The sequence below is a fragment of the Dermacentor andersoni genome, chromosome 9 (assembly GCF_023375885.2).
Source record: "Dermacentor andersoni chromosome 9, qqDerAnde1_hic_scaffold, whole genome shotgun sequence".
Classification (NCBI taxonomy): Eukaryota; Metazoa; Arthropoda; class Arachnida; order Ixodida; family Ixodidae; genus Dermacentor; species Dermacentor andersoni.
This window is the reverse complement of record NC_092822.1, coordinates 6,577,709-6,721,887: the sequence shown is the minus strand read 5'-3', so window position 1 is coordinate 6,721,887 and position 144,179 is coordinate 6,577,709. Positions and strand designations below refer to the sequence as shown.

At 45.9% G+C, this 144,179-nt stretch overlaps 1 protein-coding gene, 1 long non-coding RNA gene and 1 other non-coding gene across 8 annotated transcripts; 1 reads left to right on the top strand and 2 right to left on the bottom strand.

The window, feature by feature from the left end:
* Window positions 1-25,245: 25,245 nt before the first annotated feature.
* LOC126527550 (U11 spliceosomal RNA) lies at window positions 25,246-25,374 on the bottom strand. Its single transcript, XR_007598799.1, has one exon. It is a non-coding gene; the product is annotated as a U11 spliceosomal RNA (small nuclear RNA).
* A 263-nt stretch (window positions 25,375-25,637) lies between these two features.
* Window positions 25,638-111,913, top strand: LOC126526931 (cyclic GMP-AMP synthase-like receptor). Of its 6 annotated transcripts, none has more exons than XM_055068450.2 (9): window positions 25,639-26,021; window positions 26,150-26,229; window positions 48,768-48,972; window positions 50,860-50,965; window positions 54,939-55,166; window positions 57,994-58,152; window positions 58,364-58,501; window positions 78,919-79,047; window positions 105,380-111,913. In XM_055068450.2, the coding sequence occupies exons 3-9, from the start codon at window positions 48,809-48,811 to the stop codon at window positions 106,160-106,162; spliced, it is 1,707 nt and encodes a 568-aa protein (XP_054924425.1). In that variant the 5' UTR covers window positions 25,639-26,021; window positions 26,150-26,229; window positions 48,768-48,808; the 3' UTR covers window positions 106,163-111,913. The 6 variants fall into 6 exon arrangements, with proteins under 6 accessions (XP_054924427.1, XP_054924425.1, XP_054924424.1 ...); XM_055068449.2 differs by adding an exon at window positions 47,932-47,959 and having other exon boundaries at window positions 25,639-26,229; XM_055068452.2 differs by lacking the exon at window positions 105,380-111,913 and adding an exon at window positions 79,937-82,274 and having other exon boundaries at window positions 25,638-26,229.
* Window positions 111,914-124,187: 12,274 nt separating this feature from the next.
* LOC129383695 (uncharacterized) lies at window positions 124,188-128,239 on the bottom strand. The gene is made up of 5 exons (XR_011890115.1): window positions 127,856-128,239; window positions 126,706-126,883; window positions 125,999-126,060; window positions 124,831-124,951; window positions 124,188-124,270 (listed from the first exon to the last, which is right to left on the bottom strand). It is a non-coding gene; the product is annotated as an uncharacterized lncRNA (long non-coding RNA).
* Window positions 128,240-144,179: the final 15,940 nt, after the last annotated feature.

Genomic DNA, 144,179 nt, shown 5'->3' with positions numbered 1-144,179 from the left:
GCGGATATCGTCGCGGCTTTTCCAGCTGCCTCACGCGCCCCTGCGCGGGCGCGTTGCACTTGTGGCACCTCCAACACCGGATGCCTCACGCTACAGACTCCGTGACGTGTTTTTTCGAGAACGTGTTTTTGAAACAATAAATGTTTGCTAGCGGCGTGTCAACGCTTGTCCCTGTCTCTCCAATGTACCGTATAGACTCGTGTAAGGGCTGCACCCCAAACATGGCAGCCTAAAATTTGGCAGAGAAAATTCCAACGAAGAAGCAATCGCGTTCGGTGCCCCAGTGCCGCGATCGCGCATCGGGAAATTTTCGCGCGCAGCGAACTTGCCCGTGCAGCTAATAGATGGCGAGAGCTGCATGTTCGCCTCTTATGCAATGTTACATCCACCGTGCGCACAAGTCGCCGGATACTGGCGGCACCATCTTGACCAAAAGGTTCAGTCCCGTGTAAGGGCCGCACCTCGTCAAAATTGTGAAAAGAGAGTGCGGCCCTTACACGTTCATATACGTTATGTATAGGCGCGTCAACAGTTACTATGAGTGTTGCCGTGCTGCAGGTACGTGAACAGGCAGTGCTTAGGAGAGAATATCCAGCCGGGCGGGAAGAGTATACCCTGAAGGCCAGCACGATCCACGTTATCATGCACACAATGCTCACTGTTTCACTGGCCTCAACTGAATTGCCTTTGAAGGACGAACTGCCTTGCAAATCCTTCGCCAGCGGCACAGAAAGAAATATAGCTCGGAAGACATCAGCAATCCCTCGTTTGTTGCGATAGCAGCAGGGTCTCGGAGCTGGCACCGTCATTTTCTGAATTTCTTGTTGTCGCCTCGACATCTTGCGATGACGCGCAGAACGTCGTCATCGTCCGCTCTGCAATGTTGTCCGTTGTGGCATCCGAAATACATGCAAGGACTTTGAGGCTCCACAAATCGCCCAATGCTGCAATGTTGCATGGCTGCAGTGGCATATGCCATGCCTGCACTTGGATTTCATGCAAAGAACACGTGTACGGTGCCACCGTCAGCTGCGTTCACCTACAGTCGTTCTGCCGACTGGGAAAGCGCAGGCCATCACCTGAGGTCTAAGAACGCGGCCTGCACGCGGCACCGAAAGCCACGCGAGCTCCCTTCGCGCAGACACGCGCTCGTGCCACTGCTCGAGCGTTCCTCTTCTTCCGCAGCCGGCTCCGATGCTGCTCATCGTGAAAAAATTAAGATCGAGTTAATTGAGGCACTCGAACGCACGACCTCTAGTGGGAGGAAACAAGCAATAAGAAGTAACAATGCATTCGAATGAGAATGCCAAGCAACTTAATGTATCTTGAGCGCGCACGCTTTCGCCTTCACCCTGTTTGGCGTACACTTTGCCGTATGCTAAAGTGACTCTCAATTTCTTCACCACAATCATGATGCCCCTGTCACAAACACATTGATCAGAAACTCTGGCCTGGAAGGCGGGAAAAAGGTCATCTGCTGGCCGATGTGTTTTTGTCAGAGGTTCTGTTAGTTGGACGGCCAGTGCTTCCCCTTGTATAGTGTGTTGTTGCGCGCTGCGAAGCTGCACACACACACGGACCACGACATGTAACGCGAAAAACAGGAGACGCTTCGTGTTAATGTCGACGTGTACGTGGCCTCTTGGCAGCAGCGCAACAATAAACCGCATGCCACACTTACTTGCCCCAGTCCAAGTGTTGCTTTGTCGAAGGCGCCACGCGACTTAGACAAAGAGGGAGAGGGAACCGACCCTGGCCAGAACGTCGAAAATAAATTTGCTCTTTTCAACATTAACTATACAAATAAACTATATGTAGTTTATATATATGAGGTATATATATATATATATATATATATATATATATATATATATAAACTTCAAATAAGCTATACAAGTTTCAGGAACTGCTATTTCTCAACCATATACAGGCTGTCCCGGCTAACTTTAGCCGGAGTTTAAAAATACGCCGATGCACTCTAAGACGACGCGACCAAATGCATGTTACTGACTATTGTATGGAGTAAGCCACGCTGTATTTTGCATTCGCCTTAATTGCATAGTTAAGATTTGTTAACCAACTTCTGAAGCAATAAAGTTACGCAAAAAGTCCGATAAGAAATTTCTAGAACGATTTGCGAAACGTCCGATTACACAGTTTCGAACTTTCTGTCGATTAAGTGTTACTTTTTTTTCTGCTTGCTGTAGATACCCGCGAAATACAAACATTTGGAGGGCGCTTAAGCTTCGCCTTTAAGAGTGGAACGCGATAGCATTAAAAAATCCCTGAATGCTTCTCACGCTTCCCGGCAACTGGAGCGTATGTAACCGCATTGTTTACCAGGAAACCGCGAACTCTATGCACGAAGGCGGGCGGGCGGGCTTTGTGGTAGAAGCACGGCCTCTTGCGTGGGCCGCGATGCGGTAAAGCCCCTCAATTTTTCAAAAGTAGCGCCATTCTGATCTTTCCGCCACCCCGCTCTCCCCGACGTTTCCCCCTCCACGCCTCCTGTCGCCCCAGCCTCCTCCGCTCCCCCATTGGCCAATCTGTGTCACTTGTAAGCAGGCGCCACGCTTTTGTATATTTTTTTCTTTCCAGTGCGCTCCGACCGCCATTGTTGGCCCTGCGCTACGAAAATACGCGCAAACGGAATGATCGAGTGCGTTAGCGGAACAAATCGAGTGTGTTAAGGACGATAACTCAATTGTGATGCCGTGCTGCTGCGCCTTCGGTTGTCGCAACCGACACAGCGACGGCAAAAGGCTTCTTTCTTTACCATCCGGCGAGCGTCACGCACAAAGAAGAAAAGTGCGGATACATAGGATCGGGCGGGCTGACTTCGAGGAAGTAGCAAAAAACGCACGGCTTTGTGAAGTGCCACGGTTCCTCACAACCTCTTCTTTTGAGCCTAGTTCACGCCTGCCGCTTCGAAAAAGTGTATGTGTTCAAGCTGTGCGTGCTTTTAGCGTGTTTAAGTTGACTTTTTTGCGAATGTGCTCTCTTTGTTTCATGTAGTTTCGTCTTCCGGCGAAAGCGTACGCATCTGCAGCTGGCCTGTGACATAAAAGCGACTTTATTCTCCACCAGAAGTTAGGACATTCTCGACGCTTTTGCAAGGCTCACTGACTTACGCATGCAGTCGTTTAGCTTCGAATGTACGCCCGCATGTATTGATGAGGTTTATGGTGATTAACGTTTTGAACGTCCCGAAGCGATTAAAGCTATGGGGGGTCGTAGTGGATGGCTCCGGATAACTTTATTTAGGTCGCCTGGGGATGTTTAACGTGCACTTTGATCGTAATTGTACGTGGGCCGGTAAATTCTTCGTTGGCGTTTCGTAATTCTCGCGCGGGCGCGGTAGCGCTGCCCCATTGGATTGGATTGGAGAAACTTTATTTATGCCTGCAGTTGGGCGCTCGCGCGCCCCGACGACTGCCTACGTCATCCTCGAAGTTGCCGTTACTCGGCGCGGGTCTCCGCTCGCCGTTGCCGGCTCGCTGGGTCCGTGCCTTTCGAGCGCCTCGAGGACCTGCTGGACGGCCCAGAGCTGATCGTCTCGGTCGGAGCTCTTCGCGGCTGCCTCGAGCCGCGGTGGGAGTGTTCTTGATTTAGCGTCTTCAGGATATTTAATGCAGTCCCACAAGATGTGCGTGTAGTCTGCGGTCTCCTTCCGGCAGACTCTGCACATATCTGTCGGATATGTCTCGGGGTACATGCGATTCATCAGTTTCGGGCTCGGTAGCGATCCGGTCTGGAGCTGTCTCTGTACTACCGCCTCCGCTCGACTCAGTCTCGGGTGCGGGGGTGGGAGAGTCCTGCGAGCCAGGCGGTAGGCCTTCGTGATTTCATTGTAATCCGTCATGCAGTCCTTGGTTCCGAACCACGTCGGACGGTCTGTCGCCGGGGCGCGGTTGGTTAGCGCTCGCGCCGCTGCGTGTGCCGTCTCATTATGGTTCTCATTGCGTTCCGACGCGTCGCCCGCGTGCGCCGGGAACCACTTGAGTCGTACTTTTCGTTCTTCTAGTTTTACCGCACGCAGTACGCGCTCAGCCTCCCTGCAGATTTGCCCTTTGGCGAAGTTTCGCACCGCCTGTCGTGAGTCACTCAGCACCGTGTGGCAGTCTGCGTCGGCGATGGCCAGGGCGATGGCTACCCCCTCCGCTTGTTCCGCTCCGGCGCTTCTCACGCTCGCTGCCGTCCTCGTGGCGCCGGTTGACGCCTCTATGACGACCGCTGCGAAGGCGTTCCGTTGGTATTCGGCCGCGTCCACGTACCGCGCGTGTTCGTCGTTGGCATGCTGGTCGATGAGAGCCTTGGCCCTCGCCGCTCTTCTTCCCTTGTTGAACTCGGGATTCATGTTCCTCGGTATGGGGTCGAGTCTCGTCTGGCGTCGGACCTCTTCGGGGACGGGGAGCTTCATCTCCACCTCGTTCGAGCGTCTAATTCCCAGATCGTCCAGTATCTTCCTCCCGGCTTTGGTCATGGACAGCAGCTCCAGTTGAGAGGTCCGTTGCGCTTCGGCTATTTCTTCGAGCGTATTGTGTAGCCCGAGTTGTAAAAAGCGGGTCGTGCTTGTGGACTCGAACAGGCCCAGCGCCGTCTTGTACGCTCTTCTGATGAGCACGTTGATTTTGTTTCGTTCGTGTTGCAGCCATCTGTGGTAGGCTGCAACGTACGCGACGTGGCTGATGAGTAGGCTGCAACGTACGCGACGTGGCTGATGACGAAGGATTGGACGAGCTTAATTAGGCTCTCCTCTCTCATGCCAGCCTTTCGGGAAGTGACTCGTTTGAGGAGTCGAATCGCGTTGGCTGCTTTTGCCTTGAGACGGGTGATGGTTTCGCCGTTTCTTCCGTGCTTTTCGATGACCATGCCTAGGATCCTAATTTTGCCGACCTCGGGGATCACGTTGCCGGATTTGGTGACGATTCTGATTTTTTCGTTTTCGCTTTGTCTGGTCTTGCCTCTGCTGTTTTTAGTAGGTGGGAGTATGAAAAGCTCCGATTTGCTCGGCGAACATCTCAGTCCGGTGCCTTCCAGCTGGTCTTCTATTGCGTCGACGGCGGCTTGCAGCGCGCCCTCGATGTGGGCGTCGCTGCCACCGGTCACCCATATCGTGATATCGTCCGCGTAGATGGTGTGCCTGACGTCTTCGATGCGCCCGAGCTTTTCGGTCACTCCGATCATTACCAGGTTGAACAGCATCGGCGAAATGACCGATCCCTGCGGTGTGCCGGTGCTCCCGAGCTTCTTCTCTTGCGTCTGTAGGTCGCCTGCTCGTAGCTCGACGGTGCTGTCCGTGAGGACGTCCTTGATGTAGTTGTAGGATCTTTCTCCCATGTTGAGCTTGGAGACTTGGGACAGAATCGCCGAGTGTTTCACCTTATCGAAGGCGCTCTGCAGGTCGAGCCCTAGGATGGCTTTGTTGTCGCGGGCGCTGCCGCCATCATCAATGATTTGGTGTTTGAGCTGCAGCATCGCGTCTTGCGTGCTGAGGTGCTGTCTGAAGCCGATCAAAGTGGCCTGGTACAGCCCTTCTCGTTCCAGGTAGTCTTGCCACCTGTTGAGGAGGACGTGCTCCAGCACCTTGCCCACGCAGGACGTGAGCGAGATGGGCCGGAGGTTATCCGTGTCCGGCGGCTTCCCCGGCTTGGGGATCAGGATGGTCTTGGCTGTCTTCCACAGTTCTGGCAGCGCGCCCGCTCTCCAGCACTTGTTGTAGTATTTTGCGAGCTTTTAAATCGAGCCGTCATCGAGGTTCTTGAGCGCCTTGTTCGTGACGAGGTCCGGGCCGGCTGCCGACCGGCTGTTGAGGTCGTGCAGGGCCGCGCGTACCTCCTCGACGTGGATGTCACGATCGAGCTTCGCGTTAGGCAGGCCGCTGTACGGCGCGTGTTGTTCGGTAGGTGTAGTCGGCAGGTATTTGTCGTTAATGCGCCTGGTGACTTCGTCGACGCCGTGTGCTGAGACCGCCCGATGTATGAGCCTGGCGAGTCTGTCCCTTTGGTGCGACTTGGTCTTGGTTTCGTCGAGCAGGTGCCGCAGTAGGTTCCACGTCTTCCCGCTGTGCATCTGCCCGCCTGCCGCGTTGCAGATCTCGTTCCACTGTTGCGTGCAGAGAGCGCGGCAGTGATCCTCGATCGCTCGGTTCAGCTCCGCCACCTTCTTTCTCAATCTGCGGTTAAGCCGTTGTTTCTTCCAGCGATTGAGTATCGACTGTTTGGCCTCGATGAGATGCGCAAGCCGGCTGTATACTTTGTCGATCTCCGCGCCCGTTTCAATCTCTTTGGTCACGTCGCGTACGCTCTTGGTGATTTCGGCCGTCCACGAGTCGATGTCTTCGATCTCATCGTCACCGTCGCTCTTCTGGCTTCTGGCGTCTTAAGGCATCCCAGTCTATCCATCTGTGTGTTTTGATGCTGGTGTCGTTGTGTTCCGGTATGCCGATTTCCACGATGGTGTGGTCGCTGCCTAGGTCGATCCCCGTGTTTCTCCAGGTGATCGCGCCCCGGATGTCGTTCTTGACGAACGTGAGGTCCGGAGTGGTGTTCCGGGACACGGAGTTACCAATTCTCGTCGGATGTGTCGGGTCCGTGATGAGGGTGCAGTCGAGTTCCGTGGCGTCTTGGTGCAGGTCGCGGCCCTTTGCTGTGTACTTGTTGTAGCCCCAGGCAGGGTTCATCGCGTTGTAGTCTCCGCACGCGATCAGCGTGTTGCGGCCCGCTGCGGTGCTGGCTGTGTGCAGTAATGTTTCGAATCTCTGTTTTCTCCGAGATGGGTTGCTGTAGACGTTGAGCAGAAATATGCTTTCTTTTCTCTTCTTGCCCGGGATGATTTCGGTGAGTGTGTGCTCGATCTTGATATTGCTTTGCAGCTCATGTTCGACGAACGTGAGTCCCTTCCTGACCAGGATGCACAGGCCTCTGCCGTCGGGCGGTCCCTTGTGCACTCTGTAGCCGGGGAGGGACGGTGCGTCGGTTTGTGTTTCTTGTAGTAGTATAACGTCTGGCTTGCGCGCGGCATGTACGATGTGCTGTTGGATGACTGCCTTCTTCCTTCCGAAGCCGCGACAGTTCCACTGCCACGAGGTTACACCTGCTGCTGCTGGTGTTGCATTGGCGGCCATGATTGCGTTGGCGTGTACGGGGCTCCCTGGTTGGGTGGATGTTGCGTGAAGAGGGGCGCAAACGTCAGGTGGCTTACCATCGGCTGTAGGGTACGTCCTTTCGATGCAGGCGACTCTGTTCCTGTTCTCGGCTTGGTAGGTCTCCATTGTTTGTTTCAGTGCTGTCACTGCTGCGATGTTCGTCGTGATTAGCTGTTCGAGCTTGCTGAATGTCGCTTCGAATTTCGCTTCGAGGCTGTCGATGCGGTCGTTTTCTGTTTGCGTGCGCGTGGCCTCGACGGCTCGCTTCTTCGGTGCCGGTTCCTCTATGGCTTTCTCCTGGATGTTCGTTGTCGTTTCCTCGGTCTTGCCTGTGCTTCTCGTGGGTCTCTGTAGAGGCTCGTTGTTGCATAGCAGCAACTGACGGATCTCGGCGATCTCTTTCGTGAGGTTGTTGATGGTCGCTCGCAACGCCGCGTTTTCTTGTCTTAGGATCTCATTTGCCTCCCGCACCTTATTCATATCTTTTTTCTTCGTGGTTTCGGTGATTTTCTGCGCGTTCCTTATATTGTTTCTTTTCGCTGCGTCGACCCAGCTCACTCGCTCACGTGATGGTGATGTTTTCCTGCTGGGGCTTCTCTTGCAGCAGCTGCTGTCTCTGGATTTGGGCGCGCGGTTTTCCGATGGGGTCCTTGACTTTCGCGCATCTGCCGGCTTGTCGAGTGGCGGGAAATCGCTCTCCGACAGCAGCTGGTGTTCGGCCTGTCGGCGCTCCCATTGTCGCTTGCGCACTACGTAGGGGATCTTGAATTTCGCCTTGCACGTTCGGTCTCCGGTCGGGTGTTCGTCTCCGCACAACTGACATTTTGGGGTACAGCGATGGTCTTCTGTAGGGTTCGCGAGTCCGCAGGCCACGCACGTCTTGATTGTGGGGGTCGGGCACACGTCCTTGCGGTGTCCCACTCGGCCGCACTGCTGGCAGACGTCGATCTGTTTCTTGTAGAGGCGGCACGGTGTCAGGGTGACTCCGTATCGGACGAAGTTCGGTACCTTGGGCCCCTGGAACACCACAATCACAGTGGTCGGGCTTCCAATCCTTTTTGCGGCCACTGCTAGCGGGTTCCTCTCGTTGACGATGTTTCTATCGAGCTCTTCGGCGCTCGCGTCGATGGGGATGCCTCTGATGACACCCTTTACGGTGTCGTGAGGTGCCGTGCGATATGCGCTGACCTCGTAAGGTTTGCCTTGAATAGATATTTCCTGGATTTTAGCGTACCTTGCCGCGTTGTCTTCGTTCGGTGTACTTACGGCCATGATGTTCTGTTGTGTGTTGGGGCAGATGGTGTCCGCGGCGCTTTCCTCGCTCGTGATCTTGGCCGCAGCGAGTATGACCGCAGCGATGGTGGTGGTGCCGGTCTTGACGATGTCCAGTCCCCCTCTGGGTGTAACGACTATCTTGCCTTCTTCTAGTGGCATGGCTGGCATGCGTGCTGCCTTGATGGCCGAGGCTCTGACGTTCGTGTAGAATTTCGACCTCGTGCTTGTTTGACTCCCGCCGGGTCCGTCGGGCTTGCCGCTGGCGGGGGTCCGCTGGCGCAGCGTAGACATGCGTTCCCCCGCGAGCGTCCATCCGGCGTCGCTGTGGTATTCCTCGGGTGATATCTCTTTTCCTTGAACTTGAACGCACATGTGGTTGTCCACGATCATTGTTGTTTGAGAGGGCGCCTCCATCTCGGAGCTGACGAGCGGCAGCCGCCGGGATGTACGGCAGGCCGCTGTCGGTTCGACGGTGTTGGGCCGAGTGTCCGCGGAACACGCCTAAGCCTAGCAATCCTTCGCACGGCGGCAGTAGAAGTAGTCCCGAAATGTGGCAAAGAAAAACGCACCTCTGGGGTCAGCTGGTATCGGTCGATGCCGCTCGCCTTCACGGACACATTGGTACAAGCAAAACTTTGGTTCGAGGTAATTAGCACTGCGTAATTGGCTAGTCACGGAGCCGATCTCTGACTAGGGACGAGCGCTTCTTCTTCGTCGTCGTCGCTGCCCCAGAAGTTGGCGCCTCGGCGTGATTGTATTTCTTTATTAGATTATATTTACTAGTTGTAACAACGTGTCATTATTTCGTATTATTGACAGCGCTTCCAGGGCACCATAGCGGCAACGGGAACAATTTTAATGTCAGGTGCTTTCCAGAGGCGTCTGTTAGCCGTTACATGTGCCCTCTTGAAGCAGCACTTGTAAAAAAAAAAATCTGTCGTCGCGATTACCAAACACACCGCAACAAAAAAAGTGCCCCGCGACTGCTGCAACATACCGCGCCCGTGCGAGGAGAATTACGGAACGCCAACGAGGAATCTCTCCACGGGCCTCTTGCATTTCGCCTCTATCCCGGCTGCTGCCGGACGCGTCCTTCGGAGGCATGAGCAGCGGCTACTCGCACGTTTTGTGTGCAGGATTATAATGGCCTAGAAAGGCCGCAATGGCCCGCTGATAAGGATTAACATTTTTATTGCTTAACGTTAACACTTTTATGAGTCCGATTAAGTAAATGGGTATCGCACGCGTCATATGCACTGTATGTGAACCTACGAAACCGCGTACCCATACTTTCACGCTTTCAAAACCTGAAGCGCTGGTAATTACGCGCGTTTGAGCACACCGCGTGCATGCGTCGTGCTTCAGCAACACGAACTCACAACGTGCGCGTGCTTTGCGCCTTAAATAATGGTTATTTTCTCTATGGACAACAACGGGACCGAGAGCGGCGCTGCTGCGCCGGCGTTGAGAGCGCCGCATGCGAAGCAAAATTCTATTAGCGGGTGGTACTCCTCTCCCACCTCTCGTTCGCACCGCCTTGATTGCCTTTTGCACTGCGCGTGTTGGGGCACGTTTCGTGCCGCGCGCGGTATGTGCCTACGTGTGTGCGCGTGGAGATTTCGTTCGAAGGGCGATGTACAGTCTGTTTCACATTTAGGGGAAAACTCGGAGCGCATTGCATCGCGATGCGGCGAGCGCTTCAGTCAGGCGGCGGCACCAGCTCGCGCAGGTGCTCGAGGGGCGGGATCTTGGACGGCGTCGTCTGCTACGGCGGCGCGCGCTGGCCGCATTGTCGGGAAGCGATCTACTGTCAGTTGCAGGGCGCCGATCTCATCGTTACTGCGTGAAGTGAGCCAGTATTCTTTACTAAGCGTTGTGCGACGCCCACTGATACGCGTCGAAGGTAACTTCATTGCTGCAGGGTAGTCATAGACGACGAACTGATTCCACACATTCTTGACGGCCCGTTTCTGGAAGGCGACTATATATTCTAACGCGATAGGTCGCCGATCCACACTGCTCGTGTTGTCCAAGAACTGCTGGAAGAGTGCGCAGTCACTCTCTTGGAGTGGTCGCCTCAATCCCCGGGCGCCAACATCATTTAAAATGTCTCGGGCTCGTTGAAAGTATCGCTGCCGCACCATCCCCTCTATCAGTCGCCCGAGGATAGGCTTCGATCCACCATCGTTCAGCGACTGAGACGTGCTGCGAATGAACACATCCCTGATGAAGTTACTCTACACTTCACTGCCTTCCAGGATGAGCGCTGTCATCGCTGCCGCTGGGGACATGACGAGATACTAACTGAAGTTCCGAGCGTGACGTGTCCAATTCCCCGCCGGCGGGCAGGGTCTGTCTGGTGTAGTGAATGATTGTCGAGAAAAATCACTTTCAGTTGATTGTCTTAACCTTAAACATTCCTTTAATCGTATCCGTTTGTTTCATCGTATTTGACCCCCATAGTTATCATTGTTGAGTGCTTTGTTTTCCTTTCGAGTCAAACAAAGACTGAGCACGTTGCGCGCACATCTTGGTGCGTCTTGTCGCTGCTTATTACGGTAGCACACACAGTGAAGAAATATACGTGCACGCGCTCAGTACCCCGGCCTTTCGAAAGAACAAACGAAGCATGGTGTCAAAAGAAGTTTGTGGAACTCCATTATCGCCAATGAAGGCTCAGAGTTTGGCGACGCACAACGTTTAGTAAAGAATATCAGCTCAGTTCCCGCAGTACCGATGAAGTCGGTCCACTGCCCCTGACAGTAGCACGCTTCCCGACAATGCGGCCAACGCGCGCCGCCGTAGCAGACGACGCAGATCACGACTCCGCCCCTCGAGCGTCTGCGCCTGCTCTAGCTGCTGCCGCCGCACGACTCCATTGCTTGCCGCATCGCGATGCAATACGTTCCGAGTTTTCCCCTAAGTGTGAAACAGACTGTACACGCTTCTATTTGCCTTTAAGAAGATTGGTACGCTTCACGATTATTTTTGTGGCTGCAGTGCGGCGAAAGGAGCGTCTGCTTAACCATGTAAGTGACGCTGAACAGGTAATTGGAAACATCGTATGTGCCGCCGGAAAAATCGTCAGCACATACGATGCGACACATACGAGCTCAAGTCATTTTTGCAGTTTCTCACAATATATTTGCTACAAATCCGTGTTGTCTCTGATGGCGACAACGGACTTCAATCGACACTGTGCGGAAATAAACAAAATATATCGCTGCATACCACAAGTACGACATGCGCACACAACTTTAACTAGTACGTCCCGTACAATATGGAATAGAGGCAGCAATGTAGACAGCTTGGCCATTTTTTAACAGTGCTCAAGAGACGGAAGTTGAAAGTATTAGTAATCATTCCTGCTTCAGCAATGCCGGCGCGACCAAGACGCGGGCGTGTATCGTCCAGTAACTCGATCGATCGGTGCAGTGTTGAAGCGGGAATGAACTCGGGTCATGTTCAATGCATCGTGCACATATTCAATTTCTCGGCATGCGTGAACTTCGGCCACTGCTAGCGCATACAACAGAAGTGGTTTCCATTCTTGGGCAGCGCACACACAAACGAAACACGAGAAAGAAGACAGGACAAGCGCTCGTCGAACAACTTAAAGTTTTTATATGAATAAAAGGATTATGTACCGAGTAATTATTAAATTCATGTGGGTTACATATAAAAACCGTCATACACTCAGGAGTGATCAATGAACGAGCTCGCTTCGTTTGCCAGTCGTTTACTTCGCTCGGCGCACCGCACTAACCCATGTCTGTCGTCTGCTTTTTTTCGTACCGTTTTCTTGTGAATCGGCAGAATTTCACTGGTGGCATCAACCCTTTCGTGTTTACATTGCTGTCGTGACACTTAACAACACAATAATAATTTCCGGTCATCAGAAGAGGCGCCGTCGCAAACAAGAGACGTTTCGCGCGCAGCGCGAACTGAACGCGCGCGCGACCGTGAAGGGAACCGTCGGCGGAAACCTACACCCGTTGGAGATGAAATCGTTCCACCAGGGGAGAAACGAGCGCTGGCGTCTAGGATGAAACTTGGCGTGCGGTCGTCCATACAACACGACATCCTTAAAGGGGTTGGGACACCAAATTTTGTGGCTATAAAAAGTATGTTGTAGGCTGCTTCCGTATGCGAGGACACCCACAACAAGGTATTGGACGCTGCAAACATTTCAAGATAATTTTAATTCAGCTCCAAAAAGTCATTAAAAGCTCCTTCTCGTGGTCGAGACCCATCTCTAGCGCGACAGTTATGAGGTCACAGCGGAGGAATGAAAATATTGACGTCATAGCACACTAGCACAAAAACGTGACGTATGATGAGTAGCGATGAAATGCCGATTACGGAGCCTGCTGAGCCGAGCGACCGAGCATAGCCTCCACTATATGGCCGAGTTACAGACATACAGAAAATCTTAAGTCAAAGAAGCGGTAAGGCGTGCAGACACGGACACAGAAGGAGAGAAGTGGACAACACGAACGCTGCACGGCGGCCTGCGAACGGCAAACTGCGTGCGGCGAGTTGCCGTGCCGGTAATGTGGGCGGGCCTTTACACGTTGAGTGTAACACTAGCCGGCCAACTCCAAAAGGGACCAGGATATGCGGCGTTCGTGTTGTCCGCTTCTCTCCTCTCGTGTCCGTGTCTGAACGCAATTGCCCCTTTGCATTATGAATCCTAACCAACTAGCTCAGCTTCGATCCTGTCATTCCTACTCTATGCTACAGGCTTCTAGAACACTGTAACCGAGCTAACCCTGGCCCCTGGCTAACCGAGACATGCACAGCAGGGGCGTAGCCAAGGGGGGGGGGGGGGGGGGGGGCTTATGGGGCTTCAGCCCCCCACCCCCGAAATTTTGTCGTGCTGCCATGCGCCGCGGACCAAAACAACTCCCGGCGCCGGAAATATTGCTAGATTTTGTCTCGAATGCCCTTTTCACGCTCGAGAAGACATTTTAGCACGCACATTGCGAAAGCGGGCTGGATTTCGCGGCATCGCCCGTGCATCGGGAGTCACATATCGTAATGCAAGGAGCCCCACCGAACACGAAGTTTCAAGGGCGTTTTGATGGCGAGCGGGCTCGTGACGGCATCTCGCGGAGGCCGCGGAATCTACGGAGCGCTTGGATTTCAATTCTGAAACTTTATGGGTATAAAGTTCTCATAGCCTTTTGATGCGAAAGGTACATTGACATTTACAAAGTCGTGCTTTAGATTTTCAATTCCGGAACTTTGTGGGTTTAATGCTGTTATAAACATTTGAGGCCGAAGCTGTATTGACTTTTCTAAAGTCGTACATCGGACCATACAAACAAACACGCCAAATCAACACACTTTCACACAAGTTTACAAAGCACGTAGCGAGGTCCGATGAGACGAAGCGTTGTGATGGTTCATTTGTGCCGTCATGTCACAGAAAAAAATATCAACATTATCCCCCTGCGCCAAAGCATCCATGTTAAGACAGTAAAGCCAGCAAAGGTAACTAAATTCTTATTTATTTTTCTAGTTGTGCTTTTAATCGCGAGCACACATGAGCCTCTTTTTCTTCTTCTTCCTCTTCTTTTTTGTTCTTGCAACCCGCGGGCTGCCGATCCAGCCAGATCCCATGCGTTTTTCTCGTGCTGCGTCGACCACTGGGCGGCGCACTTCGATGGCGCGTTCGTTTTTTCTCTGACCGACTAAATTTTTGTCTGGCAGAGTATTGGACGCTTTCTGGCTAGCAGACGAGAAAAAGAAACAATACATAGTCACTCGCCGCCAGCACTGCGGGGATTCGACGTATAGCAACGCGTTCGCTTGAGCGCAACCTCTCCGAAAAATTTTGTCTCACCGGTGTAGCATACCGAGCAGTATGCGTATGGTTCTCTGTGGACGGAAGCGCCTCACGTTTTCTTTGATGTTCCTTCGGTAGCCACACTAGGTGGCCAAAGTAGACATTCGGTTGTATCCAACATGTTTTCCTTTGCGTTATTTCATTTTGGCGTCCCCCGCCCCACAAAAAAAGAAAACACATTGTTGCAGCGCAGCGAATTGTCGCATGGTGAAAGTTCGATTTTGTCACTTCTTTTGCGGAAAGTAATGGGCCACGGGACGCTCCAGTTGCCGGAAACTCTTATTATATTATTGCGATAGCAGCTATATGGAGACTCCAGGCGCATTCCTGCCGTCGCCCTCATGTTCCGCATGAATAAAGTCCAAGGGCGATAACATCGTAACCGCGCGCCGCATGCTGTATGTGCGAGTGAAAGCGTAGGGGGGTGGTGGCATGGGTGGGCCGACGATGGTGGCTAAGTCTTGTGTGCGCAAAGGAGAAAAACGGGGAGGAAGCGCGCCACCTTCCGTCGCGCGCGATACATCGGGGGGAGTGGATGGAATGGGGGCGGGATCTAGGATTCCGTGAATCTGTGATTGCGCAACATGCTTATTTGCCTTATTCGATGCATTATATACCGCGACTTTTTCTTAGAAACGTAGATTTATTGGAGTCTTATACGTATATTTAAATATCTTGTTGCGAGGTTTTGTGTATGTGCGCAGTGAACTTTGTTTCCAGTGACACTTTTTTGCCCTTTATCAAACTGTATCTTCCCATTTGTACATTGCATTGTATCTTCGCATTTCTGATGTACGAGGGCGAGTCAAATGAAAGTGAGCCAACCCAACCCGCGGAATAATGGTTCGGCTCATTATTTGCGAGGGATGGGCATAGCACATAGGCATCTCATTTACAAAAGTGACATGCAGGGGGGAAGATAAATGTTCTTTAATGTTCTCATACACTGGGTTGAACATGGTTGCGTGACACAATGGACACTCCAAAAGTTGAACAGCATATTGTGGTGGGGTTTCTGACAGATGACGATGTTTTCCAAAAAGAAATTAGTCGCCGTATGGCTGCCGTCTGCATTGTACGTTGCACTTCATTGGCCACTGTGAAGCGTTGGAGCATACGGTTCAAAGAAGGACGTGAAAGTTGCAAAGACGATCCATGGCCGGGTCAAAGCCACCGTGCAATCACCCCCAATACAATTGCAGAGGCTGATTAGACAAGAACGGAGGATAAGCATGGATGAATTGGCAGGGCGTGTGAACATCAGTCACGGTTTGGATCACACCATAATTCATGAACATCTCAGTTATCGGCCCTTGGGTGTGCAATATATGCCCAAGATTTTGAACCATCGCCAGAAGACGCAGAAGTCTGCCTTGACTCATCTAATCCGGTATCGCGATGGGGGGGGACGACGTTTTGTCTGCAAATGTGACCGGGGACAAGTCATAGTGCCGGTACTACTAGCCTGAAATACTGCGGCAAAGCTTACACTGGAAACATTGGAATTTATCACCCCCAAGGAAAGCAAAGGCCGTCATTTCTGTCGGAAAGTTGTTGACTTTTGTTTTTTATCGTCAGGGGCCATTATTGACTGAATTTGCTAAACCGGGACAGACTATCAAGTGCTTCCGATATTGTGAAACGTCGGATCGGCTGCGTGTCGCAATCAACAACAAACGACGTGGAAAATTGAGCAATGGGATCATCTTGCTCCCCGACATTGCCCGACCCCACGTCGCTGATGTGGTTAATACAAAACTGGCAAAGTTCAAGTGGAAAAGGTTTTGGCTGCTCAGGATAAAAAGCTTAACGATTACGAAGACAGAGCACGTCGAAATAACTTGGTGGTGTTTGGAATTCCTGAAAAGCCTGACGAAACTAGCGACATGCTCGAGGATATCGTGGTCCGGCAGGTTTGTCATGACAGACTGGGGATCGTAGTCAAATCATTGGAGCGCATACATAGGATCGGCAGGTTACGAAATAACAAACCCAGGCGCATAATTTTTCGTTTGTACAACTTCAGAGAAAAAGATTCTATCATAAAAGTTTGCTTTAAACTAAAAGATACAGGGGTATTGATCTCACATGATTACTCACAAAGAACCCTTGCTATCAGAAAAAAGCTTTGGCAGTCTATCGGCACCGATAGAAAGGCTGGGGACAGGGTCAGACTAGTGCATGATAAGCTGCTCGTAAACAACGAAGCTTACACGTGGGATGAAGGCAACAATTGTAGAGTGCTCTTGCGGAGGGCCAATAGTCCAGCGCAGAAAGTCCGAAAGGCCAATTCTGGAAACAGGAATGAAGACTGACGTAATATCAACACCGCAAACGCCGAAAGGAAACTTTTTCGGCTTCTTTGCCTGAACGCACAAAGCTTCTGCAACAAATATGACCAACTAGAACGAGTGCTCCTGTTGTATGATCCTCATGTTGCGGTAATTACCGAGACCTGGCTGCGACCAGAAATAACAAACGATTGTGTTTTCCCGCCAACATACAACTGCTATCGCAAGGACCGTCTGACACGCGGCGGAGGCGTGGTTGTTTTAGTAAAAAAAACTTTGATGTCCTTGGTTTTGCCTGCTGTTAGCACGGAGCATGAAAGTGTTTTCTGTAAGGTGACGTTGTCGGGTAACCAAGTTGTCGTCGGGGGCGTTTACAGACCACGCGGGACTCATCCGGATTTCTTATTAGAGTTGTATGATTACCTAGACAGTTATCAAAATCGAAATGTTATAATTGCCGGGGACTTGAACTTACCTCATATTGACTGGTATTGAATGTCATGTGGCTCAACGGACACTAAAAGTTCTGAAACCTTGTTAGATATATTACTACCGCACAACCTTACCCAAACTGTTTACCTGCCTACAAGGATTACAGATTCAGCGACTTCAATTCTTGATCTTGTATTATGCTCTGCTAGCACCTCTGACTACAAAGCTGAAGTGAACGAAGGGATCTCTGAGCACAAAATGGTGCACTTCACATGCGCGCTTCCTACTCGATCACAGTTACGTACTCTCAAGTATATCACTGTTAAAAATTATGATTCTGCTAACGACCTTCAAATTGTGCATTGTTTGGAAGAAGCACTTGTACAGCTTGGTACTGACGATGACGTGAATTCTTTGTGGAACAAGTTTAAAAGTCCTCGTGCCACTTTTGTATCAGAAAATTAATTCCAGATAAAACAAAAAAGATCGGCAGACAGAACCCTTGGATAAACAGAGACATCATTCATCTCAAACGTAAAATAAAATGATACCGAAAATCTAAAGATTACGACAGGACAATTGTTGGCACGATGGCAAATGACTTGGTTCTAAAACTGAGAGAGGCAAGGGAACATTATTTTACGGAAACACTTGGTCAATTCGCCTAGAACTCCCCAAAATTTTGGCAATTCCTATCTAACAAAGATTCCCAACTTTCGTGGGAAATATGCGATGGTGAAGTAACAATTACAGATGCAAAGAAAGTAGCTGAAGCATTTAATGCGTTTTTCCAAAGTGTTTATTCCACTTCTAGCACTAGTGTTGCCGAGCAGCAGATAATTGACAGCCCAGACGTGATCAGTGTACCTATTGAGGGTGTGACTCAGCTCCTTCTACGGTTAGACGCAAAGAAAGCTACAGGGCCAGATAACGTTCCTCCTGCTTTTCTTAAAAGATATTCCGAAGTATTAGCTCGATTTTTGGTCATTATTTTTACTAAATCTTTAGCCTGTGGTACTGTTCCCGACGATTGGCGTTTGGCACGAGTAATACCAGTTTTCAAGAAAGGTCTCCGATCTTCTGTAAGTAATTACAGACCAATATCACTCACCTGTTGCTGCTGCAAAACTTTAGAACACATCATAGTCACTTACCTGAATAATTTTTTGGAGAGAAATAATATACTCACGGCTAGTCAGCATGGTTTTAGACAAGGTTACTCCACAACCACACAGTTAGTAGTCACTGTCCATGAGCTCGCTTCCGTGCTTGATGGGGGCGGTCAAGTTGACGCTATTTTCTTAGATTATTCTAAGGCTTTCGACAGAGTCTCTCATTCGAAACTAATATATAAAATGAAACTTCTCGGAATACTCCTACAGATCATAAACTGGGTAAATTCATACCTGGCTGGTCGTAAGCAGTATGTGGAAATAAATGGATCATGCTCCCGGTTTTTGGGGGTAACTTAATTCAGGCGTACCTCAGGGATCGGTGCTGGGTCCAGTACTGCTTAATATTTATATTAATGACCTAGTTAAAATTGTGGAATCACCTGTTCGTGTCAAATTGTTTGCAGATGATTGTATTATATTTAGCAACATTCGAACTGTCTCTGATCAGCTTTTTCTGGAAGAAACCTTGGATAGGTTAGCAGAATGGTGCAATCAATGGGATATGGTTATTAATTATGACAAAACAGTGCATATGTGTATTACAAATATGTTAAGAAAGCTAGAATACTTGTACAAAATAAAGGATAATAAGATTAGGAAAGTAGAAAGCTGCAAATACTTGGGGATAACTTTAACTTCACGTCTATCCTGGGTGCCTCACATAGACAATATAACCTGTGCAGCCCGAAAAAGATTAGGATTTCTAAAGTTTAAATTAGGTGACTCCACATCCTCATTAAGATTAAAAGCCTATAAAACGTACGTTAAGCCTCTCTTAGAATATTCGAGCATCGTTTGGGATCCTCACACAGTGGTAGGTATTGAAAAACTAGAAAGAATTCAAAGGTTAGCCGCGCGCTTCATTTATAAGCGCTTCAAACGACGTGATTCTCCAACGAGTATGCTGGAAGCCGCAAACTTGGAACCACTAACTGATCGAAGAAAAACTGCCAGATTAAATTTCTTTCGCCAGCTTTATTACGGGAAACTAGGAATACAACCGCGTGACTATATTATTAAGGACGCATCTCGAATTTCCCGCCACAAACACAGCCAGTATTTAAAACCGATCTTTGCACGAACAAACCTTTTCAAAAACTCATTTTTTCCGAAAACAATCAATGATTGGAATGCCCTGACATGACATGACAAGAACTTTATTTGAGTCCTGAGGGACTGAGATCTTGGGGAGCTAAAACCGAAGGCTCCCGAAGATCAAGTCGGTGGCGCCACCCACGATGGGACCGGGAGGCGTATTTAGAATTGCTCGTAGGTACAACGGGGCGTGCCACTTTTGACGGAGCTCGACGTTTCTGCGCAGGCGCGAGTAAGAGCGGGCGCGAGAGAGAAGATCTGGGGGCTTTTGCTCCTTGAATATATGACAGCCTAGGCACTACGGAGGAGGTTTCTTAGAGCGCGTTGTATTCGTTTGTCCCCTAGACATGCCGGCATTGCGGAGTTCGGTCGAGTTGGTTTATACGCTCCGCCGCTGGCTGCCCGCGCGGTGAGGCAGTGGGCGCGGACGCCGCTTGGTGGTCGCTGTGTCTGAAGGGACAATGTTCTGACTGGTGTTTTATAAGTCGCGGGTCGCTTTTTTCGTCGTGACGATAGATCGGATTTTTTACAAGCACTGCTCCAGGAGGGCACATGTAACCGGCAAACGGAGGCCTCAGGAGAGCACCTGAGGTTATATTAAAGCAGGCGGCGCAGGATCTCCGGGGCACCCAAGCGGTAGCGGGGGGATCAAAGCTGGAAGCTGGGCGGCCCGTGGGTTGGGGCCGCAGAGGCCGAAGCGTGCCTGGGGGTGTTCGCATAAAACATTGGCTGTCCGCGATAGCGGACAGCCGATCTTATACTCCCCTGGCACGCGCAGGCCTCTGCGAGCCCCAACCCACGGACCAGTCCGGCTTCTAGCTTTGATATCCCCGTTGCCGCTTTGGTGTCCTGGAGGCGCCGCCAATAATGCGAAATAATGACACGTTGTTTTCATTAGTAAAAACATGATCGATTAAATATGATTGCGTCGAGCGCCCACTTGCGATGCTATGTTCAGCACAACCGCGCCCCGCGACTTCTGCCGGCACGCCTAGGGACAAGCGCATACACCGCGCGCCAAGAAACTCCTCCGTAGTACCTAGGCAGAGTCGTATTTTCAAGGAGCAAAACTCCCCACATTTCCTCTCTCGCACCCGCTCTCATTCGCGCATGCGCGCAAACGTCCGTCGTCTCCGCAAGTTCCACGCCCCGTTGTACCTACGAGCAGTTGGAAATACGCGACCGGGAGATGAAGTTCCGCCGCAATGTCGTGGGCCCTCTGGAGTGCCCTACCTGGAAATTCTCACTGGTTACAGCCACCCACTTGATGAATCTTGTTGACTGTAACCCTTGTATATGTTTGTATGTTTGCTTATTTTTGTATCTGCTCACGTAGCCCCCTCCTGCTTGGACAGATGTCCGCAGTATTGTGAGAATAAAAAAAATAAAAATAAAAACGCTTCAACATCCGCCATACAGCCCAGACCTGTCGCCTTGGGACTTGCACATTTGGGAGTACTTGAAAAAAAAAAGGAAACTGCTCAAGGGAACCAGATTAGTGTCGGACGATGACGTAGAGCCAGTTACTGATGTTCGAAGCAGCAACACAAGGAGTTTTATGAGACGGGAATTACGCGACTCGTTAGTCAGTGGGACAACTGTCTAAATGTTCATGGAGACTATTTTAAATAAAGTACCCCGTTGGTCATATATTCGCATTGGCTCACTTTCATTTGGCTCGCCCTCGTATATTTTGCAGAAGTCCTGCTTTGTATATGTGCTCTCTGTTTCGACTATAATTTCGGAGCAATTACTCGCAATACACGACCGGTGACAGTTGCTCCTGCGCAATACATTCTCACAAAGGACAGCGTCATTGAGATTTTCCCCTGGTTGTTGCATATGTACAAAAATGTAAACGAGGTTCTTCAATGACACAGAGAGAGAGAGAGAGAGAGAGAGAGATGCAAATCAGAGAAAGGCAAGGAGGCTAACAAAGTTTTATTAAAATATTTGTCCTCAACGTGTTCATTTCATAGCCTTTACATTTTTGATATCAGCGGCATGCACTGCTTTGCTGGTTTCAATCTGATATAGTTTTAAAGTTCGTGTGGCTTAGTTCTAAAGTTCGTGCTTTACTTATTAAATATAGAGGAAACATGGAAGCATTGATATCAGTTATTTCGGGCACAATTTTGAGACATAGGAGTAGTTTCTTTTATGAAAAAGGACATATTTTACTTGCCTCGGCAGTGCGTAGCGTTCAAGAATTCGTTTGCAGCATCTTTGGCAATAGCAACGCAGTTATTATTAATGTGTAATGTATTTGATCCCTCGACTATTTCTATACGGAGGAGGCCGAGCTAGAAAGTGAGCCCCCCCCCCCCCCCCGAACGAAATTTCTGGCTACGCCACTGATGCACAGCGCTGTCGCAGAAAGCCGTCGACGTAGCATGTGCCAGTCGCATAAGTTCGGCAGCTCGGAACGGTCTCTCGTCCGCTTGGCGTTTCTCAAGGACCGTCCACGTTACCGGCACGGAAACTCGCCGCACGCCGTTTGCCATTCGCGGGCCCCCGTGCGACGGCCGTTTTGCTCGCGAACGGCGAGATTTCCACGCCGTAGAGAGGACGGGCCCGGGACCCATTTGTGCGGCAGCCGTACGGCGAAGCGGCCAATCGGCGAACGAGGAGTGGTCACTCTGGCACCGATGCCTCACCGCCGCTGATCGTTCGGTACCGCCGATATCGTCGCTAGGCCTTCTCCGGTTCACTTCAAAGCTAAAGCTTACGGCGCTTCGGAATCACCGACTCTCACAAGCCGCAATATTTTCTTACCGTTGTTGTCGCTCTTCGCAATAATTATAATAATCGCGACATGCACTTCGAATCGCCAGTTGTTTACCTCTGCTGGCGGAGCTCGCGTATGCGCGAGCAGACGACGCAGCATAGTTTTACGTCACTATTTTTGTGACCAAGCCGTTTTGCGTTTCCTCTCCTACGACGTCATGGCATCACCCGGAGCCCAGAAACCGAAACCGCTCGGTATAATAATGCTATTAGTAAATTATTTATCGGGTATATATGAATGTGTATCATGCTTCCTGAAGCAGTACGCATCGCTTGAATTGAAGAACGCATGAACGAAAATTTTCATGTCTCCACCCCTTTAAGGCCAGTTACCGACTGACGATGCAAGATCTCGACTGAAAAAACTGCTCCGCGGGGCTCGAACGAACGGCAGGGCCAGCACGAGCTGGAAGCTGTGGTCAGATTCCTCGTCGGCGTTCCGTAATTCTCTTCGCACGGGCGCGGTATGTTGCAAAAGCCGCTTTCGCGATTTATCGTCGCGACGATAGATCGTTTTTTTTTATTATTATAAGTACTGATCCAGCTGTAGGGCACATGTAACCGACAAACGGAAGTATCAGGAGAGCACCTGAGATTATAATAAAGCAGGCGGCGCAGGAACTCCAGGGCACCCAAGGGACAGCGGGGGGATCAAAGCTCGAAGCACAACGGTACGTAGGTTGGGGCCGCCGAGGCAGGTGTGTGCTAGGGAGTGTTCGCACGGACAGCTCCCCTGGCACGCGCAGCAGTGCCTCGCAAGGTCGAGATACTTTAAAGGCACCTGCGCCCATGATCTTTCTTTTGCCTCGGTGCAGTGAGCACGATTAACGAGAATGATATGGAGGGCATCCGGTGCAGTCGCGAATGCGTCATGGCAAATGTAGCTCGCGTCACCTGGCGTGTGTAGTAATATCAGAGTTGGTTGTATGAACTTTATGCATAATACGCTTTGTTACGGCACCTTAACGGAATGGGTCTAGAGGACGGTGTTGGTACATTTTTTCGTACCGCCCTAATCCTATACCCCCCACTACAAACACACACACATACCCCCTTTTTTTTATGTATACATACAATTCCTTGCCATGACGGATCATAGCCTCCTTCATTTTTTGAAAAATAGAGGAGGCTATGGACGGATTGACCAGTTCAAGTTGTCAACTTGTCAGTAATTTACCTAGGAATCACTGTAATAAACACAATTACACGATCGGATTGTTTACTTTCATTTTTTATTGCAACACTGAGGACTACATAGAACTTTATTTTGTATATGTGAGAGAAGTATGTGGATATCACGAGCTTAAGCCAATGTGCGATACACAGACAAAGCAGCTGCTACAACATGAACTGCACTGAGGGCCACACAACACATATGTAATTAAAGGTGCAAAATATAAGGGGAAGCTTCAAAGTACGCTCTGTAACACTGCAAAGTATAACGTATGTGTACAATAAATGTTCAAAAAAACAATGCATCAATGTCCCATTTGCCTTCAAGTTTGTTATCAAGTTCAAGTTTACTGAAGTTTATTATGAGCATATGTACAACAGGAATCTACTGACACACCCGCAGTCAAGGTGGCTGTTCGAGGTGTGCTGGCTGCCTCAGTGTAAGACAAAGAAATTGGGTGAATGTTGACACCAGTACCACTGCTTCTTGCCTCTGACCTGCACGTGCCTCCGCGGTATCTTTGTGCACAAGTGTGCTGGCGTGGCGAGGCGTAGGAGTCATCCGAGAGAAAGAGTATCGCTTACATGGAGAAGTGGCTGTTCACATTGCCTGTCGCTTTCCCTCAAATGTTTCCTTGGCGACTAGGGTGACACACCCGCAGTCAAGGTGGCTGTTCGAGGTGTGCATGCTGGCTGCCTAAACGAAAGAAAAAGAAAGAAATTAGATGAATGTCGATACCAGTGCTATTGCTTCTTGCCTCTTACCTGCATTTGCCTCCACGGCCTCTTGGCTTGCGGAGTCTGTATGAGGGAGCTGCTGTGGCTAGGCGTAGGCATTGTCTAAGCAAAAAGAAAAGGCCATTCAAATGGGGAATTATGGAAATAAATGCAGTTGTTATGTCTGCTTCTTGCACTCTTCTTGCCTAAAAGTTTTCCAACACAGTGTCCAGCACACACCAGCACTTTGACTGCTTCTGCTTTTTACCTGCAGGTGTTGCTGCGAGATCGTAAGTATGGCTGCGTGCAGCATTGTAACACTTGGTGTAGGCATTTGAAGTGGTAGCCAAAAATATAAAGAATCATCCTTGTCTGCATGAATGCTTTCAGTTTCTAAATGCAGTGGTAACTATCACTATTGGTGCAAGGCCCCCCACATCTATGCGGCAACTGCCATAGCTCGAAACTGAATTTTTTCCTTTAGTGTTTCACAAGGCGTCTGATATGTCCACATTAGATGTGATGTGTTTGTTTTTATTTATCCCAGTGTGGATAGAGCATCATTAAATTGTATTTTTTTTTTTAATTTTTGCGTGTCTTGTTTTTTGGTTTATTTCTGAATTTATCAAGCAGCAGTCTCGTGATGCTAAAGTGACTTATGTAATGGCAATCAGCTTTTGTTTTGCAGAAAACGCATTTCCTGACCCATTGTTTGACATCCCCTCACTCGCATAATTTTGCAGAGTATTCTACCTATATTGACTTGCTTGACCTCCACTAAAGAGTCTTGCATTTTCAAATACGACTCTTTCCTTAAAATCATTCGACACTTCTCATAATTTCTGTACCTTGGGCTTCTGATACTCTGCATTCACCATTTTTGCTTGTTTCTGGCTAGAAATGTCTTCTTTAATTTAGACCTTAAATTTTACCTTTGGAACACACAGAAGGGCTTGCCATTGCATATCTACATAAAAGGGAAACATGTTTCATTAAACATTAAATCACGGATCCGGTCGCGCGTTATTTATACACAACATCGGGGCTGGTACATTCGAGTAATCGATTGAGCTCGCTTGCATTCAAGAATGTATGGCGTCGCGCACGTAATCCGATTCGACAACTTTCGCTATCAATATGGGTGACATTAAAAACTCTCGGGCACAGTAGGCACACGTTGCCCTCCAGACTTCACATAATTGTCCCGTATTGAAGAGAAACTGATGGCAATAGCCACAGGCGCATGCACACAATCCACCATCCGTCGTGAAATCGCTGCGAGTTCTCCGTTTTCATGAAATCAGGGGCGCCGGTGCGAACGGCAACCAACTGCCCCCACCCTAAAAATTCTGCATTCAGAATCTCTTGATAGCGATTCTGTACACCGCGTGTATAACGCGGCGCACGGCAGTTACGCCGAATGCCCTTTTGAACGAAGCTGCGGCGGACGCCGAACCTTAAGTAAAGAGACCTTCAATGTTGCACTAGTGAGACGCCTCTCATTAATCGCTTGTAAATCAGTATTACTGTGGTGCACTGTTTCGCATTTAGGCGTCCATATTTACAAACAACAACAAGATGAACTCTTAGTTTAAAGAAACAAACTGAGGCTTTCAGGTAAATGAACAAGCTAATGCATGCCGCTATGTTTGCACAGTTTTTATTCCATATTGCGTGTTTTCGAGTCGGTGGTTCTGACGGCAAATGCTGAGATCCTCGGCTAGGTTACGACAGCTGAGTGTTTAAAAGAGGAGCACATTCCACAGAAATTCATTTTGCTGCTTCAGTCGCCAGGTATGTGAAATGCTGAAATGAGAGCGAATACCTGCGAATACCGCTACCACCGGCTTTGCAGCTATCATTGAAGTAGTAGAGACACAGAACAGTAGAGAGTGCTGCGCCATCTGCCGTCGCAAGAGAGGTTTTCGCTACCAATGTTTTGTGGCTGGGAGCATCTCAGATGCATGGGCATCACATGGGCATGCTCGGAGGCAATGGAGATGATCGACTTTTGTCGAGAAGTTTACCATGTGCTAGAGCCTAAGAGAGCAGATTTTTTTTTTTTTTTTATGGCCAAGGTAAATGAACTTGCAAATATCAAACCATAGCGAAACATTATCAAACGAAGAAGGTACCGGGGGTGTAGGGCAGAACCAGCAGAACGCGCAGACAACTGCCGGTTCGCAGCTTATCGCCTATCTTGCAGGGTTGGTGGCGGTGACTGTGGCGGTGATCCCCGGTGATCCTTAGGTTGCGACGTGCTACGGTGGCACCTACTATACGAAGGTAAGGGCCAGCAGGTCTGCACACCGCGTAGTATGCGGTGATAAATCGATAAGTGATGATTTTGCGGCCTGCACATTTTGCGGCCTGCACATAGTTCCAGATTGAACTTCGGGGAGCACTCGTCGCACACATTCAGATTGGTCGGTGACGCGAGCGAGAGCGAGCTGTGCTGGGGACTCTGTGTACAGTGCTCACGGAATGAAATAGGACGCGGATCATTTAGTAGAACCCTACATATGTGCAAAGTACGCGAGAGCACCATGTCATGTCGCTAGAAATTTGGTCACCAAACGTGACGAGGACTCCGGTGTAAGCGTACGCGCCAAAATTACGTCAATGTGACACGAACTGCAGTAAGTTGAAACGAAAGTATGCGCATTACTTAGCCCTAATGTGACGCGTTTCATTCCGTGAGCACTGTACACACACGCTCGTTCAAGTGTTGACAACTTTGCAGTCTTTTAATACGTACGCTGCCAATGAAGTCATCAAATGCACTGGTAAATTAAAGCGCGGGTTAGCGCTGCACTTCTGATGCAATTCTGCTGCATATATTAATGAGCTGCCCTTCCTGCTGCAGTTTTCGCAAATTTAAATATGCTGGTTGACCTGCTTGGAAACATACAAAGCCATAGAGTGACAACAACTTTCAAGTACTTTGTTTTTTAAATCTTACAGAAGAGAGAAATCACACGATATATTTAAAGGCGGAGCAATCCCAGCCAAAGTAAATGAACACTGGTGGCAAGGCCGGGATCGCTCCTTTGTGGCGTAGGCATTGCACTCCCACGCTGCAAAATATAAGAATTCAATTGAGTAGAGAGAGATAATTTAATTGAAAGAAGGCAGAGAGGTCGACCTGAGATAAGGCACTCTAGCCTGCTACTCTGCACAGGGGGAGGGGAATGGGTCATAAAGGTGTGATGAGGGATGATGATGAAATAGCAAGAAGATGCGCAAAGGTGAAAGCAAGTTCAACACTCTCATGATAAACATTCACAAATGTCATCCATGAAGCCACTATCAGGTTTCGTATCAAGTCTGTAGTCACCAATTCAAGTGAACTTAAACATAAAGGTGCTAGGACGAAGCTGGTGTGTGGGCCTCCCCTACGTGAACAGCACAAGTGCCAAACAAAAGCTTTATAGCATATAAAGAGCTGCAATAAGCGGCTCCAGCACGACGAGCACTTATAGGGTACTTTTAGCGGCCGGATTGTCAAGACCACCAAGAATCACGCGCATTGACTCACCAGGTGCTTCAGCATTTTTTGTACACTCTCCTTCCCATTGTGTTCATCTCCTTACTTGCCCGTTGTGTCACCGGTTTCATTGGCCCTGTAATTCTTGGCTTCATGGCGCACAGGACCACTAGGGCCCGTTGGCATGGCCGTGGGCCTAGAGGGCAGCGAAGGCCATTGCGTGTCTGTATCAGCCGGTGGAGGTGAATGTTTGCCGTGTGCTCTCGTCGACCTTGAATTATCAGTAGACGCCGTTGCCGTCCTCGATGCACGCTCAGGCAGAGGTGGTCGTGGTACCTGTGCCACGCTAGGTAGTTCTCCTGAAATGGTTTTGTGATGCTTCTGTCGCGAGCGTTGGTCACTTTGGCGAACAGATTGAGCAGCCTCTTTATGTGAAGATTGGTCTCTTGCCATTTTTCGAAGAATATGAACCTCTTGTTTCATCTTTGTGCATTCCTTCGAAGTCGCTTCGTGAGAGCCAGTACAGTTGGGGCATTTAAATGAAGACGCCTCACAGTCGATGTTATCATGCTTTCCACCGCAATGCGAGCAGGTGGCTTTGCTTCTACAAACAGTGCCCACGTGTCCTATCTTGTGACATTTCCGGCACTGAATAGGTCTCGGAACGAATGGTTGTACTCGGTGTATCACGTAGCCCACTTTGACAGGCGCTGGTAATGTCGAGGAAGCAAATATTAACTTGATACATCGGGAGTGCCCCAAGCGATGAATCTCAAGAATGCGCACCGATGACCTCAAAAGACTCTTGAGGTCCGCATGCTTGATTTCAAGCTCCACATTGGAAATCACTCCAGTTGTTTCCTTCCCGTAATAAAGGAGCGGACGGGGATTGCGCTTATCTGTGGAATGGTCTTTAACTTCTCAAGTATTGTGGAATTTTTCACATCTATCGTCAGGATGTTCTTGCGAGCGTTGATCCTGATCTCGTTGATTTGCCCAGGGGCCACAGTTTCAAAATATTCGGTTAGAAACTGCTTGCTGAGGGAGTTCATGCTGTGTGACGTCGAGAGTGGCACGTAAGAAACCATGAAGGATTCCTGCTCACTCTGATTCGATGAAGTCGCCTCAGTCGGCATGCGGCGCATCTTCTTCATACAGCGGCTCATGACTACGGTGTACTCGCTTTCAGAGTTCATGGCTTCTGGCGTTGAGCTCTCCCAGGAATCGAGCTGGTCCGAGCTTTCAAAGGCACGTCGTCCAAAAATGAGCGATGAAGTAGATGACTGATCTTGTTCAGGTGGTCGTGGGAACATATTCTTGCTCATCCTTGATGAAATGACTCTCACGAAAATGGCAAGAATGTAAAAAAATGCATAACAGCGAGAGGCCCAGAGCACCAGTGAGCTCTGGGCACTTCTTTCTCTTCAAATCCTAATTGAGTAGAAAATGCACATGCACAAAGGCACTCAACTATGAAACAAGCAATCTGTGTGGTAAGTCTGCTCGGAAAGTATCAAGGTGTAAAGACTTCGCAAACGTGACAAATTTTTTCAGCAAAAATCGAACAGCAATCTTCACTCTGACCTACGTCTTCACATTTTCCAAGCAATCACAATATTGAACATGTCCTCGGGTGGAAGGAATTAAGCTGTTAAAGAATCACTTTCCTGTAATCATACCAATAGACCAAAGCGGGGTTTAAGCCCCTTGCAAATGAAGCAAGGTGAAAACCTCAGTTCTGTGTGATCAAAAAAAAAAAAAAAAAAAAAAAAACACAAACCCAGCAACAGTTCTGCATCAAGCAACTACGAACAGTTCAATAAGCACAAAGGCATGCATAAAATAGATCCAAGAACATGATCTGTGTGACAGCTGGTGCAACGATATAACATGGTGCGTAAAACTGGTGAAATCAACTTTGCAAGTGCACCTTAGCTAGAGCAGCATGGTAAAAAACCGGCAAATGGCGTTCAGAACCTAAGTGAGACACCTTTAACCTGCATGATGCACTGTGGATAAACCGAACCAAAGCATGGATATGCCATGATCAACTTCGTCACTTAGCTGTGTAAACATGATTGAATGCGATAAACACCAAGATGACACAAAATGCCGTGAGAACAACAAATATTGCGCCAAACAATGGCGATCCTTTGCTGTCGTTACTGCTGCTCATGCTGCCTCGCATTTAATGATTAGAACCATGTCACCAGCAAGTTTTTGCAAGTATTTGAGCCCCCAACCGTGCAACAATTGTTCTTCGACATGCTTTGAAGATTTGGCCACAACCTGCACGCCAAAGGCGTTCCTTATTTTGCTCCAGAACCATAAATCAAATGCAAAAGCACGAGCAACAATGCAGAAAACTGTTGTGGATGGCTGCCTCCTTTCCTGTGTGCAGTTAGCTTGGCAGCCACTAGTGGCATGTCTGCCAGTGCACACTACGCTTATAGGAAGCATTCAATGAAGCGGTGGCACAGCCCTGGGGGTGCACTGTGGGAAGGGTTGGTGCTGGCTGCCGCTGACGACGGCAAGCGGCAGCAGTGCGCACACACTGAACAAGGCTCTCTTTCCATGTTCTTGCACAAAATATGCAAATGACTGCTGGTAAGATCACAAAAAAAAAAAAAAAAAACAAGAAAAACACCGCAGTACAAAGTGGCTATGGCAACAAAGAACAAAAATGATTCAGGAACTGTACATTCACACATATCTTTGAGCATATTTAAACACAGTAATTCACAATTTGAAATAAAGATAGGAATAGAGCAACAGAGGTATTTGCATGTTGATGGGAGTGAGCGCATCAAGTACCACAGTGGTGTCATGTGAAGAAAGCGTGAATTACAATAATTGCCTATTTCTAAATAAATTAATCGAGCAGCAAGAAAAATAAAGGGCAGCGTGTTAGTGCATGATGCAACTGTTGCTTTCTTTTTTTTTCGCATACCAAACACCTTACAGCATTGGTAGCCTAGTCCCCAGCAAGTAACAAAGATGAATTGGCCAAATCAGGCGCTAATAATATTGTTGCAGGAAGAAAGCAGGCCCACGAGTGTAAAATAATGTATATTTACAACTGAGGTTAATGGCGTTCAGGCAACTGCCAGACTTCGTCTTCCTCTGGTCCAATCCAACTTCTTCCTTCCCTTCACCGTAACATCACCCTCCTGGCGGAGTAGCTCCGTCCCGGTGCAAGTTATAGAGCCTCACTTAATGGGGGGCACAGGGCTTCTGCCTGGCAACGTGAACAACATCGCTGGTGACGTTAGGAGGCCCTAAAGGCTGACCGACTGGGGCGATCTCGTATGTCACGTCGGACAGTTAGCGTAAGATCTGGTACGGACCAGAATAGCGGGAAAGCAGTTTTTCCGACAAGCCGACGCGACGTGAAGGCGTCCAGGGAAGGACAAGGCAACCAGGTAAAAAATGGGAGTCTCGGTGCCGAAGGTCGTAGCGTCGCTTTTGAGAAGCTTGCGAGACTGTGAGGCGATGACGGCCGACTTCTCAGGCCTGGGCGGCTAATTCAATAGCATCGCGAGTGTAACCAGTGCTGGGTGATTGTACTGCGGAAGATAGCAACGTGTCAAAGGGCAAGGTGGGGTCGCGGCCATACCAAAGGTAAAATGGTGAAAATCCGGTAGTGTCGTGAAGGGACGAGTTGTATGCGAAAGTGATGTATGGTAGAGCGACGTCCCAGTTGCGGTGATCGTCGGAAACGTACATGGCCAGCATTTCAGTTAGCGTGCGGTTGAGTCGCTCGGTGAGGCCGTTCGTTTGAGGGTGGTACGCGGTAGCGATCTGGTCTTCTGTAGAACAGGAGCGGAGCAGATCATCGATGACCTTCGATAGAAAGTAGCGGCTGCGATCCGTCAGCAACTGGTGAGGGGCGCCGTGGTGCAGGATGACGTCATATAGTAAGAAGTCGGCGACGTCTGTGGCGCAGCTGGTTGGTAGCGCTTGTGCTATGGCATATCTCGTGGCATAATTGGTTGCTGCAACAATCCATTTGTTTCCTTTGATGGAAATTGGAAAGAGGCCAAGGAAGTCTAGGCCCACACGGAAGAAGGGCTCTGTAGGGATATCAATTGGTTGCAGCAAACCAGCGGGAGCATAGCAGGCGTCTTCCGGTGCTGACACAGGTCGCAAGAAGCGACATAACGGCGCACAGAGCAATAAATGCCGGGCCAGAAGAAGCGTCGCCGCAGGCGGTCGTATGTACGAGTGATGCCCAGAAGTCCAGCAGTAGGAGCGTCGTGAAGTTGCTGGAGCACGGCGAGTCGAAGGTGCTTGGGAACGACTAGGAGGAGCTCCGGGCCGTCAGGACGAATGCTGCGACGGTATAAAGTTCCATCGCGCAAGGTGAACATCCGGAGGGACGGGTCATTGAGCGAGGAGCTGAGGCGTTCCATAAGTGTTTAAAGAACAGGATCTTTGCGCTGCTCTCCGCCAATATGGAGGAAGCCGGAGAGGGATAGAACACTGATGTCCGAGTCTGCATCGGTATCGTCCGGTTGATCCACGGGATTGCGGGACAGGCAGTCAGCGTCTTTATGCAGGCGCCCCGACTTATACATAACAGAAAATGTATATTCTTGGAGACGCAAGGCCCAACGTGCAAGTCGTCCAGTTGGGTCCTTCAAAGAGGAGAGCCAGCAGAGGGTGTGATGATCGGTTACGACGCAGAAGCTCCGACCGAAAAGGTACGGCCGAAATTTCACAACCGCCCATACGAGCGCGAGACATTCTCTCTCAGTAATGGAGTAATTTCGCTCGGGCGTGGAAAGAAGGCGGCTAGCGTAAGCGATGACACGGGCTTGGCCCTGTTGACGCTGAGCGAGGACAGCGCCGATGCCATGACCACTAGCGTCAGTTCGTACTTCAGTGGGCGCAGAAGGGTCAAAGTGTGACAGAATTGGGGAAGTTGTAAGCCGCTCAATCAGGGTAGAGAACGCTTTCTCCTGCAGTGGTCCCCAATGGTCACACGTGCTGTGCACATTCCAAGGACAGGTGAAGTACTCCCATTGGCGACTCGCACAGTGCCCGGTATGGCGGGTGTCAGAACCTTTTTGAACCTTCGGCGGAGAGCAGCGCTCATAACTGAAAGCTGCGCTCCTGTATCAACGAGAGATCTAACAGGAACGCCATCAACTTCAATGTCCAGTAGGTTTCCACATGTAGGCAGGGTCAACAGAGGATTTGTGGGCCGGGTCGGAGTTGCAGTTTCACCTCCGGGAGCTGCACCGCCTAGTTTCCCGAAGCGAAGCGACCGGTTGCAGAAGGGGACGAAGAGCGGTGAGCAAGCGGCGAAGGGGACCTACGACTTTGCGGAGACGGGGAGAGGCTGGATCTTGGTGGAGCACTGTCGGCGTTGATGTTCCTAGTCGGCGTATGGGGCGACAAAGTATGATTGTCTGGTACTTGACGGTAGTGACTCGGAGACGACCACCGAGGAGGCGATGACCAGTGGTTGCGGCAATGACGGGCGATGTGTCCAATACCGGAACAATTAAAGCAGATGGGTTTATCATCTGCTGTGCGCCAGTCAGCTGGGTTGCGACGGGGTGGCGGAAAGCTTCGCGTCTGGGAGCGAGCGGCCGGAGAAATCTGGTAGGTGTTTGTATGGCGGACCGAGCAGAGAGACGGAATGCTCAAACTTGCTATTTCCTCCCGAACGACCGCCTGTATAAGGGAGACAGCGGGCACGCTTTCCTAACAGTTGGGACGAACTTGAGTCGGAGCCATGGCCTCAAGCTCACGGCGAACGATGCGCGTGATATCTTCCGGTCCTGCGGGCTGAACGAACCGCGGCGGGTCTTTGCAAGAAGATGTCGCGGCGGTATTGGGCAATCGGTTGAAAGTTTGAGCGACGCGGCGGCCCTTCGCTTGTTCGAAGCGCCGGCACTCCTTTACAATTGCATCCACAGTGTCACAATCCTTACACATCAGGAGATTGAAGGCACCGTCTGCAATACCTTTCAGTATGTGACCAATCTTGTCTGCCTTGGTCATGTAGTCATCAGCCTTGCTACAGAGGACCAGCACATCCTATATGTACATGACATAGGATTCTGTGGACGTCTGAGCGCAGCACGCAAGTTCTTTTTTTGCTGCCAGCTGACGACCGACAGGTCTGCCAAACAGGTCTCGCATTTTTTCTTTGCATACATCCCAGTTCGTTAGGTCAGCTTCGTGTGTGTCGTACCATTGCTTCGCAGTTCTTCTTAGATGAAATATCAAATTTGCTAGCATCATTTTTGGATCCCACCTGTTGTCGCACACTCGCTCGTACACCGTAAGCCAGTCCTCGGCGTCGGCGTTGTCCCTGCCACAAAATGTCCCTGGGTCCCATGGATGAGTGAGGATGACCGTTGGCATGGGCTGCTGAGGCGTTGTCGCTTGTGTCGGTTGATTTGCCATTGTGGCGGCAGGTAGATGACGTCCGCTGCGAAGTTCCGTGATTGTACCCCGCAGCTCCACCAAAATGTTGCAGGAAAAAAGCAGGCCCACGAGTGTAAAATAATGTATATTTAAAACTGAGGTTAATGGCGTTCAGGCATGGTATGGTATGGTATGGTATTCCTTATGCGATGGCGCACATTCACTGTGGGGGATTGGCCAAGATTTGGGTGAAATTAGGCTATCTTTATTAAAATACTAAAATTGGTAAAGCTAACTGGAGGGAATGAACAAAAATAGAATGTTTAAGAATTCAAGACAATCTTCAGGAACTGCCAGACTTCGTCTTCCTCTAGTCGAATCCAACTTCTTCCTTCCCTTCACCGTAACAATATATATATATGTATATATATATATACACCACCAAAATGTTGCAGGAAGAAAGCAGGCCCACGAGTGTAACATAATGTATATTTACAACTTAGGGTAATGGCATTCAGGCAACTGCCAGACTTCGTCTTCCTCTGGTCTAATCCAACTTGTTCCTTCCTTTCACCATAACAATATCATTGAGAAGGCAATTCCACATTTCGATGACTCAAGAAAAAGACGAGTACTTATATATGTTACAGTGTGGAAGGAATGGCGAATGCATTTTCAATTATTAGTTTGACTAGAGTGATGATTCAAAGGTTTCGGGCATTCATCCTTATATTTATGAAGTTGTAGAAAGAAGAAGAAAAAAAAAAAAAAACTTTAGGCAGGATACCTTTTGCTGGCCAGCCAGAGTTGCCACATTCGCTTGCATGTGGAGTGCTTTAACACTTTCCAGCCTGGCATACTTTGGATAAACAAATTTAAGTGCCCTATTTTGAATTTTTTTTTTTTTTTTTGCATTGGTCATGTACTTTTGTATGGGCTGCAAGCTCTTGCTGCTTACTCCAAGATGGGCCGAATTAGTGTTTTGTATGATGTTGGTACATGAGGAGGAAGCACTTGCAGGCTTTCTCCTTAACAAACCAAGTTCCTTGAATACAATTGCGTACAAATTTTATTAATGTGTACATCTCACTTTTAAAAACTTTGTTAATGTGATTCCCCAAATATTTTACTTTGTTGGCATGGTTGATGCCAGTACCAAATAGTTTATACTAGAAAGAAAGTGGCGTCTTTTTATGAGTTATTGTAATTCACATTGTCTTATCTATTACACCAGTTGACAAAATTCTTTAGGGATTTATTAAGCTGTGCTTGGTCCTTTGATTTACTAATCGCTGTGCAAATTAAACAATGGTCTTCAAAGAGCTTCATTGTTACTCTCGGTTCTCCTGCCACCGCAAACATGCAATGTGGCAGCCTGGAAAACACAATGGTGAGGAATCCACCAAGGGAGTTTCACTTAATAAAGCTAAGGTATTGCATGCTGTGCGATAAGCTAATATTCAAGACAAAATTTTTGAATGAACAGCAAGTAATTCAAGTTTTTATAATAGTAACGAGTGAAGGATGTGGCTAAATTATTTAGAGAAATTATAAATATTGCATCTGTCTGTAGTCTCGAATTTAATACCCGTAGCAATGTGATGAGTATTTTCTAAACGCTGCATTGTGGTCGAAAGCCTCCTTTAGAAAACAGGTTGGTTAGAGGAGAGCAAGTCGAGAATACCTTAGCAACTTGTGATTCGCTGATGATATTGCCTTGCTTGGTAACTCAGGGGACCACTTGCAATGCATGCTCACTGACCTGGAGAGGCAAAGCAGAAGGGTGGGTCTAGAAATTAATCTGCAGAAAACTAAAGTAATGTTTAACAGTCTCGGAAGAGAACAGCAGTTTACGATAGGTAGCGAGGCACTGTAAGTGGTAAGGGAATACATCTACTTAGGACAGGTACTGACCGCAGATACGGATCATGAGACTGAAATAAACAGAAGAATAAGAATGGGCTGGGGTGCGTTTGGCAGGCATTCTCAGATCATGAACAGCAGGTTGCCATTATCCCTCAAGAGAAAAGTGTATAACAGCTGTGTCTTACCAGTACTCACGTGCGGGGCAGAAACCTGGAGGCTTACAAAAAGGGTTCTACTTAAATTGAGGACGACGCAACGAGCTATGGAAAGAAGAATGGGGGATGTAATGTTAAGAGATGAGAAAAGAACAGATTGGGTGAGGGAACAAATGCGAGTTAATGACATCTTAGTTGAAATCAAGAAAAAGAAATGGGCATGGGCAGGACATGTAATGAGGAGGGAAGATAACCGATGGTCATTAAGGGTTACGGACTGGATTCCAAGGGAAGGGAAGCGTAGTAGGGGGCGGCAGAAAGTTAGGTGGGCGGATGAGATTAACAAGTTTGCAGGGACGACATGGCCACAATTAGTACATGACCGGGGTAGTTGGAGAAGTATGGGAGAGGCCTTTGCCCTGCAGCGGGCGTAACCAGGCTGATGATGATGATGATGATGAAGATGATGATGATGAAGAAGTGTGATCTTTCAAGTAACTCAAGCGGGCTTTATTTGTCATCATCATCATCATCATCCTCAGCCTTATTTTATATCCACTGCAGCACGAAGGCTTCTCTCTGCGATCTCCAATTACCCCTGTCCTGTGCCAATTGGTTGCTACTAGTGCTCGCGAATTTCCTAATTTTATCGCCCCACCTACTCGTCTGCCGTCCTCGACTGCGTTTCCCTTCTCTTGGCACCCATTCTGTAACCCTAATGGTCCACTGGTTATCTAACCTGCGCGTTACATGACCTGCCCAGCCCTATTTTTTTCTCTTAATGTCACTTAGAATATTGGCTATACCCGTTTGCTCTCTGATCCAAACTGCTCTCTTTCGGTCTCTTAACATTATGCCTAGCATTCTTCGTTCCATCGCTCTTTGCGCGGTACTTAACTTGTTCTCAAGCTTCTTTGTCAGTCTCCAAGTTTCTGCCCTATTTGTCAGCACCGGTAAGATGCACTGATTGTACACCTTCCTTTTCAAGGGTAATGGTAAGCTTCCAGTCAGGAGCTGACAATGTCTGCCGTATGCGCTCCAACCCATTGTTATTCTGCGAATTTCCTTCTCATGATCAGGGTTTCCTGTGATTAATTGACCTAGGTAAACGCACTCCTTCACAGACTCTAGTGGCTGACTGGCGATCCTGAACTCTTGTTCCCTTGCCTGGCTATTCGCGATTATCTTTTCTTTTTCTTTATTTGTTTAATTCATTCCATACACACAATACACAATACTATTTAGACACATAGCCTTGGCAGCTAGTTTGGGGTCAAATAACAAAATAGACATAACAAGAACTGTGTACTTATTGTACGAGACAACTTAAACACGCATTATTAGAGCATTTTTACAGGGAAAATATAGGATAAACAAAAGACTATGTTATGACTTCAGGGGATACAAACAGAAAGACCCTGTCAGCATTCATGAAAGAAGTTTTTTAAGCATTGTACAAAGTTTTGGCTAGTCTTTACACTGAGTGGGAGTGCATTCCATATTATAGCACCGTTGAACTCCACGACTCTCTGTCCATATGCATTGTGACGTGGTGGTTAGTAGCTGCCTTCGTGTTTCTTGCTGAAAAATTAACTATTGTGACAGGGAGCAGATTATTGAAACGTATTATTGCATTAACTGCCTGAGCAACATTTACTTTGTACACCTCAGTGAACAGCAGAACACGAAGCAATTGAAACAGAGGTTTACTTGGTTCAGTATGTTTAGAAAAGGTAACTATTTGTAGCACCTGTTTTTGAAGACCGATGGCAGGTTCTACATAGGCTTTGTATCTATTGCCCCAAGGCTCTAAGCATTAATTAAGGTGACTCTGTATAAAAGCAAAGTATCCTTAAACTTGAAGGGTTTTTAACAATAAATGACAAGCATACGACAGTTTGGAACATACCTTACCAAATTGATATTTCCAATGCATATCAGATTCAAACCAAACACCTACATACTTGTAGCGGCATGCTCTGTTCAACTGGACATTATTCAAAAATATAGACAAGGAGTCACAATTCATTTCCTCCCTCCTGGAATGGAAGTCTACAAAATTGGTTTTGTCAATGTTAAGTGTAAGCTGATTCTGCGTGAAGCATTTCGTGATACGACCGAGTTCTTGATTTATTTTGCCCTGCAGTTCTTCAATATTGCCCCAACAAAAGATAAAGCCGATCATCCGCGTATGATAAAACTTCAGAGCATGTTAACACTGATCGAAGATTGTTGACCTATAGGGAGAAGATGGGCCCAAGGACTGAGCCTTGGGGAACGAAACACTATGTGAGGCTGACATGAAGTTATTAATTACAACGTACTGCTTCTGTTCTGAGAGATAACTATTTAGCAGATCCGATATTCACCCCCTAAAACCATAAGTATACAGTTTATGCAATAATATTATATGATTAGCTGTATCAGATGCTTTATTCAAGTCTAGAAATACAACGGCAATCTTATTTATCATGTAATGCTGTATTAATCAATTGTGTAAGTGCAAGAACTGCAGATGATGTGGATCTATGAGGATGAAACCCATGCTGATTAGGACATAAAAGGCGACAGATTATTACTATCTAATTACAGACCGATATCTTTAACTTCCTCATGTTGTAAACTTATAGAACATCATATTATAGCCACTCAAATTACAGAATTCCTTGACAAACACTCCATATTAACAAGTTTTCAGCACGGCTTTAGAAAGAAGTATTCGACAGTGATGCAACTCGTCACTGTTACGCATGAGCTTGCCAAAGGCCTTGATAATAATATTCAGATAGACACAATTTTTTTAGATTTCTGTAAGGCCTTTGATAAAGTTCCTCATGACAAACTAATCTATAAACTAAACAACATTCAGGGTGTCTACCAACCGGGAAAACCGGAAAAACCGGGAATTCTCAGGGATTTTGAGTAGTCTGGAAAAAGTCAGGGAAAACTCAGGGAATTTGGGCCTCTATCAGGGAAAATTAGCGGCAATTTTATTGAAAGGGTCGAAAGTCGCGGTAATGCTGGCTCGAGTAGCAGACAGGAATCGTAATGAATCGTTTTTGACGCTCTGTCGTCGGCTGGAGGAGTTGCCAGTGTACAGTCAACGACTGATTTTCCGGATTCCCGATAATTTGGACGGCTTCGCGGCACCGCCACGTACCCCTTAGAGTCAACGTATCAGAACATGTGACATTTCCGACGCAAGAACTCTTCGCCGTCCGATGTTCCGGTCATTTTGCCGTGACCGCAGGTCCGAAACGGCAATAATCGAAGGCACCACCGCTGCCATTTTGATTACTTCGTCACCTCGAACCGGCACTCTCGCACGCAGATCCGCTGGCAGCCGTTGCCGCCACTGCGGCAACGCTAGGCCTAGCTACTTCTATATTCGATATGAAGCTTCTTGCCGTTGGGTGCCGAGTTTTTTATTGAAAGAATTAGCTGCTGTCAGCAATGGCACGGACTCCGCCTTTGTGGTCCTCGTGATTGGCTTAGAAACTTGGAAAACATGGTGCGTTGCATAATGCCGCTTCCCGAAAGTCGGCTTCGCCTCTGTACAGAAATGTTACTTAGTGAAGCATAACAAGCGTGGGAAGGGGCTATTGCCACGGAACACAGTATGTATTCCTTAATTATACACGCGTGCACCCGGTATTTCCTGTCACAGTACGAGCACCGATATGCCTAATATGTGTACCGACAGGCCTTCAGAGCGTTTTCGAACGTGCCTGTGGCGGTTTGAGCCCCTAAAGGCACTAAATGACACGCATGTATTTTTTTTTTCCAACTGGCCGATTTTTCGGACGTTTTCGCGGCCCCTGGGAGTTCGAAAAATCGGCCGTAGACTGTGTAACTGACCAACATACTTCAAATGGTCTTTGGGGCGAACGAGTGGCGGAAGGAAAACAAGAACAGAAATGACCTACGCATTGAGGATTAAACAGGAAAGGAAGCTTGCTGCCGCCGTTTTGAAGGAGCCAGCGCTCAAAAAATTAAGTTTTGGCTAATGCCGAGCTGCTAGTGTCTCTCATCCAAACCAAAATAAACTCGTTAAAGCAGTGAAACACAACACTAAAGAGTCGTGCGCGGGCTGAGAGTATGTCAGGACAGCTGAGGTTGACTTACGAGCTGTTGAGAGAGAATCTCAATTGTGATAGAGTTCGGGCCTAATACCACTGAACTTGCTATCAATTGATAGAAATAGCTCATATTCGAGAATACTTGCTTCTATATCCATCTACTTTTTATTCGTATTTGAGAATGTCCGACTCCATTTGCATTTTTTTTTTGAAGACATTTTATTTGCTGTGCATTTTACTAACCCCCCCCCCCCCCCCTTCTATTCTCTTTTTGAATAACATGAACACTACTCCTTAGTATTCAAATGAGATTACGTCGTATATTTAAAAAATTTTTTTCTATAGCTTACTAGAGAGTGACAGCATCGGGCGATATGGTTTCAGCCCGTCTTGACATAAAACATAGTTCTGCATCACTCAGGGAAATTTGCAATGGCACTCAGGGAAAACCTGGAACACTCAGGGAATTTGGAAATGTCAACTTGGTAGACACCCTGAACATTGGTCTTCCAAAGGTGTTGGTCGCTTGGGTGGCTGAATATTTGAGAAATCGGGTGCAGTTTGTCACAGTCGAGGATCTTAATTTGCGCCTTCTACCTGTCACGTCGGGTGTGCCCCAAGGCAGTGTGCTAGGGCCGCTGCTATTTTTGTGCTATATAAATGATATCGTAGATATAATTGATCCAACTGTTCAAATTCGATTGTTCGCAGATGACTGTATATTATTCAGTGAAGTTTGCAGCATACATGATCAACAAGAACTAAACAAAAATCTAGATTACATATACCAATGGTGTAACCAGTGGGGCATCGTCGTAAATGCACAAAAATGTTTCCATTTCTATAACTAAAAAAAAATCCCCTTTTCAGTGTGCTTACTCCCTAGGTTCATCTACAGTTAATCATGTCGATAGCTACAAATATTTAGGTGTAACGTTCACTGCTAACCTCTCCTGGAATTCACACGTTGATGACATTTGTTCTTCTGCTTTCAGAAAGTTGTGTTTCCTAAGACATAAGCTTCGTAATTCACCACCAAATGTAAAACTTCTATGCTATCAATCATACATCAGACCAAAGCTAGAATATGCAAGCATAGTATGGGACCCCTACACAAAACATAACATTGATAAACTCGAAAGAATTCAAAGAAAGGCTGTTCGATTTATCTTTTCTAAATTTCGTCGTGTGGACTCTCCGTCAGAACTAATGACAGCCAATAACATACCCCCCCTTCAGTACAGAAGAAGGCAATTTCGTTTGGGCTTCCTGAATTCTCTCCTTAACCAGCAATTCGCTATTGACCTTTCATTGCATTTATCCCCCCTATCAACAAGACATACACGACATCAACAACCAAGATCTTTAACGCCATATTTCGCAAGAACAGATGCTTATAAATTTTCCTTTTTCCCGCATACAGTGTCTCACTGGAATTCTACACCAGAGCGCGATTGTCTTGCCATCGTGTAGCATTGTATACATTTAGCCATTGTGTTCATTTTTGCTATTTATTTGTATCTGGATGTAAAACACAATGTATGTGCACCCATATACTCAATGTGATTTGTTAAAAAAAAAAAATGCCCGTCCTGCTTGGACCACGTTATGTGGTCTGCAGTATGTATAAATAAATAAAAATAAAATATACCTAATATTATGTTTACCTAAAATGTCCTGCATGTGTGTAGAAATTATTTTCTCAAACAAAGTATTAAACATGCTCAGAATGGAAATTGGTGTATAATTGCTGGGGGCAGAAAGGTCTCTTTACTTATAAACTAGGTACTACCTTTGCTACTTTAAGGGTGTCAGGGTATTTTCCCGCCTCCAAGGAGTGATTAAACATATGAAACGGATGGATACCTAATATATCTACATTATCTTTCAATAACATGAAGGAAATTGTATCTAGCCCCGTTGCCTTACTTGCAGAAAGGTTTTTTTGCTACTGTTAAAATATCCACCACTACCGCAACTATCCACCAATATCATGCATCACGAAGCTATCACTAACAGGTTGTATTGGTACGGCAAATTCATAAGCGGGAGGAAGTTGTGCTGCTAGTGACGGCCCTATGTTAGAAAAGCAGTCATTAAAAGCATCTACCGTAGCTTGATCGACTAGTTTGGGCAATACAGGCTGATTTGAGCGTTACCGATTACATCATTTACAATAGTCTATACTTTTTTCGTGTTTCCGTCAGCCTGCTGTGCCATAGAGGAGTAATATTGTTTTTTTTTTTGTTTCTGCATAAGAGATACTGATTTATTCCTGAAGCATTTAAATTGGCTCCTGTAATAGGAGTTAGGCTTGTGTTCTTTCCATTTGTGGTACCACTTATCATATTCTTTTGACACAAATTGAATTTCATCGGTCATCCAGGCACAGATGGGCTTACTCTAATTGTTATGCATTATAGGGATGCTACTAAGATTTATCACATATCTAAGAGTTTCTTCAAATTTTAGATATTCAATGTAAACGTCACTGTCATACAAGATGTAAAAATCAGATTGTTCAAGGTTTCTGCGAAGAAGCTTATGATCAACCTTCGCATGCATATGTTCGACCGGCGACTTCTGTCCGGGTGGATTGGTTTGTATAACAAGAAAAATGGGTAAATTATCAGCTATTACATCAGAGTAAGTTCCAGCACACACCCCAGTATATATGTTGTATAGAGCATGATTTAATAAGGTGCTAGATGTGTCAGTAAGGCAAGTAGGTTCTGTGATAAAATTGCTCAAGCCAAATGACTGGAGCGTATAACTGTTTTGCGCATAACAAGCTAAATCAGTGTTAAAATTACCAACCATAACAATATTACATTACAGCCAACCCTCCCGATTCACCCGGGAGACTCCCGATTTTTGACTGAACTTTCCGATTGTACGATCGCTGTCTTATGTCTCCAGAAAAGTGGTCTCTGTTCGCACAATAATGGTTTTTGCGAAACCGGCACTGTGAAATCTAAAGCCACATCATAATCATCAACATCACCAACAACGGCCGCACTAGCACCATCGGTATCATCGACTAAGCAGCCGACTACGGTGCCTAGTAAGCCGACTAAAGCCAGAGCCTATGTAGCTCTTGCATTTCATGCAGGCCTTCCTCCATGGTGCATCTTGTTGCTGCTGCTTGCAAGGCGTTGCTGCTTGTAAGGCGTTGCTGCTTGTGTGTATGATTAGTGTTGGCTAGGACGTGTGTATGCGGTGCACTGTGTAAAACTACAATCCTTGTGTGCTTGATGCCATGGCGCTATCAAAACGCAAGAAAAGGTATTGCAGAAGTTCTTGCAATCTTATACTTCTGAATTTCTGTGCTTTTTGACATCAAGAAAAGGAGAACCTTATGCATTTTGTACAACTTGTGGATGCGACGTAAGCGCACGGTGGCAAAGGCGACTTGAAACTGCACGTTTCCATAGCGCACCGCTGAGCAGCAAGACAACATAGTGAGCTTTCTCCAGAACAACTGCGATGACAATGTCATACGTGTGGAGTGCCTGTTTACGGGATTCTTCGTCGAACACAACCTACCCCTTAGTGTCAGTGATCACGTTGGGCCTCTTCTACGGAAAATGTTTCGGAAATGCGACGATGCGAAGCATTATGGATGTCGACGCAACTCTGAAATGCAACTTGGAAGAATGCAGAGGTGGCCAACCTGAAATTTATTTCACAGGCATCGCTCTCCAGTCTTCGTTTCTTTATGCAGAGTTTCCCTCAGCTGCTGCCCCGAGATTCCAATGAATCCGCTGAAGACGCTTTAGATGCTCTCGAAGCTGAGCTTGCCACACTACAGGCGTACCATCTTCAAGAGCACATTCTGAATGAAGAAAGATGGGACGTGCAGTGGTCTATGGTTGGAAAAATGAAAAACACCGATGGAAAACATGTTTCGCTGAGTTGCTAAGGTGATGCTCGATTTACTCGTGATTCTGCATAGCAAGGCAGAGTGTGAGAGAATTTTAGCATGAAAGAGAAACTAGGACTGAATTCTGCTCATCAAGGTGCAACACAACCCTTCAACACCTGCTGCTAGTGAAGGGCCATCAGTCTGGACCATGTTTTGAGTAAAGCTACTCGGACAAATTTCTGAAGTGAGCAAAGCCTGCTACTGCAAGGTCCCTGCAAAAGGACTCATTGAACACTGCCTGAAAGTTTCAACCCCCCCCGGTCCCACCGGAAATTGGAACAGTGAATGCAACCCCCCGCCCCTTTGGCGCGAATGAAAAGTCTCCCGATTGTTGATCTCGCCAGGTTGGCACGTATGGTATTACTCTCAGACTCAAGCCTCAAGACTCAAACTCAAGCCTGCCCAGGAAAGGTACCATCAACGAGTTAGGAGATCGGTAAACCACACTAACAATTAAACCGAAATCGTCTTATAAACAGTGCTTCCATATATTCATCAGTACTTGAGAGAGAAGGCAGAAATTGAAAATAGATGTTTTTTTTAACAAAAAATGTGACGCCTCCGCCTCGCAAATGAGAATCGCGGGGTTGTGACAAGAAGGTGTATCCGTGAATATTGATTCTTTTGTTAGACTTGAGCCATGTTTCTGAGACAACAATTAGGTCAAACAATGATTTATTACATGAAATACATGCAACCAAGGTGTTAAAGTTCTTAAGAATACTGCGAACATTGCATTGAAATATAGAACATGTGTTAATATATCCGATCAACTTATCAGCCTGGGAAGATAGGAAAGCCATACTTAAACAGAAAGAAAAATTATTCTTAGCTAATGAGCATTAGTATAGTTAACCTATGCGGGACAAGTCTGCCTCGCAAGTTATGTGCACAACAGGCGAATTGTTCCCCTTTAGCATAAGCACTTTGCCTTGGGAAAACCAAATGTATTTCCAGTTCTTCTCTTGCCACACATGTCGTGCCTTGCCAGACAGCATTTTGTTCTCAATTCAAAGATGTTTGTTTGCATAAATTGGCTCATGAGCCTCAAGACCAAGATTCCCAGTATTCAGTTTAGTCTTCTTAGCAGCAGAGAGCACTCGATCATGGAAAACTAACAACATTAGGCCTCTTGTATTTTGACTGCACCCGGTGGGCGATCTCAACGTCACCCTTGCGTAGTTTAGCGCCGAGGTACGTAGCAATTTCCTCCACTCTTTCCATTAGGACTTTGTTTTCGACCGCTGGAAGACCTTTGATCTCGAGGTTCATATTTCTACTATACTGTTTCATGTCAACAATTTCCTTCTTTGCAATATCAAGTTCCCTTCAGAGCTCTTGAATTTCCTTTCTGGACTGGTCATACTGGGCATTTACTCCGTGAGTTCATTACAAAATCAGGAACGTCTTTCTTGAATTTTTCAAAGCCTTCATTAATAATGGTGAGATAATCTCAGATTCCAAGCAGTTTAGCATGAACTTCAGCATTGGAACCCTCCACCCGTTGCCACCCCCATTGTCATGGCATTTGCAAAAGCATCCATTTTCCCTACCAGATCCATCAGAACCTTCGCAACTTCCTTAATGCTGCCCGGTTGTTTCTCCCCGAGGGCCTTCGCCACCCCACCAAAGCCGTCTGTCATAACTCACACTTAGGTATGGCCCAGTTAACCTGGCCTGTTTACACGAAAACATGAACCTTCAAGAGAACGTACTGCACATACATTGCATGTTCAACACCTGGCAGCAACACCGATGACAATGCATGTGTGAACTCAGTACAAAAAAGATACAACACCAACCTGCAAAAAACAATGGAGCCTCGTTAGTCAGCCTGCATTCACTGTCGCTGCTACTGCCAGAATGCTGGGCGAGACAACCACCTGCTCGCTTCAAGCGATATCAGTTCCTGTTGCTGTTGCTTTGGGTAGATGGCAGTACTGACGATTGTTGACACCGGCAACACGCCCGAAGGCAATGCCGTCCATGACGACAGTGTTGACGGAGAACAGCCTTGCTACAGAGGAAGCTTCCCTTGGGAAAATCGGGACGTGTCACCAGTAACAGCCAACTGCAAGATACGATGGAGCCTCATTAGTCAGCGTGCATTCATCATCGCTGCTACAGCAGTCTGTCTTGTACTGCTATCTTTGTCTTGTGCATGTTAATCTTCAACCCCACTCTTACACTCTCTCTGTTAAGGACCTCAATCATTTGTTGTAACTCGCCTCCAGTGTTGCCGAATGGAACAATGTCATCTGCAAACCAAAGGTTGCAGAGATATTTGCCGTCGATCCTTATTCCTAAGCCTTCCCAGCTGATAGCTTGAATACTTCTTCCAAGCATACAGCGGAGAGATGGTGACTCCTTGTTTGACCCCTTTTTTTATAGGTATCTTCCTACTTGTGTAGAATTAAGGTAGCTGTGGAGTCTCTGTAGATATTTTCCAAGATATTTACGTAAATGGTCTGTGCTCCTTGATTACATAATGCCTCTATGACTGTTTGTATCTCCACTGAATCAAATGCCTTTTCGTAATCTATGAAAGCCATATAGAAAGGCTGATTGTACTCTGCAGATTTCTCGATTACCTGATTAATGACATGGATGTGATCGATTGTAGAGTATCCCTTCCTGAAGCCAGCCTGTTCCCTTGGTTGACCAAAGTACACTGTTATGATGTTCTCCATTAACTTGCACCATGTGCTAGTCAATAGTATCGGTATGTGCTGTACGTCTCAACGAGTTGTTTGTTTCTGTTTTTGTGGACGTTATCACTTTCATGCACAATCGGTTAGCAGGAAGCTCCACTGTTTCCAACGATGAGGCAAATGCCTTTTGTAGAAGTGTGGACGACTGAGTTGTGTAGTGTTTAAGAAATACGGTATTAGGAATTTTGTCCGGGCAAAGTGATTTTTGGACATCAAGTTGTAAAGGCAGGTTAAAAACACCAGATGCTGACATTGTAACCTCAGGCATTTCGAATTCGTTGCCTCTTAGTGGGATATATAGAGGCTGCTTGCATGTAAAGACTGACTGGATGTAAGGGCTGAAAGAATTTGCAATAGTATAGATATTCAATGATACTATCAGAAATTTCAATTTTATTCACAGGGTCTGTCTGGCATAGATAAATACTTCAAGAATTTACACGGTTGATGTTTCATGAACTTGGTCAAAGTGTGAGAAAAAGTGCTCTCTTGCAGTCTTTAGTTGTGATTCATACTGATCTGGAAGCTTGAAGAAAAATGCAGATTTCTTTTTATTTTTGAGTGTTTTTTTCCACTTTTCTTTTAAAGGCAACTCCTACTTTTCGTTTGTCTATATTTAGGATATTGTCATTTTCAAATGGCATTGAGAGTCCTTTCACCGGTAGGATGGTCCAGTTTCCTTACAAACTAATCAATAATTTTAAATAACCAATAAATAACTGAAACCGAGACAGGTAGCTGCTTCGCATGACGTCTACGACGAGTCTATGATGCTGGATCTTACACTGCTGTAATGTAAACACAGAATGTGTGCTAAACACGCAGTACACATGGTGTCACTGCCAAAAAAGTGAAGCTGATGTCATCTAACCACATGGGGAGCCTTACCAGCTCTTTTGAACTGGACAGCAGCGATATCAGCTTCGATTTGAGTGACGATTTCATCGACTACATGATTGCTGAAGGATCGCCGTTCGCTTTTGACTTGCCTCCGCCCAAGGCAGCTGACATGTCCCAAGCTCAATGCATTATGCTGCGGCAAGGTGAGGAGAAGCATCGATATGATGCCTGTCAAAATGACTAGTGTCGGCTGGCGTCTCGTATAAAAAGGAGCCCGCTTTGTCATTTCTAGGCAAAGATGCAGTGTAGGCTCTGACTTCGCAAGGACAAAGTAAAAAGTCATACATTCATGGGCATGAGTTGAAAACACTTTAAATTCACTCAAATTTGCTTTTAATTCATTCTTTAAAATTCATTTTCAGGAGAACTAAATGACTTGCAGTCATATCGTTTGGCATGGAATTCCTTGCATAGTCTTTCTTCTTTTGGTGGGAATCAAGTCTTGCTCAGTATGTTCGATTCCATTTTTCAACTTTTGTTGCAGTAAAGAAGTTGTCCTGCAATATTTCAAGGTAATCTATTACAATTTCATCGTTTGTCTTGCTGTAATATTTAACTGCTATGTGAGTCCTAGTGCCACTATGCAACATGTGGCTGCCTAGGCGATACAATTCTGAAAGTATAAGCTTGTGATTAGAATTGCTGTCTTCTATGCTGATTTTGGAAGCTAAAAAGTGAGACTTTAAGGGCCTGTCCTGTTGCTTTCCATCCCTTTGTCTTCTGTTTTCTTTTCCAATAACTGGACATTTCTTAATAATACCCCTTATTCAAACACCACTGCATTAGAAAATATTGGTGTATAAGTATGCCATCTGCCTACTTCTTAATGTTATGCACATAAATTTTTTATTCTGTTACCCATTGTACAGCGGCGGTGTATTTTTCAAGTTTTCTTTTTCTTACCTCCGAATTTCAGCGTTATACCAGTGTCACACTACGACTTTTGATCGTGATCAAGCCTAGTCCGGATAGAAATTCTTGACCACAATTGGCCCTCTCCCGCAGCTTACGTAAAGAAGCCAACCGCAACCGAGAAGTTTAATCCCAGTTGATCGAGATCGAATGTGTGCTATGTGCCATCGGTATTATAGATTAGCACTTTCATGAAGCAGTACAGGAGATAGATCAGGCCTTTGATACCGTGAAGTACATTTGTGGAAACAAAGTATGCATAGGGAACTTGGATTGTGAGAATGAAATCTGTAGCTAGTAAAAGTTGGTTGGTGTGCTTGAGGTAGTAAGCATTAAAACACCTTGAAAGCCGTGCCTGTCTGCATGCTGCCATGCTGGTGGTTTAAAGTGTGTACATATTCACTGCAGTTTCATCTGTGGTCCTGTGGTTGCTGCGCTGAACACGAGCCATGGCAGTGGATGTGAAACCAGAACACTATATGCAACGTCTGCACGAAGCTTTGTCCAAGGACAATAATATCACGGAGAGGAACAAGTCAATCCTGAACAAGGTCTTAAAGAACCTCTGTGAAGAGATGAAGGAGGACCGCTTGTTTGCTCTGATATTTAAAAGGTAGGGCAAGGGTACGCTTTATTTGCTGTGTCAAACTGTGGAACTGTGAGCATTCATGCTTAATGTGTGCTAAGGAATATTGGCATCCATCTGAATGTAACATGGAACTAGACGAACACACTCGAACAGGATATTAAGAAAGAAAGAAGGGCCCCTGAAACGGTTCGGTCAAATTTTATAGACACATAGGGTACAGCTTAAATAGAACATTTGCACCACAATTTAAGTGAAGTGTTACGTATTAATGGAGCTACAAGCGATTAGAAGTTACCCTCCTCCCTAGCCATGCTTTTCCTCAACTCGTACGCCGAGCGATCTGGGCTAAACTTCGCCTTCGCTGGTTCTGTGTCACGATGCGACATCACATCGTCCACTTCTGGTTGTTTTGGAGCCCCCCCCTCCTTCCCCCGCGCGATAGCTCTCCGCTAGCCGCTTGGCCGTCGACCCCAAGCGAGAGCTATCGAAGCAGCGTGCATTGCGAGCATTCTGTCGTAGCACCGAACGTGTCTGGTATTCCGGTAATCACACACTAGCTGAACGTTTCAACGGAACGGTGGAGGCATAAATTCAAGCTGATGAAGGAACTTTAGTGTAGACGTACGTGAGCTGCCTGATCGGCCTCCATGGTATTGCTCTAACCAAGTGCAAAACATTTTAAACATTTACAAAAACAACATGTTAATGATTACTCTCCTGCAAAAAATTTACACCAGCAGCAAAGAAGAATACATTTTGTTACTGCTACTGTGTGTGGTTGAGCTCTATGCCACCAGGTGGCTGCACCGTGCAGACCATTCACATTTGCGCTTCTGTTCATTCTGTGAAACGACACGCAAGGGGACACGGCCAGGCCCTGTCCCCTTGATCTTGCGTTTACCCTAATACCGGACTCTCGAAACGCTATTGTGTCAGTAATCTTCCGGTGTAAAGTGACGGCCGCAATCGCGCAAATCCTGGCGCCGATCGGATAGCGGCAGTCTGATGCGCTGCAGCCAGTCCGCTCGTCTACTGGCTTGCAGAGGGACACAATGTCGCAGCTTGACATATTGCCAGTCGCTATGTTTGCAGCCCACAATGCAACAAAGTCAAATCTCAGCACTCGCAAAAAGACAGACCGACACCAACGACAGAGCTCTCGTCAAAGACAGAGTACGTTGTAACACAAGCAGACGAACATCATTTGTTTACCATAAAGCTGGAAAAATTATCGATCATGCGCCCTGGTCAGCCAATTGGGTAGCTCGCCCCACTGACGTCATATGGGTGATTTCCGTCATATGGGTAGGGGCGACTTAAAATTCCGCCGAGCAGTGTGCTGCGATCGACAGCAATGTGCATTTTTAAAACCTTATGGTAAATTACACGCTTTATGCAGAGCACTTAGATGTGTCAATGAATGATCAGAAGGACCTGCTCTAACGACTCAGTACGTTTGTATCATCAAAATCGTTTCAGGGTCTCTTGAAGAGAAGTCTTTCTGGTCTGGGGATCAAATTTGGCACCAGTGCCTTTCTGGACCAGTTGCTCTGCCAGCTGAGCTAACCTTGAGGCTAGCAGAAAGTAGGGTGAAAGTGAATTTATTGACTTCTGTAAGGGTGCAGGAGCGTAGAATGTTGAATGAGCAATTGAGGTCTTGAGAAGTTCACTAGGTAGAGGAAATGTTACAAAAAGTTCACATTTTTTTGCAGATAATGTGATGCTGCAAATTAGGTTCGTGCTACTGTTAGGTAGGGGCAAGGGTAGCTTTCCCTTGCTGAACAGCATGCATTAGGCCTTGCTTGCATTAGTTGCATGTTTTACATTGTTGCTGGCCAGAAAATGATGCACAATTTGAAAACAGCGGCGCAAGTGTGCTGTATTTGTGTTAGTGAATATTGGACATTTCAGACTATATTACACTGGAAGCAGCTACGAAGGGCTGCGCATCCGGCAGGCTGATGAATTTGACATCAATCTTGTTATGAAACTGCCTGTTCAGGAAGATGATTTTAAGGTAACAGACATTTCTTCTCTTTTGCCACCAACTAGTTTTACAGTGTAAAGCTTGCCATTATTTTAACTTAATATACTACTAAAGTCAATTAGACAATTTTAGCAGCATTTTTGTAAAGGCCCTGTTTTCCTCATTATCATGTCCTTCTTATCATCATTGTGCTATTTAAGTCCACTGCAGGATGAAGGCCACTACTGGTTATTTCCAGCTGGCTCTGTTCTGCACCAGCTAACTTCATCCTGTGCCTTCTTAATCCCATCACTGCACATTTCTGCAATCCTTGAATCCATTTTGCTTTTTGAAAGCAATAGCTTTCTGTAACTACTTTGTGGAATTTTGTGGCAGTTCTTTTTGTTTGTCTTTTAACCATAGTACAGCCCATGTATATATAAAGGATCAGCTGTACTAACCCTACAGATATGCCGATGACACGCTTTGTTGTCCATGCTGGGTGTCCCAACGTCACTTCATCCAGATGTTGGTTAAAATTTTGCTGCGTGAATTTGTTTATATTTTGAAAATGCGACTATACAGTTCGGTTTTGTTCAATACAAGATGGCTCATGATTGATGAACACGTAAGTAGGTCCCCTAGATCAGCTGCTGTAACAGCAGAAGTTAGCAGTTCGTCGCTTGTTTTGTAAAGAACACCTCAAGTCAAGTTGATTTGTCACACTGAATATGTCAGCAGGTATGTGGCACATTTGAAGGCTTCCAGTAAATGGACAAGTTCAGTTGCGCTTAAGCTGCGCTTAAGCTGCTATGGCTGCGCTTAAGCTGTCGATGTTCAAATCACCACGAAGCAACAAAGTGTATTTGCGATCATTGCTCCATCAATAGCTTCTTTTCAAGTCACCCTCTAGATTCCCTGCAAGTTTTGGCGTCATAGGTTAATTGACAGTCAGCACATTTGTTAGTAATTTAATCATTGGTTTATTCACTATACCTCAAAGGTCCTAAGAAATAGGACATTATGCGAGGACACCATTACATTGTGTCCGCAAATTGTTCCAGAGCTCCAAATCCAAGTTATTTATTCCAGAGCTCCTGCAATGTTTCTTTCTGCATTTATTCTCTTTATTTTGTCTGTGGGCTTATGGTAGTTATCTTAAGTGCACTAGTTACTTATAGCTTTTAAGACAAGCTTCAGATTGTAATTGTGGAAGCCGTCACATTTTGGAATGCAATTTCACTAAATTCGCATTAAGGGTGAAAATATACCCAGAAAGAAGGAAAGACAAATACTGGTTCACCATTATGCTCAGCCTAGAGCTCTTCTTACAGTGAACTTTATTCTGGCTTCATGCTCTACCCACAGGGAAATCCAGGTGCATTACATTTGTGTTCTTTTTCTGTAGGCTTCTCATTACTGAAGATACTTTCTGCTAGAACATTGTCAACAAGTACAGAAGTTAATTGCTGCTGCACACTATTGTGTGATAATAATATATACAGGCTGATTGCCAATTGGATCTTTGGGCACCCTGCAGCAGTGCTCACTTGCACTGCATTCAGTAACCTTCTAATAATCTTTGACCTCAGATTGCTTTTGGCAATTCCTCTCAATGCCTTTGATAGCTCTTTAGTAATGCCCAACTGCCTTCATATCTTTGATAATCTCTTGATCACTTTTGATATGCCAGAGTTCACTTTTATGCTTTTGATAGCCTTCATACTTGCTGTCAAGACTGTTGCCGTACATATAGAATTCATATTACATACGACCTTACCTGGGCAACTCACATTACTAATATAGTGAACAATGCTAACTGCACTCTTGGTTACTTAAGGCGAAACTTTTTTAAGGCTCCACACACTTTGAAATTATTGCTTTATAAAACACTAATATGCCCAAAATTAGAATACGCTGCATTAGTCTCTTAACCCTTTGAGGGTCGAATTATTTTGAAAACAACTTTCCCAGGTGGTCAAATTACTTTATTGCGGATCTTGAATGTACAAAATGTATTAAGTCGGGAATAAATAGTCAAAAATAATTAGGAACAGTATTTTGGTGTCGGCATCACTCAGAACTGCTAAATGTTCAATAGTATTTCCGAGCGTGGTACTCCTTGAAACACGGGTCTACGCACAGCACCTTATCGCAGTCTGCACACCTAAAATGCGTGTCTGTTCTCTTGAAGCGAGGAGTTGTGTTGGCGCGCACATGCCATCTTTGTGTGCGGCTGCCTTGGGCAGAGGTCTGAGGCACCCTCTCGCGTAAGCGCGTTGCCGCGGAGAGCGAAAATACCTCGCGAACAACGCTATAAGTAAGTGGTGATAAACAAGCTAAGAGCAGTGCCAATCAAGATAGAAATCAACTTCCGCCGCCCCTGCGAGAGCGTGCCGACAAAGAGAAAAACCACGTTTCGCGCGCCTCCGTTGCGATCACGCGGCGGAACCGAAACCGCGAAAGCGCGTTTCCACTTAGAGCGAGAAGACCTCGCGAACGGCGCTGATAAGCATGCTAAGAGCAGCGCCAATCAAGATAGAAATCAACTTCCACCGCCCTGCAAGAGAGTGCCGACAAAGAAAAAAATGACGTTTCGCGCGCCTCCGTTGCGATCACGCGGCGAAACCGAAACCGCCAAAGGGGCGTTGCCGCAGTCTGAGCGACGCGCTGAAGCTAGCAATCAGCTCTGTTTATCTCCCCAAGAAGGTAGCACCAATTTCAAACGCATCTTGTAAGTGCTAAGAGGTGGCAGCACCTCCCGATGAGCGCCCATCGTCATTATGGCGCGAAATTTCAAACAGAGGGTCGTAACCATACCCGTACGGCAAAGACCTTGCGGGACAGAAAACCGCCGCCGTACATGTACGGCGAAAACCTTCAAAGGGTTAATTAACACATTAGAATTAGTTCAGAATAACGCTGCTTGTTTTATTCTTTCTAATTATAACAGAACTGTCAGCGTAACAGCCATGAAAACTAGCCTTTCTCTTCCATCTCTAGCAGCTCGACGTAAAGTTTCCCCGTTTATCATTATTTAACAAAATTTTTCACCACACAACACTGCGTGATGTCTTAATCCATACTCCACACTACGTATCTCATCGCATCGATCATTCTTACAAGGTTCACATCCCTTCTTGCAGCACAAATACATTCTCCCCGTCATCCGTACCTCGGACATCGCTAGAGTGGAACCACCTTCCCGCAAACATTGTATCCATCAGCGATAATCTTTTGTTTCGTGATGCCTTAACCAACATTACTTGCTAGAATGATGTTGTCCTTTTTTTGTAATTGCTTTTGTAATTGCTCATTGTATTACTACTGAATTATTTGTCAAATTGTATTTCTATGTTGTACATGTTTCTCTTGTAAGACTTGCTGTTTGAATTTACTTGTAACCCACTCCCCACTTGTAAAGCCTTCACAGGCCTTGAGGGTATTATAAATGAAGTGAAATATGCTCATTCCACCTACCGTGTTGCAGCTTGTTGCATGACTACTCCAGAGCTTGATTTGAAATCAGCAGCACTCAACATGTGCCGTGCACCTGCACACTTCATTGCGAGACATCATGTCTCCTTGTTGCAAACTCAGCGCTTCGATGGTGCCATTGATTAAGCACGATTCTTAGAAATTACAGTGCCCATGTTCAGTCTATGCTGATGTGCCTTATTTATTATTTATCTTTTATGCTTATATTGCCATGGACAACCTGTTATATGACCACATAAATACTCTCTGTATAATTATATCACCTGTAAAGAATAAACTTTGCAGGCTTGAGGATGCTTGGGCAGTTTTGGGCCTCACCTTGTTGAAAAGATGCTCTTATTGGTTTAATACTGTGAAAGGATGTCTACACTGCAAGTCACTGAACCCCACCTGTGAATATATGACTTGCAAGATGTTCGGTTTGGGGCTTGGGATTACATACATTTAGGACAAATGTGCAAAACTTGGGACTGTAGGTGTCCCTGTCTGAAATGCGAGCTATGTATGGTTTGGTGTGGTTTTCCAGCTGGTTGCCGAAACACCTGGTCATGTGAGCTACACTCTGACCACGATTTGCGAAGAGCGCCTACGGGAGACCATGAAGGGGCCAGAAATTAACTCTTTGTATCAGCTATTCAGCGAAGATCTCAAGTTTCAGCCCCTATTGTGGCAGGTGTGGTTGCAGTCCGTCATGGATAAGGCCCTGGTAGCCTATAAGCTACAGCACGGAAATGACGACTCTGAACACTTTGAGGTGCGTACCATATTTGCACGAATATAATGCGAGCTTTTTCCAGAAATTTCTCCACTTAGAAAGCGCCTCATGTTGTATTCAAGTTTGTCACAACATAACGCATAAAAAACACATTTATTTTCACCTGCTCACCATCTTCTCCATGCTCGCTGCACTTTGCCTTGCATAAGAGCAGCGAGCTGGCAGTTGCCCATGTGCATTTTTTTGTCTTTTTTCTCTCGATTGAGGATGCTGTTTGTTCCCCATCAACGTAGTTGTGGTGTATTCATTGTAGCCATGACGATCGGCGCTGCGTCTGGCCAAGTGCGGCTCTGTTTCTTTAGCCCAGCTGTGCGACGCCACGCCCTGTCTTGGAGGTTATCTCCTGCGGAGGCAAAGACTGGGTGGGGAGCTGGGGTGGCTGGTGGCTGCGTTTGCACTGTCTTCGGGTGCACATCTATAGGAGGTTGCATAACCTCAAGTTTTGAAGACGTGTTTGCTTCCCTCATTTTGTGCTCTTCACCATACTAGGATTGTGACTGGGTATGTTTGCAGTCATTGAGTGAAATTGCTTCATGTTTGCACATGCGGGTGTAATTAGTCGGGGAATGTTTGCTGCAATTATACAGCCGATAAAACCATGAGCCTTACTTGTTGAAGTTGTGTAATACTTTACCATCGTAATCAATGGTTTGCCTTTTGGGTGAAACTGCAACTTTTTCTTTTTTATATGCTTGATTTGACTGCACCATTAAATAAATGTTGTACTGACGTGAACTGGGTTCATTAGTTGTGTATTTTTAAGTATCGTGAGACAAAATTATACGCATGTGAGCAAAGGCACAGCTGTTCCAACCCACTTCTAGTCTACATTCTAGCCTTGAAAGAACAGTGCCATACTTTTGGCTATTTGTGCTTCAGCAGTCTGAAAAATCTCTACAGGCTCTCAGGCACACTTGGCAGCTAAGCTTTCTTAACTATTAGGTGTGCCTGGGAGCCTGCAATTGCAGCATCAACTAGTCCATGCAATGTCGCACCTACTAGCTCAACGGTTGATGCTTCTCAAGCTTTCTTGGTAAGCGTTGCAAGCAAGATACCACTGGAAACTCTAGCAATCATTTTGTGATCAAGGACACTGGCCATCATTTTGTTTGTGTGAACGTAACGAATGATTGTGCACAGATGTGTGCAGAAGAGAGCAAAGCTGTGGTGCAGGGCACACCTAGTTCTTGAAACTGCTGCACGGCGGCAATGCATGCATCATTACGTGCTGGTAGCGCACAAATTGCACCTTTGGTGTCTGTGCATCCTCCATTTTAGCAATGTATGGTTTTATCTGCTGTTTAAAATGTCATGCGAGCCAGGGCAACATAAATTGTCCTTTCTGGAAAGTGGGGAAGTGTCTGTCTTGGCAGAGTGCTGTATTTTCCCGACTGTAGGTCACATATTTCTTCCACAAATTTCATTTGTGTGCTTTAAGCAATTGTGCGACTTATATATGCCTAAAACCATGCATGCTGGCGCTACCAATATAAATTTCTTTTTCTTGAGTACAACAAATCGTGCACAGCAACATTCTGAAAGAAATGAAATCTTGCATTTACACTGGCGCCAGAATGGTGACAGAGGATACCTGCTAGGACTTGCCATGTAGGCAGTGCAGTTGCAGCTAGCTTTCTGATATGAATGCCACCTCCCTGATTGGAAGTCATGTGTAAGAGTTTGCAGTAGTAGTTCACTTTTTATAGCAGAAAAGGTTAAACCCACTGAATTGACACAATAAAACAGAAAAGGGAGTGCCACAATTTTTTTGTACGTTGTGGCGCCAGAGGTAAACTGGTTACAAAAAGCACTAGTTCGTTACCATCATCATCAATAGTGCATCCGAGAAGTAGAGCTTTTGGCTTCCAGTCGCCATTTCACTTTTCTGTGCGTGTGTTCAGATTCAAGGCAGGCATGTTTTGGTCGTTGGTGTGTTTGTCTCGATGCCGCAGAAGCAACGCCAGTGACATGCTCATGTCTCATAAATGTTATTCAGAGGCCAATGACGGTGACTCAGTTGATGCTGCCAGTCGAAAGGGATAAACTTTTTGATTGCACTGGCAGACGAGGCCATCAGTGGCTTCAAGTGAAGTGCAATAAATGCTGGTTTTCTGCACAAAGATAAGCGTTTCTTGAAGTCTTACTCTGTTAGAACTTGTGGCCCGTAAAATCTTTTGTTGACAGAAATTTAGTGCCCTGAAATAGATAAGTAAGGAATTTTATGATGTGTGTACGAGCTTGCATAATCGCATTTCATCATGCTGACCGAGTTAAATTAGCATCTTATACACCGGTGCAACTTATATCCCAATTTTTTCTTTGAAATTTGTAGAAAGTGGGGGCTGCGACCTATAGTCCTGAAAATAGGGTACTAATTCCATAAGGGGGTGCTGGCTGTTGCTTATTCTGCTTATTGCATTGAGGCTCCACCATTTGGAACCCACAGATGTACAACATCCAAAAGTGTAAGGCATGCTTCTGCATGTTCACTATAATGACGGACACCACTGTACTATTATGGAGGAATGAAATCTGAACAGAAAAGTGTAATATAGAATACATCTTACGAGTAAGACTTGAGAGCATGATTTCATACTGCTACATATTTGATTTCCAAATATGATGTATGCCGTAAGGAAGTGTGGGATCAAGAATCACAGCGACATCATGTGAAGTAGTGAAAGTGAAAAAAAAAAAGAACTTGTTTTCATTTTTGTTTTGCACTTAATTCATCCACGATTGACACCTGGGTGACTTCCAGAACGGTCACATCAGTCTTACTGCTTTGTGCATGCATGTTTTTCAGCTGACAGTGCGGCAGAGTGGGCCTGCCAGGACGCTGCTTGTGCACCTTCGCGACGGGAGCCAAATAGACATAGACTTGGTGCCTGTATTGGAGCACGACTTCAATTGTCTTCCTACGAATGTGCCTCGTCAAAAGTGGTTCAAGGGACTTCTCAAAGAGGTGTGCGTTTTGTCTTGTACTGACATGCATAAAGACGTACTCCGTCATTTCTGGTATGGCATATATTTTGCAGCACAGGGTGAATATAATACTGCATAAATATAACAGCAAACTTAAGCTGACATACCGTAGTACTATTAGTAAAATTTCCCTGACAGACGTGGCACTTGTAAAGGTGCACATTTTTGTGATTCCTTGCCCTCTGTTGCAGCAGAATGACAAAAAGTGGTTCATGGTTCCAAAGCCGCCCAAAGATAATCAGCACCTCTGGCGCATTCACTTCCCAGATGCTGAGAAGAAGTTGATAAAGGACTTGGGATGCATCAAGCCAACAATCAGATTGCTAAAGGTGAGCCTGACAGAGCATTGGGGGCCAGCTTTTGTCCATCTTGTTGTTTCATCAGCACTAAATATAAGTTCCATGGTAAAAGGCAAGCCTGACGTTTGGATCTTCCAGTCTTCTGCAGAAGGTACATTGTACTGTTCCAATAGTAGTGTTGCGTGTGTACAATCTGATTACACAAGGCTCGGTGAGAACACACACAACTGATAGAATCTACGATAACATTCAAGTAGGTTCCAAATAATGCCGGCATGTCTTGAGCCGAGCAATAACGTCGGGTTGTTAGTGGGTTCGAATCGCTGTTCATTATATTTCAAGGACCAGTGCTTTTTACAAAAAGCCGGGATCTGTATAGGGTCGTGTTTAGCTTCAGTACTGTGTGACATACTGTATTTACTCGCGTAATTTGTGCAACCGGAATTTATAGCCAGGTTTATGGAGAAAAAACATTTACTGGAATATTTTGCGCTCTCCATCCTGCCCGAGCCAGCCCGTCAGTGCGCACGCATGGACAGGCAGGCTTTGGATGGCCGCGCCGCACAGGCGAGCGTAGTCATACACGAGACGTGCTTTGCATGCATAGTCCCTTCATTCTTTTTTCCAGAAGCCCCCGAACACATGAACCACCTGAGGCAGCGTGTCTCGATCGCCCCGATAACACCGTCCGCACTCCGCCCTTCCTGACACGTAAACATCCCTTCTTTATTCCTTTCCACAGGGCGTTGGACCTGCTCGAGCGTGCATGTTCCTCCACCTTCCCTTTCTCTTCCGTCGTGAGAAAGCACACGCACAACGCACAGCGGCACACTCGGAGTCAGAATTTTCTGCATCAGAGGTGTGCCAGGGCGTATCAGAAGCAACTTCGCCGTGGTGGCACCTAAAGCCCCTCCATACACGTTTATGCCGACCAAGTTAAGTACCGCCAACCTGCCCTCCTCCTCCACGCTCCTCTCCCACTCACCGCCTTAGCTTCCGGGGTCAAGCGGAACTTGCGTAGCTGCAGCTTCCTGTTCTGAGTGGAAGTGACGCTATGTTTTTTAGCGTTGTTTACTTTCACGTCGATGGAGAGGCTTTAATTGCACCAGCTGCGGTTTAAACTGTGAATGCGATTCCATCCAAGAACCACCGCCTATTGTAATCTGCTCGTGTTCGCTGCTTCGCGTCAACCTGCGACGGGTTGTGCCACGAGCGACAACGTACAGTAGAATGTAGTGCCTGGGCGCTTGGAGACCACTGCCATTTTTCGTGCATCTGGAAAACGGTGACCGCGAACTACTACTTCAGCGGAATACAACAGCTTGTCCCCTTTGCATTCTTCTTATGGCGACTGCCATAGCTCTGCTAAGCACGCGCGGGCGTCTCACCATCGTCTGGCAGCAGTCAAAGCGATAATTCCTGCAGTGCAACTCCAGGAAGCGGAAACACCGGAACCAGAAATTTTTAAGCTGGAAATTCCAGAACCAGAAATGCTGGAACCGGATTTGGTGTGAGGGAAAAAGGCGGCGCACAACAAAGGTTGTCGCTTCTTAAGAAAGCGGCGGTGGCGCATGGATGGAGGGGCTTTAGTGGCACTAGCCTTGCCTCTCCTTCCTTCTTTGCGTCCGTGACGGAACCCATCCTTGGTTGGCCCTGGTAGTTTAGGCTAATGCTATCAGCCGGTTGCGTTTTGGTTGATCAGTAGACGATGGGCTAGAGTAACCGCAGCTAATTTCAAATTCACTGCAGGGTGTCTACCAACTGGGAAAACCAGGAATTCTCAGGGATTTTGAATAGTCTGCAAATACCTAGGGAAAACTCAGGGAACTTGTGCTAGACATGACATGACAAGAACTTTATTGAGGTCCTGAAGAGCTCACGCCCGGGGGGACCCGGGATGAGCCGATGGCTTCACACATGACAGGACTGGCAGGCCGAAACGCACCGCAACATCATGGGTTTTCTAGATGGCCTGGAGTTGTAGATGTTCTGGACACTTGAGGGTGGATTTTCAAGAGTCCTTGGTTTGAAGTGAAGAGGCCTCTAAGTCTAGGCACAGCCAGAGCATGTGTTCAAAATTACTACATTCGTATCCACAATTGCGGCATTCCTGTGAGTTTTCCTGATCGATTAAGTGCATTAAGCGAGCAGTAGGGTGAGATCTAGTCTGCATTTTGAGCGTAGAGGCCTGGGCCCTGTCAAGCTTGGGAATTTCTGAGGCCCCAGGTTCGGCTGCACGGTTTGTGAGGTCATGCGCAAGCCTATGAGCAGCCTCATTCGGGTTAGTAGTCCCATTCGGTCCAGTGATGTCCCTTAAGTGGGCAGGGAACCAAGAAATGTGGTGATATCCCTGCTCTTCACTTCTGATTGTGAAGTCCTGATCCTGAAGGATCTTACTCGTTGTTTCCGCTACCAATACGGACGAGAAGGAGCAGATGGCCGAGTGCGAGTCTGAGTACATAAAGGCTGGCTTTTTACGACTATCAATAGCTAAAGCGATAGCAGCCTCCTCTGCCACATGGGAGATCTTGACCCTTACAGAAGCTGCAGTAATGATTTTTCCCTCTACCTCCACCACTGTTATGGAGAATCTTTCCCCTGTGGGATACTGTGCTGCGTCAACAAAAAGTGCATCTAGCTTGTGTTGATGTAAATTTTGTAGGATTACCCTTGCTCGTGCGTTCCCCCAGCCCACATTATACATAGGATGAGTGTTACAGGGTACAGGGCCTATTGCGAAGTGAGACCTGCTAGCTTTGCTAAGAGGTTTAGTGGGTTCGGGGCTATACCGAGGTTCAATGCCGGCCTCCTCCAGGATTTTGAGGCCAGGTTTAGTGGCAGAGAGCCAAGCAATTTGGGCTATGCAGTGTGCTTCAATAATCTCATCAGTAGTATTGTGGATTCCCATGGCCAGCAGCTTTTCCACGCTAGCAGACTGTGGCTGTCCAAAGGCACTTTAGTTCGAATGAGAGAGTTGAGCTTAGCAGTTTCAGCCCCTGTTCATTCTAAATAAGGTGCAGTGTAAGATACGCGACTTGAAAAGAATGCCTGAAAGGCCCGGATGAGATTGTCCTCCTTCAGTCCTTCGGCTAGATGCCCTAGCAATGAGCTTTAGAACACTGTTTGCCTGTCCTGTTAGATGACCCAGAGCGTCTCTATTATGCCCTTTGGAATTAATAGTTAGCCCTCAGATATTAACAGGATCAACTCTGGGTGTGCAGGTGCCCACGTTAGTTTGTATCTGAATAGAAAGCGAGTTCAGTGGTGCTAATCCTTTAGTTCTGCCTCCTTGTCACACTTTGCTGTACAGGAGTAGCTCAACTTTGTGGGGAAGAGCGTCAACCCCGTGCTAGCGAGGAAATCCTCTGTGATGTTGACAGCTTCTTGTAAGGTTTCCTCTAATATGGCTAGCGACCCTCCGGGAACCCAGATGGTGAGGTCATCCGCATAGATGACATGCCGGACATCTGGGATGCCAGCCACCCTCTTGGAGAGCCTGTTCATAGCCATATTAAAGAGCAGGGGTGACAGCACTGATCCCTGGGGTGTGCTGAGACAACCTAGAGGGAAGGGCCCTTCGGTAACCGTCCCAACTCTGATGAACGCCATGCATTCACCGAGAAAGGATTTGGTAAAGTTAAAAAATTTGTTGCCAAGATTGAGCTGGGATATCTCACCTAGGATGTGTTGGTGTCTGATCCTGTCAAAAGCCTTTGCCAAGTCTAGGGCCGGAACATCCATCACGTCTCTAGTGCGATTATCAAAGATTGATTTCTTCAATAGGAGCGTTGCGCCCTGTGTGGAGGGGGGAAGATCAAAATACAATCAAGTTGTGAGGAAAGAGGCAATGTTTCTCGATGTGACTTGATATGCGATTATGAACTACATGCTCCATGACTTGGCAAAGGCATGAAGTGAGCGAGATAGGTTGGAGGTTTTCCATACTGGTAGGTTTTCCTGACTTGAGGATTAAAACTACCTTGGCCGCTCTCCATTCATCAGGGACTTGCTCTGACTCCCAGACTTGATTGATCTCATTTGTTAAAAATCTCTATTGCCTTGTCATCCAAGTTCTTAAGAAGTTTGTTTGTGATGTCATCTGGTCCTGGAGCACACTTGCTATTGAGGTTAAAGAGGACGTGACTAACCTCTGATTAAGAGAAGGCTTCATCGAGCGGTGTGCTCGCCCCGGTGTATTCCGGTTATGGACCTTCTCTGCCTCCCTGCATGCGTCACTGTCCTTCCAAGGAAGGTAGGTAAGTAGGGAAAATTAGCGGTAATTTTGTTGAAAGAGAACGAAAGTTGCGCAAATGCTGGCTTGAGTAACAGGAATTGTAACGAATTGTCTTTGACGCCGTGTAATCGACTGGAGGGGTTGTCAGTGTACAGTCGACGACCAATTTTCTGGTCGCCCGATTTTTGGGACATGCAGGATAATTCGGACGGCTTCGAGGCACCACCATGTGCCCCGTAGAGTCGATGCATAAGAACGTATGAAATTTCGGACAAAAGAATCCTTTGCCATCCGATTTTCCGGACTGTTTGCCGTGACCGCAGGTCCGAAACGGCATTAGTCAAAACCACCGCCGCCATTTTTATTATCTCGCCTCCTCGAACCGGCGCCCGCTGGCAGCCGTAGCGACCACCGCGGCAACTCTAGGCCTAGCTACTTCGACGTTTGCTACGCCGCAGGTAGCAATGACGCCGACTCGGGCTTTGAAAACCTGGCCAATGGCTTCGAAGGTCGGAAACAAGGAGGTTGAAGAAAAACTGCTGGAGTGGGAGCTCCCCTAGCTTCTTACAAGGAAAGGTGAAGCCATCACTTGCCCCTCCTTCACATGAAATAGAGCCTTGTCGGGTGATCTCCGCTTACAGATTAAGTGATTTGACTCTGTTATTGTAATGCTAGGCTTAATCCTAAAATAAAAGCTGATTGTTCTCAACGTGAATATTGATGATGTCCTTCCCAACACAGTATGCCAGGTTATTCAGACTTCACACTGAAACCAGTAATACAGAGACACATAGATGTGTATGTGTTCGGTAAAATAAGCCAAGGAGGTTGAATAACTCGTGGAAAGTGTGCAAAAAGTGCTTCCTCACCATTTTTTATCGTTTATTTATGGTTTCATCGTGCCCCTCCATTGCGGCTTCACCTTCGGGACATTGTTTCCACTCCAGCGGTTTTTCTTTAACCTCCTTGGTCGGAAAGCATGAAGCGTTAAATTATGCCGGTTTTCAAAAATAAGCTTCGCCTCAATGCAGCAGTGTTACGCGGTGAAGCACACGCGAAGTATTGCGGTGAAGCTTAACAAGTGGGAAGAGGCAATTGTCATGGGACCCAGTATGTATTCCTTAATTATGCGCGGGTGCACCCGCCATCTCTTGACGCAGTACGAGGATCGATATGCTTAATACGTGTACTACTAGCAGGCCTTCAGAGCTTTTTCAGATGTGCCTGTAGTGGTTTGAGTCCTTAAGGGCAGTAAGAGACATGCATTAATTTTTTCGAACTGCCCGATTTTTCGGATGTTTTCGTGGCCACTAGGGAGTCAGAAAAATTGGATTTTGACTGTGCTGCTGACCAAGGGGATTCTTCAAATGGTCCGCCGGGTGAACGTGCAGTGTAAGGAGGATGAGAACAGAAAGGGCAGATACAATGAGGAATAAACGGGAAAGGAAGTGTGCCTCCGCTTCTTTTAAGCAGCTTGAGCTCAAAAAAGAGTTGCTGACGCCGAGATGCAGGTGTCTCTCATCCAAACCAAAATAAATTGTTTAAAGCAGTGAAAGGCAACACTGAGGCATTGTGCGTGGGCTGAGAATATGTCAGAGTTGAGGTTGACTTTCCAGCTGCTGAGAGAGAATCTCACTTGTGACAAAGTTCTGGCCTCATACCAATGAGCTTGATAGAGATAACTCATATTCGAAAATATTTTGCTTCTGCTATGCCTCTATTTTTATTCGTATTTGAAAATGGTCGACTCAATTTGCAAAGGGCTGTACCATTTTCTCTGAAGCTATTTGATTTGCTGTGCATTTTACTAACCCCCTCCCTTCTGTTTCCTTTTTGAATAAAATAAACATGACTCCTACTATTCAAACTGGATTAAGTCATTTTTTTTATTTTTAACATGTTTACTAGAGAGTGATAGCATTGGGCGACTTTGTGTCAGCCCATTTTGACATAAAATAAAGTTCTGTGCCACTCAGGGAATTTTGTAAAGGTACTCGTGGAAAACCTGGAAAACTTGGGGAATTGGGAAATGTCAGCTTGGTAAGTGCTCTGTTACTGTTGTAGAGCTTGCCAAACGAAAAATGGGGAACCGTGCTGCCACCAAGCACTTCAACGTGAATGGGAGTCATGTTCAGTACTGGCGAAAGCAGAAGAGTTCACTCGCAAAAGGCTGGTGACTGACCATGACTACGATTCAGTCTGATTTCTCAGCCAGTGATTTTGACTAGACCACAACCGAATTCGGCTGGTTAAAGTATGTGTTCTGTTAAATAAACAAGTGCCCTTCGCTTGTGCTATGATTCTTGATTTTCTTTTTTAATCTATATTCAGCGTTAGGGCTATTTACATGTTATTTCAGACGTGTTTGCGAAATCTCCATGTAGTTTGCGCACCCCCTTCTTGAAGGCCTAAATTCGCCAAAAAAAGCATGCAAATTATGTGAATAAATACAGTATTTCTAGCTAAAGGAGACAGGATCTCGCAGAAAGAGCTATGTAGCCTTGGAGGTACCAGATGTGTTTCTGTTACATTGATGATTTTCTCATTTGTTTTTCATATCACCGGTTCGCAGGAATTACTGAAACAGAAAGTGTGGAAATGTTGACACGTGCACAGTAAGGGCTGGAGATTATGGTTGAAATGTCAGATAATGATAGCCTCCAATTCTTAGGAATGAAGTTCACATTCAGTGCAACTTACACTTGTTGGGGGCCTCTAATTCTTTGAAATGAAGTTGACATTCAGTGCAACTCACACTTGTTGGGGGTATAAAATGAGTGAAAAAAGTTTGCTCCCTTACGATTCAGGGCATTACAAGTTAGTTAAAAGAGCTATCACCACCTCGAGCATGAACCAAGCAATCAGAAAATTATATGACCATACGATTGACGATAGTATGCAGTGGCAGGTCACAAAGCTTAAGGACAGTGGTTATCCTACCACACTTATAATGTTCATCACTGAAAAAGTTTTGAAAGGCTTAAGTAACAAAAAAAGCACTTACAAAGCATAAGAAGCATAAGAAGGTAACTATGGTACCTTATGTGCATAAAGTTTCACATGGCCTCAGAAATATTGGCAAAAAGCACAGCGCAAAAGTTTTTTAGCGTGATAGTGATAGTGTCAAGCGCCCCGTGTGGCAGAAAATCTGGTGTCGGTGTCGGCAAAGTTGTCCGTGAGCAAAAATTTCTGTATATATATAAGTATATGTATATGCCACGCCTTACTATGTGACATGTAGTATATATGGGTTATGTTGCCACACTATTCTATCACTAATGTTACTCATACATTGTCTTACATTCTTGACAAAGTTATTCCTCAGAATTTTGAGAATGACAGCCCACAAACAAATGTCATCAAACAAAACACCAACAGCGCAGGGCTTTTATACTAAATCTTCTCAGACTTAAACATTAAAAGTGTGAAACAATAACAGATACCTGGAAATGATGTGATTTTATGGGCGCAGCTGTGCACTACCTCCAGGATCGGCCCACGCAAGAGGCTGTGTTTCTCCCAGAAAGCTCGCCTTCGTGCATAGCGTTCGCCGCTAGCGTTTCCCAGTAAACATTACGGTTACATAAGCTGCAGTTGCCGGGAAGTGTGCGAAGCAGTCGGGGATCTTTGAATGCTATCGCATTCCACTTTAAAGGCAAAGTTTAAGTGCCCTCCCCAAGCTTTTTTTCGGCTCTTTTAAAGATTGAAGGCCTATTCAGAAAAGTAAATAATACAGAAAAATCAGCCAAGAACAAATTCAAAGTAAAGGAAGCAAACAGGTACAGTAAGACCTTCATAATTCAAACTTGGTTAATTCGAAATTTCAGCTAATTAGAAGGATTTGAGCAGTCCTGTCATTTTCAATGCAAATTGTACCGAATAATTTGAATAACCCGCATGGCTCTATGTGGATAATTCGTAGTTTCTGGCCGGCAGCTACATCTGATTCTTAGGTTAGAGTGCTATATACAGTCGCCGACCGATTTTCCGGACCACGCAGAGACCGAAAAATAGTCTGAAACAATAAAATTTATTAGATTTAGAGTGGCTTAAAGAATCTCTAATAATGCCCTGCCCATACTATGCTTGGAGGCAATCAGATTTTCTTGGATTCGCGCAAGAGCGACGTCGGCTCTGTGTACACTCGACAAGAGCTTCACCGCACTGGCAATCTCCGCCAGTGGAGTTTACCATGGAGATCGAGGAAACGAACTTCGAACCACTTGGCTCTCACGAATGCATAGGAGGTGGCAGCGATCATACAAATGCGAAGCCACACACACACACACACCAACAAAGATGCAACATCTCCAAGGCACACCTGCCGAGTGGACACACCATGTGTAAAATAGCAACCGAAACTTTAGTATATATATATATAACAGATCACGCATTAAGTGATTATGACGATGGTGCTGACTGAAAAAAAAAAGTGTCATTTCCTGAAGCATTTTGTCAGCCAAAGAAGAGCGGGCAAGGCCTCCGAGACTGGAGGATGGCGCATTCTGTATTGAATAGCATGCACCTCCCAATCTAGGAGGCGATAAAACGGGCCACTGGAAGCCAAGCCAGCGAAAAATCCAACATCGTGGCTTCCAAGAACGCATAGCATGCATGGCTTGGAACGTGCGATTTAGTCTGGTAAATCGAACTTTGGGGCCTCAATTCGTCTGAAAAATCGGTCGCAAAAATACATTAGCTCAATTGGAACCCTGACGATGCCTTTATGAAGTCTGCAATATTCATTAAGTCTGAATTTTTGTGGTCAAGTGCCCGCTTTAGCGGGGGTTATCGATTCTGTGAACGTTGTCCATAGTTTTGTTGAGTGCAGCGGGGGTGATTTTTTATATGCTACGTGTTGTGAGCCAGCTGGAGATCCAACAGGGCATTTGGATGAACTACCGAGCCAAGCAATCCCCGCTGCAATTATTTCATCAAGTAATCATTCTCTGACATGGAAAATCAAGGTGATTTCTTTTTGCAGCAAGTTCTTGCTTGTTTTCTTTTTTTTTTCATTTCGGTTAATTCAAAAATCCGGTTAATTCGAAGAATTTTCTTGCTTTGGTGGCCTTCGAATGATCAAGGTTTTACTGTATTTGGAATGTGTTGACATTGTCTACAAGGTCCCTTTCACTTGAAGAAAATCCTACATATGGCAGGCAGGTGGATGTATTAATATTAACACATGTACTTGTTTATCTTTCTCTGGTGACCACTTTTTAACCGGCTAACAAAGGTAAGACGTCATCGCTCAGCGCAGGACGTGCCCGCATGTATAGGAAGCTTCTCAAATGTTATCGATGGTTCTATCCATTGTCTGTTGTCACTGAACATTGTGTAATCTGATTGTATGTGAGATGGGAATTGTGTAATACTTTCTGGAAGACATGCGGGCACCAGCAGTTATACTGGAACCTTCAATGACTCATGTATAAAAGCTGACGTGCTTGCCCTGCAGATCAGATTTTGATGATAGCCGACTGTGTTCGCCACTATCATTTTGCTTTGAGTGTAACTTGCTTTCTGGGCACAGGTTCACCCAATAAAAAGTTAGTTTTGTCATTCACAGTTTTGCGACTGTTTTCTTCATTGTCGCTACAATGTGACAGTATTACATCAAGAGAGGACAGGTATGCGACAGAAATGTTCCAGTCACCAGGACATTTGGCGGCACACTGTGCCTGTTGCGGCTGCAAGCCTATATTCAATGAAACCGTGGGTTTGGCTCACTGCAGCTCTAAAGATGCATGTGAAATTCTGGAAGCGTACTTCATGCTAAAAAATGACTCTGGTAAACCACTTTAGCATACCTTCTGTGGTGCTAGCAGGGTGTCTACCAACCGGGAAGACCTGGAAAACTGGGAATTCTCGGGGATTTTGAGTGGTCTGGAAATACTCAGAGAAAACTCAGGTAATTTGTGCTTCTATCAGGGAAAATTAGCTGTAATTTTATTGAAAGGGAATGATAGCCGCTGGCTGGCTCAAGTAAGAGAAAGGAATCGCAACAAATTGTCTTTGACGCCGTGTCATTGGCTGGAGGAGTTGCCAGTGTACAGTCAATGGCCGACTTTCTAGATGCCCGATAATTCGAACGGCTTCGCGGTGCCATAGATTGTCGCTGAAAACGTATCTGAAATTTTGAGTGCAAGAACCCTTCGCCGTCCAATTTTCCGGACTTTTTACCGTGACCGAAGGTCCGAAACGGCATTAAAGCCACCACCGCTGCCATTTTGATTGCCTCGCTGCCTCGAACCGGCGCTCTCGCACACAGATCCGATGGCAGCCGTAGCCACCACCGCCGCAACGCTAGGTCTAGCTGCTTCGACGTTCGCTATTAAGCTTCTTGCCCTTCGGTGCCATGTTTTTCATTGAAAGAATTGCCGCTGTCGGCAATGGCACCGACTCCGCCTTTGTGGTCATCGCAATTGCATGGCTTCGACGCTCGGAAAGCACAATGTGTTGCAGAAAGCCGGTTTCCGAAAGTTAGTTTTGCCTTAGTACAATCGTGCCTGCGGCGAAGCATAACAAGTGTGGGAAGGGGCAATTCTTGAGGGACACATTATGTTGAGACAAAGCGCAAAAAAACATGATGACAAGAGAAGGAAACAAAGACGCAGCGCTGGTTATGTAGTACCAACTAGCCCACCAGTCTGTTCTCTTGAACACATTATGTATTCCTTAATTATACATGCATGCACCCGGCCGTCATCTCCTGTCACAGTAGGAGCACCAATATGCCTAATAAGTGCACTGGCAGGCGTTCAGAGCTTTTCCGGATGTGCCTGTGGGGATTTAAACCCATCAGGGCAGTAAAAGACATGCATTCTTTTTTTCGAACTGCCCTATTTTTCGGGCGTTTTCGCGGCCCCTAGGGAGTTCGAAAAATCGGATGTTGACTGTACAACTAACCAAGAGAATGCTTCAAATGGTCCGTGGGGCGAACGCGCGGTGGAAGGAGGATGGGAACACAAAGGACCTAAGCATTGAGGAATGAACAGAAAAGGAAGCGGGCCATCGCTTCTTTTAAGGAGCTTGAGCTCAAAAAACAAAGTGGTGGCTGACGCCGAGATGCAGGTGACCATCATCCAAACCAAATAAACACTTAAAAGCAGTGAAACGCAATACTGAGTTGTGCGTGGGCTGAGAGTATGTCAGGACAGTTGAGGTTTACTTTCCAGCTGCTGAGAGAGAATCTAACTTGTTACAATGTTTGGGCCTCGTATCAATGAGCTTGCTATAAGTTGTTAGGAATAGCTCATATTTGAAAATATTTGCTTCTGTATGCATCTCCTATTTTTTCTTATTTGAGAATGCTCGACTCAATTCGCAATGGGTTTTACCACCATCTGCACTACGTAAGTTATGGTTCTTTAAAAGAAAGCTGAAATTTGCACCCTCGCAAACAAAGCTTTTAGCTTATAATACGTGTGTTCGTTCTAAGCTTGAGTATGCTTCTATCATTTGGGATCCCTATGTAAAGAAAGATATCATGCAACCTGAACGTACGTATTAACAGAAAGGCTGTTAGGTTTATATTTGGCAAATATCGTAGACTTGATTCCCCATCCAACCTAATGCAATTAAACTGTATTTCTACTCTAGAAGCCCGCAGAAAGTTTAGTCGCCTTTCATTTCTTTATAGTTGTATGTTTGGTAACATAAAAATAGATCTGCCTGACAGTATAAAACCCCTAACAACACGACGCACACGCCATGGCCATGAATTTGCACTAACCCCAACTTTTCCCCGATCAAAATCTTTCCAATTCAGTTATTTTGCTAGAACTGTGGAAGAATGGAATTCTTTGCCGTCTGATATTTTTGATTCCAATAATTTTCTCGCTGAGTTGGAGTGTCGCCTTCTCTCTTAAGCTTTCTTTTTCTTTTTGCTTTTTTCTTTCTTGCTCGCTTTTTGTTGTCTGTTGTTTTGTACATTCATGTTGGATGTAACCCACACCTACTTGGGCCACCACATTGGCCTGCAGTATTTTGAAATAATAATAAAATAATAAAATAATAATATTTTTTGAAGATATTTTATTCGCTGTGCATTTTACTAACACCTGCCTTCTGTTTTCTTTTGGAGCAAAACAAATGCTGCACCTTACTATTCAAACTGGGTTAAGTCGTGTTTTTTTAACATGCTTGCTAGAGAGTGACGGCATTAGGCTACATGGTATCAGCCCATCTTTACGTAAAACAAATTTCTGGTCACTCAGGGAATTTTGCAAAGGCACTCAGGGAAAACCTGGAAAACTCGGGGAATTTGGAAATGTCAACTTGGTAGACACCCTGCGCTAGGAGAAACACATTTAAATTCATAGATGAGCATTAGACGGAGCCATACTTGTCATTGTGAAATCAGATGTGCATAGATTACTTTTATTTTTGTCTTACATTTCATTTTTTCTATTTACTATCAGTCACCCTATCATGTATATATTTTATGTGCACTAGTAAATAATAAACAGTTGAAAGTTTGTGCACATGTGTATCAGTCTCTTCTTGTTCTTTGTGTAGCGGTATAGCGCAGTGTATTATATATGTCTGACCAACGGCCCCGCAGCATTTGGTTGCTCAACTGCCTGTTGTTAATATGTGTTAATGAAAAGGCTTTGTGAGTTTGGCCCTGATGGACCAGACTCATGTACAGGTCTCTGGTTGAGGTTTAACACTGGAAAGTGTTAAGACAACATCCTGTTTGCCATATGTATTTCCTACTACAGGACAGTGGCAGTTCGTGCACCATTGCCTTTTCAGAATCGACAAAATGGTTTTGATGCTGCTTAGAACAATCAGATGCAGTTTTACAACATGGGTTTGTCAACTGACACACTTTGCTAAGTTTATCTGGTGCTCAAAAAACAACTCTTACTTTACTCGATTAGCAATCTATTTAAGACAGTGTGCCGTGCAATGTAAATAGGGCATAACTGGAATCTTTTGTTCCATTTTTCACATGTTATTTTACTGTATATTGAGTGCTACTTTTCATACAACACGTTTTCAATAAGCCCTCTACTACAGAAACCGGCAAGGTCTTCGGGAACCCTGCTGCCTACAAACGTTTAGACTGATTTGTTAGGCTTGCATGAATCTTATGATGGCACAACTTCTTTATGGCATTGCCTCGACACAAGTTGGTAAATGGGACATCTTAATGACAGTCTAAGAGAACATAGTTTCAATGTAAAGAATTACCCTGACGATTATCATTCTGTTCACTGTCAGTGGTGTGGTTGCGCTCCTTTGTTTACTAATCATGTGATCCTTGCTGGGCACAAAGGCAAGGATGTGCGTGAAAGTATAGAGGTGCAGACTATCAAGTGGAGTGGTGAAAACTGTGTACGTACTGCGTCTATAGATTTTGCATAGACATGTTGACAAGGAGTGCTACTTTGGTGCATGGTATATAAAAGCATGAATTTTCCCAGGAATGAAATGTTGAAGTTAGTGCATTTTGCTGTTGTTATGTAACGATGTTTGTGTATTCTAAGATTGGACAGATAAGGACCTTATATGCGAGTAACATGGTATCTGAATTTGCAAAAGGCAAGGCACGCTTAAGAAACTATAAACTATTCATTGCTTTTTTGGTTGTGTTTGGGCTTTGGTTTGTGATCTGAGGTCATCAGAAATAATGTGACACCAAGATATTTCTTTTCGGTTACTGTTGTAAGGATGCCATTGCCAAAGCCATAAGGGTAGCTAAGTTTTGATTTCTTATTTGTGACTGACATCGCTTCCGTTTCTTTAGATTGATCACCATTTTCCAGGTATTACACCACTGTATGACATTGCTTAAAGCTGTATTTAGTCGTTCTTGGTCTTCTTGAGTTTTTATTTTTTGATATAGCCTGCAGTTGTCCGCAAGGAGACATATCCTTGCATCCGCGTGATGTGTAATGTCATTGATGTATAAAATAAAAATGGTGCTAGCACAGAGCCATGTGGCACTCCAGAAAAGACCGGCACGATGTCAGAGGCATGGTTCATTATGTAGAACATATTGTCAGTGTTCCGATAAGTAGCTGGCTATCCATCTTGTAACGGGACCCTCGCCATGTATCCAATTTAGTTTGACGTTCAGTATAGCATGTGACACTTGGTCAAAAGCCTTCGAGTAATCGAGGAAAATTATAGCAGTTTGACTTTGATTGTTGATGCCCTGTGCGAGGTCATGAAAAATTTCAGCAAGTTGAGTCATCATCATCATCATCATCAGCCTGGTTACGCCCACTGCAGGGCAAAGGCCTCTCCCATACTTCTCCAACTGCCCCGGTCATGTACTAATTGTGGCCATGTCGACCCTCCAAACTTCCTAATCTCATCTGCCCACCTAACTTTCTGTCGCCCCCTGCTACGCTTCCCTTCCCTCGGAATCCAGTCCATAACCCTTAATGACCATCGGTTATCTTCCCTCCTCATTACATGTCCTGCCCATGCCCATTTCTTTTTCTTGATTTCAACTAAGATGTCATTAACGCACGTTTGTTCCCTCACCCAATCTGCTCTTTTCTTATCCCTTAATGTTACACCTATCATTCTTCTTTCCATAGCTCGTTGCGTCGTCCTCAATTTAAGTAGAACCCTTTTCGTAAGCCTCCAGATTTCTGCCCCGTACGTGAGTACTGGTAAGACACAGCTGTTATAAACTTTTCTCTTGAGGGATAATGGCAACCTGCTGTTCATGATCTCAGAATGCCTGCCAAACGCACCACAGCCCATTCTTATTCTTCTGATTATTTCACTCTCATGATCCGGATCAGCAGTCACTACCTGTCCTAAGTAGATGTATTCCCTTACCACTTCCAGTGCCTCGCTACCTATCGTAAACTGCTGTTCCCTTCCGAGACTGTTAAACATTACTTTAGTTTTCTGCAGATTAATTTTTAGTCCCACCCTTCTGCTCTGCCTCTCCAGGTCAGTGAGCATGCATTGCAGTTGGCCCCCTGAGTTACTAAGCAAGGCAATATCATCAGCGAAGTGCAAGTTACTAAGGTATTCTCCATTTACCCTTATCCCCAATTCTTCCCAATCCAGGTCCCTGAATACCTCCTGTAAACATGCTGTGAATAGCATTGGAGAGATCGTATCTCCCTGCCTGACGCCTTTCTTTATAGGGATTTTGTTGCTTTCTTTATGGAGGGCTACAGTGGCTGTGGAGCCGCTATAGATATCTTTCAGTATTTTTACGTACGGCTCGTCTACACCCTGATTCCGCAATGCTTCCATGACTGCTGAGGTTTCGACTGAATCAAACGCTTTCTCATAATCAATGAAAGCTATATATAATGGTTGGTTATATTCCGCACATTTTTCTATCACCTGATTGATAGTGTGAATATGATCTATTGTTGAGTAGCCTTTACGGAATCCTGCCTGGTCCTTTGGTTGACGGAAGTCTAAGGTGTTCCTGATTCTATTTGCAATTACCTTAGTAAATACTTTGTAGGCAACGGACAGTACGCTGATCGGTCTATAATTTTTTAAGTCTTTGGCGTCCCCTTTCTTATGGATTAGGATTATGTTAGCGTTCTTCCAAGATTCCGGTACGCTCGAGGTCATGAGTCATTGTGTATGTAGGGTGGCCAGTTTTTCTAGAACAATCTGCCCACCGTCCTTCAACAAATCTGCTGTTACCTGATCCTGCCCAGCTGCCTTCCCCCTTTGCATAGCTCCCAAGGCTTTCCTTACTTCTTCCGGCGTTACTTGTGGGATTTCGAATTCCTCTAGACTATTCTCTCTTCCATTATCATCGTGGGTTCCACTCGTACTGTATAAATCTCTATAGAACTCCTCAGCCACTTGAACTATCTGATCCATATTAGTAATGATATTGCCGGCTTTGTCTCTTAACGCATACATCTGATTCTTGCCAATTCCTAGTTTCTTCTTCTCTGCTTTTAGGCTTCCTCCGTTCCTGAGAGCTTGTTCAATTCTGTCCATATTATACTTCCTTATGTCGGCTGTCTTACGCTTGTTGATTAACTTCGAAAGTTCTGCCAGTTCTATTCTAGCTGTAGGGTTAGAGGCTTTCATACATTGGCGTTTCTTGATCAGATCTTTCGTCTCCTGTGATAGCTTACTGGTATCCTGTCTAACAGAGTTACCACCGACTTCTATTGCACACTCCTTAATGATGCCCACAAGATTGTCGTTCATTGCTTCAACACTAAGGTCCTCTTCCTGAGTTAAAGCCGAATACCTGTTCTGTAGCTTGATCTGGAATTCCTCTATTTCCCCTCTTACCGCTAACTCATTGATTGGCTTCTTATGTACCAGTTTCTTCCGTTCCCTCCTCAAGCCTAGGCTAATTCGAGTTCTTACCATCCTGTGGTCACTGCAGCGCACCTTACCGAGCACGTCCACATCTTGTATGATGCCAGGGTTAGCGCAGAGTATGAAGTCTATTTCATTTCTAGTCTCGCCGTTCGGGCTCCTCCACGTCCACTTTCGGCTATCCCGCTTGCGGAAGAAGGTATTCATTATCCGCATATTATTCTGTTCCGCAAACTCTACTAATAACTCTCCCCTGCTATTCCTAGTGCCTATGCTGTATTCCCCCACTGCCTTGTCTCCAGCCTGCTTCTTGCCTACCTTGGCATTGAAATCGCCTATCAGTATAGTGTGTTTTGTTTTCACTCTACCCATCGCCGATTCCACGTCTTCATAGAAGCTTTCGACTTCCTGGTCATCATGACTGGATGTAGGAGCGTAGACCTGTACAACCTTCATTTTGTACCTCTTATTAAGTTTCAGGACAAGACATGCCACCCTCTCGTTAATGCTATAGAATTCCTGTATGTTACCAGCTATATTCTTATTAATCAGGAATCCGACTCCTAGTTCTCGTCTCTCCGCTAAGCCCCGGTAGCACAGGACGTGCCCGCTTCTGAGCACTGTATATGCTTCTTTTGGCCTCCTAACTTCACTGAGCCCTATTATATCCCATTTACTGCCCTCTAATTCTTCCAGTAGCACTGCTAGACTCGCCTCACTAGATAATGTTCTAGCGTTAAACGTTGCCAGGTTCATATTCCAATGGCGGCCTGTCCGGAGTTGGCAAGTTGAGTAACAGTGGACAATCCTGCTCTGAAGCCATGCTGGTTGTGATGAATGATATTGTTAGCCTTTTTATATTCTTTGAGAAATTTTAATAAAATCTGCTCAAGAATTTTGCGACAGGTACAAGTGCGAGATATTATAGGTCAGTAATTAGACGGGGACACTATGTCACCTGATTTGTGAATGGGCACTATTTTTGCTACTTTCCATTCAGCTGGTAGACAGCTGTCCTGAAGTGACTTAGAAAATATAAGGTAGACGTATTCACTGATTTGTTCAGCATAATGCCTAAGGAAACTGTTCGGAATTCCATCAGGACCACAACTCTTTTTGTCATCAAGGTTCAACAGCAAAGAAAGAATCCCACTTATACACTTATGGCCAGAGCCCCTAAAAGGGGTGTTGACTCATTACTATTGCATGTCCCTAGAACATTGTTGTCGGCAGTGAAAATCGACTGGAAGTAACTGTTAAATGAGTCAGCTTGCTGTTTTCCATGTGTAGGCGAACTTGAAATAACATTCTTTCTGTTGATATATCTCCAGAACTTGTGCAGTGAATCTTTAATGAAGTTGTTGAGCGTAGTGCCACAAAATCGTTTTTTGGCATTGAGTACTTTCTTCTTTAACTGTTTTGTTAGTGAACTTATGTGCACCCTTAGTTCTAAGTTTGTACGCTGCGTATTTCTCTTCCTTAACCTTTTAGTTTTCCATTTCACACGAATTATTTCTTGGGTAATCCACGGATTGTGCTTGCCTATGACCTTCTTTATCAAAGGGACAAAAGTTGTGATGCACTGCATCACACGGTCTTTAGAATGTGCCCACAAAGCATCAACAGTAATGCTACTTTGAACAAACAAATCATAAAAACCATTGAATTCATGCATTAGGTAAGTCATAACAGCTGCATCATTTTCTCTGTTGAATGCAAGTACTATAGCATACATAGCACCACTTCATGGTCAGAAATTGCCTCCGACACTTCCACTTTACAGTCGTCTATTTTAAAGTAGTTACTAACAATGACCAAATCTAGTATAGAATTTGATGTTCCTTGCACACGAGTAGGCTCATTAATAATTTGTACAAGTTCCAAAGTAAACAGTATATGAAACATAGCATTTCTTGTTGCAACCACTGAACCTAAACTATTCCAATTAACAACTGGGCAGTTGAAGTCACTAGCTAATATCCTAGACCCGTAGACGTATCTATACATGTAATCAAAAAGAAGATCAAGATACACAGCTTCAGCATTTGGTGGCCTGTAGACCGCGCCAACATTAACAGAATTACTTTTTAGGTGAATTTTGCACAAATGGCTTCTACACCTGGAATGTCAGGCAATCTTGAGAAGGATAAATCATTTTCCAAGATCAAAGCCTTTCTCCTACCTCTAGTTTCTCTGTCTTTGCAAATGATAACAGCCCGGGGGAACGCTTTTGTGATCTTGAATGGCTGAATGCAGCCAAGTCTCAGTGATCAAAACAGTATCCGGATTCAAGGCAAGAAGAATAGCTTCCAAGTGGTAGATTATATTTAGAAGGCTGCGTGTGTTTATATTCAGCAGGGTCAACGGCATCTGCGTGTTGTTCTTTTTGCCAGATTGCTTGTTTTTGTTTTTTTCCACTTGCTTTTGAACATGTTTTTCTATTTCAGCCATGTCATCAAGTTCCTCATCCCATTTAGAAAGCTGGCCATTGATACAAACTTTATCGTATGTTAAGAAGACCTCTTCATTTCTGTCGCAGTTTGCTTTTGGATTGTCCCACAGTTTGTTTCTAATCTCCCTGTAAGGACGTGAGAAATCTTCACTAATAGAATATCCAGAATTTTTAAATTTGGAACAGCATTTGAAGATCTTGACCTTAATTAAGGGAAAATGAGATGTCCACCCAATCATAGCAATTACTACAAAGGAAACCCATGTGGGTTCCTTGAAAGAAAAGCCTCGCAGTTGAAGAAAAATTCGTCCTGGTCCGGGACTTGAACCCGGGACCACCGCGTTTCCGGGGCAGCCGCTAATGTCAATTATGATTGAATTATGAATGACCAGGCTGTCACTACTAACAGCATTGTCTCCTTTTATTTGAAATTAAAGACAGGAAATTTTCTTCACTTCACATGCAGTTACAAGCACATGAGCGAGGAATGAGCTGCCGCATTAACCCTTCTGAACCTATGACGAAGGATTTTTTAATGCTTAAATTTAAGGCCTAAAAAAGCGTTGCAAGTGCGGTTAAGGTGGTAACCGTAGATGTCTACTGAATTGACCATTAAGTCAGCTTCGATTTGGTGCAATAAATAAAAAGCGGTAAAATAGCACAATTGCCATAAAAATATAAAATCAAAAGTAACATAGAGCAATCGCAAAAGTGGTAACAGTCAAGTGGTATCAAGAGAGGCTTATGATATCCTTTTTTGTTTTGTTTACATTCGAGAAAAGCAAGTTTGTTTATGTAGAAACCAAAAATAAACTTCAACGAATATTTATTTTATTCGTAAGGTAATTTGGAGCCAGTTTTCTTTAATGTTATTTAGGTTTGCACAGAATACCTTAAATGTATGCAGCTTGCCCATGTCTGCTTGAAGGACCAACCTGGGCCCATCAGTGAATGGGCCTGGACCAGGACGAATAGGATCAGGCCCGAGCACGGCCTGAGCCCCCCAACAAACGGGTCCGTATGTGCACTTGCAGTGCTCTGCTTTGTGGCTGATCGCAGCCAGCAGGAGCAGCATGGGGAATAACGTGATCCAGGAAGCCAATGCAAGTGCTGTCGACAACAATCAGAAAGATTGCTCCATCAATGCACCGATACTCTATCGCTGCAGTCACGGTACAAGAATTGTGGCACAAACCACGGTACCATGTTGGTCTTACTTCCGCCATAGCACCTTGCCTGCGTCTAAGTGTTTGTTGCCCTCATTTTCTTTTCCAGCAATGCAAGTCCTTGTTACTTTAGCATTAATATTGCCTTTGCCTGGCCAGCTGCTCTGTTGTTTGGTATTTGTACTTCTCTGTGGAGTGGCTGTTCCTCTTGCAATGATGTGCTTTTGTAAACAGTAGTATTGGATCAAGACGGTATGTTCTGTGTGCCTTATCAAGTATGCAAGATGATGTAAGCACATGTGCTGCATTGCAGGCTCTGAGGGACAAGCACAAATGGCCGCTGTCTTCTTACTCTATCAAGACTGTGGTGATGCACCACAGACTGGAGAATCGAGAGAGAGTGTACTGGCAGAATGACCACCAGTGGACAGTGTTGCTTGATGTAAGTGCTCAACACAAGGAATCTGGTTCATACCCATGCATTTTTAACCAAAAATATTCAACTATAGCGAGCCCTTGTAACAAATTCATTAGGACAAGAAATTGACTTTGTTCTAAGAAGTATTTTATGAAAGGCAAAGGAGCTAGAGTCATAATAATGCAAGATAAAGAACTTTTAATGAAGGGATTTGGTTATAATGAGGGTTTAATATAAAAATGCAATTGCAATGCAAAAATGCAATGCAATAGTGGCTATGTAGTTCTGCTAGGCATAGCTAAATTCTGGATTGTGCAGCTCATATGCCTTATTGTTCTCTACATTGCTGTGTTGCAAGATTAGGAAATTTCATATGTAGCCAAATAGTAACATTAGTCTAGGTAACAGGCCAGAAAAGTACTGAAGGATCTAGCTGAGCTGTAACCAGAGGAACCTGCACACTCTAGGCTTTATTCCATGTATATGTGAGGGACTTAATACGGTCGCCTTCCATAAACTTAATCTTGACAGGACCCATAAAAATTAATTGAATGATCTGCCAGGCCGAATTAAAAAATAGAGGGGCATAAAAAATGTCTGAATGGTGTTGGATGGTGCTGAAATACTGCTTCCTTGGCAGTAGTTCCCCAATTATAATGCACCTCCCAAATCGAATGTGCACCCAGTGTTTATGGGTTCAGAATGCCAAACAATGTACATCTAAATCTAACTTGTTCAAGGTTTTATAACAACAAACAAGCATGCCTCTGATTCTTGCAATTGTACTAATAAAACTAAACCTGTAGACTTTACCTTCACAGCATGGAAACTTACTTTTCCTAATGTCTAGTGTCGTCAATATCGCACAGCTTCTTATTACTGTATATGGACTACAGCATGTCATCCTCTGCAGGTTCACTGTGTTTCATATTCCACATACCTTCACAACTCCGCAACCAACATGAACAGAATGGTGGCTTCTCTCTAGGCTAACTATACTTAAATTATTGCTACATGCTACTGTGAAATAAAGTGTAAGGACTCGGATGACACTGTTCAAAGGCGAGCTAACAATTACTTATTCTGCACAATCACTGAGTATATTATACATACATTCACTGATATCAGCATGTCAGAACATGGCATGTGTAAAAAAATTACTAGACAATTGCACAAGAACATAGACAAGAGAGGACACGTTCAGCGTCTTTGCTCACATACATTCATCAATGCCTTCTGTTATCTTTTCCCTGAATAAATGTGGCCTTATCCTCATTGAGTAGAATTGATGCTGTATTGATGTACTTGTTGTGACGAATTTGCCGTTTTTCCTTGTATCTTTTGACCGTGAGATGATACTTGTGCACTTGTACCGGTTGCAATGTGTAGCTATGTTTCCAGGATGGCTGATTTGCTTACAGTTATGATAATGTTTGTGTAGGCACGTCTTGATGCATCTCCCAGTTTGACTTATATACTGTTTTCCGCAGGAAAGTGGAACACAATAGACTACTTCACTTGCCACAAATGTTTTAACATGTTTCACATTGCACTCATTGCGGTTAGGTTTCAGGTTGCCATTATTAACTCTATGACGCAGGCCAAATAATATGTTAGATGCTGTGCAAACTGCAGGAATGCTGTGTCTGTATGCGATCATCTTTAGTCCATGACATATATTATGAACGTACAGTATTATGATAGGCTGCCATTTTTGTGTTTCTTTTGTAACTACATCTGTCTTCTGTTTATTGTTGATCTTTAAAGGAGTCCTGAACCACTTTTTATTGAAGTTTAGAAATGCATTTGAAGTTAAAACAGACTATTTCAGAAATACTTTGCAGCAAAAAGTACTTCAATGCATTCAGCAGAAGCGGAGTTATTGGCAATGAAAGATTGTCTGTGATCCCCTTTGTGGTGCTCCCGCTCCTTCTTCAATGTTTTGCGCCGCGAAGGCTAAGGCAGAGCGGGGTGGTGCTCACAATGCCCCACCCACTGAACGTCACTGTGGTGTGTAGTTCAAATTTGGTTTTGGATGTTTACACAGACACCACTACTTCCGATTTTGGTGCTGTTATCTGATTTTGAAGCTGTTCTCAGCAAGCCTCAGTGATCTCAACGAGCGCGCTCGTCGTGGCACCTCTTGGGGGCCGTGGTATCTACGCAATGCTGCAGACGAGGCTACATAGAACTGTAGTGGCTAACTATGTGCATGACAAGGCTGGATTGCGCACTCATGTGCTCCAGTCTGGCCATGCTATTTAGTGTGGACCAGCTTTGTCCTGCACCATCTTGACCGACAGATAGTAGCTACATCCAACTTGTGCATTGTGAAGCGCTGTCGATAGCTCACTACGCGAAAGCTCACAACGAGGCTAAGTCTGCCAACGCATCTAGCCAGGAGCGGCCAGGAGTAAGTGCACGCTGGCAAGTGTATGTCTTGTCTGACCTTAAGTTTTGCATGGTTCGAGGCTAGTTGAGTGATCGAAACTAATAGAAATAAACGAGACCCGATGGCTACGACATCGATAAGCAGTGTGGCTAAAGTTTAGTTCCTATGCAGGCGGGCGCACCTGTGCGTTGGCTGACGACAGTGGTGGGCAATATCGTGATATTTGCATGTACTTCCAGAAGTACGAAACACTGATTCTAAACACAGATTTTTGCTTATTTCAGCCTGTTTACTAAACTGTGTCGATAAATATACACAGTAACAGGAGGAAGAAGTGCACTGATCTAACCGCCCTTTTTGATTGATGTCAGCTATTGGCCATTTGCAGCCGTGTATATGAATCTGCTATAGAATGAAATAAGGCAACCTGGAAAGTGTGAGAAGGCTTCTGTTGAAAAGAGTGTATGAGAAAAATGTGACTTTGCACTCCACTTGCGAGCTCCACATGCTGCACACGACTACAGAATTTGGCTGAGATGGTCTCAGCCACATATGCTATCCGCAGACTATGTTTTTTCACCAATGCCGAGGGATGGTTTTGGACTCCTGTAACAGTGCGTCAGTGTGCAATCAATTCTAATCACTGAGGATGAGGCCATGTTTATTCGAGAAAAATATAATAGAAAGCATCAATAGTATATGAGTGGAGACATGGAATGTTTCATTTCCTTTCTATGCTTTTTATCATTTTGTGATTGCTTTTTAATTTTTTTACACCTGCCATGTTTTGACTTGCTGATATCAGCACATGTATATGCTCAATGGTTGTGTGAAATAAACGGCTCTTAGTTTGCTATTATCCACTCTCGTTGGCGTACTTTCTTTGCAACCTTGCATCTTCACAGTATAGCGTGCTGCAATAATTCAATATACAACCAACTAGCCCCAACCTTTGCTCTTCTAACTGCCTTGTCGGTTTCTCCTGTAAACATGGTCTCTGAAGTGCCAAAAATATGTAACGCGACTCTGTTGCTGCTAGTTTAGCATGTACAATAACTATCTTTTGAATGCGCCTTCATAATAAAAACCTGAAGGCAGCGCACCATCACTCTCCATCCTGTCAGAAAACTTCTCTGGCACCTACTTGTGATGAGAATGGTGATGGCCATACCATACCACAAATGCAGTTTTGGTTTAGTTTGTGATTGTAATGTGTAGATAAGTTACGGACAACTTTTCCTGGAGAAAAGGCACACTTTAGAATTAAGTAAAAATGGTAATCACTTATTGGGATCAGCCAAAGGCAGTCCGAATTTCTGCATTTTCAGTGGGAGATAAGATGCATTTGACGCATTCTTTCTCCACTAAGTGCCGCCAGGACTTTTGGGGCCATCACTAGAGTCAACCAAGGGGTCGCCATTTGGATATACAGAAACATGGGATATACAGAAACATGGGCGCCAGCCGGGACCGTCGGTCAAGGTCACATCAACCAAAAAATTAAAATAATTGGATTCAAATTAAAGTAAGTCAAATGCATTGCATTTCAGCATCATTGAAGACAAAAATACAGTAGACTTCCATTAACTTGACCTTGGTCAATTTTAATTTTCGAATAATTCAATCCTGACTGAGGGTCTCTGCTCATGTCCATATCTTTCCATGGGCCAATACTTTGATTATTTTGATCCTAAAATTGCCGCTTGCCGAATAATTAGAACTTGACTGGTCACCATGCATGCGGCTGACCTTCAATGGTGACCTCAATGGATGCAGCATCTGCTTTGGCAATGGTACGGGACAGTGATTCAATTGAAGACGTTATCTCCCATCAAAAATGCTGATTATGAAGTGAAAACAGCACCTCAGACAATGATTTTTGTACTTATGTAGTTCTAACATGGACCTTTCTTTTCTAAGAAAATTGGTTAGAAAATTGCCTATGTTTTACAGTCAGATAGAGAAATGAAGCTGTTTGCAGCATTGGCAACAGCCTACTATCAAAATGAGGGTCATTGCCATTGTCATTTGAAGATGGTGACAAGTTTTCGCTTAGGATGGCAACGACAATGTGCCATTTTCAGGCTTTAATCATGAAAGCTCACTCAAAAGGTAAGTTACCTAATAAGGTGCTAAGCTTTGAGGTTTGTTTTCGGCTTTCTGAAAACCTGCATGCACTGCAGGGTAAAAAAAAAGACAGCAGACTTCAGCGATTCTTTCAACTCTAAGCTCATTCTATGCAACAGCAGTGTTCTCACAGTGAAGACCAGTGTCCTATTTGCTTTTTGTTTGGTTGGCTGTTTTCTTCCTCAACTAACTGCATCCATCCACTACGTGGGAACTTGAAGAGACCCCAGTGGTTAGGGCGGTTCTTTAGGGGGGAAGGTTGCGGTTGTGTAAAAATGGTCAACGACTGATTTTTTGGACATGCAGGTGTTTTCACAGCACTGCCATGTACCCCATAGAGCCAATGTATAAGGACGTCTGAAATTTCATGCGCTGACACCATGCGCCGTCTAAACTTTTGAACTTTTTGGCATGACCACATGTCTGAAAAGGAATTCGTTGCCATCGTTTGGTTATTTCACAGCCTCGAACCAGCTCTTTTGCGCGCCGATTCACTGGCAGTGGTATTATGGTGCACTCGAATAGAGCAGTGTGTCGTCCATATAGCAAAACAATGGGAGAACCGGAGATGCTTCTGTGATGACACCACCAGACTGGTGCTGCGATCTACCGGTGTGCCTGGCACACTAAATTTAAATATGTTCTGCAAAGCTTTCCACATTTATACATTAAAATACTCTCAAAACCCAATTGAAGTTCATACAATTTGCAAAACAGTAAATCATACAAGATACATCAATAACGCCGTCTAAGCTTGCATGTTTCCAACCACCGATCATGCTGTGTTCCTGATCGTCTGCCCAGTGTTTCGATTGCAGAAGACAAACAAACACTCATCTGCTCGTTCCGTTTGGTAAGCACGCAATGTTTTTGCAATCAAATTCTTTCGAGACATACGAGGATGAGAAGGGCCAGAATGAGCACCTGCACTGGGCCTGGTGGGTTGCAAAAGATTCCTTCATGTTGCATCAGACAATCAGACCCGAAGGGCGACAATACAGCCAAATTTCTCAATGTGCCTGATCTGAAGAAGCTTGGAGTCGTTCTAATCGTTGTGCAGGAAACTCAGTGCACAAAAAATAATATAAAAAAAGCCTTTTACAAAGCCAGCGCTTGCCATGCACAGAAAGTGTGCGAACCCCGCTGGAAAAACCGCAGCCAGCAATCGGCGAGCTCCGCACAGATGGGCATGAACTCTGCGACAACTGTAACTGCTAATCCTGGAGGCCTTGTGTTGCACCATTCTTTTTCCACCTGCCAGCAATGACTTCAGGCTACAGCAACAGATGGCACTGCAGTAGGCCAAAGTTCTCCAGTACCACTATTAGTCATTGCAAAAAGTCACATTTTTGCCCCCGGATAATACACTTCCCTATTCCAGTACACCATAGCCGTAGTAGTAATTTTGTGCTGTCATTAGGCTTAGTTGCTTTGATGTTCGCTATAAAGCTTCTTGCAGTCGGGTGCCATGTTCTTTATTTAGAGGATTGGCCGCTGTCAGCAGCGGCACTGATTCTGCCCTTGTCATCCTCACCGATGGTGTCGAAGCGCGGAAACAACAGCAAAGGTCTAAACCAATCCATAATGCGGGTTCCTAAAAAGTCAGCTTTGCTGCAATACAGATGTGTTACGCTGTCATACATGTGCACATACTGAATGTGTGGTGGCAAAGCATACCAAGAGTGCAAAGGGGCCACTGAAGATATGTTCCTTAGTTAGACACGTGCACGACTGCCATCTCGTGTCGCAGTACGAGCACCAAGGTGCCTAATCAATGTACTGGAAGGCTTTTAAATCTGATTCGGATGTGGCTATGCCAATTTAAGCCCTTTAGGGCAATTAGACATGCGTTTTTTTTTTTTTTAAGACATCTTCCTGGTCCCTAGGCAGTCCGAAAACTCTGAGGTTGACTGTAATTTAAAGTAACAATGAAAATAATTAATATATATTAGAACAACCGAATGGTAATTAGAGTTTGTGATAGTACGAAAAGGGTACTAAGGAATAGAAAGCTTCCGACCTTTCCTTTCTTGTGATGTATGCAACCTCTTTTCTGTATGACATAGTTACGCATGTTGTGAAAATCGTATGTCCATGGGTAGACTTAAAGGGACACTAAAGGCAAATAGTAAGTCCAGGTAAAGTGGTAGATTAGTGCTCAAGAATCTCTAAGATGTCAATATTATCGCGAACAGGGTCTTAATAATCGAGAAATTGAGGTAAATGCAGGACATGATTAGAGACTCCCCGGGGACATTCAAGTACTTGCCCAATGACGAAAGCATTCCTCAGTTAAATTCTGTCACTAGTACTCAACCACTCGTTGCACAAAACATGCTTGTACTGTATTATAAGGCGAAATAAAATGCTACTTGTCCAGTTCTATCTTACTTTTAGAAAAAAGAACTTATTGAAATAACCCTGACAATGACGCGGGCAATCGAAAGGTTTCGTTTTCACTCGACTCCACGCTGCCCACGCTTTCACATTTCAGTAGTTTCTTTATGGCTTAGTGCTGCGCTGGTTTTGCTGGCTCACGAAACTCCCACAAACTGCAAGTAGCGAAGAATTCAACTTCCATGAGATGACGCGGGATGCCCGAACGGTCTATGCCACTTGACCAAAAAGCAGCTGCAGTGGCGAATCTGCCACTCTGGATGGATGGATAGATGTTATGAGCGTCCCCTTTGGAACGGGGCGGTGGGTTGCGCCACAAAGCTCTTGCTCTTATACTGCCTAATGTCCTACCTAAGTTAATAAAAAAAAAATAATAAGCACTACGAACTCCCACACCCAAATTTTCTGATCCCCTATTGCTAACTGTGCTTTTGTACGTCTCCGGTTTTTGTCATTCTCCTACTTTTCGTCCACCAATCCTCCAATTGCCTCTTACTAATGCCTATTGCGGACATGTTTACTTTTCCACTGCTCCCGCTGAACCCAAGGGCTTCAAGGAGGCCAGTGGTGTTTAATCGACCGCTGGGTAGACGTCTTCACATTGTAATATAACATGCTTCATAGTTTCCCTAGCTTTACCGCAGCAAGCACATGCTTCTTGTTCCTTCTTATATCTCGCTTTATAGGTGCGTGTTCTAAGGTATCCCGATTTCGCTTCGAAAAGTAATGAGCTTCCCTTTGAGTTATCATAAATTGTTTCTTTCCCAATTTCGTTTTTTCCTCTTAAGTAGTTACTCATGGCAGGTTTCCTTTCCATTGCCGCCACCCATGAGATTATTTCAGCCTCTCTGACTTTCCGCTTGACCTTCTTTGTTGCTGTGTTGCCCACCCTACAGGCCGCATACTTGCTGGTAAGCTTCCTAGTTCTTTTCCTCCACTGTGAATCAATGTTTTTCCTGTGCAGATACCTGAACACTCTCACGGCCCATTTACTTTCTTCCATATTCCTAAGCCGTTCTTCATACTCAATTTTACTGCAAGCTTCCCTCACTTCAAGATTAGTCCAGCCCATATCACCCTGCACAGCTTCATTTGTGGTCTTCCCATGAGCGCCCAATGCGAGGCGACCCACTGACCTTTGGTTCCCATCGAGTCCTGATTGTACCCCTGATTTAGAGCAAACAACCGCATTTCCAAAAGTAAGTCCTGGAATCATTACACCTTTGCACATACCTCGGAGGACCTCGTACCTATTGTATTCCCATAGCGCTCTGTGCTTCATTATGGCTGCATTTCTCTTCCCCTTCACTGTTGTTTTTTCCTGTGTTTCCATACATCTATTGCCTTTGTTTATCCATATACCAAGGTATTTATATTCTGTTGCCCGAGCTATTTCCTGGCCCTGTATCTCCACTATCTGTTCACTGTTTTTATTGAATACCATAACACCTGATTTTCTAACACTAAATTTCAAACCTAAATTGTTGCCTTCCTGTCCACAGATATTAGCCAGACGTTGCAAATCCCTTTGCTTGTTAGCGAGCAACACAATGTCGTCCGCATAAAATAAACCTGGGAGTTGCTGCTCTATTACTGTACCTGCCTGTTTGTATGAGAGATTAAACCCGATATTGCTTCCTTCTAGCGCCCTCTCCATCCTCGCCATGTACATCATAAACAGAAGCGGGGATAAAGGGCACCCCTGCCTCAGTCCCTTGTTGATATGAACTTTCTCCTCGCTTCTCAACCCTTCCCATTCAACGCAAACGGTATTTTCTGAGTAAATCTCTCAAAAGCTGTACACAATCGTCACCTAAGCCTTCCCCTTTCAGTATATCCCACAAAATGTTGCGGTCTATGTTTTCATAGGCTCCTGTAATGTCTGAAAAGGCCACATATAACGGTCTGCTTTCTACTTCTGATATTTCAATACACTGAGTAAGAACAAATAAGTTATCATCTAAACGTCTACCTATTCTGAATCCATTTTGAAGTTCTCCCAAAATGCCATTATTCTCTGCCCAAGCTTGAAGCGTTAATTTGATTGCCTGCATTGCTAGCCTGTATATTACCGATGTAATGGTCATCGGTCTATACGATTGAATTTTATCTTTGTCCCCCTTGCCTTTATAAATTAAATTCATTCTACTTTGTCGCGAACTGTCTGGTATTCGTCTATCTTTTCAAGGTTTTTCTACTGCTTTCAACAAAGCTTCCTTACTTTTTGGTCCTAGTTCATTAATCAGCCTAACGGGAACCTCATCTAGCCCTGTGGCTGTGCGCTTAGGAATTTTCTCTTCCGCTTTCTTCTAGTTGAAATTTGTGAGCACGAGCTGCTTTTCCACTTCGGTCTCTTTCATGCTCTCTTTTTTTTCGAATACAACCTTGTCATTGCCTTGGAAAGATTCGGTTGTTATTTTTCGGATGTAATTTATTGCCGCTTCTCCTTCCAGTCTAGTTTCATCTTCGTCTAGGATACGTTGCTGTGTTGTTGTTGACTTCCTGCCTAATAATGTTATGTGGTTCCAAAATATTCTAGGTGCGGCCTTCTTTCTCTCACGTATTTCTGACAACCAACGTTCACTTTCACTTTTTAATTTTGCTTGCTTGCACCGGTACTTGAACCATATACTTTTTCTCCCGGTATATTTCCCATTTACTGGTTACTTCATCCTGTGGGAACTGCACCTTCTTTGCCTGCCTGTGCTCTCGAGATGCTTTCTGTCGTTCTGCGATCGCTTCTCGTATCTCCCTGTTCTACCAGCTTTTCGGTTTCTTTGTTCCTTTCCAATGAACATGTTTCTCTTTCCGTATTTCTGTCATTATTACACTTAGAAGCTCACCATATTCCCACTCTTTACTTGGCCATTTGCCAATTTCTTCCTGGACTCTAGTGACTATATTTGCTATTTGTTCAGCCTTCAAGTTTGGACTGGCCATTTTGCGCTCCTTGCTCTCTTTCCCAACTGCATATCCTATTTTTTAACATGATGCGTTTATAATCACTCCCTATGCTGCTATACCCTTCCTCATCAATGACCATTTCTCTCAATTAATGAATTCCTTCTGTCATCAGACAGTAATCAATGGTCGATTGCCGGTATCCCGCTTCCCACGTGGTCTGCCCTTCATACTTAGGCCCCGTATTCACGATAACAAGGTTATGTCGCTCACAAAGGTGTAGCATTGACTTCTCGTCGCTATAGCCATATAAATCCTGTATGTGGGCATTCATGTCACCTAATAGGACAATTTCAGCACCATTCCCGTAACCCTTAATATCAGCGCTTATGCATTCCACTAGCTCTTTATTCTTCTCTGTGCTATTGTTTCCGGTCCACAAATACGTAACACCCAGCCAAGTTTTTTTCCCACTCATTGTACCTGATAATCAAAGATGCTCTTGACATATTGAATTTACTCTTTTCCATTTGGCTCCCTGATGGATGAGCATTCCGACTCCCCCTCCCTTTCTTTCCGACTTAGTTGTGTTGCACCCTTCCCAAACATAATTCTCAATAACTGGCGGCTCTTCTGAGTCTCTAAGGTGCGTTTCTGTAACCACATGCACCCCTATTTGTTCTCTGTTTAACTGCTCCTCAATCTCTGCCCACTTTTCCTTTGTTCTGCCGCCCTGCATGTTTATGTAGCCTATTGCATAGCGAGCTCTCTTTCTTGCTTTCCTCCTTTTCTTGCTATCGACAGCGATGCTCTTCTGAGGTTCCCCTAGGGGACCTTCTTCATTACTATCTACTCTGGCCTCCTGAGCATCCGTGGGCCCCCTAAAAAAGCAACAGTGCAACCACCAATTTGCCAGCCCACTTCTTATGCCAGACTGTAATTGAAGTGGATCCCGTCTCTTTTAAAACCACCACACGTTCTCACTTCCCTGTTTACTTCGGCCACCTCGAAGCCTTTTTCTCGGTTCATTTTCCATATCGCCTCATTAGCAGCCATTACAGCTCTTTGTACATGACTGTCACATACAGGCACCTCCAGCACCATGTACACTACGATCTGCACCTGAGGGGATAGCTCGCGCAAGTCCACCGTCTTCGCCAAGTGCTGGGCTAGTCCTGTCCCTTTCCTGTTCAGGACGTCATTTATCCCACCTGCTACTATGTCAAGGTTGTGCACGTGGGCATTTACTGCGAGCTTTTCTTTTGCTTGCTCCATGACAGAACCCAGTGTCCGCCCCGGAAATGTCCCTACCGCCACTCTTTTATCGCCTTTCACCCTCTCCACAATTGCTTTTGAGCAACTAGCCATGTTTGAGTCACCGGCGATAATCACCCTTTCACTCTCTCCTACCTCTCCCTGCTTTCTTTTGTCCGTTTCCGCGTGATTCGAACTCGACAAGGGGCATTGTCCCCTGGGCTCCTGCTTTTACTGTGTGGCGGCCTCGAGGTAGCTGCCGCTCTTTCCAGCTAACCCTTCATCACGCTGCACGAATTCCACGTACCCTGGTGACACTCCCTCGCCTGTCGCGTCGGAGTTCTGCGTTCCATTGTCATGCACATTCTCATTCACAATGGTGGCCCTGTTCAGCTTTTCCTCGGCTGCTTCAAGTCTCTGTTCAACTACGTTCCATGCGTCACGCTCCCTGTTTAGCTCATTTTTGAGCTCTTGCTCCTGTTTGACTAGCTCTTCCTGGAAAGCCTCAATTTTCTGCAGCTTAGTATCGACATCACATTGAGTGCCAGTTGGTTCGATGCCCTCTCCATTCTCATCTGTATCCTCATCTGCTTTGAGGGACCCCTGCACACTGCCTGCTTTCCCGGCTTTCTCGCCATGTATTGCACGTCTTTTTGCAAATACTACAATACTATAATAATGCTACTACTGATGCAAATACTACAATACTATACCGCTATATTAATGCAGAGCACGTGCCTTTTAGCAAAAACCGATACGCATAGGATCCAAATCCTCAAAATGTCACAACGCAACTCTCAGCACTGTTTCAAAAGCAATCAATGCTGCGGAGACCGAAGGTATGACACGCTCTCGCATGCGCTCAACCACGCGGCCACGCCCTCACTTTTCTACCAAAAACATGCACAGTAAAACCACCTAATAGCTATTAATCTTGCCACCTCCAAGCTACCATTCAAAGACTATAAACACTCAACGTGCCAACGGGTTGCACGTGTTGAAGCATGTGGCGCGAAAGGACGCCCTAACAATCCTGCAAAACCAAATGCGCACGAAACAAACCAGCGCACTCAAAATACGAGAGACAAAGAAAGAAAAAGAAAAACCACCCAATTACTATTTTAAAGGCAAAAAATCAGCAAATTGAAAACAGAAGCAAGCTCAAAGCATGCACAAAAACTTATGATTTCGTCGTCGCCACGGCGCCCCGAAAAGCACGTCCATTCGCCACAAAATCCAAAGCAACTCCAACTCTGTCTTGGCTTGGTACTGCCATCTGTCGGGCGCCGTTTTACTCACCGACGGCAGCAAAGGGTAGCGATGGCGTATGCGACGTCACCACTCCCCTGGTTAGATGGCGGGAGATTTGAATTTTGAAAAAGGTGTTCAGGCCCTTCAGATGCAATTTTCTTGTAAACTAAGTCTTTTCTTGGCACGAAACAAGCATTGCGAGGTTTCTGGAATGGTACTTAAACAGTTCACATCAACTTCGTATTTGCCTTTAGTGTCCCTTTAAGTATTCTGAGACTCCCATTGTATAAGTAGGCTATATTTATCTCGTTAAAATACGTAGCTTTATGGGACTTCGTATTCATAATCATTCAGCCTCAATGCTTATGCTAATCTTTCTCTACAAAAATTTTATCTAAATGTATATGATTCAAGTAATCTTGAAACATCTCGTTTATTTTTGTCTGTTTTACGTGAAACAGTAGCATTTCTTTATTTCCATCATGCAGCAGGGCAACTGCCATCCAAGCATCTACGTGCTTGATGTGACTGCAGCATGGTATTTCAGATGACCTTCAAATTTGAAGCCTCCTTAAACTATTTTTTTTATTAAGTTTTTGCGTAAATCAATATTTAGGCCACAGGTGAGGAGACAGTTGCTCTGTTAAAGACTTCATGCTTTTAAAGGGCAACTGCAACAAAATTTCACTTGGTCTAAATTGGCTATAAATTCCTAGCGTATACTCTCTAAGTAACCTTGGCAAAGCCGCAGGGCTGGTAATTGCCTAATTTTGTTATTAGCAGCTATTAAATAGCGCCTATGCACACGGCGCATGCACTTGGCAGCAAAGCGGTAGCGATGCGGATGTGGTGAATAGAACCGTATGCAACTGCTGATCTCTCAGTTGCGTCATGTTGTGTCTGGGCAGCCAGGCACATTGCTCGCTCATCATTTGTAAATTGACGAGCATCTCTCTCGGCGTGCATTCTCTCTGTTGCAAGAATGCCGATGTGTTGTGTGGCCGTCGGGTGCTCGAATACATGCTTGAGCATGAGCAATGGCTGTGCAGTATACAATGCTGAGTAGAGGAAGGCCGAACACATCTTCCCTGTCCCAGCTTTCAGAGCCAAAACATGCAGTGCTGCACAGTAGGCAAGTGCAATGCAGGCCAGCGAATGTGCACAAAACATGTAAATTGCAGTTGACCAAGCTGCAGAAGCTACATTTCAACAGCGCACTACCTTACCCATCAAGATCTGCTTGGCAAACGCTTTCTCGGGGTAACTACAACACAATATGCCGTGATTGCGCATGAAAACCAAAGGTAACATTTAAATGAAAGTTGTATTCAAGGGTGATATTCTCAAGCAATCATTTCTGGTAGTGCATTATCAAGATATTTCATGCGTCTCTACATCAGACGGGTCAAAGTAGACAAACGAAATCCTTTCTGACACAGTGCCAGAAACGAGTGGGAACCGCATGCTGTCATGAAGGAGAACGCGATGCGGCAGCCATGATATAGATGTGGTGGCAAGCCATGCAGGAATGCAATGCCACCAGAGCAAAAAGGGTGAAGTTTTATGGGGTTTTATCACGACCGCAGTCTAGCTGTCTGGCCGTGAGTTTATGCACACTTTGCACCAAGCCGAGCTCCTCTGGCCCTGCTGTGCCAAGCCTCAACTACTTATCATCGTTTACTACAGGTGGCACTAGTTGTTTGATCGGTCGACGAGTCGGGCGCTTCTAGCGTGCCAAGCAGCGGCCGGTGAAATCGGATACGTTATGCAGGGGACACTAAAATTACAAAAATTTTACGCTGCGCTTTAAACCTGACTCACAGCAGTGCAGCGATCAGTTGTTGCCGCAGCGCTAGCGGACTAGTGCGCAGCTAGTGAGTGCTTCTTTGTTAGCCAAAGGCACAAACGCAGCATGCTCGCTTCAGTGAACCCGAATAGCACGCTGCTGGTCAGCAAAGCTAGCGCGCGATGCACCCTGTTGCAGCTGCTCCGGCATGCGATAGGACATGTTTTATTCCTGCAACAGCCACACTACACTGTAGAGCATCCAATTTTCGCCGATGTAGCGCAACTGCACCAAGCATGGATCGCGTCCGTGTTAAGCCGCACTATAAAGCACCTTTATCTTGGTCACCTCAATGCGCTCTTCTTGGAGCGGAGGCAGAACGCATTGAGGCCTTGCTGTTGAACATAGACTACCACATAGAGAAAACCGGCTTGACTCGGAGAATATTTCGCATTACGCCGGAACGGAATACAAGCAAGGAAAGCAGACAGCATGGGCGCTGCTTCCCCACATTCTTCACTGTGCGTGACTTCCGCTGGGCGAAAATGTAAAAGCGTCTTCTTTTTTCACTTTTGGTAGGAAAAACCATTTTTGCAAGCTGTTTGTGATGGATTGACCTGTATTTCAAATGTAAGATTTTGCACAGAGGCTACTACATGTACAAATTATCTGAAACTAGGCTTTTTATGTGGTCAAAATTTTGTTGCAGTTGGCCTTTAAGTCCCGACGACTCGTCTTGAGTGTCCCACCTGGAACTTTCAAATAGACTACGAGACTAAAACTTGTACAGCTGATATCATAAGCGAAGTAATGCAGTGCCAATAAGATATGAGCGATTTCATTTCTTTTGCACATTTGCAGTACTACTATGTAGCAGTGTTGTGAAATGGGTGCCCCCCATTCCATTCCATTATGGGGAATTATAACTTGCCGTAATTCCATTCCTTTCAATTTCTTGGAATGAAAAAAGCTTAGCTCATTCCCACTCTGGGAGTGGCCGTGCAATTGGATTACATTCCTGTAATTCCTCAACGTAGCAAAGGCATCTTGGTAGTTTTATCGAGTTACTGATGAACGCACCATAAAGCTGATGTTATGAGACGTATTAACAACTGCAAAAATACGCAAAACACGTTACCAAGGTCGAGGGATAGTAGCTTGGTGAAATATCTCGTGCAGTACAACCACCCTACTGATTCCCGCAGGGGCAGTTCCGCTACCATAATATTTGCATAGTCGGCGTGTTTTTACGGCTTGTGAGGTTTAGTATTGTTTAAGCTCAAATGTGTTAATGATAAAATGACGACATAGCATATTTTTGCTTAGGTGTCCTCGTGATGTTTAAGTGCTGCAATAAAGGTCGCAAGCAGTGAAATGTGCAAAAAGAAGCTTTGTTTTGGTATTATTCGTCTAAATTTTCCAACAAAATGTCGTGAGCCAAATGGGCGCTTCGCCGTTTAGCTTTGAAAACCCGAAGTGTAAACAGGGTGTCTACCAACCGGAAAAGCGGGAATTCTCAGGGATCTTGAATAGCCTGGAAATACTCAGGGAAAACTCAAAGAATTTGTGCTTCTATCAGGGAAAATTAACTGTAATTTTATTGAAAGCGAGTGAAAGTCGCGGTAGTGCTGGCTCGAGTAACAGAGGGATTGTAACGAATCGTCTTTTGACGCCGTGTTGTCGGCTGGAGGAGTTTCCAGTGTGCAATCAACGACCGACTTTCCGGACACACAGCTTCGCGGTGCCACCACGTACCCCATAGAGTCAATGTATAAGAACGTCTGAAATTTTGGTTGCAAGAACGCTTCGCCGTCCGACTTTCCGGACTTTTTGCCGTGACTGCAGGTCCGAAAAGGCATTAATCAAAGCCACCATTTCCGCCGTTTTGATTACCTCGACGCCTTGAACCGGCGCTCTCGGATGCAGATCCGCTGGCAGCTGTAGCCACTACCGCGGCAAACGCTAGGCGGGTGCTTCGATGTTCGCTATTAAGCTTCTTGCCATTCAGTGCCATGTTTTTTATTGAAAGAATTCGCCGCTGTCAGCAACGGCACCGACTCCGCTTTTGTGGTTCTCACGATTGGTTTCAAAGCTTGGAAAGAACGGCGCGTTGCAGAATGCCGTGTCCCGAAAGTCAGCTTGGCCTCAATGCAGCAATGTCAAGCGCTGAAGCATACGCGAAAGTATAGGAGGTATGCACATGACGTCATCTGCTAGGAGCGCAAGCGGCATTAGCGGAGGCCGCCATAACTGCGGTTGCAAGTTCGCGCTGCCTACGCGAGCAGGCCTGCGTCGCCAAGTGGCCCACCGATACGCACGAACCGTCAAACAACCTTTTAAATGTGCCTTTCTGACTTAGCTATCGAGTAGTATGTCTCAGGTCAACGATGAGCCTAAGCACGTACGTGCGTGGGTTGAGTGAACCAGAAAGATCGCGTTATGAAAACTAAGTGCGCTCGTGCAACTGTGTCGACCAGCTCGAACTCTAAGATCATCAGCTTCGACGTGATGTCGGACTACTCCCTCGCGTCGACGTCGCAGACATCAAGGATTACACTACGTATGCAACGAGCTCCGCGACCCGCGAGCAATCGAAAGCGTACAAGTCGATGGAAGGCCACAATGATCTGGCGAGCGGCTGGGTACAGCAGCCGCGCGTCAAAGTGCTCGCGTAACATGGTTGCCTTCATTACGGAATTTACTCTGCGTTGTCCACTTGCGTCGTCAAAGGATAGCGTTAAATTGCTTCAATGAAAAAGAAAAGACCCCGCCCCCCTGAGAACCAAACACTGATTTTACTCAGCCTTCGTAATTTTTATGTTAAGTCAATTATTCTGGTCTTGCCAAAACAGTCTTCTTTTTTTTTTTTTTTTTTGCCCTCCTAGGTTTGTCAATCACAGTCATTCAATGAAAAGCCACTCGCACCATGGCTTCTCGCAAAAGAAAACAGCAAGGTGCTGGCGGCACACTGCGCCTGCAAGGCAGGCCTGGCAGAGGCATGCTTGCACATAGCCGCTGTGCTCTTTTACATTAAGGTTACAGTTAAGAGAAATAGCCACGTGTCGAGAGGAACCCAATCTGAACATATTCCTATCACAGAGTTTCTTTCTTGTGTGACTGCTGCATCCGAACATAGCACAGTTCACCGCGACATCGAAGCTCAGTTGATGCACGGCCACGCCGGAGCGTAGTCTGTCTGGATACGTAAACATTGTACGTAGACGTAGAACAGCACTGCGCACGAGACACTGAAACGTCCTGCTTATATATCAGCGACTGGATAAGAAAACAAGGTGAACGGCGGGCCAAAAGATAGGGATCAGATGTTCGCGCGAGTAAGACCGCTGCCATTTTTTTCGATGCGCCCCGACCGTCAACATGGCGCGGCTGTCCCAGCGACACTGTCGCCGCCTTGTTTGTCGAGCTCAGTGCATACCTCCTATTGCAGTGAAGCATAAAAAGTGTGGGAAGGGGCAATTGTCATGGGACACAGTATGTATTCCTTAATTTTACACGCGTCTATCTGCCATCTCTTGTCACGGTACGAGCACCTATATGCCTAATAAGTGTACTGGGAGGCCTTTTCGGATGTGCCTGTGGCACTTTGAGGGGCAGTAAAAGTCACGCATTCATTTTTTCGAACTGCCTGATTTTTCGGACGTTTTCGCGGCCCCTAGGGAGTCCGAAAAGTCGGACTTTGACTGTAAAACTGACCAAGAGGATCCTTCAAATGGTCCGTGGGACGAACGCACGGTGGAAGGAGAATGTGAACAGAAAGGACTTATGCATTGACGGAATGAACAGGAAAGGAAGCGTGCCGCTGCTTTTTTTAAGGACTTGAGTGTTGACTGACGCCGAGATGCAGGTGTCCCTCATCCATAGCAAAATAAACTCTTTAAAGCAGTGAAACACAACACCGAGGCATTGTGCCCAGGATGAGAGTACGTCAGGACAGTTGAGGTTGACCCACCAGCTGTTGAGAGAGAATCTCACTTGCGACAAAGTTCGGGCCTCATACCAATGAGCTTGCTATCAGTTGATAGAAATAGCTCACATCCCCTTAGGTCACGCTGTCCACATTTGTGGACACGGCTTATTTTTGCTATTTCTGTGCACTGGTAGTAAGGAATAGAGCACAAACATTAAGCTTATTGAACATTCTGATAACCTAAATTACTTCCATTTTACTTCGAAGCAATATGTATCACTACAGAGCACTGCTTCGGTGAAGGCACTACCGTGCTTTACGTGACGTTTGATGTGGAGCATGTCGGTATCAACCTCGAAATGTATATATTTTTTCTTTCTTGACATGTTTGAAGCCAATAAATAACTTGTGCATGTAATTCAAGCAGGGGATTTAATCATTTTTATGAAGAAACGTAGCATGACTGACTTTAAATTATTCAAATATTTACTTGCTCTGTAATTACGATGACTCATAATTATATGATGCTATTAGAATCATTTTGTTCCTTTCAGTGGAGTCTCAAGCAACATCTATGTTTCACACATGTATCAACAGTCATTCATAATTTGTGACTGAAGGGGGTATTCAAAAATATTTATTTCCACATGGATCTCCTTTTTATTCATATTTGGTAATGTTCAATTCGATTAGCAATGAGTCTTACTAACTTCTTTAAAGGTATTTTTTTCACTGTGCACTTTACTACCCCCCCCCCCCCCTCCATATTTCTTTTTGAATAACATAAATGCTACTCCTTATTATTCAAACTGGATTAAGTCTTTTCATTTATCTTTTAGCATGATTACTAGAGAGTGACAGCATCAGACAACAAGGTGTCAGCCTGTCTTGACATAAAGTTCTGTGTCAGTCAGGGAATTTTGCAAAGCCGCTCTGGGAAAACCTGGAAAACTCAGGGAATTTGGAAATGTAAACTTGGTAGACACCCTGGTAAATGACGGCTGCTTCAACAGTTCCAAAAACAAAAAAAAAGTGAGATAAAACAATTGCCTTCTACCTAACTATGCTTTGTGCCTCGCAAACGTGAGCTGCTCGAAAGAGGTGCTTGACAGCTGAGTTCGCTTCACTGTCATTATGAAGGGTGCTGTAGAAAACTCATTCCACGTCACCTGACGCCACATTCACTGTGAAAACTGCCCTTGTGTGGTGGGAAAGCAAGGGAATGCAGCTAGTGTTCACTTTCCGATAGGTCAGGGGCAAGTTTCCTCTGTAAGGTAAAGAGGAATTTCCCCTGCAATGGATCCAGGCATATTTTCGTGATGGGCATTTTCATTTTGCCTGATGTTTTTGAACACCAGTCTGCTTGGTCCTGCTTCAGAGTCTGTATTTGCGACAGTGCTGGCGCTGTCTTGCCTTAACAAAAGAGGCCCCCTCCCCAGCACAGCAGAACACATCTGCTCGGCTGTTGCAACTGAACACCAAGAAGACTTAAACCTTGGGTCTAGGAGGGCACCCATCAAAAGAAGCGGAGTCAGTCTGCGCGCTTGCGAACTGCTTCTCCAGGCTACGCTGTAGGCCTTTAGCCACCTCTTTGCAAAGAAGTGTGCCTTTGCTTAAGTTCTTGCCCGGGAAAGTATCAGTGTTGCAGACTCTGCAGCACTGACACTTTCCCAGGCAGGGACTTCTCTCAGAGGTCATCCCATGATGGCAACTTGTAGCCCGAGACAGCGGCCTGAACTTGAAAGCATACAAAGCAGTTACTTTGATGAAAGGCGGCTTATAATATTGTCAAACTTACCGTTATGAATTGTTTGAATCCCTCCCTCTCGACAACACGAATGGGCTCCATGTCAGTGCAAATCATGTTGATTATGGCGTTGTGAAGAGCAGCGTTTTGATGAACACGCACAGAGCTGCACCCAGCAGTGAAGGCCGACAGAGCTGCACCCAGCAGTGAAGGCCGACGTTATCTTTGGCTGGCTTGCCAGCCCTCTCTGTTGTTGCTTGTACTCACGTTCGTGCTTTCTTTTTGGGTGCCTTTTTGGGTGTACAATTTCGGAGCAAAGCTTACAGCGTGCAGCTTGTTTCTTTTCCTCGCGAGTAATTAAAAAAAAAAAATTTCCTGTGTGCCATGTTGGCAGACTTACTGTGTGCGTGAGCTGCTGGGCGCAGGAGCCAGTGTGGCAGTGCGTTATGAAAGCGCTTTTTATTTGCAATAGAAGGCTGGAAAGGAGGGTGGGGGTGGTATCACAGAAAGCCAAGGGGGATGCTTCGGAGCATTGTCTAGCATTCACAGCATGAGCAAGCTACTGAATGAACTGTTTTCTAGCCGCCAACAGGCGCCAGCGCAGCGGTGACGCCACTCGGACCCCTCTTGCACCCCCCCCCCCCCCTAGAACAGAGCGAAAGTGGGTTTTCTTTGGAACGAATTGTCACGTCAGGGCTTGGGGAGGCACCGCCATGGCCGCAGCTACGTGGGCTCTCCTACTTCGGCTGGCTTCCCAAACCAATGCTTTCAAAACTTTATTCTCTCTATCTCTGTATGGAGGGAGAGGGGCACAGTTCATCGTGTACGTCTGTGTGCTGTGCTAGCCTGCAGACCTTCGCTGACAAAGTTTTGGGCAAAGGCGTCCGTGTGTCTAGACAGGGGGGACAGTATTGCAAAAGGGTTAAGGGGGGGGGGGGTGAGGAGTACGAGGTGAGATGGCACACAAGCTGGTATGTGAAAGCTTGCAGTGAACACAAGCACCATGCCAGCATCAATCTGCATCATAACTGAAAGAAGTGCTTTTTCTAATATGAAAGAAGTGAAGGATGGGGAGACAGCAGGTGGCCGGGGCAAAGGTGCCGCCGAGGTAAAGAAATATCACAAGGCGTAACGAGATGCGAGGAGGAGGGGGGGGGGGAGTGTGCCGCCGCTGTAGTTTCGCATTATGGATACCAACGGCGTAGCGCCGGGATTGCACAAAGAATTGAGACAAACTTCGGAGCAACTCAGTTTATAAGGATTGAATTGTAGGCACGTTGCTTATTAATGTACAGTGCTTGTAATCAGCCAAGCCATTTTAAAAATACTGCTTTATTGTTAAATTCGAGACTCTGACTTACTAACGTTTGGATGTGGGCTGTGTGCTTCTTCGGCATATTTTGACAAAAACCAGTGTGTAGACAAAAAAGTGCTCCATTTTCCGAAGACATGATTCCATTCCCATTCCATTCCAGGCAAAAGGCGATTAATTCTATTCCCATTCCACTGCTGCGTCACGAAAATGTGGAATTATTCAGGAGTCATTCGAATTCCTTTACCGGCCCACGCGCAGAGGCGTGCCACCAAAGAGCTACACAGGACCCCCGGAGTACGAGGAAATCGGCCTGTACACCCAAGACGGAAACGCAATCCCCAAAGTAAACAAGATCAAAATCCTCGGAATGATCATTGAGGCCAACGGAGCTAACGGCGAAACCGTGAGGAAGATCGAAGGCAAAGTCACCAGCGCCACGAGACTCATAAAGAGAATAACCAATAAACACGCGGGCATGAAGGAAGAAGGCGTCATTCGACTGATCCAGTCATTCGTTGTCAGCCACATCGCCTATGTAGCCGCCTACCACAACTGGTACGTCGCGGAAAAGAACAAGATCAACACGCTCATAAGGAAAACGTACAAGATAGCCCTGGGCCTCCCGAAATCGACGAGCACTGAGCTCCTAGCTCAGCTGGGCATATGCAACACCCTAGAAGAAATAGCCAAAGCACAACGCATCTCGCAGCTCGAACACCTGTCGGCCACCACGACGGGAAGGTACATTATGAACACGCTCAGCATACCGTACCACAACCAGCACAGCCAGAAAATGCAAATCCCCAACAAAATCAGAGAGACCATTATGGTGGCAACCATCCCAAGAAATGTGCACCCCGATTACAACCGACGTAGAAGAAAGGCAAGAGCCGAGGCTCTGCTCCGTTCATTCGGCAGGGAGAGAAACGTGTGCTTTGTCGACGCAGCCGAATATGTGAACGGCCAAAAATACACTGCCGTAGTCATAGACGCAGAGCCAAAAATCAGAACCACATGCAGTGTATACACCAAACACTCGGAAATAGCGGAGGAAGTAGCGATTGCGCTGGCCCTTACAGAACAGGAGTGCGAAGTCGTACTAAGTGACTCGCAAACGGCAGTAAAGAATTATGCCAAAGGTCGAATTTCCAAGGAAGCCCTGTCCATTCTGGCCAAAGCGGGCAGATCCAAAACCGCGAGCTCGAGGTTCATATGGTTCCCCGCGCACATCACCACAGAAGGCGACGCGCTCCCGAACCTAAACGAGACAGCGCACCGGACGGCGCGAGACATGACCTGCCGCGCCGAACAGGGCAATGCCTCTCACACGATAGCGAACGCTTCTCGAGCAGAACGGGACAGGCTCACCAGATACAACGACATAACCAGTGCATATTTGAACGCCAGAAGGATACACCCACCTCCGAGTCCCAAATTGAACAGGAGGCAGGCCGTCGCCTGGCGACAACTCCAGACGAACACCTTCCCTAATCCATTCCGTCTGAAACGTATCTTCCCAGATAAGCATCAGGACGACACATGCAAATTGTGCCAGGAAGGACCAGCAACACTCAAACACATGCTGTGGGAGTGCAATGTAGTTACAGGAGGGATGGCAGTTATTCCGGAGACCCTGTCGTCGAGGTGGGCCGCCGCTCTGTGCAGCTCAGACCTCGGAATCCAGATGTGGGCAGTCCCAACGTTACTAGACTAGCTTCAGTTTTAAAACTCGGTGCCGTTGCGCGGAACCGCCACCCACATGCGCCTTCGTGGCGCTGCAGTCGCACCCGGCTTCACTTCCTCACTGCCCGGCTACGCGGGCGGGCCGGACTAAGCACGCGATGCAGCGTTGGTGTATTCTGTCGTTTGTTGTCGACAGCGAATTTCAGCAAGCATGTCATCCGTGGAACTGTAGCCTTCGCCGAGTTTCTTAAGAATATCAGCAGACGATGCCGACATGCTGCGTACCTGGCTGCATAGGCCGCTATCGGAACGAGGTCGACAGTTCGGCGCACCACTTTTTCTGTGCTCCCAGCAATGCGACGCTTCGCTCAGCGTGAAACAGAGCGATTCCTCTTGCCGACCGGGAACTCTGCTAAATCAACGGCACGCGCTCGTGCCACTGCTCCCGCGTTCGTCGTCGTCTTCCACAGCTGGCTGCGTGGCCGTTCATCTTTCCAGCGTAGAATTTCACTTCACTTCTGTCGTCGTAATGGGGAGGCCGCGTTTACGGGGGTATGAGCCACTCATGGTCTTACGTAACGGAAAGATTTAATTTTGAAGAAATTTAATTTCGAAGAATCACAAGCGGCAAATCGCAGGCGAAGGCTTCTAACCACGCCGCCGAGCTAACTCGAGACATCGAACGCAAGCGACAACTGCGTGCATACCGTCAGTGCGTCGTTCTCTCCGTCGTAGCCGATTGTGTGTGTAACTTCATAACTGAGAAATACTTTAATGAACCCTCGGGATTAACCCAGTGATAAACACAGGGGCCGCACGTTTCAGCTTCGCTGATTAAGCATCTTCACGGAATGAAAAATCCGACTTCTTTCTTTTTCTTTTCTTCATTTTTTTGTGGCTTGTATGTAGAAAGACCGGCCTCATCTTTCTTTTTGTAGCGCTTCTTTGGCGTGGTGAGAAGCTTCGGTGGGGATGAAGATCATCCTACAATCACGCACTTTGGCCATATTCAGGCTTGCTAGCCTAAACTGCGCGAAACGTTAAGACGACAGGAAGAAACACACGACATTTAGAAACGCAGCTTCTGCGCTTCGCTGTATGCGTTTCTTCCTTTCGCGCAGTTTACCCTTCTTTCAGTATTAACGAACTGCCGCGATAAATCTTATTGCTGTAGGTGGATACCGCTTTCTCGTGGTATCACTAATTCGCACAAGGGAGAACGCCAGCGAGCGTGAAACACGCGCAAACTGCCCGTCCGCTCGAGCTCAAGGCTGTGACGAGGCCTCTGCAGTGGAGCCCGATAGAACAGCGTTGCCATCTGGCGGCTGTCACAGAAGTGGCGACAGCGGCTGTAAGCGCGCGGGCGGGGAGTTTTACAACTGTAGCTAGTCTAGTAACGTTGGGCAGTCCAGCAAGCCCGTGAGGCGGCGTTGAGGCAGGGCCTTGACGTTCCCCCGTGGGAGACCTGAGCCCGGGTCGCGTTAAACCTTGCCAGACGTACAAAAAAGTTATATCCATCCATCCATCCATCCATTCGAATTCCGGAGTGGTAACTCTGCAACACCGCTATATAGGTACTTCGTGCCTCTAAATACTGTGAACTGCTGTGTAAATTGTACGCTGTTGTCGTTGGCACTGACATCGATGCTTTTGACATTGTTTTCAACAATCTTATTCTTGGCGCATCCTCTATTGCGGGTATGTGCCATGTTTGAGGCTTATCATCATCCTCATGTATGCCTCTTTGTACTGCTTAACGCTGGTTTCATGAGCATGACAACAAAGAATTGCTCGCAGACACACTGCCATTTTGTCAAGAACAATTTCTATGCAATGTAATCACTCCAGTACAGTATCTTTCATTGTAGCCTCTGAAATACATGCACAGATGCCACTGTTCTCAGAGCTTGTGCAGAGTGCAAAACCCTGCCACAATTGCCCAGCACCGTTGGGCGACGGCTCTGTTGTTGGTGCCCTCGTCTCGCAATATGCATATTGCTTCACTGGGATGAGCTCGAATTCGAGTAAAACTGCTTCTGGAGCAGTTTTATTTTTCTTCACGCTGTGGCAATGGTGATACTGGGGATGGTGAGGTTGCCGGACGATGACAACAAGTCGTGTTTCATCGATGACGATAACAGTCGTCATCAGTGCGACAAAATGAATGAATGGATGGATGGACGGACAAGGCAAACTCACTTTTCAGCTCTTCTGTCGCAGTAACTGATGAAGTGATTAGGGTAGGCTTAGGATGCTATCCTGTTTGCTCAATTGTTGCGTTGTCATTCGAGAAATGTGGAATATCACACAGAAGAGGAAATGTTGTGATCTATAGACAGCAATAAAGAGCTGTCTGAAAGTGACAATGATGGACATTAAGTGTATATAAATTGCCATTATGTTGGCAAGTTTAGTAAACTTTAGTGCCAAAATCAAAGACACGCTACATTCTAATTGAAAAAAAAAAAAAACGTTTTTGTAAGATCAGGTGCATGCTAGATTTAGGTGTACATTGCTTTTTTCTTTGAACTCATAAAAATCGATGTGTGTGTTAGAAGAAAGCAACTACTACTGCCAAATGAAGCAATGGTGTGTTAGTAAATTTTTTCTGTGTTTGCTCTTAATATTACACTTAGTCAATCCCATGGTTCCTGTCAAGATCAAATGAACAGTAATCGGGTGTAAAAAGCAAAGGTTAGGGCACCATACTTTTGCAATGCACACTATTGTACCATTTACTGTTGCCTTTGCCTTTCTTGCCAGGTGTTTGTTTGAGTATATGTATATTTGAGTGATCTCACTAAAAACCTCAGCTGATAGTCGAAACTGTGTCCTTCTTCCTCCCTCATGAAAAAATCCCAGAAGTATAGCTGCTTTGAAGCCAAGTAGGCTTACCTAGCAATCCTCCTAAAGGGACACTAAAGGGAAAAGATGACTTCTTCTGCATCAGTAAATTACTGTTCTACAACACCAAAAACACCACTCTTACAACAATAAGACGTTTGGTAAGCCAGAAAAAGCGCAAGAACGAAATACGGGTGGCGACGCCTACTTGTGTTCCCGCACCTGGGGGCTGTGACGTCATGGATTTTGATGGCATCTTCTCGGGCCTACTAATTGTAAATAGCGGTACAGATTGACTACATTGTGTTCTAAAGGAGCCAACTATTAAACATGGCAAGTTTCGGGAACCTTCATTCAGCCAACGCGGCCCAAATGCGAAAACACACTTTGGAATCCCTGACGTCACGCTGACGTACCGGCGCTGTGGTTTCGGCGCGAAATTCAAATACTGACACTTGGACCTTCATTTTGTCATCGAATAATCAAACTATTTTCTTGAAATGACTGCCTGCAGGGTCCTCAAAGAATGCTCCATTAGTCTAAACTGATTTATTGTTTCCCTTTAGTGTCCCTTAAATATGAATTCCAGCGATGCAGCCATTGGCATGGCACACAATACTCAACAGCTGCTTGCAGGTTTGTGGTGTTGTGGCAAGAATTGCAATTTCACATATTTTGCAAGCTACTTCCTAATTAATGAATGCCTTATTTTATGTGTTCTTCACACACAGGTACTTAAGAGGCTCCATGCGATGTTGCGTCCTTCTGGGCCAGGTATTTGTTCTCTCTTTGACAACAACGTGAGTCTAATTCAAGACATGGCAGATGATACAAGAACAAACATAGCCCAACGCCTCCTGAGAATTTCGAACAGTCTGGCCAACAATCCAGAGAAAGTTCTTGGGTTTTTCCTGGAGACATCCGCTGTCACTAGTGAAAACTCTCCCACCATGGAGAAAAATCTGAGTCACTCATTGTCGAGCCTCTCTTTGACAGCCAATGAAGCCTCAACTTGTGATATCTCTTCAGACTCTTGGGCGGGCAGCAGGGACTCATCTTTTGTCGATGGCTTCATTGATAAAAGAACCTGCAGTAGCTCTCCTGTCCGCACATCAGCCTGCATGAATGACGTAAGCATTGTTATCATACTGAAAGTGGTTAGGATGGACACGAACCATCAGAATGCAGACAACAATGTTCAAGTCAAATTGTCTGTTCTAGTTGATGAGGATCATTTACTTGCTGAGAGCTGCTGCAGCACGCAGGGCTGTCCGGAGCAGGAATTAAAAATTTTTGATAAAGGCTTGACAGCGCCGTCTTTGTTGGTCTTGAAGCAGCGCTTTGAGCTGACTGGCAAGGCAGCGCCGCCTACGCCAGTGCAAACGGAGCTCTCGGTAATGATTGCAGGAAGGCAACTCCTGAAGTTCTGCATGTATCTGCAATTACAGCTCTGTGTTGAAGAGTGCCAAGTGCGTCTGCCATTTCCTCGAATGGAGCAATGTGCCAAGTTATAGAGCTTTGAAGTGTTCATAAGGACTTGGTCAACATATTGATTTTTATGCACATTTCCACTGTTTACACTTGTGTTTTGAGGAGGGGTGTAAGCATTTGTTTGTTTGTGATTGCTTGACTTCAGCAGATATTGTGGCAGTGTTGGAGAAGCTTTCATTGAAAATGTTTATACTGCATGACTCATTTTAAGGTGCTGCTGAAGGGATATTGTCCCATGATGTTGCTAAATGCAGTACTTTCTTGGATAGAAATTACTGCCCTAGCTGAAAACAAGTTATGGTTGAAGTAAACAGCTAGAGCTGGCTATCTGAAGCACTGCTTGCATAGTCAAGCAGTGCAGTTTGTGCAGCAAACAAATTGGGAAGAGTAAAGTCTGTTTTACATGCCTTGATATTGTCTGCGATTTTACCCCTTGGATTTGCAGATACGGCAGACGTACTGTTGGCCCCTTTGTGCTTGTGATTTTTGATGTTTGGAGGTGCTGAACTTTTCTGTGAATTTGCACATGCGACATGGTTTGGGAACCAGTAACAGTGCTGATCATCAGACATGTCACAGTGACCTGCCTGCTTTCTTTTTGTTTTGATTGAGTAACGAGTTAAAACATGGAAAGCTTTTCATAAAGTCTCACTTTGTTTTCAAAGACGCAGTCTGATTAAGTGTGTCCGAAGAACAATTCAGCCTTATTCCGCTAGGTGCTTGCAAATGCAAAATTCACAGTTACCGGAATCGGTGCATGTGAAATGTCAATGCGAAATTGCAGGCACATGGAACAGGCATAACAAGCTGTTTCTCTTTGTAATTGAAATTGTGCATCTAGGGATTTATACATGTGTGGTGATATCTTTACCATCTGATGTACACTGGCACATTTTTTGTCTCGTATGTCTGCAATCAGTCTGTTGTTTGTAATGTAAAGAACTTCCACTTCCTATGGCTACTTTCTGCACTCTAAAAAAAGTTACTACCCTTTGGGGAGTATATAGTCCCCAACCAGCAATCATCGTCTGTCTTGCTTGTGTTTTCTTTCTTGAAAACTTTTTTCTCACTAGTTCTTACTACTATGAGCGCTGTTTGTGCCCATCATCATCATCTGTAAATACAGTTAAACCTTAATATAGCAAAATTTTCACTATAATAAAGTATTTAACTTTTAATAATTTTTTTCTGTCACTATATTGAACCTCAATATAATTAAGTGTGTTTATAAGCGATTTGATTGCAACAAAATTTCGCTGCCCCCATGAAGCTATACCAAGACAATGAATGGAAACTTCCATGGACGCAGATGTTGAAATGCTTGAATTACGTGCAGCTGCTTGTGAACGAAGCTCTCAAATCGGGCCCTGCCAGAAATTATTTTCTCAAACTTGCTTTTTCCGAAAGCCCGATGATTCAGAAAATTTTGCTGCCCGTTATTTTGCTGCACTTATTTGCATAGATCAAATTTCATTATAAAGAAATTTTTATCTAACGACGCAATTGCCAATTTTACTGACTTCGTTATATCAATGTTTAATTGCACTACTCATAATCTTTTGTCTTGCTGGTTGAATCGGTTCTGTCTCGTGCAGCTGCTCTAAAATGGAAGCACCACGTTGGCCAATGTCTAAGTAGGAGGAGGCTGGCTCAATTCCAACACCCTCTTATTTATTTATTCACTTATTTATTTTCAGTACTGTGAGCCTTTTCAGGCTGTTACAAGGTGGTCCAATTCACAACACAAAGAGCAAACATATAAACAGCATAATATAAGCAGCACAATGCAAACTGAAAGCAAGTATATAAACAGCATACAATGAAAAAAAAAAAAAAAGCAGCAGCATAGAAACAGTGTAGTACAACTCTATGAAAATTAAAAACATTGAAATTAAACATTTAGTGATTCCAGTCATTTTTTCAAAACTCGTAAGCGAATTTGTACCGTCAATATTTCTGAGTTTAGTTCCACTCTTCTGGTTGCCGTTTGCACTTGTCAACCACTGGTGACGGACAATGACTCATCCACCCCTGCTCAGCTAGCTGGGCCTATTTGAACTGTGAACACCAGGCAATGAGAACCTCAAGTATTTGCCGGCCTTAGATATCGAAGACTGACTCGACAACTATGGCAGTAAGTTCTTTCAACCATTGGGATGACATGCATACGCTACAGAATGTCGCATTGTACCTCATTGATGTTAGAACGTGGTTCCTCAACCATTAATGTGACTTCCCTGATTGGTCAGCATTCACTCAGCAACTGCACCAGATATTTGGCACATCTGCTGGATGCCCAGAAGTAGTGAAATGGAAACTGGCGATGCATATACATGAAGTGAACGAATCCTAGATGACATACATTGAGGACATCCCGGCTCTGTGTTGTCACACGCAAAGTGACATGACAGAGGCTGATCGTGTTTGCCACATACTGAAATGCATAAACTCCATCGCCTTCAATGCTCTTGCCATTCAAAACCCAAGCTGAGTTTATGACATTATCACGACAAGCCAGCACCTTGACACATCCTATTCCATTTGCCTTCCATACACCTCTTGCAGCACATGCCTCACCGGCAATGCTGAGTTTCTAGCACTGAAATGTAGTATTATCAGAGAAATTCACGGGCACATTTCCAGTCGCACAACTATTGCGTCTGTTTGCCCTCCTCCTGACCTGCATGATATCATCAAAGACAAACTGGCCTCAATGACAGGTGCAGAATCTGCCAAGTCCCCTGTGCCTCTTCCTATGGCTATGTATGCAGATATTTCTTCACGGCCTTGTGCACCAATTCCACCTGTGCATGGGGATGTTTCTGCCATCTGGCCTTGATGACGGCGAAGGTCCCTGCACCACCGTATTACTCTCCATGGCGTTCTTCGTGCCCTTTTGCTTCTACTGTGGCATTTGTGGCCACATTTCATGCTACCGCTGTTGGCATCAGCAAGCTGGAAGACGTGGGTGTGCTACATTTGAGAGAGATTAATCTTTGATTTGATGCCTACATTCCTGGACGCTACACATCCTTGCTATGTTGCTCTCCCTCATCTCTACTTTCAAGGCATGCCTCAAGCTTCCCGCTCGCCTGTGTCGGTCTCCCTTCTGGCATTATTCATTGCACCTACATGCTCAATTTCCTCAATCAATCACACTAAAAGACCTTTAATTGCAGCTTTCTCTGATTAGCATCCAACTTTTGTCGCTTTGTCCGTGACTTCGCCATCATCGCAGCTCCTCTTCACAATCTTCTGGCCTTGGGCGCGTCTTGTCTGGTCAGGTGGCTGTGAAACCACCTCCTGGAACGTCAAGCGATGCTTCACTTCAGAACCAGTGCTCTGCCATTTCGATCCAACAGCCTGTACTATCCTAAAGGCTGGTGCAAGTGGCCATGGAATCGGCGCTCTCCTGCTTCAGCGGAATCTCGTGTCTAAAGAGCAAGTTGGGGGTTACATAGTACAAAACTTTCGCCCTTATCTCTACGGCCACCATTTAACAATTGTGACTGACCGTCAAGCTTTATGTTGGCTGTCATCTCTTCAAAATTTCTTCGGACGCTTCGGCCGTTGGGTGTTGCCTTTGCAGGTGTATGGCTACACAGTGAGGTATAGAGGCAGACAACATCATGGTGCGAACACTTTGTTGTGCTGTCAGCTGTCACCAAATGCTTCTCCTTTGATCTGCTCTGCACCGTCCAGCCAAGCGACCAAGCATATGCCTGGTAGCCCAGTACAGTTTATCACCTCAGTTGATTTTCTTGCGTCTGTTGACCTTGTCTTTCTCCAAAATACAGATTCATAATGCCACATGATCATCGTTCGGCTCACTGGCTTAGCCCGCCCTCTCAACAGCTGCTTAAGATGACAACTTTCAAGTTTTAAACTTCAAGATGGAGCATTATTTTGGCAAATTTGCCATTCTTCCAGTAACCAATGGATCCTGGTCGTCCCTCACTCACTTTGACATCACAATTCGGAAGCTTTCCTCGATGATGTGATGGCTGGCCGCTTAGGATTTCACAAAACCTATGATCATATCATGACTCACTGTTTATGGCCTACCTCTCCACTAATGTCGCCAATTACATTGGCTTCTGTGCATTATACTAACACCGAAAACGTTCGACATCCCTTGCCGCCGGCCCCTTGCAACCTGTGCCATGCCCATCTGCCCCCTTTGAATTTGTGGGCGTAAACTTGCATGGCCCCCTTCCACTCACACCCACCGGTCGCCTCTGGATTGTTACCACCGTGGACCATCTGACTCGCTACGCTGAGACTGCAGCTGTTCCCTCTGGTGCTGCCTCCGAAGTCACAGTTTTTTTTCTGCACGCTATCATTTTGCATCATGGTGCACCTCGTGCCCTCCTTAGTGACCGTGGCAAGACATTCTTTTCTCATGTTCTTGCTGAAGTCCTCCAGGCCTCTAACACCATCCATAATATCGCATCAGCGTATCATCCATAAACAAATCGTCTCGCTGAGCGTTCTCATTGAACTTTCTCCGACATGATCTCCATGTATGTTCAACTCGATCACACAAACTGGGACACCATTCCTCCTTTCGTCACATTTGCTTATAATACTGCCGCCCAGTGCACAACTAATTACAGTCCCTTTTTTCTCGTGTACGCAGTGCACCGTCTTTTGTCTTAAATACTGCCTTCCTTTCAACACCTGCTGCTTCATCTGCGTCCCTTCCATAAAAGTTTGCTGCTTGTATTTCCTGTGTCAACCCCACTACCATTCAAGACAAAAGAAAATTCATTGTATGCAACGCGTTGCGTGGCTTCGTTCAACCCAGGCGACAATGTTCTCCTGCAGACACCTGCTTGCCCTCCAAGGCTCTGTGAAAAGTTCCTTGATTATCTTGGCTAATGCACCGTTCTGCAAAGGATGTCTGCTGTATCCTGTCACTCCTGTTAGCTTGACCACTGACCACCATTGCCGCAGCACAGAAATCGTCCATGTCTCTCACTTAAAGCCATACATTGCTGACTGCTTTCATGAGGGGGAAAAGTTAGTGTGAGCGCTAGTTGTGCATGTTCTCATGTGCACACACTACTCATCATCTTTTGGCTCGCTGGGTGTGTCGGCTCTGTCTCTCGCGGCTGCTCTAGATAAAAGCATCACATCAGCTGTCTACTAATATTTCCTATCGGGAATGCTATGTCGCGCTGATAACATTAATTCCATTTGTAAACTGAAAGTACTGGGCATGCAGCATTAATGTAAGGATAGATGACAATTATTGTTTGGGGACAAGATAAACCACAAAGGGTGCAAACTTTTCTTAGTGTGTAAACCATGTTATTTTTTCTATCTTTATTGCCATGGTGATGACAATTGGGAAATGACCATTCGTGATGATCATTGACTTGTGCATGGCACTTATGCCTCTTGCAATGTTCTAGTTGAAAGCTTGTGCATAAAGTCTTCAATAGAGAGTTTAGATCAGGGGATGCCAGCAGCACCCAAGCATTGGGGGATGAAAACTCCATTGTGGGCCTTTCGTGCTCGATTTGGGTTCTTTTGTATGCCCAGCATCCCCTAATCTAAAACTGTAATGTTTGCCAAATTATACAATATACTATTGTTATCTTAACCGTGTAACAGAAACAGCAGTTGTAAGCACTTCTCAGCCAAATTCATGGTGTATATTGGCACCACATCCCATATACACGGTGGCGTCACTCTCTATGCCACTACAAATAATTTTATCTTTTAATTTTCTTCGTTTTAATGAAATAAACCTTCTTTGGGAACTTCAATTTTCACTGTGTCTGTCCTTGGTTAATCTGTTTCGCACCAACTTGGATCTCTGGGCAGTCCATGGTCTCGTGGGCTACTAAGCACAGTAGACTTCTTGTTAGACTTCTTCGAAGCATTTGATAAAGTTGTGCATGGAAAATTAATCTGCAAGCTATAAAGAATTCGCCTCTAGTTACCTCATTAAGTGGATAAGTTCATACCTTAAGAACAGAGGTCAGTTTGTGGAAATTAGTAAAATATTTTCTGATGTCCTCACTGTAACCTCTGGGGTACCACAGGGCAGTGCATTAGGCCCTCTGCTTTCTTTATTATACATCAAGGAGTTAACCCAAGTAATTCCTGACACTGTTTCCATTCGCCTCTTTGCAGATGACTGCATTGTTTATAAAAGTATAACATCATTAAGCAACCACAAGCTATTATAACAATCAATGTTTTTCCATAATGCAGTGGTGTCATGATTGGGGTATAGAGCTTAACCCACAGAAAACAGTTCTTCGTAGAAGAACTCGTAAAAAGCATGTCAGTTTATTTCAGTATTGCTTGCATAACCATCCTATTTCTGAAGTTTCTAAGTATAAATATCTTGGTGTAACTATTACCAACAATCTATCGTGGAGTATCCACATTTCAAATATTTCTTCAGCTTTCGCAAAACCTTTCTCAGGCGTAAACTCAAAGATGCTCTGTCAAATCTTAAACTTCTGATTTACAATACATATATCATATCTAAACTTGGGTATGCTTCGATCATCTGGGACCCTCACACCAAAAATATATGTATCGCCTTGAACAAATACAGAGAAAAGCTGTGAGGTTCATCTTTGGTAAATATAAAAGAGGAGACTTTTCTACTAACCTTATGACTGCCAGCAACATTCTACCCCTAGAAACCCGCAGGAAGATTACTCCTTTACTGTTCCTATTGTCACGTAGGTGACGGTGAGCTGCCTGGCACGCAGGCAGACAGAAAGGGACACTGCGTCGGCGGTAGACTTAAAGAGAGTTTAATGGGCGAACTTTTGCCCTAACTCAAGCGAACAACTCGGTGACGGCGAAAGCAGCAAGCACGTCTAGGGCGTTCGTCGGACTGAGACAGCGCAAGCAGTGGTCCCGTATTTATACATTTTGCGTCCGTGATCGAAACGCGTCAAACGACGCCGCTTGCGTCACAGCGACGCCGGTCGCATCACAGCGACGCGAGCTGCGTCGCTCGCGTCGCTACAAGCCGATATAAACGCACGTGGCATTACCCCCCCCCCTCCCCCAGTGAAAAAGCATCGCCCCGATGCTAAATAAAACAACAAACTTGTAAGCATGCACTCAAACATGGAAAACAAAAAATAGAATTTCTGTTAGTCCGCTAATGCTCAAAAAACTTATTGACGCGCGCGACGTGGACCATCTCGGGTCGCGCGCGATGTCGCTGTGACTGTGTCACTCCATCGGGCACAACCTCGTAGACCAGTGGCCCAAGTCGTTATCTTGTAGGGCCCGAAGTAACGGCGCCTTCTCACTAAGCCCGCGACGACGAATCGGTGTCCACACCATAACGCAGTCACCAAGTGCGTACTGCGTCTCGTCGTCGTAGGTTGTAGTCGGGCGTCGACGTTTTGCTGCTCTTTAATGCGCATTCGGGCGAGCTGGAGAGCTTCCTCAGCGTGTTAAAGGAAGCCGGCAACGTCTGCATGGATGTTGTCTTCAACGTGAGGCAACATCACATCCAGCATGGTGGCGACTTGGCAACCGAAGACAAGTTCGAATGGCGTCATCTGCGTCGTCTCATGTGGCGCGGTGTTGTACGCGAAAGTCACTTACGGAAGGACTTCGTCCCAAGTCTTGTGCCCGACGTCGACATACATGGCGAGCATGTCGGCGAGGGTTTTATTTAAACGTTCCGTAAGGCCGTTTGTCTGCGGGTTGTACGCTGCGCCAATGGCTCGTGTGGCTCAAGTGCAGAATCTGTTGCGCGAGTTCTGCTGTGAATACCGTACCTCTGTCGGTAATAAGGACCTCGGGTGCACCATGACGGAGAACGATGTTCTTTACGAAGAATCTGGCGACCTCGATTGCATTTCCTGATGGTAACGCCGTTGTCTCAGCATAGCGCGTCAGATAGTTCGTTGCTACCACTATCCACCCTCTCCCGCAAGTAGATGTCGGGAAGGGGCCAAGCAGATATCCATCCCTATCTGCTGGAATGGTTCCCATGGTGGTTCGATTGGTTGCAGGAGGTCTGCTGGCCTTGTAGGCGGTGTTTTTCGACGTTGGCAATCTCTGCAGGTTTTCACGTAGCGTGTGACGTCTGCGTTCAGGCCCGGCCAGCAGTACTTTTCTTGAATTCTTCTTAAGAGTTCGAGTGAATCCCTGCTGTCGGCTCATCGTGAGACGCTTCTCAAATCTCTTGCCGTAGCTTGACTGGCACGACGAGTAGGTATGCCGATGGTATGCCACTTTGTGCGGCGTGAAGTTTTTCTTCCAAGCACGTTGTCGCGCAGGCACAGCGACGAAAGCGCGCGTCTGAATGCCTATGGCGCCGAATCGGTCTTGCCTTCGAGATATTCAACGATACAGCGTAGATCAGGATCGGCACGTTGGTCTTGTGCGAAGGTATTAGAGCTTATGGGTCCAAAGAAGGCATCGTCGCAGGGTGGGGCGGATTCAACAGGGGCTCTCGAAAGGCAGTCGGCGTCTGTGTGCTTTCGGCCTGACATATACACGACGGTGACGTCGAACTCCTGTAGTCGCAGGCTCCAACAAACGAGGCGACCTGACGGGCTTTTCAGGTTAGCGAGCCAGCACAGAGCGTGGTGGTCACTGACGACCTTCAAGTGCTTCCCGTAAAGATACGGCCAAAATTTTGTGACCGCCCAAACAACAGCGAGGCATTCCTTTTCGGTCGTCGAATAGTTCAATTCGGCTTTCGACAGGGCTCTGCTCGCGTAGGCGATGGTTCACTCGAGGCTTCTTCTTTTGAATCAACACAGCAACGAGTCCTATGCCGCTTGCATCCGTGTGGATCTCGGTGTCAGCGCTCTCGTTGAAATGGCCGAGTACTGGCGGTGACTGCAAGTGCTTTTGAAGTTCGCGAAAAGCGTCTTCTTGCGGCTTCTTCCATGTAAACTGCACGTCGGCTTTCGTAAGGCGAGTGAGAGGCTCTGCGATTCGAGAGAAACCTCTGAAGAAACGCCTGTAAAGCGCACAGAGCCCCAAGAATCTACGGACAGCTTTCTTTTCACTGGGTATCAGGAAACTTTCGATGGCTGCCGTCTTTTTGGGGTCCGGACGCAGGCCTTCGCAATTAACTACGTGGCCGAGGAAGATAAGCTCTTCGTAGGCGAAACAACATTTCTCTGGTTTCAGAGTGAATCCCTACGCCCTAATTGCCTCTAGCATGGTCTGCAGCCTGTTAAGGTGCTCGTCGAAGGTGGATGCGAAAACGACTACGTCGTCGAGATATACGAGGCATATCTGCCATTTCAACCCAGGCAACACGGTGTCCATGACACGCTGAAATGTTGCTGGCGCTGAGCATAGTCCGAACGGCATAACTTTAAATTCGTAAAGACCATCCGGCGTGATGAAGGCAGTCTTCTCACGGTCCCTCTCGTCGATCTCAATCTGCCAGTAGCCGCTCCGGAGGTCCATTGACGAAAAATACTTGGCACCGCACAGTCGATCTAACGTGTCGTCTTTCTTCTTTACGAGCACCACAGGTGAAGACCACGGGCTCTTGGACAGCTGAATGACGTCGTCGCGAAGCATTTCTTCAACTTGTGTCTTGATTGTTTCACGTTCTCGCGCTGAAACGCGGTAGGGACATCGGCGGACAGGCCGAGCCAATTCATCGGTTACAATGCGATGCTTCGCTATGTGCGTTTGCCGGATCCTTGACGACTTTGAAAAACATTCGGCATATCGCAAAAGAAGGCGACGTAGCTTTTCTTGCTTTTGTTGAGGCAGGGCGGGGTTAATGTCGAAGTTCACCTCATCAGTCACCGTCGATGACGCCTCATGGCACGACTCAAAGAGGGCTAATGCGTTGCTTATTTCGGCAGACTCTTCCAAGAAAGCGACCGTCGTACCCCTGTTGAGGTGCTTGTGTTCCGTGCTGAGCACAGCCGCTCTGCCTTCACGCAGATGGACGACACCGCGTGCGACGCAAATTTGGCGATCCAGAAGCAGCTGCAAGTTCGCTTCGACAATCGCATCGCCGCTTGAGAACGCGTCTGTTTTGACGAGTCCCATGACGCTAGCTACGTCATTTGGCGGGAGGCTCACTTGATCCTCGAGGATGGTGAACGCGGCGCGATGATAATGATTGCTTTGTATTCTTTCTGACCGTTTTGTCGTCAGTGTTATGGTTTTTGTCTGCGGGTCGATCACCGAACCGTTTTCGTTCAGGAAGTCCATACCGAGAATTATGTCGCGAGAGCAGCGCTGCAGGATGATGAAGTTCACAGGGTAGGTATGACCGTGAACAGCCACTCGCGCAGTGCATCGTCCCATCGGGGTTATGAAGTGGCCTCCTGCTGTGCGTATTTGAGGACCCTCCCATGCGGTTTTGACTTTCTTGAGTTGTGACGAAAATGGTCCCCTAACGACGAAGTAGTCGGCCCCGGTGCCGACGAGTGCAACCACTGGATGTCCATCTAGGTTAACTTGTAAGTCGGCACTTGGTGTTCGGGTTCGATGTGGGTCGGTCTAGTGTAACGTTGGGTCGGTCACCGACTGCGGTCTGTCGCTTCGCACGGTCGCGGCTTCGTCGGGTGGAAGCCTCATGGCAAGGCACTGTTGTGGCCTTCAGCTGCGCCATCAACTTTGTGGTGTCGGGTCGCGGCTTCGTGTTGTGTGGCGTTGATGCGTGGGTTCGCAGCGGCGTAGCATTGAGTCGTGTCGTCGCTGCGTCAGGTCGCGTTGTGGTGTCGGAATGCAGCGAGGCGTCGGAATGCGTCGAGGCGGCGGAATTCGTCGTGGTTGTAGGAGGGTTTTTCGGTGTTTGCTCGGGAGCGGCGTAACCTCCCGACGTCACGGGCTTTAGTTTCCCCTAGTTTCCCCTCGGTGACCTCTCCCTCGCGTACCCCTGGTATGGTGAAGACGAACGGCGTGGGTAGGGTGACGGGGACCTGAAGCGACGTGGGGCGGCATCTTCGGTCGCTCGAAGATAGGCCTCAATTTCTCGAGGCCGTTGGCCAGGAAGGGGTCGTGGGGCGTCGATGTTGTACCCGCGGAGGCCCATCTGACGGCAGGGGCACTCTCGTAGGAGGTGGCCGGCTTTACCACAGTGAAAACAAAGCTGTCATCGACCTGGGGTTCTCCAGATGTCAGTCTTCCCCGTGGTGGTTTGCCGGAACATGTTTGAACGGACGGCCTGCTGCAGGCGCAGCGGTGGCGGGTAGGCTTGGCTGCGTCGAGGTGGCCGTGTACGTTTCCCGTCGCCAGCTGGTTGGCCTCGCTTGGCTTTGCAGAGGGGCGGCGTAAGTTGAAATGCGTGTCTCCTGGCAAGGTGGCGATAGGGTCGGTGCCGTTTCGGCAGGATCGAGTGTGCCCAGCGCTTGCTGTACCTCGTCCCTTACGACGTCGGCGAGCGAGCATATTTGTGGTGGCGCTCCCGGTAGCAACTTGCGCAGGTCATCGCGCACGATGTCGCGGATGGTATCTCGAAGGGCCACTGCGGAGGCACTTCGGGGGTCGTCGCAGTCTGACGGAGGAGCGCGTAAGTTGCGGTCGTACTGCTTTGCGACCCGCCGTGGTTGCTTAGCGGCTATGGTGTTGGGCTGCTAAGTACGAGGTCGCGGGATCGAATCCCAGCCACGGCGGCCACATTTCGATGGGGGCGAAATGCGAAAACACCCGTCTACTTAGATATTGGTGCACGTTAAAGAACCCCAGGTGGTCCAAATTTCCGGAGTCCCCCACTACGGCGTGCCTCATTATCAGAAAGTGGTTTTGGCACGTAAAACCCCATAATTTTTTTTACTGCTTTGCGCGAAGCTCGAGCGTCTTCTCAATAGTGGCCGCTTCACTAATTCATTCGGCGACGGTCCTCGGCGGGTTGTGAAGGAGAGCGACGAAAAGTTGCTCCTTGACGGCCCTCATAAGGTACTGAAGCTTGTCTTCAGTCATGTTGGCGTACGTGTGGCGGAAGAGCTTTTGCATTTCTTCCGCAAAGACAGTTACGGACTCGTTTGGATGCTGCTGGCGAGTTTGGAGCAAGGCCTCAGCTCGTTCTTTGCGTAGAATAATTGCGAAAGTTGCACATCAGTGCCTCTTGAAAGCCTCCCACGTTGTCAAGGACAGCTCCTGGTTCTCATACCAGGTTCTAGCAGAGTCTTCGAGAGAGAAGAAGACGTTGCGAAGTTTGTCTTCGTCAGACCACTTGTTGAAGGTTGCAACTCGTTCGTAACGCTCCAGCCAATCTTGTACATCCTCGCAAGTGGAGCCGCTAAAGAGCAGAGGTACTCACGGCTGCAGGACGACGAGCGGCGCAAGTGTGGTGGCGGCTTGCATTGGTGACGTCGAGCACTGGTTCACACGGCGATCAGTGGCAGGTCTCAATTCAGCCGGCAGTCCTTGTAGTCGGCGGCTGCTCTTCCTTCTTCTCTGGATCTGTCTTCAGTGCGGCAAGCTCCAGATGCACTTGGGCTGGTGTCACGGCTCTGAGGGGGTGTCCGAAGCTTAAGCACCTCCACCAAAATGTCACGTAGGTGATGGTGAGCTGCCTGACACGCAGGCAAATGGAAAGGGACACTGCCGTCAGTGGTAGACTTATAGAGAGTTTAATGGGCGAACTTTTGCCCTAAATCAAACGAACAACTCGGTGAAGGCGAAAGCAGCAAGCGCGTCTCGGGCATTCGTCGGGCTGAGCGCAAGCGGTGGTTCCGCATTTATACATTTCGCGTCCGTGATTGAAACGCGTCAAGCGGCGCCGCTTGCGTCCCAGCGACGCCGGTCGCGTCACAGCATCGCTCGCATCGCTACAAGCCGAAATGAACGCGCGTGGCACTATATAAAATTTTATATGACCAACTAAACCTCAGCTCTCCGCTGTGTGTGAAACAATGCAGCACTAAACGAACATGTCATAGCCACCAATCTCTTCAACCAATCTTCGCGAGAACAACATCTTTTATGCACAGTTTTTATCCATGGACAATTCTGACGTGCATTGTCTTCCAGAACGCTTAGTTACATAATCAAACTTTGACCAGGCACTGCATCAATTATTTTTATGCATTCGTTACCTTGATGTATAGATATACGTATATGTTTCTTGCCTTAACATTGCTTCTATTTGTATTGTAGGTGACTTGTACTTTCATTTGCTTGCTTGTATGCACTATTTATGTATGCCGCTCCTGGTAGGGCCTAAATGCTGGCCTGTAGTATATTGAAGTAAATAAATAAATTAAACTTTGCAACTTTATTTCAGCAGTTGCGACAGACCCAATTGCAGATCCACCTGCCGTCCATTCCTCTTCCTCCTGCTTATTTTCGCACTAGCTCATGTGGATGACCAGGACTGCGCCAGAAGAAAGAAAGTGGGGAGGAGGGACCACAGGTGGCCCCTCCTCCCCACTGCAGACAAGTAGTTGTGGTCACTTGCAAAGACGTTCAGGTGGGCACGCTTATAATGGGGGCAAGTTTGAACTTCTCAAAAGCGACTGTGTCTCGCGCCTAATGCGCAGTGTAGTAAAGTGCTGTTGTGAACATTTGACGACTGGAAAGGGGCTGTCATAGCGAGGTTGAAGAGGACGACAAGGCTCGTCATTACAGATGAAAACGAGATGATGTTTGCAGGCTTGAGGGCAGGAAAACGTCACGTGGACTCGTGTGAGTGGAAGTTGGCGGAGGACGCAACATTTGTATTAAAGTCCGCAGACGCTGGACGAAAGAAGCTGGATCAGGAACAGGCAGCTTCGGCGAGGCGGCAACGGGATCACCTGGCAAGCGTAGGGTGCCGCCATAAACCCAACAGGAGAGCTCCAGTCGGAGGATAGATCAAAGGCCAAGCAGCATGAGTGGCAGGTGTGAAACCCAATTGTCAGCACGAGGCTGAGCAGCAAGCGCTGTTTTCAACTGCCAGTGCAGCTTCTCAACGATACCGTTTGATGCCGGGTGATAAGTAGCTGTGCGTGTGTGCACACAGCCCAGAAGAGACGTTGGGGATATGAAAACGGCAGACTCAAACTGTCTGCCGCAGTCTGTAGTCACCGTTGATAGCACACTCAAACGGCTGATGCAGGTAGACAGACAAGTAAGGGCAACTGTGGTCACCGGGATGTCAGGCGGAGCCGCTTCAGGCTATCGGGTGTACTGATCAATAGAGGCAAGCAAGTACGTACACCTCTAGGACGGTGGTAAAGTTCCAAAAAGTGGAAATTGTCCCCGTAGAGGCTTGGTGTGTAGTTGCACCTTGAAACGCTGGCAAGCTGTACAAGCACGAGCCCAGTCACGCACGTCGGCACGTACACGAGCCCACACGTAACGCACACCTGGATTGCAGAGCGGGCGCATCAAATTAGAAACAGTTCGACGAGGAGAAGGGGCATAGATGTGAGTACAGCTAGCTGAAACATCGCACCAGAGCATGATGCCGTGGTCGGGAAAGAGCACCTGCTCCAGATGGGGGGATGTAAAAGACCGGAGGCATGGAAGCTCGAGCTCGGATACTTGTGTCAGCATGAGCGAGGACAAGGAGACATCAGTGAGACCCATTGTGGCATTGATGGCAATGCGGCTCAGAGTGTCAGCTGCACTGTTGAGGCTGCCTTTGACATAGCATATGTCAGTCGTGAATTCGGCGAGGAAAGCAAGATGACGAAGATGTCGAGGTGAGTGGTTAGCAGGGAAGTAATGTATGGTGGAAGCAAGAGGCTTGTGGTCAGTCATCATCATATCAGCCTATTTTATATCCACTGCAGGACAAAGGCTTCTTCCTGTAATCTCCGATTACCCCTGGCCTGCGCCATCTGATTTCACTTGCGCCTGCGAATTTCCTAATTTCATCACGCCATTTAGTTTTCTGCCGTTCTCGACTGCTCTTGGCACCCATTCTGTAACTCTGATGGTCCACCGGTTATCTATCCTATGCATTACATGGCCTACCCAGCTCCATCTTTTTCTCTTAATGTCAATTAGAATATCGGCTACACCCGTTTGCTTTCTGATCCAAACCGTTCTCTTCCTGTCTCTTAACGTTACGCCTAGCAATCTTTGTTCCATCGCTCTTTGCGCAGTCCTTGTTCGCGAGCTTCTTTGTCAATGTCCAAGTCTCTGCCCCATATGTTAGCACTGGTAGCACTGGTAGAAGCCTCCAGTCAGGAGCTGACAATGTCTGCCGTATGCGATCCAACCCATGTTTATTCTGTAAATTTTCTTTTCATGATCAGGGTTCCCTGTGATTGACCTAGGTAAACATACTCCTTCACACACTCTAGAAGCTGACTGGTGATCTTTAAGTCTTTTTTCCTTGCCCGGCTATTCATAATTATTTTGTCGTCTGCATGTTAATCTTCAACCCCACTCTCACACTCTCTCTGTTAAGGTCCTCAATCATTTGTTGTAATTCATCTGCATTGTTGCTGAATAGAACAATGTCATCGGCAAACCGAAGGTTGCTGAGATATTCGCCGTTGATCCTTACTCCTAAGCCTTCCCAGTTTAATAGCTTGAACACTCCTTCCAAGCAAGCAGTGAATAGCATTGGAGAGGTTGTGTCTGGCTGTCTGACCCCGTTCCTTATAGGTATCTTACTGCTTTTCTTGTGTAGAATTAAGGTAGCTGTGGAACCTCTGTAGATATTTTTCAAGATATTTATGTAAGCGGTCTGTACTTGTTGATTACGTATTTACGTAAGCAGTCTGTACTCCTTGATTACGTAATGCCTCTATGACTGCTGGTACCTCTACTGAATCAAATGCCTTTTCGTAATCTATGAAAGCCATATAGAGAGGCTTATTGTACTGTGCGGATTTCTCGATAACCTGATTAATGACATGGATGTGATCCATTGTAGAGTATCCCTTCCTGAAGCCAGCCTGTTCCCTCGGTTGACTAAAGTCCAGTGTTGCCCTTATTGTGTTGGAGATTATTTTGGTAAATATTTTATATAATACTGGGAGTAAGCTAATGGGCATATAAATTTTAACTTCTTTAACGTCTCCCTTTTTGTGGATTAGTATAATGTTTGTATTCTTCCAGCTTTCTGGGACCCTTGCAGCCAATAGACACTTCGTATAAAGAGCCGCGAGTTTTCCGAGCATTGTCTCCTCCATCTTTGATTAAATTGACTATTATTCCATCTTCTCCTGCTGCTCTTCCTCATTTCATGTGTTGCAAGGCCCTTCTGACCTCATCACTAGTTATAGGAGGAGTTTCTGTATCCTGTTCATTATTGTTTCTAATTGAGGTATCATGACTCCTCCGGGTACTGTACAGGTCAGTATAGAATTCTTCCGCTGCTTTTACTATATCTGCGAGATTGCATATGATATTACCCTGCTTATCTTTCAGGGCATACATCTTGGTTTGTCCTATGCCAAGTTTCCTTCTCACTGATTTCAGACTGCGTCCATTTTTTACGGCTTCTTCAGTCTTTCTCATGTTATAGTTTCGAGTATCCCTTATTTTCGCCTTGTTAATCAGTTTTGACAGTTTCAAGAATTCTATCCTATCTCTTGAGTTGGACACTTTCATTCTTTGTCGTTTCTTTATTATGTCTTTTGTTACTTGGGAGAGCTTGCCTACTGGTTGCCTTGGTGCCTTGCCTCCCACTTCAGTTGCTGCCCCTGAAGCCAGCCTAGTTACGGTTTCATTCATTACCTCTATGTCATCTTCATCTCTCTGTTCTAAGGCTGAATATTTGTTTGCAAGTACCAGCCTGAATTTGTCTGCTTTTACCCTTACTGCCTCTAGGTTGGCCTGTTTCTTCTTGACCAATTTTACTCTTTCTCTCTTCAAATTGAGGTGAATCCTAGCACTCACTAACCTATCATCACTGCACTTTACCCTCCCTATCACTTCTACATCCTGCACTATGCTGGGAGTGGCAGAAAGTATGAAATCTATTTCGTTTCTTGTTTCTACATTAGGCCTTTTCCAGGTCCAATTTCTGTTGCTACGCTTCCTGAAGAAGATATTCATTATTCGGAGCTTATTCTTTTCTGCAAATTCTACCAACATCTCCTTTCAAGTGTTCCTAGAATCAATGCCATAGTTGCCCATTGCTTGTTGACCTGCTGGCTTTTTCCCCACTTTTGCATTGAAGTCACCCATGACTACAGTACACTTAGTTTGCACTTTTCTCATCGCTAATTCAACATCTTCATACAACTGTTCTACTTCATCATCGTGACTGGAGGTTGGAGCGTAGGCTTGTACTACCTTTATTCTATATACCTCCTATTTGGCATTATTACTACTGCTACCCTCTCATTAATGCTGTAGAATTCGCCAGTGTTGACCACTATGTCCTTATGTATTGGGAATCCTACCCTGTATTGCTTCTTATCTGGGAGACCTCTATAACAGAGGACATGTCCATTATTCAGCAGTGTATAAGCCGCACCAGTTCTAATCTCACTAAGGCCAGTGATATCCAAAACAATGAGAGGAGTCCTCAAAGAGTCCTGCTAAGCTAGCTTCACTCAACAGAGTTCGGCAATTAAAGTTGACAAGGTCAGTTTCCATTGGCGGCCTGTCCGTACCCAGAAATTCTTAGCACCCTCTGCTGCATTACAGGTCTGACCGCCGCCTTGGTCAGGTGCTCCGCAGCTGCTGGGGACTGAGGACCATGGGTTCATTCTAGGAATTATTCGGGAGGTAGTGGCCGAATACTGCACCAGGGAGGCCAATTCCTGTTCTGGTGAGGGAGTACGTGTCTTTGTTGAAGCCTAGTGGGCCTTCCTCATTTGGTTTCAGCTGGATAAGTATAGCCCCACTCGCTCTCGGCATCCTTTGCCGGCGTCAGGCGTCGCTCCAAGCCTGCAGATGTTGTGCGCTAGAGGAAGTGAATTTTTACCAACATTTTTTTTTTTACTCATGGCTAACAATCTTCATTCAGTACGGGATTTGCCTTTGCTGCACCATCATTTTGACTTACATGAATCATTAAAGGAGACTGTGTAGTGATACATGTCATCCATGCAACTTCTGCCAACAGTTTACTCAGTGCAACTATTTTTCATGGCACACAGGCAAAATAATTTTCTTTGAAGTAACTGCCCTGTTACTTTCAGGGATCCTTTACAAAAGGGATTTTGACCTCCGATAGACAGATGCTATTTATTAGCTAGTGCTGCAGGAGAAATGGTAGCACTGTTTAGACAAAATGTTGATTGTGCGTTTGGCAAGTTCTGAAAAAGAAAAACAGGAATTACTGACTTTAAATTGTAAATACTTCTCTGTAGCATTTTACTGCAAATAATTGTAAAATGGCAACAATAACATTAGTTCCCAGTAGAACTTATGCTTTATGTCGCTGAAGTAAAAAGAATAATTATAGAGCACAACAAACCACTATAAGTTTTTGTCATACCTGCTACTGCTTTGGCAATCTTTAAGGATGAAAAGCTATGCTTGCCCTTCCGACCAAACCAAAAAAATTGTGCAGCAAACTCATCAGTGAAACAGTATCTACGAATTCTTTTGGTCACCCAGTTTGCGTCTTTGCTGCCAAGCTGCATAAATTCACAAACTTGCAGACAGGTCATAAAAGGCATGTGTCAGACCCTTGTACATAGTGTGCAAGGTGTAGAAATAAAGAAAGCTATGGGTAAATTCAGCCCCATAAATAATTATAACATTTGGACTGCAAGCAGCATTGTAGACATCTTGCCTGGAACAAAGCCTAAAACTATGCATTGTTCTTTTGAATATAGCCATATAAAACTATAAAAAACAATTCATAGCATACCAAAGTGCGGGCGCTTTCTCGTGTCAGCTTTGCGTCAAAATCAAGCAGCTCTTGCAGGCAGTTGAAGGGTTGATTAAGCTGCGTATAGTGTTGAGGAGATGCAGCATGTTCTGGAGAACATCTGCAAAAGAAAGAATAATAACTGCACAATACGTAACCTTGGAAGTCACTGTAGCCAACAATAATGAAATATATGTATTTGTGCCATTCTAAGATAACCCCTAAACAAGTGATTGTTATATTTATGAACAGTCAATTTGCAAAATAATTGTAAAAGCCACAATTTTAAATCTGCATGCACTGGTCACTGCCATGTTCAGCAGGTGCACTTTGTGGCTTTTCCACTTCCATTGGTTGATCTGAAAAGCATAATTGTAATAAAATAGCATTACAGTATAACCTGAAGGGTCAAAATTGTATGCAAAGGAGTTGGTTTCTGAAATGTTGCCTTCTTTGCTTATATTACCTGTAAACAATGCTTGCAATTGTGCCCACAATGTGACATGGATCTGGCTCTGACTAACAGTGCATAGAAACTAAACGATTCAGAAACCCAAGCCCTTTCCACAGTTACATTTTTGATCAGCTAAATATTGACCTAAATAAAAAATAGAGTCTATTGTAGTGCTTGCCTGCATCAATAGAGTGGTTATCACGTTCACTCCATGATGAATTTGAAGGTAACAGCAAGCCTGAAATTACAAAAGGTCTTCAATAAGTAAAAAACATTTTTTTTCTGTATAGTTTTCATATGGAAGAGGAACTGAAAGTGAATCTGTCGAAATAAATGCTACAAATTGCCAACAAAGTACAAAAATACTGCTAGTATCCTCATTATACTGATTATAGAATTGTATTTACAAAATCGATATGCCTTTGCCTTTACTATTTGTTTCCGATGTGCCTCCATACCAAATATGCCTACCATCTGGGATCTATACTAAAACCACCTCATCCAGGAAGTTAAATCAGTACAAAATTGTGTTGTTAATTTTATTTAGATTACCACCTGCTTCTACAGGAAAAATCATGCCCAGCTTGAATCACAAGTTTTAAAACAACCTTATGTAGACCATGGCTCCGGACTTCTTTTGTGCAAAGAGAGGATAATTTGCATACAAACAAATAGTGACTTCATAGCATTGCAGAAAAATATGTGCTAACATACCTGTTCTTGGTATTTTCCCTCCCTGCTGGTAGCTCCACTTGACACTTGACTTGAAGCCAGGCCTAAAAGTGACATGCATACTACACATTCCATCAAATGCCAGTGAGTACAGTGTACAATCAGATCCTATGCTTTTAAAATTTTGTGCCTATTACAGATCTTTGATAATTGAACTGATTCTTTCTAGGTCATCGAGCTATGATAGTGCTTTTACAATAGTGATATAGATGTTTCCACTTCTATTACACTTGGTGGTAACATATTCTAGCTTGAGCATTTTAGGAAGGATAAGTGCCTGTCATGCAAGCATCACATCAGTGCATTTCACTGCAAAATATGCAGAAAGCTATAAGCAAAGCACAAGAGGCCATACAAGAGAAAAAAACACAGGTGGATCTGGTAGGCAATAATGATAGCATCAATTACTTTGAGCAAAATTTTTCGGAATGGCGCGGAGTGTTAGTGGATATCTCCTTGCAGTGGCCCATTCTGTCCCTCTCGCATTAGATTTAGAGTCTGTCCAGTTCGGTGGTGGCTTTTGGCATTGCTTTCTTGAAACCGCTTCAGGGTCACTGCCCAGGTCGGAGTGGAACTAGGTACGATTCAGATTTTTCGTGCATGATCATAAGTACCTGTACAAAAGATCAATCATGACAAATATTCCTATGCTTTGCATGAGAAGCCAGCTTGCTGAAACATGCACCTACCAAACAGTCCTTTGACAGCAATGTCAAAGCATTTCCATGCTGCCTGCAGAGCAACCATTCTGTTGGCTTTTTCAGTCTTTACATGGTCAGGCCAGCGGCACTGCCTATCCAACGCCCACGAAACTGATACACCTTCGGCTTCTTTAGACTTCACAAATTCAAAAATGGCATAGCTCATCTAAAGTAGAAATAAATAAAATGCACTATCAACATCCAAAGATTTTATAAGGTTTCTATACATGGGCCAACATATTTGCACCTTATTATCTTGGAGTAATATGTATGCAAGGATTCTACATATTAGTGCACTTTTAAATGAACAAGCAAAAGTAAAATTTCCTCCTATTTAGAGGAGCTCAGACAAACCTTGTCTTGCTTTCTCTGCAGAACAGTCCAGACTGCATACACAATATATTTAAGATGCGTAACGAACTACAGCTAGACATATTTTGGCAACTGACTAAAAAGCTTGCCCTAAAGATGCTAAACTCGGTCTCGGACATCACATTCAAGCAGTTGAACATAAATGCAGACATTAAAATGATTGTGAAACACGTCAACCTTATATAAGCCATGTATTAACTCAGAGAAAAAAATCCCTGTGACAAATGGATCAGTTAACATTCACTGTCAGACAATTTTCCTTTGGAATATGTAAAGTACCCAACCAAAAATGCTTGTTATGAACACATAGTCAATAACCCACTGGGAATACATATGTGAGCAAAGAAGAATGCTCATGTTAAACAGAAGCCAGCAAAGAAAAACTAAAACATGGCACGAAGCCTAAAGCTCAAGTCATCGCTACATCGCTACGCTACATCAAAATTGAACTTTTCACGCTGCATACACAGGCCTTTTTACAACTCTCAGCTTCAAAGTATTGATGCAGACTATTCACATAGATCCACTGTAACAAAACTCTTAATGATTAATTGAGCACAGAGTACAGCTCGCCACACAGACCTCTGGGTATGCCTGATATATTGTATTGCTTACAGTTTTTTAATAAAGCTGAAGTATCTTGCAGTTATATGAGGTTACGTATCAAGTGTGCACATATTATGGACCAGTACTGTACCATTATCTACAGATTTTTGAAAACTTGCAACTACGTGTTGCAGCTATCAAAGACTTCGAGGCCACTTACCTCACAGAAGAAAATGATCTCTCCACAATGTTTCCATAAAGCAGCTGTCTGTGTGGAAACCAACGTTTTGAATAGATAAGGGCAATTCTCGTCACTATTTGTCGAATGTCTCTTGATTTCATGAATAACTTGTAGCAGCTGCAGAGATGCCAATTCAAACACATCCACTAGCATTATGATGCTCCCATGATTTGTGTGCCAAAGCACTAACACTCATGAACACAGCTCCACAAACAAGGCCTTACACTACCATAATGACAAGAAAGTTTGGAAAAACACTAGCAGTATGCCCTTCCGGCATAACAATGTGCTGCCACTTCCATGACAGCATGAGCATTTTCTGGACATTACTTATGGGCCATACCTTAAGTGCTGAAAGGTCTGAGACAACAAAAATTTGAAGGCTTGAGGACTCAAAATGCTGTTTATACATGTCTTCCTTGTGAAGAAATTCTTGGCCAATAATGCACGATTCATCTGTAGATATCATGGTGGCAATATTCTTAAGAATTATGTGCTCACCTTGCATGCAGCAACTGTCTTTCTCATCCAAGCTCAGCACAAAATTGTGACATCTCAGAGTTTAAAAGCACGGAAGGCAGCATGAAGGCAGAAGCGGGCCACTGTCATGGGAGTGACGAGGTGACTCAATATCTTTTATGGAACGCTATTTGGAAGTGCTTGATTTTACCTCTGCTATTTTGTTTCCCAGTTGTTGCAGTGGCTTTCCATTCCTACGAAGGTGCTTCTTTAGCTGTCTCATATTATTCTCGAAAGGAAAAACACTGAAGCACTTGAGAGCTCCATGGTGTTTCACATCATCTGGCAAGTGCAACAATGAACATTGAAAAACATATGTTCTTCTACGTACAAACTTGCAAAACCAGCCACAAAATGCTTCAGTAATTTCCCTGCATAGTCAGCATGATCAGTGCATAACTGCTTATTAACCAGAACTGCGAGTGTGGCATGAAAAAGCAAGAAATTTTGATGGAGGTCATCTCCAAGAGTGCAACTGAGGAGAAGTTGTCTGGTGTAGACAAAGAAGAGTTTGAATTCCACAGCCTTTCAACGATCTAACTCGTCAAGGCCCCTGAGTTTATGTGCAAATTCACGCGGAATGTAAGGCCGCAAGGCACTGCTTTGTTCATGGCAATTGTGGCGCTGAAGCGACCCGAGACGAACATGCAAAAGACCTGTAACCCAGAGGGAGAGCAATTCCTAGCAACACCTAGAAGAACCACATGTATATAATCCAGTGGCACATTATGCACAGAATCAAGAGGTCACTCGAGAAGAATGGATGTTCCTCTGTGATGCCCAATATCGTACTGCTGCCTGAAGTCGATATCTGTATGAAGGGAGCAGCTTGGATCAAGGAATACAACCTTGCCTTCATTGTATGCACCCTCGACCATGCATTTTGGACAACTACTACGGTGGCTGTGACCTTTTGCCATCATTATGAATGACCGTGCAGGTACATCACAAACAATTGCCTTCAATAGGACCTGAATTTGTTGGTCAGTGACAGTAAGACAATGAGACATCAAGTGCTGGAGCTCATCAACTAAAGGTAGCAAGAAGTTACTCGAAGAATGCGGCTTTGATGGCCCTGCAAATGCTCCAATAAACGGCACAGTACGACCATCCCCACAAAAGCTAGCCTGGCATTTTATGGGCCACAGCTGCATCTTGGAACTTTTTGCAAGTGGCAGACCATCCACATTCACTGTGAGAGAAAATGCCTGGATTCGTTTTCACGAACCTCAATGAATGTACTAGTCCAGAGGAAGGCTGTAGTAACAATATTCACCTGGTCTCAAAGCCGTTACAACGTACCTATTTTCTCGTCGTGGAGCTTTCAGGAGTGCACGCGCGTCACCTGGGATATCAAGTGCATGAAGGCTGTCTTGATGTTTGAGCAGCCTTAGCAATTCTGTTAGCGCATTTCTCCTCATGTTGTTCTCAACTGCCCACCTTCTAAGGCCATCTCGAATTCTCTTCTGGAGCTACTTCAACTTCCCCCAAAGGTGAGTGCAAGGCTGGATTCATGTGCCGCAAGGGATACTATGCCCTGTTCATAAGTACACCTGGCGTTTTCTAGTGCCGATTCTTTTTTATGTTGCTCTTATCAATGGGGACTTTCTCTGTTCAGATTTTTCCTCAGATCTGCGACACAGACTCCTGGCCGAGGATCCTGTGCGACCGGGATCAGACCAGAACTGGTTCATCTTCGTCTGGCGGACGATATGGCTGCACCGACGATTCCAAGCGGGGCGCATCAGCAATCCCAGGGAATACCTCAACGAAATTCAGTTGTAAAAAAATCTGCGCAGCTCTCAAGCCCGATGTTTTGAAAAAATAATGGAAGTGTGCAATAGAACGCACTTAGCAAATTTCATGAAGATCCATTGACCTAAAAAAATCGCCGAAGTTGCCTTTTAACCAGACCGCTTTGCTATTCAGCAAACACAGGCCTCTCCGATTAGTCACCCAGCGAAATGCTTTCCTCGACAAACGCCTCGTAATCTACATGGGATGGCGGTGCAGTGCACCAAGGGTTGTTCATACGGCACAAATTAGTGAGGCACTACCCACTGCAATCAGCGCAAGTTTGCCGCTTTTGTGCGAGGAGCAAAGCCAGCCGCCATGCTTCCTCAAGCCGTGCCCGGACGACTAAATTACTAAATGCCGCCAGTCCATACCACAACAACACAATGGCAATGTTGATTGCTGCGCTATAAGCACGATACAAACGGAAGAGGGGAGCTCTAATCGAAAAGACGCGCCCGGCCTGTTCCAATCCTTCTGCGCAGTGAACACACCTTGCAGGATGCTATAATCCATAGGCGGAGAGTTTTCATTTTTCCCGGGGGGGGGGGGGGGGGGGGGGGGCCCAACTAGCTTTCCGAACCGCACGCACGCACGCACGCACGCACACACACACGCACACACACACACACACACGTGTGTGTGTGTTCGGCAAGCTGGTGTTGGGCTTGGGCTATATATATATATATATATATATATATATATATATATATATATATATATATATATATATATAAACTCTCCGCCTATGGATTATAGCATTCTGCAAGGTGTGTTCACTGCGCAGAAGGATTGGAACAGGCCGGGCGCGTCTTTTAGATTATATCTCCCCTCTTCCGTTTGTATCGTGCTTATAGCGCAGCAATCAACATTGACATTGTGTTGTTGTGGTATGGACTGGCCAACGTTTATAGATACGTTGGGACTGGCGGCATTTAGTAATTTAGTCGTCCGGGCAAAAACAACCAGCTTTCCGAACCATATATATATATATATATATATATATATATATATATATATAGTTACGGTGAAGGGAAGGAAGAAGTTGGATTCGACTAGAGGAAGACGAAGTCTTGCAGTTCCTGCATATATTTTCCATCTGGCGTACAGGACACTAGCACACTGGATAGTGTTATTAACTCTTGTGGACGTGACATTGTAATCTCAGGTGATTTCAATTCTCACCATATCTCATGGGGTTTAAGAACAGATTTGTGCGGCACGCGATTGTGGAACTGGTCGTTGGACAATCGACTCACGTGTGCAAACTCCGGATCTATTACGTTTGTTAGAGGCCGATCTTACTCTTCACTAGATCTTACATTCTCTGGCCCGAGTCTCTCCGTAACTTCTTGGTCGACTATTGATTGTTCGACAAGCAGTGATCACCTTCCAATAGTATTTGACGTTGCACGTCCGGTAACATTTATAAGTGACCAGGTTCGAACTTTCATAAATTACAACATATTTAAAAAATGCTTACGAAATGTTCTTTCATCTCTGTCTGATGCACCTACAGAACAAAAAACCACGATTATCTGTCCCGCTTTGGAAAGTTCTCAAAAAAAGGCTCAATTTGAGATTACATTGAATAAAAGAAATTCTTACAGTCCTTGGTGGAATGAAGAATGCACTCGAACTACAGAAAGAGAAAAGCTGCTTGGAAAAAATTATTGCATAACCAGAGTCCCCAAAATTGGAGTGACTATAAATTTTTTCGAGCTGTCTTTAAACATACAGTTTCTAAAGCCAAAGATGAATTCGACTGTAAGCATTTTGATTTCTTGTCTAACAATAAAAATAAGCGTGCATTGTTCCGTTTTCTCCGCGGTAGAAAAGTCCTTCCGCGTCAAATTAATATCGACCCTATAATCTTAAGTAGCGATGAAATGAAACAATCACTAGAAGAAATCGCGAAGGGATTAGAAATTAGATTTTCTTCTGTCTTGCGAAGTTTTTCTCGCTTAGGAAGGGCATCAGATGATTTTACAGAAATCTCCATGTTAGAATTGGCTGAGATCGTGGAGCGACTTCCAGATTCAGCTCCCGGTGTGGATGGGGTAACATCTACTATGATCAGAATTTTATTTAAGGAAGCTCCTGATGACCTTTTAGCTATTGTAAATTACTCAATTCGCTTCTCATGGATTCCGTCTGCGTGGAAAATTGCTAAAATCATCCCTATTCTTAAAAGTCATGGGGAAGGGTATACAATAGATAACATTAGGCCAATTGCGCTAACCTCAAATTTGGTTAAATTAATTGAAAGAATTCTATATGCCCGCATGATTAAATTTATACAGAACAAGGACTTGCTTAGCCCCTGCCAAATTGGATTCCGACCATCATGTTCAATTTGGCATGCTCACGTGGACCTAGAAAGCAGAATAAAATTAGCACGGCGACAGAGGCAAATAGGTGCTCTTGTGACATTAGACATTTCCAAAGCCTACGACAGTGTAGAACACTTAATTTTATTAGATATATTGTGAAATCTAGAGATTCCAAATTACTTTTCAAACTGGATTGGTGAATTTTTAAATGGAAGAACATTTTACTGCAGTCTGAGAGGCGTTTTCTCGAGTATATATAATCAATCACGAGGTGTTCCTCAAGGAGCTGTCACTTCACCATTACTATTTAATATTCTGATGTGTTCCATTCCTCTACATCAAGATGTACAAACATACGTATACGCGGATGGCATTGCTTTCTTTGCATCAGACAGTGATATTCACTATCTATATTATCGACTACAAAACTACCTCAACGCCATAGAAACCTGGTTAAACAAAATTTGCCTTTCACTTAACGTTAGAAAATGCTCGATATTGGTTTTCCCTCTTGAAAATCCCGTTAATATATCGATATCCTATCGCCTCGAGACTATACCTCAAGTGGAGTCGGTGAAATACTTAGGTGTAGTATATGACGGTTCCCTCAGCTGGCTCGGCCATATTGACCATACAGTTAAAAAAGGAGTGCGAGCAGTTGGTATGCTACGTAAGCTGTGCAACAGTCGGTCCGGAATGCGGAGAGATCCACATTTAATGATATACAAAATGTATGTACGGCCCATTTTAGAATTTGGATGTGTTTTATTTTCTGGTGCCCCAGCTTATAAATTACGTCCCCTTGTTCTACTTGAGCGGGAAGCCCTACGACTGTGTTGCGGGTTACCGAAATATGTTGCCAATAACATATTACACCAAGAAGTCAGGTTGCCCTCAATATTGTGTAGATTTCGGTTACTGACGGTGCGAACAGTCTTAAAATTGTATGAATCCCCTATTACAAGATTGAAATACATATTCATTTCCCAGCCTGCACTTTTCTTCGGAGTACACTGGCATCGTTTTCATACACCACAGGTGGTCTTCGTACAAACATTGATAAATCCCTTAAATGTACGTCTCTGGGAGGTACCGCCTATTTGTGATGTGCGAGAGAACCTAAAAATTATATATGATGACATCTACCCAAATAATGCAAAACATCTCCCTTATAATATATTAAACGGCTTATTACAGGACCATTTATTGAGTTTATAAGTACGGTCATTGCGACAGACGCCTCACAGTGTGAAGAAAAATCTGGAATTGGCATTTTCTCTCCCGCTCTAGACTGGTCATTTGCAATCAGGATTCCGGACTTCTATTCCGTATTTTTGGCTGAATTTCTAGCTGTAGTCCTAGCCTTACGCAAACTAAATTTGTCAATATCGGCAGTAGTAATGATAACAGATTCTTTATCCTTATGTTCCTCGCTCACAGCAAATGGTGTCACTAACCTTTTACGTACATTTCATTTTCTAGTGCCTGCCCACATAAATTTAATTAGATTGCTTTGGGTGCCTGGACATAAAGGATTAGTCATGAACGAAATGACTGACAGTCTCGCGAGAGAGGCCCTCAGTGGCCCTGTATTACCATTACTTCCTACAATAGCTTACCTGACGACTACAAGATTCAGGAGATATACAATTACTAAAGACTTTTTGAACCCAGCTGTAGCTAATTTTTCAGAATATCGACACCTCCTATTCCCTTGGCCCAAAAATTCCTTTCACACCAGAAAAACTGAAGTCATCTTTACCCGATTACGTTGTCGAATACCAAAATTAAACTTCTATCGTCACAGGGCTGGTCTGGTGCCCTCCCCTCTGTGCCCAGTCTGTGGAGAAGATGAAACAATAGATCATTTTTTCATATTCTGCCGCCGTTTCACTTCTTTAAGAAAAAATCTAGAATCAAGATTTACACAGCTTGGTTTGAGCTTTTCAAGTATAAATATCCTTTCTCTAGGAGCCTCCTCTCTTCGAAAGTGCCACAGGGATATTTGCTCAACCGTGGAGGATTTTATAAGTGCTACAAAAAGATTGTCTTGAATTCTTAAACATTTTATTTTTGTTCATTTTCTCCAGTTAGCTTTACCAATTTTAGTCTTTTAATAAAGATAGCCTAATTTCACCCAAATCTTGGCCAATCCCCCACAGTGGGTGTGCGCCATCGCATAAGGAATACCATACCATACCATACCATGCCTGAACGCCATTAACCTCAGTTTTAAATATACATTATTTTACTCTCGTGGGCCTGCTTTCTTCCTGCAACATTTTGGTGGAGCTGCGGGGTACAATCACGGAACTTCGCAGCGGACGTCATCTACCTACCGCCACAATGGCAAATCAACCGACACAAGCGACAACGCCTCAGCAGCCCGTGCCAACGGTCATCCTCACTCATCCGCGGGACCCAGGGACATTTTGTGGCACGGACAACGCCGACGTCGAGGACTGGCTTACGATGTACGAGCGAGTGTGCGACACTAACAGGTGGGATCCAACAATGATGCTAGCAAACGTGATATTTTATCTAAGAGGAACTGCGAAGCAATGGTACGACACACACGAAGCTGACCTAACGAGCTGGGATGTCTGCAAAGAAAAAAATGCGAGACCTGTTTGGCAGACCTGCCGGTCGTCAGCTGGCAGCAAAAAAACTTGCGTGCCGCGCTCAGACGTCCACAGAATCCTATGTCATGTACATACAGGATGTGCTGGCCCTCTGTCGCAAGGCTGATGACAACATGACCAAGGCAGACAAGATTGGTCACATACTGAAAGGTATTGCAGACGATGCCTTCAATTTCCTGATGTGTAAGGATTGTGCCACTGTGGATGCAATTGTAAAGGAGTGCCGGCGCTTCGAACAAGCGAAGGGCCGCCGCGTCGCTCAAACTTTCGACCGATTGCCCAATACCGCCGCGACATCTTCTTGCGAAGACCCGCCGCGGTTCGTTCAGCCCGCAGGACCGGAAGATATCACGCGCATCGTTCGCCGTGAGCTTGAGGCCATGGCTCCGGCTCCAGTTCGTCCCGACTGTCGGGAAAGCGTGCCCGCTGTCTCCCTTATACAGGCGGTCGTTCGGGAGGAAATAGCAAGTTTGAGCATTCCTCTCTCTGCTCGTTCCGCCATACAAACACCTACCAGATTTCTCCGGCCGCTCGCTCCCAGACACGAAGCTTTCCGCCACCCCGTCGCAACCCAGCTGACTGGCGCACAGCGGGTGATAAACCCATCTGCTTTAATTGTTCCGGTATTGGACACATCGCCCGTCATTGCCGCAACCACTGGTCGTCGCCTCCTCGGTGGTCGTCTCCGAGTCACTACCGTCAAGTACCAGACAAACATACTTTGTCGCCCTATACGCCGACTAGGAACATCAACGCCGACAGTGCTCCACCAAGATCCAGCCGCTCCCCGTCTCCGCAAAGTCGTAGGTCCCCTTCGCCGCTCGCTCACCGCTCTTCGTCCCCTTCTGCAACCGGTCGCTTCGCTTCGGGAAACTAGGCGGTGCAGCTCCCGGAGGTGAAGCTGCAACTCCGACCCGGCCTACAAATCCTCTGTTGACCCTGCCTACATGTGGAAACCTACTGGACATTGAAGTTGATGGCGTTCCTGTTAGATCTCTCGTCGATACAGGAGCGCAGCTTTCAGTTATGAGCGCTGCTCTCCGCCGAAGGCTCAAAAAGGCTCTGAGGCCCGCCATACCGGGCACTGTGCGAGTCGCCGATTCGAGTACTTCACCTGTCCTTGGAATGTGCACAGCACGTGTGACCATTGGGGGCCATTATATCGTTGTTCTATTTATCGTCCTTGAACACTGTCCGCACGACCTAATTCTCGGCCTCGACTTCCTTTCGAAACACTCTGCCCAAATTGACTGCTCCGCAGGTGTTGTACAGTTGAATCTGCCGCTTCCTGCCGACGCAACAACTTGTGCTTCACACTGCTTATGTTCTGCTGAGTTTGCAAGGCTGTCTCCACAGGCGGCTACAAATGTCCTCCTGACGCCCTGTCCTCCAGTACCTGATGACGAGTACGTCGTGTCACCGCTTACTGACGTGGTTTTGTCGCGCAATATTGCCCTGCCGAGCACCTTAAGCCGAATCCGCGAAAACTGCACTCGCGTGCCCATCCTCAATTTTGGATTTTCGTCGCATGTGCTGCCACACGGTATCGCCATAGCGCATATCACTCCTTTGGAAGAATTTGAGATTTCTTCTTTGACCTCTGAATCTTTCCTCAGTACCAACGGACCTTTGTCACCCACTCCTTCGTACTCGACGCCTGCGGACGATGTTTCTAAGATGATCACCCCTGACCTTCCTTCCGAGCAAACAGCAGCTCTTCGTCACCTCCTGTCATCTTATCGGGACATCTTTGATTTGGACGACCGTCCACTTGGCCAGACATCTGTTGTCACGCATCACATCAACACCGGTGACGCCAGCCCCATACATAGGCGGCCATATCGTGTCTCCGCAACAGAAAGGGCCATCATACAGAAAGAGGTAGACAGGATGATGGACAAGGACATCATTGAACCTTCCAGTAGCCCGTGGGCATCACCGGTTGTCTTAGTAAAGAAAAAAAGACAACTCGTGGCGCTTCTGCGTTGACTACCGTCACCTCAACAGGATAACAAAGAAGGATGTCTATCCCCTGCCTCGCAATGATGACGCTCTTGACTGCCTTCACGGATCCCAATACCTTTCATCAACTGACCTCCGCTCCGGTTATTGGTAGATTAGCGTCGATGAGATGGACCGCGAGAAAACCGCCTTCGTCACACCGGACGGTCTGTACCAATTTAAAGTCATGCCCTTTGGATTATGCAATGCGCCAGCTACATTCGAGCGCATGATGGACTCTCTCTTGCGCGGATTGAAGTGGTCTACATGCCTTTGTTACCTCGACGATGTGATTGTGTTTTCGCCGAACTTTGAGAGCCATCTGCGGCGCCTCACAACCGTACTCTCCGTCTTTCGCAGGGCTGGCCTTCAGCTAAACTCCTCCAAGTGCCATTTCGGTCGCTACATGCTCGGCCATCTCGTAAACGCCGCCGGAATCCAACCTGATCCACAGAAAGTTCACGCCGCGCGAAATTTACCTGTACCTCGTTCAACAAACGATGTCTGTAGTTTTCTGGGCTTATGCTCTTATTTCCGGCGATTTGTGAAAAATTTTGCCGACATCGCTCACCCTCTCACTGAGCTTCTTAAGAAAGACGTCTCTTTCTCTTGGGAACCACTGCAGGAGAAAGCCTTCTCTACCCTGATTGAGCGGCTTACAACTTCCCCAATTCTGTCACACTTTGACCCTCCTGCGCCCACTGAAGTACGAACTGACGCGAGTGGTCATGGCATCGGCGCTGTCCTCGCTCAGCGTCAACAGGGCCAAGATCATGTCATCGCTTACGCTAGCCGCCTTCTTTCCACGCCCGAGTGAAATTACTCCATTACTGAGAGAGAATATCTCCCGCTCGTATGGGCAGTCGCGAAATTTCGGCCGTACCTTTTTGGTCGGAGCTTGTGCGTCGTAACCGATCATCACGCCCTCTGCTGGCTCTCCTCTTTGAAGGACCCAACTGGACGACTTGCACGTTGGGCCTTGCGTCTCCAAGAATATACATTTTCTGTTATGTATAAGTCGGGGCGCCTGCATAAAGACGCTGACTGCCTGTCCCGCAATCCCGTGGATCAACCGGACGATACCGATGCAGACTCGGACATCAGTGTTCTATCCCTCTCCGGCTTCCTCCATATTGGCGACGAGCAGCGCAAAGATCCTGTTCTTCAAACACTTATGGAACGCCTCAGCTCCTCGCCCAATGACCCGTCCCTCCGGATGTTCACCTTGCGCGATGGAACTTTATACCGTCGTAGCGTTCGTCCTGACGGCCCGGAGCTCCTCCTAGTCGTCCCCAAGCACCTTCGACTAGCCGTGCTCCAGCAACTTTACGACGCTCCTACTGCTGGACATCTGGGCATCACTCGTACATACGACCGCCTGCGGCGACGCTTCTTCTGGCCCAGCATTTATCGCTCTGTGTGCCGTTATGTCGCTTCTTGCGACCTGTGTCAGCGCCGGAAGACGCCTGCTATGCCTCCCGCTGGTTTGCTGCAACCAATTGATATCCTTGCAGAGCCCTTCTTCCGTGTAGGCCTAGACCTCCTCGGTCCCTTTCCAATTTCCATCAAAAGGGGGAACAAATGGATTGCTGTAGCAACCGATTATGCCACGAGATATGCAATCGCACGAGTGCTACCAACCAGCTGCGCTACAGATGTCGCCGACTTCTTACTATACGACGTCATCCGGCACCACGGCGCCCCTCACCAGTTGCTGACGGATCGCGGCCGCTACTTTCTATCGAAGGTCGTCGATGATCTGCTCCGCTCCTGTTCTACAGAACACCAGATTGCCACCGCGTACCACCCTCAAACGAACGGCCTCACCGAGCGACTCAAACGCACGCTAACTGAAATGCTGGCCATGTACGTTTCCGACGATCACCGCGACTGGGACGTCGCTTTACCATACATCACTTTCGCATACAACTCGTCCCGTCACGACACTGCCGGATTTTCACCATTTTACCTGTTGTATGACCGCGACCCCACCTTGCCCTTTGACACGTTGTATACCTTCCGCAGTACAATCGCCCAGCACTGGTTACGCGCGCAATGCTATTATTAGCCGCCCAGGCCCGAGAAGTCGCCCGTCATCGCCTCACAGTCTCCCAAGCTTCTCAAGAGCGACGCTACGACCTTCGGCACCGAGACTCCCATTTTTCACCTGGTTCCCTTGTCCTTCTCTGGACGCCTTCACGTCGCGTCGGCTTGTCGGAAAAACTACTTTCCCGTTATTCTGGTCCGTACCAGATCTTAGGCCAACTGTCCGACGTGACATACGAGATCGCCCCAGTCGGTCAGCCTTCAGGGCCTCCCAACGTCACCAGCGATGTTGTTCGCGTCGCCAGGCTCAAGCCCTATGTCCCCCCAATAAGTGAGGATCTATAACTTGCACCGGGACGGAGCTACTCCGCTGGGAGGGTGATGTTACGGTGAAGGGAAGGAAGAAGTTGGATTCGACTAGAGGAAGACGAAGTCTGGCAGTTGCCTGAACGCCATTAACCTCAGTTTTAAATATACATTATTTTACACTCGTGGGCCTGCTTTCTTCCTGCAACAATATATATATATATATATATATATATATATATATATATATATATATATATTTTCTTGCACTTGAAGAAACTGGTTTGACCTCGAAGAATTGAGTGCTGAAGTGACGGCGTTATATGAACATATACAAGATCTCGTAGTAGGAGACAGTTCAATTTCACAGCCCGAGTCCTGCCGGTGATGTCATATTCCTTCATGTAATTGTCGCATACTTGGCTATATCACTAATACTGCTTCGCCTTACCGGCGAAACTGCAGTCTCTCTCTCTCTCTCTCTCTCTCTCTCTCTCTCTCTCTCTCTCGTTTTTCTTTTTTCTGTGAGTCCGAGTACGAGCGCTGCAGTCCATGACTGCTGTTGATTCTGATTTCGAGTGAACCTGGCTGGGCCTCATTTCGGTTACTGAGTGAATTATAGTGTTCCCCAACTATCATGCACCAAGACGTTAAAGAAGAAAATTTGCGTTACTCTAAGAAAACCTAGTGCATATTTTTCCAGTACAGTGGAGTAGCCGCCAGTAATTCTTTCGTTACTGAGATTTAATTCTGTAATTGCGTTTAAATATCTAACTTGAGAAGTACTGTCCTAATTTTCAAAGTGTCAATGAGGCATTTGTAGGCACCCCTAAATGACATCTAACTGCGGTGTTTTGAGCTACGCACTAATCGTATAATAATTTTTTTTTTACTGGTAAAGAAACCTCACAAAATATGAAAGGATATCACGTGACTGCGCTCCCACCCACATCATAAAGTAGCGGCCTCAAATAAGCTGATTGAAAGCGACTGAATTGCCTGTCGCAAACCTGAAGAGACAGCACATCGCCTGGATAATGGTATACGGAAGGAGCGCCAACAGCAGGTTTCGCGGCTTTGCAGCTATTCCTTCCTATCTGCGTCACATCCGTCTCTCAAGGCCTACCTATCACATTGATAACAAAAGCCTCTTGGCGACGCAGCCAAAGCGCTGCTCTGACCACGCACGAAATGTTTCAAAATCCGGGCATTGCTCGCACCGCACCGAAAGGTGCGCGTGAAGCTTGCTTCGATCGAACCAAAGCCAAATTAAAGTGACCGTTTTATTTTTCATGAAAGTGTATACGTGCTGCAAAAACAGGTTCGTGTCAAAAAATAAAAGCGAAATAAACAGACCGGGAAGCGACCAACATGTAGAGAGAATTCTACGGCAGACATCCGTTATCCTTGTCTTGAGCTAATCTGACGTCCGTCTCGATCACGTAAGCACGATCTTTCACATAACCCCAAATAAAGAAATCGAGTGGAGAGAGGTCAGATGACCTAGCCAGCCAATTTACCGGCCCGTGCCTTCCAATCTATTGCGCATGAAAAGTCGCATCCAGCCAGTTTCGTGCTCGGCTGCTGCTGTGTGCTGGTGCTCCATCTTGCTGATACCACTGAAGTGGAAGACGTGACAGCGGGACTTTGCTGAGAAACTGATCCACCACTCCTTCAAGGATTTCGTTCACGTAACGCTGTCCAGTCAGTGTGTGATCAAGAAGATGGGACTGATTATAGCACTGGTGTAAATTCTGAACCACACATTGAGCGACCACTGGTACTGGTGCCGATTGCGCCTTAACCACTGTGGATTGAAGTCCCTCCAATGGTTTGCGTTATGCAAATTTACCTAGGCGTTTCTGTGAAAATCGGCTTCATCTGTGCACATGATAATGCCCAAAAAGTCTGGTGACGCATCGGCTTTTGTGAGGCCCAATTTGGGAAATCTAGACGATTCCTTAGGTCCCTGTCTTCCAAGCGTTGGTGTTAGTTAATGTGGTACGGATGAAAGGCCGTCGTTTAGAATGCTCCAAACTGATGACTTGGAAATTGGTGCCTGGGCGGCCGCATCCCGCCCTCATGTGAGGCCATAAATGCTAGAACATCCGTGCATGGACGAAGATGGAGTCCTCCACCGCTGTTTCTTGAAGCTGCCGGGTTGTCTCAGGTATTCATAATTTCTGATGATAGTCTCTGTGTTTGGTCTACCGCCACACTTCGATGTCTGATATGTATATTTGCGGCCTTCCTCTTGTTGCCATTTGTAGATTCCAACGCAAGGATCATGTCTACCTTCTGCTAATTAGAGATAGACATGGTGACTGGGACGAAACAAAACGCACCTTCCAACCTTTGCACTGACGTTGTCAATTCTCCTTTGTGGTAATAGGTTTTCCGGGAAAAAAGAAATCCGTGCACTTTAACTACGCTAAGACAACAGCTATCAGCTTGTTTCCAACTAATGCCAAACGCGACGTGTTACTTCGGCTGGGGCGCGGCAGATAAGGAACTAGCTCGATCACGATGTTTTCCTTTATTTGCTATATTTTGTTCTGGATAACTCAGAGGGAGCCTGTTCGAGGGTGCTGCTTTATGGTGCGGGTGGGAGCACAGTCATGTGGTATTTTAATTTTTCGTGGGGTTTATTTATCAGTCGAAAAAAATTAGTAGAATATTAGTACGTCTCTGAAACTACCGCGGGATTTTATGTCCCTTGGCATTGCCTTCAAGTGCCTCATTGACACTTTGATAATTAGGATAATTATCAAAGTGTCTGATTAAATCTCAGTAATGAAAAATTACTGGCAGCTACTCCACTGTGCTGTAAACAATATGCGCTAGGTTTTCTTCGAGTAACGCATTGCTCCTTTAAATCTTGGTGCATTATAGTTAATTGGGACAACCTGTATGTATTTATGACCGTTGCATGCAAGTGACGACGTTTCCATGCCTAATAAGTGTTGTAAATTATTAGAAATGATTTTTTTTTCGTGAGTCATTACCATTGCTTACTGGAAAGAATTGCAAAACTGAGACACAACATTTACGTGCATTTCACACGTCATTCATAAAAGACTCTGCCGATGAGCTAAGTCTATAGGTTTTATTTCATGGTCAAAAAAGCACGCAAAGCAACTTGAAGTGTGGTGAACATACAGAAACATATTCATTCTCTAGGCGTAGGCTAGCCATACCTTTAGAAATAATTTTAACATGCTACCTGCATCTGTTTCCAAAACGTAATAAAATTTGTCCTGTGTACGTGTAGATTTATATATATTGTGTATGTGCATGGTGTTTACACTGGAAATTTAAAACAATGCTGAAGTGAGAAAATACGGATGAGGCAGCCGCCGCTAGTTCTTCTAATGCCCGTGTCCTCCTGTTGTCAGAATTTGCAGAAATAAAACGAAAGTATGAATTAAAAGCCGTGCACGTCCGCGCCAACGATGATGCAGTAAGATATTAGCCCCAGTAAAATTTCAAGCGAAAAGGAAGTTGAAAAGAAACCTCAAATTATGTGGGTGACAAAGCACTCGCAATGGCACTTGCGACGCCGAACTCGCCGACGGACAACGACACGGCGTCCTCGACCGTTGCGGACGCCGCTGCCGCGCAAGTTGCCAGCCATGCGCGCCTGCGAGCGCGTCGCCGCAGGTGCTCGAGTCGCCGAGTTTGCTGCCCGTCCGTCGATGTGCAACAGCGAATGCGTGTAGACCCGCTGGCTTCTGTGCTGTTGCGCTGCACGAGGTCGCGGGACCCGGTCGCGGCGGCCGCATTTCGGTGGGGGGCAAGCACGCCCATGTGCCGTGCATATGGATCGATGCTATAAGCGTCCCCTTTGAAACGGGGTGATGAACTGCGCTACCAAGCCCTTTTTATTATATTGCATAATGTCCTACCTATGTTATAGAATTAAAAAAAAAGAAGAGGAGAAAAAGCCCACGATGAATTCCCGTAACCAAACTTTCTGAGCCCTATTCTGAACTTTCTTTTTGCATGCCTCCGTTGTTTGTAGTTTCCCTACTTCTTCCAATCGGCTCTTACTAATCTCTATTGCGGACATGTTTACTTCCCCCCTGCCCTCGCTGAACCCAAGGGCAATTCAAGGAGGCCAGAGATACCTAAATCGACCGCTGGGCAGATGTCTTCACATTCTAATAAAAATGATGCATCGTTTCCCTAGCTTTACCGCAACAAGCACATATGCTTCTTCTTCCTTGTTATATCTCGCTTTATAAGTGAGTGTTCTAAGGCATCCTGATCGCGCTTCGAAAAGAGCTTCCCATTGGAGTTGGAGTTATTTCTACCTGCCTGACTTCCCGCTTGGCGTTTTTTGTTGATGTGTTGCCCACCCTACAGGCCGCATACTTGCTGGTGAGCTTCCTAGTTCTTTTCCTCCACTGTGAATCAATGTTATTCCTGTACAAATACTTGAACACTCTCCCAGCCCATCTACTTTCTTCCATATTCCTCAATCGTTCTTCATAATCAATTTCAATGTGAGCTTCCCTCACTTCAAAACTAGTCCAGCCCATATCATCCTGCACAGCTTCATTTGTAGTCTTCCCGTGAGCGCCCAATGCGAGGTGACTCACTGACCTTTGGTTCCCATCGAGTCTTGATTGTACCCCTGATTTAAAGCAAACAACCGCATTT

Excerpts from the sequence above, each read along its gene's own strand:
- LOC126526931 (XM_055068450.2), top strand. The coding sequence starts at position 48,809 with ATGGCAGTGGATGTGAAACCAGAACACTATATGCAACGTCTGCACGAA. Across the intron at positions 55,167-57,993 it reads ACGACTCTGAACACTTTGAG|CTGACAGTGCGGCAGAGTGG; the intron begins GTGCGTACCATA and ends CATGTTTTTCAG. Across the intron at positions 58,502-78,918 it reads CAACAATCAGATTGCTAAAG|GCTCTGAGGGACAAGCACAA; the intron begins GTGAGCCTGACA and ends GCTGCATTGCAG.